The sequence below is a fragment of the Episyrphus balteatus genome, chromosome 1, assembly GCF_945859705.1.
Source record: "Episyrphus balteatus chromosome 1, idEpiBalt1.1, whole genome shotgun sequence".
NCBI lineage: Eukaryota > Metazoa > Arthropoda > Insecta > Diptera > Syrphidae > Episyrphus > Episyrphus balteatus.
The window spans coordinates 176451819-176573265 of NC_079134.1; the positions used below are offsets into that span (position 1 = coordinate 176451819).

General features: G+C 31.5%; 2 protein-coding genes and 1 long non-coding RNA gene across 9 annotated transcripts; 2 read left to right on the forward strand and 1 right to left on the reverse strand.

Annotated features, from left to right (window-relative positions):
- Nucleotides 1-4855: 4855 nt before the first annotated feature.
- LOC129905576 (polycomb protein Su(z)12-like) lies at nucleotides 4856-100669 on the reverse strand. 3 transcript variants are annotated; one of them, XR_008770618.1, is made up of 8 exons: nucleotides 100420-100669; nucleotides 100319-100365; nucleotides 99983-100261; nucleotides 99749-99929; nucleotides 91868-92705; nucleotides 91045-91805; nucleotides 90661-90783; nucleotides 84950-85059 (listed from the first exon to the last, which is right to left on the reverse strand). XR_008770618.1 is itself a non-coding variant. In XM_055981081.1 (7 exons), exons 1-7 carry the CDS (start codon nucleotides 100511-100513, stop codon nucleotides 4940-4942), a joined length of 2211 nt encoding a protein of 736 aa, XP_055837056.1. In that variant the 5' UTR covers nucleotides 100514-100669; the 3' UTR covers nucleotides 4856-4939. The 3 variants fall into 3 exon arrangements, 2 of the variants coding, with proteins under 2 accessions (XP_055837056.1, XP_055837055.1); XM_055981081.1 differs by lacking the exons at nucleotides 84950-85059; nucleotides 90661-90783 and adding an exon at nucleotides 4856-4950; XM_055981080.1 differs by lacking the exon at nucleotides 90661-90783 and having other exon boundaries at nucleotides 84704-85059; nucleotides 100420-100668.
- Nucleotides 41239-82781, forward strand: LOC129905573 (uncharacterized). Of its 5 annotated transcripts, none has more exons than XM_055981075.1 (15): nucleotides 41239-41985; nucleotides 61440-63302; nucleotides 68456-68763; nucleotides 69146-69320; nucleotides 72813-72945; nucleotides 73196-73339; nucleotides 73609-73809; nucleotides 75750-75818; nucleotides 75908-76017; nucleotides 76726-76940; nucleotides 77787-77925; nucleotides 78391-78496; nucleotides 79453-79597; nucleotides 81022-81486; nucleotides 81544-82781. In XM_055981075.1, the coding sequence occupies exons 2-15, from the start codon at nucleotides 61834-61836 to the stop codon at nucleotides 82323-82325; spliced, it is 4461 nt and encodes a 1486-aa protein (XP_055837050.1). In that variant the 5' UTR covers nucleotides 41239-41985; nucleotides 61440-61833; the 3' UTR covers nucleotides 82326-82781. The 5 variants fall into 5 exon arrangements, with proteins under 5 accessions (XP_055837050.1, XP_055837049.1, XP_055837046.1 ...); XM_055981074.1 differs by having other exon boundaries at nucleotides 61440-62731; nucleotides 62789-63302; nucleotides 81022-82781; XM_055981071.1 differs by having other exon boundaries at nucleotides 81022-82781.
- A 355-nt stretch (nucleotides 100670-101024) lies between the features above and the next one.
- LOC129905553 (uncharacterized) lies at nucleotides 101025-101770 on the forward strand. The gene is made up of 4 exons (XR_008770617.1): nucleotides 101025-101154; nucleotides 101204-101253; nucleotides 101323-101420; nucleotides 101492-101770. It is a non-coding gene; the product is annotated as an uncharacterized LOC129905553 (long non-coding RNA).
- Nucleotides 101771-121447: the final 19677 nt, after the last annotated feature.

Here is a 121447-nt window from a genome sequence, read left to right on the forward strand (position 1 = left end):
AGCTAAAGAAAATTTCAAATGGGAAGTGAAAGAGGGCTATTAGTAGTTACGAAAACCACAGGTCTTCCCGTTCGCATCCTGGCACGATTGGCGTGGTAAAGTGCATCGTGCATCTCATAGAGTTAAAAGACAATATTGGTGTCAAATTAAAGGTGCTATTGTCAGCTATCAAAATTCAGAGGTCTTCCGGGCGAAAGTCTGGCAGTTTTGTCATGCAGCCCGTTTTAAGGTTAGAAGCGATAAAAGTAAGTTTTTTCATAAAGTCTTGTTTTTTGGTATTTTGGTGGATGAGTTAAGGAGTTTTTTCACTATAAAATAAAAATAAGAGTTATTAGCACTTAAATATAAAACGATGTTTTGGAAAAAGCTTGATAGTTTATTAACAATGACCCAAAGTATATGCAAAACTACGAACAATTCACGAAAAAGTCTCAAATAATACGCTGCGCCCCTTACAACTTACCGAATTAAAAGGCGACTTTAATTTCAAATTAAAGCTAATAATGTCTTTTTTTGAAAACCAGAGGTCTTCCAAGCCGAAAATTGGAAGTTAGGTCACGCAGCTTGTTTTAAGGTTAGGAGCGTTTTTCACTTAAAACGTTCAAGCAGGCTGGGGGGTGAAATGACAAGATGTGGCTTGGAAGACCTCTGGTTTTCAAAAAAAGACATTATTAGCTTTAATTTGAAATTAAAGTCGCCTTTTAATTCGGTAAGTTGTAAGGGGCGCAGCGTATTATTTGAGACTTTTTCGTGAATTGTTCGTAGTTTTGCATATACTTTGGGTCATTGTTAATAAACTATCAAGCTTTTTCCAAAACATCGTTTTATATTTAAGTGCTAATAACTCTTATTTTTATTTTATAGTGAAAAAACTCCTTAACTCATCCACCAAAATACCAAAAAACAAGACTTTATGAAAAAACTTACTTTTATCGCTTCTAACCTTAAAACGGGCTGCATGACAAAACTGCCAGACTTTCGCCCGGAAGACCTCTGAATTTTGATAGCTGACAATAGCACCTTTAATTTGACACCAATATTGTCTTTTAACTCTATGAGATGCACGATGCACTTTACCACGCCAATCGTGCCAGGATGCGAACGGGAAGACCTGTGGTTTTCGTAACTACTAATAGCCCTCTTTCACTTCCCATTTGAAATTTTCTTTAGCTCGATGAGTTGAGCGTTTCTGCAGTGGCCGCCCGCTCTAAAAGTTATTTTCTAAAATTCACTTGAATTTAATAGATATTTGATCACTTTTTTTATAAATGTTTTGGAGAGATATTGCTAAAAAAATTAGAATATGAGAACTCAGCCGCATAATGAATTTTTGCTTTCCTAATTGGTTATAAATTTTTAATCGATGGGCCAAAAGTCCACAGGAATTTTGTGTGAACTTTTGACCCACTTGGGTGGGTTGTAAGTGCATAATTGATTTATGGAGCTATGACCCACACAAGTGAGCCAATAGTCCATTATGGACTTTTGGCCCGTGGACTTTTGACCCTGCACCGTATATGGTATATAACTTTTGAAGTACTTAAGTTTAGTTTCAAAAAAGAGATCTAGATGGGCACTTTTTTAATTTTTTGTTTGTCATACACTGAAAAAAAAAAAAAAACCGTTATGCACAAAAAAACTGAAATATTAAAAGATATTGACATATTCATCATAAAATGAACTACTCTGGTTAAGAATATAAATTTGATGTATAGGTATGTGTCTTTCTTTTTATTGTGAATGAGTTGGCTGAAGTCTTCCCAGCTCTCAATTTAACCTTATATATGTTAAATTTGTTAGTTTTTAAACTTAAATGTTATTAAAATCTATTTCGAGTGAACGGAACATGAGTCAATTTTGATTATGTAAAATAAGTTTTTTTTCTTAGTGTATTAAGGTAGTTGTAATCCATGAGTGATGTATTCATACCTTTATATATACCTACTTACTAAGCTTAACTCATAAAAATGGCACACCATATGAAAAGAGACATCCATTAGAAATCATCAATGTCAGTAGGGCATTAATTTCGGTTTTCTGGTGACGTGTGTGGCCGCAAAGAAAGTATACAACACGAAAATGTCATAAAGTTGATTTATATATGTCTGTGAAGTCTTCGAATAAAAGTTTCTAAGAGATTTTCTATAGATGTTGGGTATTATGGGGTTAGTTGTAAGTTTTGTCCCCGGGAAGTACTTATGGACTTCTTGTGTCTTTAATTCTTGGCAGCAACTTTTGTGTTCGAAATGTCACGTAGCAATCGAAATCGAAAATGAAATTTAATTAGTTTTATAATAAAATGGTAAGCTATAATCTAACCTGAAGTTATCTTAACATAAATGATTTCAATGCAGAAATACTATAAATCAGTCTTTAATTTTATTATAGCACGTCCTTAGTAAGTCATGCGTTACGTATAAACACCAGTTGAAACTAAAGTCTACGAATGGGTCGAACATAACTGTTAATATATACAAATTTGCTTCAAAAGTTAAAGTATTATTATATCCTTTTATAAAAGTGTGAACTGTGGTTGTAAAGAAATGTAAAAAGTAATAAAATTTAATCTACAAAAGCTTAAGGATATAAATCTTCTATATGCACGCACATTTTTACAAAATAAAAACTCTAAAACATTAAAAAGAAACTCTTAAAAAAGAATTTATCCAAAATGTATTGATTTTTTTTAATTAAACTCTCGCTGACGACAAAAAAAAAAAACGGTTGGTTAATTAAGATTTAAACAAATTAATTATTCACTCTCCATTAATTTTTAAAGTCCTCATTAAAAATTATAAATCTGTTATTTCGGATACAGAATTTAAAATTTCCTCTTTTCAATGGCGATTTTAGATTTAATAGAGTTTAATAAATGGGAGCTTAGTTTGAATAAATATTTTAAAACGAGTACATTTTTGTTTTTGAAATCGTGGAGGAAACGGAATTTGGGAAAAATAAATATTGGTGGGCAGATGACGTTGATTTTGGTTCTAAAATAGTCCACAAATTCTTCCGGAGACTATTGAATTAAATTTACCCATCTGTTAAGGATGTTGCTTGTTATACAGGGAGACTTACAGATTGTCATATGAAGAGAAATATGAAACTCACATTTTTTGTATTATACATAATATGTACAAGTATGTATAATTATTTTGACATATTTTGATTGACAAAAAATAGTAGGTACTGATAAAAACTTAATTTAGCTTAATGCACTTTTAAATAACAATGAGAAATTCGTATTTTGATGGGTATTTTTTTCTTTTTTAATTTATTAACACTGGAATGTTAATATACTGTCAAAAAAAGTATTAAATGCATTTTTATGACCGATCTATGGATAAAAAAGCGAACTTTGCCCCAAGGACCTTATTACTAATCAGAAGAATCTACAAAATCTGTATAGGTATATCAAATAGTTTAAAGGTTGTTGGGACTACCATCGAAAACATGTTGAAATTTTTATAAGGTGTTAATGATACAAAACAAACTGTTTCCATAAAGCCTTTAGTATAAGTACAAATTTATTCCTACTTGGTCAATGGCAATAGGCACGTGATTTGGAATATTTCTTTTAAATTTAGGAAAAAAACCTTCAATTATGTAATAAAATGAGTAGTTAGTAAAATATCAAAAGTCCACTATGTATTTTCATTATTAATATTTTCCCCCACTATGTATTTTCATTATTAATATTTTCCCCCACTATACTGTGCATAAGAGTATCTAATTATGTAAATATACATATATGTAGGTAGTTTAGTTTTTGTTGATGTTGAAGTTTTTATGTAATTTATAAATAATTGTGTTTGAGATTTTTAAATAGTCTTAAAATCATTTATTGTTCTTACTTAACTTTGTGTATGTTTGACTATAAATTATGTCAAATCTGAAAATAAATAATGCAATCTTAAATTAAATACCAAACAAAAGATAAAAGTATTTCAAAAAAATCTGACGGACTACATCCTCGTTTCATTTTGTTTGGTTTAAAAGCTTGATTGTACATCATTAAGGAAATATCAACTTTCAGTTGAGACGCAATTAAAATGGAATTAAATTTGTTTTGCTTGAGGCCTGAGACTATGCCCAGAGTATTTATTTAATCGCACAGGCAAAGGACGTTGCCAACAAAATGATGAGGCCGATACGAAACTGTCGTGGGAATATAACCTACATCTGCTAAACTTAATAGCTTTCTTCGATTTTTTTTTGTTTTGTTTCGGCCTTAGCAAGAATATTGTTGTTGTTTGGTTTTTTGTTTACTTTTATATTCGTGATTTATAGAATTCAGATAAAAGCTTAATCTTTCTATTAAGCTACTTACTCACTGCAGAGGAATTTATTTTTATAAATAGGTACATAGTTGTAAGTTCACCTAAGAAATTGATATAGAAAAATAATTCTAAATAAAAAAACATATTTTTGGGTATGATAAGATAAATACAGATAGCTAGATATAAAAAATGATAGTTAGTATTTGTGTTGTTGTGGATTGGCTGTTTTTGCGACCTTCCAAGAATCAATAAATGAAGCTTGGGTAGAAAGAGAGTATTTATTATTTACAAACGCAATACAACGTTACGGTTTAATTTACTTCGAAATAATTACATAGTTGTTGTTAGTTAATATAATAGAGTTATCCTTATTCTCGTATATTTATTTTAATTACACTGGTCGGCGAAATAAAAAAAAAGGGATGCAAGAACATTGTTATGTGATTTTAATTGATTTAAGTGTGCAGAATTCAAAACTATTATTTGTTTTATGATGTCTAGTTTTTGGGCTATACTTATGCCATCATAAGGTATAAGGACAATAATTTCTAAATATAGATATTAATAGTACTTACCTGGGTCCTATTGCACAAAGAACTTTTTGCTTTGGCAACATTATCATAGAAATTGACAAAAATCTCTTCCACCACCAACTTTGATTAGGGTAAAGCTAAAACAAATAAGGGACGAAAACATTCAATCAGAGCAGGTGAAGCAAAAATTGTTTATATTTAAAGTCAGATATATTAAAGATATATTATTAAAACGGATACCCAGGAACCGTTGACGTGATTTTTTTTTAATTGTATGAACTCACGAGATTTTTGTTTACTTTTGAGGTAAGTTAGATAATCCCAATAACGATATTAATAAAGCGCTAAGCTCCTTAAAATTCATTTCGAGGTTAACCCTTCTTTTCGCTTAATTTATGTGTTACATACAGGAAGTAAAAATGAGAACTGTATGACCAAGAATCATAACAATGTAATGCTTGATGTAACTCGGCTAGATTTTATAATAATTCAAGTTTTATTGAAAATTTGTTTGACATTACTTTACAAGAAAAAAATAAAATCAACCATCAAACTTTTCCTTTTAATTTCGTCGCCTGAGAATTGTTTTGTCGTATACGCCAATTTTGGAATTTTGGGAAATCGCATTTTAAGGTTTGAGCTTCTATAAAAAAAAAACTGGCCGATAGATTTTTTTCAATTTTTAATAGAATATTTTGTGCGATATCTTCTTTATATTTATGTTGTCAAAATTGTCACATCTAGTTTGGCTTTCAAATTATCGGGGTTTTTACCCAAAATCAGTTTGTCGTAAACGCCACCAAAATCAACTTTTTTTCCATCCCATACACGTACGACAAAGTAGGCGCACGTACGACATTCCAATACCAAGACATAAATAAAAAAGTAAATTTTCAATTTTCACAGTTCGTTTTTATTTATTAATTAAACATTTAAAAAATAGTTTCTTATTACATAGTAGTAAAATAAATAGATTAAGAACAAAGAATAAAACAATAAATATGACCATAAACATGGAAAAAAAAATTAAAAAAAAATTTTTTTAACAAAAACTAAAAGCCATTCTATGACTATGAAACATGAAAGAAACAACAAATAAAACAATAAAACCGCGACCTTTTTTCACTTTAAGACAGCGCGCTTGAACGAAGCGCCGCCCGCGACCGACGGTCGACTTGTTGTTCTTTTGTGCTCGATACAAGATCAATAAGTGTAAAGCAATAAAACAATAAAACAGCGACCTTTTTTTCGCGAAGAACAATGGCGCCTTAAAAAAATAATTTTCGACCAGCAGGTGTTTTTGCGAGCGGGTGCAATAACAAAACTCACAGCAACCCTTTTTCGCTTCGTTCACGACAGCGCGCGTGAACAAAGAGGCGCCACGGCGAGGCGCCCATGACTACAGTCGACTTGTTGATCTTGTGTGATCGATACAAGAGCAATAAAATAATAATACAGCGACCTTTTTTTCACTTCACTTCGTTGAAGACAGCGCTCGTGAACGAAGCGACAAGATCAATAAGTGTACAAAAATAAAACAATAAAACCGCAACCTTTTTTCACTTCTTTCAAGACAGCGCGCTTGAACGAAGTGGCGCCCGCGACCGACGGTCGACTTATTGATCTTGTGTTTTTGATAGAAGATCAACAAGTGTACATATTTATGAGCCACACCCACTTCCATATTGTGTCAGATCGGTTCTTGCGACCGAGGATGAGGTCAAGATACTTGCGGCAGGAACAAACGACAAGAACCATTAATTAAACACAACATTTGAGATGTCTCTGAAATGAACTTTTTTCTTCTTTGCACCTCTAGGAATAAAGCAAAACCTCAAGTAGCGCAGAGCTTAATGCAGCCCATAGTTTTTAAAGTCGTTGTCCCTATAGCACATGAAGTCCTTATTTTCAATAAATACTTTTCTAGTAGGTATATTATATCTGTTTATATTCTATTTCGGATATATACCTACTTTTACATACATGTAAGAAAAAACAATTTTAAAATTTCTTTCGAAATTTTCTACCGTATCGGTTTTGTACGACGTACGACAAACCAATACTGAAGAAAAAAAAGCTGAAAAATACATAGAATTTTTGTCGTAAACGCCAAAAGTTGGCGCTTACGACAAACTAACGCTAATCCAATGCGTATTTTGTGGATATACGACAAAATGCACACTAATTATCTCAGTAACGGTAAACGATAGGACAAATCTGATAACAGAAATGAAAAGAGAACGTTCTAAAACCTATTACTACACATCCAGTTTAAAAAAGTCCATTTTGGCGTTTACGACAAAACAACTCTCGGGCGACGATTTGTGCTTAAATTCCTAAAACGAAAAAGAAAGAGCTTGATCAGAACATCATCTTTAATAATGTAAATTGGTTGATTAGCAGTAAGTTCATAATCATTTTTTTTTGTAGAGCCTTAGGGTTGATTAAAATCCACTCACTTTTCCTTCAATTCATCACTTCTAATAAATTGATGTAATTCAATCTTTCTTTTTCACGAACAACAAAATATTTCTTTAAGATTTTCAGAGAGGAATTCAAGGATCAAGGAAACGGGAAACAATCAAAATGTATTTGAAATAAAAATGTTAAACACTGTGCTTTCATTCGTAGGCAATCAACATAAAAGCAATCTTTCATATCATAATGCCCCTTGAGCATTGCACATCATTAAGTGTCAAATAAGAACTAATTAAAAAGCATTGATTGAACTTTTTCTTGTTCTTTTTAAGTGATAAGTTTTTGGTTTGTTCAAGATGTGAGAAAACTTTCGGCAAGTTTCTAATTTTTTTCTTTAAAAATAAAAAAGGACAATAATGAACAAAAACCAGACTGCCCAGACATGCAAAATGCACACTCAGCATAAAGGGAGTTGGAAGTATATAACTAAGTGTAGGCAAGGAGATATTTTTCTTTTAATGTACCTCGACAAAGGAAAACAAAAATTCGCATTGAAAAAAAAACTCCAAATTTACATATTGATCAATCCCGCGATTTTTTGTTACGTTATTAAAATTTTTTAGATTATTTAGTTATGTTCAACTCCGAGTGAAGAAAATGGACCTTAGTCTCTTAATTAATCTAAAAAATTTTAATAACGTAACAAAAAATCGCGGGATTGATCAATAACTTGCAAATTTTTAATATAAAAATTCTCAAGTTTTGTTCAACTCCGAGTGAAGAAAATGGACCTAAATATCGTCGCCGTAAAGCAAAAATTATTCTAAGTCACAAAAAGCTAATTTTACAGGGGACGATTTTTAAGTTTCAAATTGGTTTAAAGCGACAAGTTTCTGCTCGTTTGCCATTCAAGTTATGTTTTTTTATAAAGTTTGTTCTTTTCTCTTGAATTAAATATACAAGTTTACCTCATTAGTAGGTGCATACTATTTTTAAATATTTTTTAAAACTAAAAACCCAAAATTGGACAAAGAACAATTACGTTTTTTCCTGAAATAAAAAGTGGACTTAGAACAAGATATGATGGGACTTAGAACAATCAAGAATACTCGGGCTCATTTTCAAAAGGCTACTTCCCTGTTTTTATTGTTCTATATCCCATTAAATTATATTATCGCGGAATGAAATTTTTTTGACAAAAACGGTTTTAAAATTCGGAAAGAGCACCCTCAAATTAGTAAAACTGCATCATTAACTGATTTTCGGTAAGAAGTGGATTTAGAACAATTTTGCTTTACGCCGACGACATATAAAATAGTTACTCTAATACATATGAGCAAAGTAAAGTGCACGCACTCCCTCATATTTTAATATTTGCTTAAAGTAATAAAGCTTTTCAAAAATTCATTTTTAATTTAGTCGATTATAATGAGACCTATATATGGCCTGAAAGGGCATCAATTGTATGAAATATGATATTTTTGACGTGATAACGTCTTATAAATCGATGAATCATGGCAGCCACCACCAAAAAGTGACGCTTTCTAACGTTACACTCTCGCACTTTCGCAGTGCGGCAAAAATTTCAATTAAAAATTAAAAATAAACTATTAGAGATACAAAAATCTTCTATAGCTTATTTGAAAGATAATAACTTAAAGCTTAATACAAATGAAGGATTTTTAAAAATTCCGTCATTTAATAGGGTAAACAGGGGTAAAACGGAAAGATGAAATTTGGGCTGAAATCTAAACGCAAAGTCGTAGAGAATTGATTTTTTTTCTATAGATAGATGAGATTAATTTAAGAATAACTGCATTTAAGACAAAATTCTAAAAAATTTTGAAACTAAGCTATAACGTTTTGTTTGAACGTTGTACACGTGGTGGGGCTATGACAAAATGATGATTTTGGGTAAAAGAAATTTTTTTTGACAATTCTAAATATGCCAGGTGAAAGATGAGGGAACAAAATAAAGGGTCTGATACTGATTTTTTTCCAAAACTCTGCGTTTCGAAATATGAATTTTTGAAAAACACTTTGTTTTAGGGGTATTTTTGGGTAGCTTTTGATTTTTAGCTTTTTTTTGGAGCGTTCAAAAATTTTTCAGACTAGGAAATGTAGGTTTTGGCCTTATGCATACATGTGCAAAAAATTTGGAAACGTTTAGTGAGTTTTGATTGAATAACGGAAGAAACAAGTTTTTAAAAAAACACGTTTTTTTACCGTTTTTAACCGATTTTCATCGTTTTTTCTTTTTATCTTTTTTTCTTTAATATATACAGGAATAAAGTATATGGAGTAATGATAGACCATGACTACGACTATATGTGTGCGAAGTTGCAGCCACCAGCCAACAGCCACCAGTGTGAGAAGTACCGTAATCTCAGTCTGGAAATTCGACATAGTTGACTTTAAAAAATTCTAACTTCTCTTGTAGGAATCTTTGAAATGAGATTAATACGTCATTTTAAAGGTGAAATAATAAGCTTTTACATGGTAATTTTTTTTATAGATTGTCAAACAAAAAAATTGATTCCATAGCCTGAGAACATAAAAATAAATGTTTTGTTTGCTTTTTTTAATGAAATTTGATCGAGTTCAAAAAAATCTAGCTCTTTTTGTAGATGTCTCATAGACATGATCGATATATATATTTTAAGCTAAGACAATAAGCTTTCAGATAGTATAAAATTTTTAATAGGTTGTTAGGGGAAAAATGGAATTAATTAATTAATAATTAATTATTGAGAAGATAAAAATTCATGTTTTTTTTTGCTTTTTTTGATGAAAATGATTGTTTTCAATAAATTATTTTTATACTTCTTGCGCATTGTATAAATTTAAAAATGGTTTTATTCTTAAGAAGAAATACTTGGCTTTTAAATTGCATAATTTTTTTTTGTAAGTTTTTAAAATAAAAAATTAATATAATGAGAAAATAAAAAATGTATTTTTTTTAGCTTTTTCTTGTAAAATATGATTGTTTGAAAAAAGTAAACGCTTCAATTGACTCATTTTAAACAAAAGCACACAACCTGATTTCTGACGACGTTATCACGTAAAATCATCGTCCGTAAACCGACTTTACAGACAACCTCTTTTTTCTCATAAGACCATTTCCGGAAGTTCCTATGACGATCCTTAACTTCAAATTATAGTGTTTTTTTTTTTTCATTCCAAACTATGTATTTCCAGTCAGATTGTCTTGGTTTTTGTTCCATGAGAAATGCAGCATCAAAAAATACCATAAGATGATGTGCCATAACCTTAGATTCAAGTCATATACAATAGGTTCCATTTTAATCGGTACTGGGTATTTTCTCTACATATATATTTTTTGTGATTTTAAAATAAATATAAATACTATATTATTTCAATATTATTTTCATAAAATTTCTCCTGTAACAAATAATTTTTAGAATTTTGTTTTCTAATCGTTAACATTTTTAGCTCCGTGAAGCGACCCCAAAATTTTTGAACTAAACTTGTCTAATTCATTTCTCCACCGTTTGTCCATGTTTGTCCACCCAAGAATTTTGTTTGTTCACCCTTAAAAAAAATTTTAGAGCACATTCTTTTTTATAGGAAGTCTGAAAAATGAAAAATCGTCTTAAACGATAGACGTATAAAACCAACTGCAATCGTTTGTCCAACTCGAGTTCTTTACTTATATGTACCAAAAATCATCGTTTGCCCAGCCTCCGCTTAGGAGATGTTCCAAAAAGAATTTTTTTATAGCAACTCTCATACAAAATCATTTTTTCTAAAATCGTCAAAAAATATGTTTGTTTTTCAAAAATTCAAACGGCCATCGTTTGTCCACAAACACCACAGTGTACCTACTGAAAATTAAAAAGTCCTTAAAATCCCCAAAAAATACTTTTTTTTATTAAATTCAGACGACAATCGTTTGTTCACCTCGAGAAATGGACACAAACTAAAAATCATTTGCAAACCTTTATTTATTTTATCAAACATCAAATTAATATTTCTTTTATTTTACAGCTCCGAAAAACGTTTTTGGCAAAGTTAAAAAATAAACGCAATTAACATTAATGTAAAACAAAATAATAAAGTTTGTTTTTCAAAAATTCAAACGGCCATCGTTTGTCCACAAACACCACAGTGTACCTACTGAAAATTAAAAAGTCCTTAAAATCCCCAAAAAATACTTTTTTTTATTAAATTCAGACGACAATCGTTTGTTCACCTCGAGAAATGGACACAAACTAAAAATCATTTGCAAATCTTTATTTATTTTTAGACCAGGGTCGATAATTTTTGAAACCAAAAAAAATCATAGTAGAATGAAACCCATTGGAAAAGGAGGTGAATATGATGAAAATTAAGTGAAAAATAAATTACGGGCGAGCCGAGTTCGGGAAGTGGGTGGGTTGAGTTTTTAATGGTAAAAAATGGTATATCTCGATTTCCGGCAAAACTACAAATCCTATAGAAAAAAGTTGTATGGCAAAATTGTAGGTAATAAAAAGATCTACAACTTTTGTATCAACAATTTTTTCACATAACCTCAAAATTTATGTGAAAAATTCAAAAAACCGAGTTTTTGGTTTTTTATTTTTATCTTTTTCAAAAACAAAAATTTTTCTACGAAATTTGGTGAAAACTTACCTTATTATGTCCCAAATACACTGTAATTTATTTGATTTAAAATATTAATTTGTTCACCTTATTTTGACTTAATACCAAAAAAACACCCTAATTTTCAATCGAAAATTCACGTGTCAAAATATCAGCTTTTTTCAAAAAGTCGGTGGGCATTTCGTTCCTTAAAATATCTATTTTCTGATGGTGTAAAAAAAGTTGTACATTAGTATACTATAGAACATGTTCTAGTAAAATTCAAAAAATGAAAAAAGCTTGAATTCGAAAAAAAATTTTTATCATTGTTTACAATTTTGGCCTATTTATTCAAATTTACACTTTAATTACTCAAAAAACGTAAGATTAATCAATGTTACATGAAATCTTACGTTTTTTGAGTAATTAAAGTGTAAATTTGAATAAATAGGCCAAAATTGTAAACAATGATAAAAATTTTTTTTCGAATTCAAGCTTTTTTCATTTTTTGAATTTTACTAGAACATGTTCTATAGTATACTAATGTACAACTTTTTTTACACCATCAGAAAATAGATATTTTAAGGAACGAAATGCCCACCGACTTTTTGAAAAAAGCTGATATTTTGACACGTGAATTTTCGATTGAAAATTAGGGTGTTTTTTTGGTATTAAGTCAAAATAAGGTGAACAAATTAATATTTTAAATCAAATAAATTACAGTGTATTTGGGACATAATAAGGTAAGTTTTCACCAAATTTCGTAGAAAAATTTTTGTTTTTGAAAAAGATAAAAATAAAAAACCAAAAACTCGGTTTTTTGAATTTTTCACATAAATTTTGAGGTTATGTGAAAAAATTGTTGATACAAAATCTGTAGATCTTTTTATTACCTACAACTTTGCCATACAACTTTTTTCTATAGGATTTGTAGTTTTGCCGGAAATCGAGATATACCATTTTTTACCACTAAAAACTCAACCCACCCACTTCCCGAACTCGGCTCGCCCGTAATTTATTTTTCCTTTCATTCTTATCATATTCCCCTCCTTTTCCAATGGGTTTCATCCTACTATGATTTTTTTGTACTTTTTAATGTTTTTGAAGGCATCGGCACTGGTCTATTTATCAAACATCAAATTAATATTTCTTTTATTTTACAGCTCCGAAAAACGTTTTTGGCAAAGTTAAAAAATAAACGCAATTAACATTAATGTAAAACAAAATAATAAAGTTATATTGCGACACGGCCTTAAAAGCCATCGAATCCGAAATGTATTTTTATTCGTATTCAAAAAATTAAACAGTCTTACAAATTCTTGAAACAAGTAAGCATGAATAAAGCACAACTCTAGAAACAGGGCGTGTATGGATTGAAATTGGGGTTGGTATACGGCAATTCTAAATAATTATCGATGGTTAAAGTACGCAATAAAAAGAAATGAAATCTCCCAATTCAATTTGTTAGCTTTCAATTGCCAATAACATTGGACGAATTATATTAACGACTAAATTTCCACAAAACTACTTTAATCAATTCGAAAAATTAGTCTCTTTTCTGAATTTATATTTGTTAACATTTATATTTGCTACAATCACTCAAACTCAAATCCCTTGTTAGTGCAGATCAATTCTGTTCTTTGGAAAATCAACCTTTAGTCAAATGATTTATTTATTACATTCACGCACGAAATTCTTTCGCATATTGTATAATATGTTCCAATTTACCAAACCGTTTCCTCTGCTACAAAGACATCGCCTCTAATATATCTTGCTTTGCATTTGTAGCTTTCAAATGAAAAAGGATGGATTCTATGATGTTGTGGTTAGGTGGTCCACACCTGAAGTTACTTGTACGATGTAGCAAAGCTTATATTTTACATTTATAGATATAACGATAACGATTTTACGTTTCCATTCTGCAGCATAAAAATAATAATATGAATACAAATGTATGTGACAATATTAAAGGACTTTGTATGCCAGAATAATCATAAAAAAATCACATTTGGCCTCGCTCATTTAAATACCTTATCTCTTTTTTTATTTATTTATGCCAAGGTTTCTGTTGGAGGAGAGCTTTGTATATCAAGCAGAATAATTTGTTCAAGTTCAATTCAACTGTGCCCAAGATTGTTTTCACAGAAATATTCGCCAGGATTATTTTTTGGTTGAAGTTTTTTAAATTAATAATATCGACCAAATCATTTTAATGGAAATTCCATTCTTGTCACCTGATTTTTTACTTATATCCTTGTTTCCAACTGGATTGATTAAATTGTTCTTAATTTGGGATTGTTTTTATTTTGAATATTATGTATTATTGTTTTTTTTTTACGAATCTCCACAGTGAATGTGAAAATCAATTAGGTAGTTGTAAATAGCGAAAAAAAATCTCAAATTTTTGCGGATTTTTATTTCAACTGCTTAGTTTTCCGGTACAATCCGCTAGTCTAATGGAATACCCTATTTAAAAACACTTATAAAAATCAAAGGATATGTTTTGATATAAAAATTTCATGTTAAATCTGGGAAAGGAAAGAAGCCAAATAAAAATATAAAAAAATATGAGGAAATTTTTTCTCAACATTTCTAACCGGATGGTGGCTATTCAGCTGCATTTCTCGAATAAGAACCACCCTAATGAACATTATACTCTTAAAAATAAACAAGCAGATAGATATCTTAGAACAGTAAATGGTTAATATTTATTTGACCTTGGCCCTATTGCACCAACCACTTCGCACTCTGCATTTTGCAACTTTGCACTTTAACTTTGCGAATTCTGTTGCACCAAACTCTAATTTGCAAAGGGGAAATTATTTCTTTGAAAAGTAAAACAAAAATTCCTTCTTTGCCAAATTCGTTGCACCAACCACAGATTTGCAAAGCACAAAGTACTTTTCTAAAATTTTTTGCTAAGAATTCTTTGATTTCATTGCACCAAACCAAAAAACTTTGCACTTTCCGTTTCAAATTCTGCAAAGTTTTGCAATAATATGCAAAGACAAAATTTCATTTGCGGATGGCCTTTTCTCGTGTAAAGCTCGGGCATATTAACTAATAATTTAAAATGAATCGCTTTGAACGGCTTTTTGAAGATTAATAGTATAGTAATAGTTACGTAAGTCATCAAGAATAAATTTTGAAATTAGGAATAATTAACTATTAAGAATATTTAACTATGGTAAGTATATGAAAACAAGTTGAAGTGGCATTGTTAGAATTTGTTGTGTTCTTTTTATAAATTATTTAGGAACTATTTGTTGTTAGATAATGTCAAACGACCAATTTTTTTAGAAGAATGTCAATTCCATTATTATAACCGAAAGTCATGTTTTTATTCAAAATAAAGTAAAGTACAATAAAATTTCAAAAGATTTCATTGTTTTAGTAAAAAAAAAGAAGATTTTAACCTTTTTTTTACAACGAAAAGAAGTTGAGACTATTTACTGCTTTACTTTGCAAATTTTCAAAGTACGCAAAGTTCCATTTTTAGTTGGTGCAACGCCCGCACTTATTGCTTTGCAAAAAAAAACTTCAAAAATTGCAAAGTGCAAAGTGGGGAACTTTTAATTTTTGATGAAACGCTTTGCGTTGTTGGTTATTTAACTGAGTGAGACTGAATGCATTTTTAGTGAGTATCACTAACATTTAAAATTAATTTAATTTTTTTTTTTCTATTTTTTTTTACTGATTTATTAATAAAATAAATAAATTGACGAAATTTCAAGTGTAGGTACATGCATCATGCATGTTACTTCAATTTTAAATCCTAAAAATAAAATTTGACGTATTTTCTTTCTTAGCGCGAAATAAATCGATTTAAAAAAAATTAGGGAAGAAATGAGGAGAATCGCTGAGAGGCAAAAAAAGGAAAATTGTTTTTGTGTCTTCAACTTCCCGGAACAATCAAATGGAAAGAAAATCCTGTTTATAATTTTTGCGCTATCATTATTTGACTGTACGATAATTTAAAAAAAGGTATTACATATTGTTATTTTTGGCAGTTCCGTTATTTTTTAATATTTTTTTTCGATTTGAACTCTTTTTACTTGCGATATAGGCACTAGAGGTAATTATGTAATATTCGTAAAGAAAATAGAATTGGAGATAACAATGAGACACGACATTACAATGATTGAGAAAGCAAAAAAAGTTGTTTTCGCAATTCTGTCTGTCTATCTGTTTCTATTTCGAGCTACATCCCAAACCACAAGAGTGATTTGGTTTTGCTTGATTCCCTAGAGAAGAAATATAATATATTTTTAGGATCATTACTTGCCATGTTACCAAAATGGAAAAGTTTGTTTTTCTTACGTGTACTGTGGAAAATAAAGTCCTACACTATGATAGAATCAAAAATATAGAAAACAGATGTAGTACAGGTAAAATAGGCATTTAAAAAAAAAAATTGTTACACTCATGAAATTTGGCAAAAAGTTTGTTTTGGGATAAGAACCAAGTACAGAAAGGTCTATAGAAGTTGAGTGGAAGGGTGTTTTTTCGCGGACAAGAGGGAGGGGGTGAAAGTCAAAAATATACTGAAAAGAATTGTTTGGTGAATATCATCATAAATGACACATTTTTTCAAGGTATTTTTTGATGCTGAATCTAATGACATAAAAAAAATGTCAATACGATTGCTCTAAGAAAAGTTATTGCCGATTAAAAACAAGGGTGCTTGTTTTTTGACATCAACAGGCAAAATATAACCGAAACCAAAAATAAAATGAATCATTGGCTTTTTGGGACCAATTACAGATTTTACTGTCTCTTCGAAAAAACACCTATTTCTCAAAAAAAAAAAATAAAAAACAATCTTTCACTAAAATATTTTTATAGATTGTTTGGGTTCTTAGTTTCTGTTATAAATGAAACATTTTTACCAATTTTAATTGGTGTAACATTTTTTTCCCAGTTTTTGTGGTACTAATTTCGAATTTCATCATTTCTTAAAAAAAAAAACACCCTTTCACTCAAGATAATTTTGTACACTTTATAGATTCTTAATTCTTATACCAACCAAAACTTTTACAACAAGTTTTAAAAATTAATGAAATTTAAGTCAGCTGTTATGATACCTTTCTCACACACAACTTAACCCAACAAAAAAATAGCCTTTCACCTGCTTTATCTGAAACCTTCATCCCGAATTTTATCAGTGTAGCATTTTTTTACATGGATTTTGGTTATACAGGGTGTCCCACAGTCACCGCCCCAAATGAAAACCATGGATTCCTGAGGTCATTTTAAGTCGAAAAACTTAAGAGGTAATTTTCTCGTTCTCGTTACGTTTTCGAGTTACCACGGTTTTTATGATTTTTGTTGTCTTGTCCTTTAACTGGCCTTATCTTTGCCAAACTAAGTTTAATTTGAAAGATTTTTAACAACCAATCAAGAATTTATTACAGTTTAAGTTTGTCTCAAAACTTTTTCCACAATTTTGCATCAAACACAATTTTCTTCGTTTTTTAAGTTGTTTTTTACACTTTTATATCATTTAAGTCAAAAAAACACGTATTAGTATGAGTATGAGTATTAATTTTTTGTCCTTTTTATTAAAAAAGGCTACTGAAAGTAATTAAAAAAAAAATAAACAAACTGAAAATAATTTTTAAAGAAAAAATTAAATTAAATGAATTAAAAACTTTTTCTGAGCTGTTGTGGTTAAGAAAAGAACAAATAGATAAAGCTCAGAAAAAGTTTTTTTTAATTTTGTATTTAAAAATAATTTTTTTTTTTAATTCACTCAGTTTGTTTATTTTTTTTAATTACTTTCAGTAGCCTTTTTTATGAAATAAAACTTATTTTTTTTTATGAAAATAAACTGGACTTTAATAAAAAGGACAAAAAATTAATACTCATTAACGTGTTTTTTTTTTGACTTAAATGATATGAAAGTGTAAAAAACAACTTAAAAAACGAAGAAAATTGTGTTTTATGCAAAATTGTGGAAAAACGGTTGTCCACAGAAAAAAAGTTTTGAGACAAACTTAAACTGTAATAAATTCTTGATTGGTTGTAAAAAAAAACTTTCAAATCAAACTTAGTTTGGCAAAGAAAAGGCCAGTTAAAGGAAAAGACAGCAAAAATCATAAAAACCGTGGTAACTCGAAAACGGGACGAAAACGAGAAAATTACCTCTAAAGTTTTTCGACTTAAAATGACCTCAGGAATCTATGGTTTTGATTTGGGGCGGTGACTGTGGGATACCCTGTATTTTACCTGTTGAAGTCAAAAACAAGCACCCTTGTTTTTAATCTTAGAGCAATCGTATTGACTTTTTATGTCATTAGATTCAGTATCAAAAAATACCTTGAAAACATGTGTCATATGATGATATTCACCAAACAATTCTTTTCAGTATATTTTTGACATTCACCTATTCCCTCTTGTCAGCGGAAAAATACCCTTCTACCCAATTTTTTTTATAGACTTTTTTTTGTACTTGGTTCTTATCCCAAAAGCAAAGTTTTTGCCAAGTTTTATGAGTGTAACAATTTTTTTTTTTATTTCTTGATTTTATGTACCTACCTGTACTAATAGCGTTTATAAAGGTTAAACAAAAAATTTCTAATTTGTATCTTGATCAGTTTAGATTCAGATAGCAGATTTAAGAGAAAAAATTTACTTAACATACATATTTTGTGAAAAATTTATTACAAATTTGTTTCGTAAAATTTTTCTGTAGGTAACTCAAAAACTAGCCGAACTACAATCGAAAGTCGTAAAACGGTTCAAAACTAAATGGCGGCCAAATATGTACCGATTTTGTGGAAAATGGGGGGTTTAGTTTATGTACTATTGTTTTTTCATATTTTGAGTCCGAATTGCAGTTGCGAATTATTTGTTAGCAAAAGTCAAACTTTCCCGGACTAACTTGAAATTTACAATATCTAATAACTTTATCGCATGTATGACGAATGCCGCAAAAAGTGATTGACAGTACCCTAATAGTTGAATCAGCTTGGTTGTAGTCATTGAATTCCGCGTATAATTCCTTTTTTTTTAAAGAAAATTCATATTGCAGTAATGTGTTATATTTTTACCTTCAATAATATAACCCTCCTAAGAAAATAAAATGATATAAGTAAACATAGAGAATGAAAACACAACGGCAGTACTTTATGACACGGTTTATATACGATTAAATCTTAAATATCTATGAAAACAGATATCCTCCTTTATTAGACCCAAATTAAATAGGTTTAATAATATCTATGTACCTATAGGTAATATGCATACATAGGAAAATTTTGTTCTGAAGGATTTCTATGTAAAGTATTTTTTCATAGGACTGTAAACGTGTGTTTGGATTCTTTAAAATGTTTGCTATAAGCCTGCTGTAAATACCGTGAACTAGTATTTGATTGAATTGAAACTTCGGAGGAATGAGAAGAGATTTTATTCTCTGAATAGGTTTGACAGTCGAATCTTTGAATATAGAAAAGAAGCTTATGGAGATATTAACTTTCCAATGTTAGTACATTGTGGTTAACACACCGGTTGTGGAAATAAGTTCAGGTCGTTGAGAGGTATGGGGAGCGATTTACTCGTAAGTACCTAAGTATTACATTTAAATATAAATAATATTAAATTTGGCGAAGAAGGTTAAGAGCGAAATTCATAGTTGTTACTTGAGTTAAGATTTTTCTCGACTCCAGTTAGTTGAGAAATATTTCAAGCAATCACTCAAGGGAATTGAAAATAGGGCTGTCACTTGAGCAAAGAAAAATCTTGTCTTGAGGAAAATTTTTTCTCAAACTTGAAAATTTGACTGATTTGAATTAACTGTCATCAAAAAAACATTTTTTTAATAATTCGCACTCGTTTGTCCAACATACTCGTCGAATTCATCGTCCCACCCGTACAACTCAAATCAAATATTCGCAATTAATTTATTTTATTATAAAATTAGTGCAACTTTTAATTGTTAAATAATGAAAACAAACGCTCGCAATGACACTTGCGTTTTAATGTCAACTGACTGAAAAAAAAAACTTAAGCGTTTCCTCAAGTAAAAAAGCCTCCTCAGACTTCACTTGAAGAAAATTTCGACTCAAGTGTTGACTATGAATAAGGATTCGCTTGAGCGAATGCTTAAGATATTTCTTAACTTGAGTGACAACTATGAATTCCGCCCTAAGTCTTGCATTTATAGCAATCAACTTAAAAATAACGTTAAGTAATTAACTAGAATCATTCCGTAATTCAAGAGTAGGTACAACATAGAACCAATGTATTGAGTAAAAAAATATTCGTAACCTATTTTTATGAACGAGGGTGTATACCTACGTAGCATTCAAAGCGAGCAAAAAAAATTATGTAAGAACACTATGTGGCAGATTTGAAGACATTATAATCTACAAAAATAAATAGGGAACTGATATAAAATACATTTTATTTGTGTTATATGGTTATATTTCGTTAAATAATTTTACTTTAACAAAACGGTTTGAATTGCAAGCTTAATTTGAATGGTTTTTCTTGTTTTCTGTTGAAATGACTGCTCAACGTATAAGACGAAATTGCTTTTTCTGTCGCTTTCTATCTCTATCTCTGAGTTAATTTGACTTTGTTCTTTTGGAAATTGAAAGTTCATCACCATAGAGAATCCTGAATACAAACCGTATTTTACTTATAAATTTATTATTAAAGAAGTTAAATTATTATTAGTACATAAAAGATTTATATATTCTATAGCAACGAACCTTGGATGTACAGATAAGTGGACATGAAATTATTACTCTTTAGAATTAGTTTAAAAAGGCTAAGATCTCGTAACCAAACCCACCCATAAAGATGCAATGAAAACTTTTTCAAGGCGGTGGTATAGCGGGTGAAAGCGTGACTGTTTAGGTTCGTTAAGGTGAAAGGAGGTTTAAAGTATTATTAAATTTGTAATGAAACCAGGGAATTATTTTTTTCTTTTTCCCACTCGCTAAAGCGAGTACCTAAGATATTTTGATAAAGATCCGAAATTTCTGCTGTTAATTCGATTTCTCAACACGTTCTATGGTTCAAATATTTTGAAAGCACTTTAATACTCTAATTTTTAATTTACCTAGTGGTTTTTTTGTCCAACTTTTCCATTCAACCGTCATTCACTTTAAGAGATTTATCTGAATATTTAAGATTTAAGGCACAATCAACAAAGCCACAACAGAAATAGAAAACAACAACTCAATTAATTTTCTCGACATAAATATAACAAAATACAATAATACATTAAAATATAAAATTTACAGAAAAGAAACCACAACTGACACAATAATTCACACCACCCCCATTCACAGAAAAATATTGTCCTTTTAATAGAGCATTTAACAATAAAATGGACAAAAATGATTTTTATAATGAAATCAACATAATCAAATGCATTGCTTATAATAATGGATACAAAACAACAACAATTGACAAACTAATAAATAAAAAGAAAAAGAAAATAAACAACAGCAAAATTGCAAACACAACAACAATACAAAATCCAAAATACACATCAATAACATATACCAACAATAAATTTTACATTGGACAAACGGGTAGAACCTTTGAAGAAAGATTCAAAGAACACAAACCCAAACCAAACACTAGATCTACATATGCATTACATTTAATAGAACACAACCATAACTACACAGACATTGAAACTAACTTACAAACATTACATATATGCTGAGAAGGCAGAATTCTTGACGCGACAGAAAAATTTGAAATTTATAAAGCTTACAGACAAACACAGGACGATATACTAAACGACAAACTTACAATTAAACCAAACGCATTACATGAAACAGCAATAAAATTGAGCATAAAAAATAAAGTAAAAAGAAGACAACATATCATACAAAAGCTCAAAATTAAATAAAATCAACTAAAAGAATAAACAACAACAAAATAACAAAGAATAACAAAACTTTCACCAACAACAACAACAGAAGATCAACAACACTAAACAACAAAAGTATTCGACCTGAAGACGGAGTTGCAACTCCGAAACGCGTCGTCGTTACAAAATTAAAATAAAAAGTTGTAAAATTTAAAATTAAAACTTAAAATAAATAAATAATTAATTAAAAATAATTATGTAATTGTTTATTTTATTTTATTAAGGGCCAATTTTTCAATAGTCAGATAAACCTCAGATAGAGCTCATTCCTAGGAATAAAAGTTTTTTTTATATTGATATTTATTCTTCTGATAGTCTAACTGACGATTGAAAAATCAGGGCTAAAACAAATAAAAAGTTACAAAATTAAGAAAAATACAAATGAGAATGACAAACTAAAATAAAAAAGAATTCATTTAATCTTTGGAATAAACATCGATTCGGTTAACTTGTTGGAAATTTTTTTTAACTAACTGTAGGAAACAATTTATTAAATAGACCATTTTTTTCATTTGTTAATAAAGCTTTAAAACCCCTTTCTCTTGGTGTCCAACTTGATTAAGAGAACATTTTTCTTGCTAAATCAGGTCTTCGGCAGCTTAAAGTACGCCTCTGGCACTTTAACAGATAACAGAAAACCTAAACATTTTCCTGAATATGTTTTCATTCCAAAAGGGAAAGTTTAATTGTGGGAGATTTCGTTTTAATGATATGTAGTAAGCAGCATTGTATTTTTTAAAGTGATTTCTTATTACTTATCGGACAGTGCTTATTGGAATGAGCTAAAGTTCCACTGAGAGTAATGCATGCATTTTTGCTAAGAGAGTTTTACGCCAAAATCTATCAAATGCTTTTATAAATTATCAAGCGCAATAATTTTACTTTCTTCAAAACGATATAAAGATTTGTTAAACTGTTCGGTGAGATATATGTTCGTAGAGGTACCATCAGATCCAGTGGCGGATCTAGGGGGGGGGGTCGTGGGGGTCATGACCCCCCCCAAAACTCCAAGCATACATTCTCAAAAAATAAAATAAAACTAAATTAAATATAAAAAAGATACAAATATGTATTCTTAATAATTTTGCTAATTTTTGTTCAGTTGTAAAGGTTGGTTTCATAAAGTCAATATAAAGCATCTCATTTCTTGAGTATTTTAGAATTACTCCAGTCAAAGCGTCATTTGACCTTGCGCTGAGAGGCACTGTCTGTTTTTATTTCATGGATCGATAGGGGTATATTTAAAAGGCGTAAACCCAATTTCTCACCACCTGATCATTCTTTTTAGCGGAGTTATTCACAAAAATGCATTTTTTGGGATATTTTACTTCTAAGCTAATATCTTTGCTCCAGATTGTCGTAGACCAAAAAATAAACATACATTCTCTTCCTTATAATATTTTCTATCGTTGTATGTAATTTCATTGTATTTGAGTGAGTAAATATAAAATGGCAGCCATTTAAAATCAAATTTTTGTTGTTAAAAAACACATTTTTGTCATTATTTCGAAAAAAGCTTATATCATGATTGACATTTTTCTGGCCTATTTTGTAGCCCTGTTCATGTCCTGCATTTTAAAGAAAAAATGAGCTCTTTATCACCAAAAATGGCCGAGCTATTGATAAATGAACGCATGCAAAACCGGTGCAAAAACACCCAAAAATATTGTTTTTTGGGAATAACTCGACTTCAGAATGTCCTACGGCAAAAAATAAAGGAATGAATTGTTCGTTACAACATTTTCTATCAATTTAGTGCACAATCTTTTTTTTGAAACAAATAAAAAATAAGTAATATTAAATCAAAGTCGTTTTTTTGTTTAGCAAACTCTTGCCTTATTATTTTGCAAACGCTGCAAGTATTGGCTATTAAAATAAAATATTATTGTAGTCCTTTAAATTATCTACAATTAAAAAAAAAAATTAGCTCTCTACGACCCACACGAGCCGAGAAATTAATTTTTTAAAAAAGTTCAAAATGACCAACGAAAAACATAAGACAAATTCTCTTATAACAAGAAAAAATGAAAACAACCCCTCTCACTGAGAACTAGTATTCGAATCATAAACAGGGGAAATTTTTTTGAATTTTCGTACGGATTAATGCTTTCTTAAAATTATAATAACTCGGCTCCCGTGGGTCGTAGAAAATAATAAATTTTTAGTGAACTGGAAAATTTTTAAAAGTAAAAAATGTTTTTATAATTTATTTTAACTTTGACCTCGAACATCTTTAGAATGGTTAGATAAATGAAAAAAGTTACCAAGACCTTTTTTGTGGAGCAATCTGTTTCTTACAAGAATATGTCTTATGCGTTTGATTATATTCATTCAATTTGTTAAAAAATTAAGCACAAAATACGAATTTTTAAAGATTTTCTCGATATTTGGACCTCAAATATATATTAAACGGTTAGATAAACAAAAAATTGTTCAAGGCGCCTTTTTTAGAGCGTTCAATTTCCTTCAAGAATTTGTAAAGAAATTTGCTAAAAAGTCATTAATGATAATGATAAAAATGATTTTTTTTAGTAAAAGCTTGATGTAAAAATGGAAAATTGCGAAGCAGAGGACCTTCCCATTAATATAAAGAGTTCATATTTGGTGTGCATATTCTAGAGGTGTCTAGCAATCGATTTTTTGGAGTATAAAATAAAAAAAAAATAATTTCGATTTATTTGAATGCATATGCATATGCAGATAAAAATCATAACTTTCCTAACATCAATCATATTGTCACTTTTTTGCCTTAGCCACGTAACAAACACATCACATTTGTTTAGTTTATCTCTCTTTAATTTATTTATTTTTTTTTTAAGAAAATTTAAAGCTATGTTATGTCTTCTAATTACCTTTACCTATCATATTTTAAAATAAATATAGAATACCTACATTTTTTTTTAAATACCAAAAAATATCTTTCGAAGCCAAAAGTGAAGGTTTATTCAAATGTAAAAACAATACCAACTCTAGTGACCTTTTAATGGTAAACAATTCCAGCCCAATACACAATCTCAACTAAGTTTTTTGTTTTTTTTTGTTAAGTTTTCATAATTTATATGTACACAAATAATTTATATGTAAATGATTTATATGTAAATGATTTTGTTCAAATCAAAAACATATTTATAAAAATTTGAATTTGGTTGTCTTTTTTTTTCATCTCGGTCAGTGAGATTAAAGAGTGTTATGACCCCCCCCAAACAAAATTTCTGGATCCGCGCCTGATCAGATCACCAGCAACCTTGCTACGAAAGTCGTACTGCCGGTCATAAAGAAGCCTACACCTATATATCTACTGAAAAATATCCCAAGGTCATGTGGCCGTTTACGCCGTTTACTTGTTTTCGGTATAATGTATATGGTTCCTACACAAAGGGTCCACAGCATATTATGTATATGGATGTGATGGTGATGATTATTTGATTTGGAAATATGTATAAGATGTCTTATTCTAAAATAAAGTCCATTAAAAATGAAGAACAGTTAACGCATTCAAACCCCTTACAACACAAAATGGGCTATTTTGTACACATTTAATTTTTTTGTTTTATAGATTGGGTCTCACGCACTACCAATAGGTACTGAAACTAAGTTTTTTTTTTCTTATTAGAGCGCATTAATTACCCAAACTTATTTGCAAATAAATAGGATTTAAACTAAATTATTCAATCATAATTCAATGGCGAATTGTCTTAGTTCATTTGTTCGTCATTGGGGTTGGCGGAAACATACTTTTTTAAACTTGCTCTCATAATTTTTTACTTAAATAAGAAATGTTTGGGTGTATAGCCCACATGTGTAGATAAACAATAACTTTTTTGTGAAGGAGTGGTATTTTTATGCATGACTTTCGATGATTTCTTATCGGATTTTGTCATTTAAGATTTAACGAGCCAATGAACTTACCTATGTTAGGGACAGAAAAATAGATTTTCCAGCATGATAAAGAAAACTTTTTCACATTAAAGGCTATCTATTTTTCTTAATGGTGTTTCATGAAAGTGAATCCAAAGCAAAAATTGATTTTATGTGAAAACATTTTCGTTATCGTTCTACCCTCATAATGCACAAACTTTTGTTCACAGCTATTTTTGGAAAATGTCTTAAAAACAGTCAAGTTAATTCAAGTTGAGCTCATGCTGGTTAATGTCTTGCAAGTTAATACATTAAGGACGAATTGTAATGTGTTCATATTGACTCACAGTAATCTAAACTACAAGTTTGCTTGCACGAAATTATTTTTGATTAAAAAGGTTCTGGCAAAGGTTTGTTTTTAAGGAATTTGCTTGAGTGGTTCTCAGCACATGAAGTATTTTGTTTCATTTTCTTAAATTCAAAGAACATGTAAACTATTTTTACTTGCGATATAGGCACTATATATCAAGTTATGCATTCGTAAAAAAAAAATAGTTGAGATAGCATTTTTCCATGACATTACGATGGTAGAGAATGCCAAAAAAGTGGGTCCCGGAAGTCCGTCTGTCTGTCCGTCCGTCTGTCAGTCTGTCCTAAACGGATGAACCGATTGATGTCAAACTTGGTATGTGGCATTATTTGGCGACTCTACACAGGGGTTTTTGGAATTAATTTTTTTGGACCAAAAAAAACGGTACTTGTCATATACCGATTTTAGTAAAATTGAAATTGCTCAAAAACGGCTAGAACGATTTTGTTTAAAAAATTCAAATGTAAGTTTAAAGACAAGGTCTATCTTCTAATAAATTTATCTCCGAAAGTGCTTATTCGATTTCAACGAAATTTTTTGTAAAGATTTCATTTATATCATTTCCAAAAAAAAAATTTTTGGATTTAAAAAAAAAATTTGAAAATTTTTTTTTGAAAAAATCAAATTTTCGAAAACGGGACATTGAATTTTTTTGAAATTTTGTTTTTAGATGTTGATTAGTGATTTCTACAAAGTGGCGTACCAATTTTATTTTAAAACTTTTTTTCCAAAAAATTATTTATAAAAAACGGTTCTATCGATTTTGAAATTTTTTTTTTCTAAAAATGCATGTTAATATATCAATCAAAACTGTATACTTGTTTTGGAGGGCAATTTGATTTCAGATTTCATTTTATTTAAAAAAAAAACGAATTTTATTTTATTTTTTTTTGTTGTACCCATAGGTATAGTAGGTACCTACATTTTCCAAATTTCTATAAAAAAAGTCCCAGTCGTGCATTTTATTTTTTATGTTTTGTAATTTCAGTTAAATTGTGTTGAAAACAGAAATTAGGAATTTGTTCTGTTTTTTTTTTTTTATTTTGGTTCCATTTTGTACCAAGAATTGGGGGCTCGTTAAAGCAAACTGCGCTTCCCTTACCAAAGTACAATAAAATGCATAGTTCATACCACTTCTTCGCGATTACCCATTTTACCAAAAATTTTAAAGTAAAATTGATTTAAAAACTACAAAAAAAAGATAATTGTATTTTGTATTTTATTTCTGATTATTCAATGTCCAAACGATTTAACCACTTTATTGATTTTTTAAAAGACTGACTATTGGTATTATAAACCTCTTATACGTTATGTGTAACGTACACCTAAGTACTTCAATTTTCTGGATGTAATTCATCTACACATATACATTAGGGTGCGCCTTATATTGGGTAAAAAAATTTTTTGTTAATTTTGACCGTCCCAACCCGCCATTTGGTCTGAAAAAATTATAAAAAATTGAATAATATTTACATTATATCGTCGGCTTAGAGTGTAAACCTGCTAACTCCATTAAAGTAAATTTTACAGGAGAAAGAAAAAACTTCTCAAAATGGTTCTTGTCAATTTAAAAGAAAAATCAAAAATACCATTTTTTGTGTTGAATATAGTCTTCATTTCTATAAGAAAGCAGATTAAAAAAGACAAAAGCAAAAATTATTGGATTTAGCAGGTTTTCCTTAAAAAATAAAAACAATGCTTTTAATTGTTTACGAATAGATTTAATGATTTTCTTGTAAATACAGGGTGATTCAGCAGGAATGTGCCAAGAAAATATTCGTAGTGGAGGGAAAGGAGTATTTCCCCGCCCTATAGACAGGACAGGCAATTTTCTAAAAAATTGATTTGATTTGGAAAATAAATTACTACAAATCAGCGGTTACACCTACTATATTGTGGTGTACCTTTTTGTAAATCCAAAACCTCGTCTATTTCTTATTTAAAGCTCTTTTATGATAAAAAATTACAAAAAAATTAGTGGAAAAATATTAATTCCTTTCAAGTGAAACTTGTAATAGCTTTTATAATTCCGAAAGAACAAACATTTTCCTGGTGGAAAATTGTCAGTGTAAAACTTACAATAGGGCTGATTGACATTAAGAAGAGTATTAAATATCAATATTCAAACGTGTTAGATTGAATATTGATATTTTATATTTTATCAGTGTCGAAAACAGTATGCAACTGGTTACATAATACGGTTCTTATTCAGACGGTCTTATATATTGCATTCGGCTTTTTTCATCATCTCTCTCAGCCTCATGTTAACTTCAGGTGATTTGAAAGTCAAGGTCAGTTGTTCTTACATGTTAAGAGGATAGGTACCTACTCTTATTTTTTATTTATTAATAAGATAACTGTTGATTTAAGAATTTGTGATGGAGTTAGCAGGAATTCTTTGGGAAGAATAGAGTTAGCAGGAATTCTTTGGGAAGAATGGATTTAGCTGTTTTACTCATCACGCAATTTGGCTAACTTATAAGTGAAATTTGTTTATTTCCCTCTATTTAGCCTGGAGGGCACATTTTCTAGGAATTTGTCTTAGATTTGGAAAAAAAATTATTAAAAAAACGACGGTTATATCTACAATAACGTCCTATACCTTTTTGGAAAGCCAATCAATAACTTTTGCTTTTATTATGTTTTTAAATAAAGCTCTTTTAATTTTAATGAATAGTTTTTGAAAATTTTATTTTCAAACTCAAAATTTTGATAAAAAAAATTTCAAACAAAATTTACAAAATAATTTTTCTCAAAATAGTATGTACCTAATTAAGTACTGATTTTATTTTCAAGATTCGATACTTTTATTAATTTTAATTCAAAAAGAGAAAACAGGATGCGAAAATGTTTTGCGTTTAAGAGGAAGTGAAAAAATTAAACAAAACTACTACTACGTGGCTGGGCTTGTTGGTAAAATTAACTTATGAAATATTAAGAAAGAAGAAAATTTTTTTTTCATGAGATGGAACCATTTGACGGGTTGGGAGAATGTAATTTCAAAAGTTATAAAATAAGGCGCACCCTAATATACATACTATGTTAAATTTATATTTTTACTATTTATGTTTTTGAAAATACACAACAAAAAATAATAAGAAAATAGAACTTATACAATTCAGTAGTTTCTAAGTATATGTAATAAGAATAATACAAAATACTTTCTATTCTAGGCAACAAACATTTAGAAACAAAATACAAGCAACATACTTCACAGAACTTATTCGCTTGCTCATTAAGAATGTAATATAAAGTAATAATAACAGTTGTCGATTTGAGATAAATGACAAAAGTTTATTTTCAGAGTAAATAACAGTCGATCAAATAAATAAGAGTAAATTCACTAATTTGTCCCAAAGTTTATAAAATAAAATAATTTGAAAACAGGACCACGAGCAATGTTCTTGACATGCAATCAAAATTAATCTGCCAACTAACGATGCTCATAAATAACAAATAACTTTGTAAAAAATCTCCACCGTCAACAGCTTTTACGTAATTGAATATTAATGAAATCAAATACGGAAATGATTAACTACCAAAGTTGATGACAAAAATATAAAAATTATTATGATTTTCAATTTTGGGTTAGATGGAGAAACTGTTTAACAGTTAATTTAGCAACTGAAGTTTAACACCCAGACTTTGCATGAAAAAAAAATGCTTTTACTTGAAAAAGTGTAAAGTTTGAACTTTTTCCATCCACATTTTGTTGCTATGTGAAGTTGGCACCCCCCAAAATGTTACTTTTTTTCAAACTTCCCTGTTTCGATTCCCCAAGGTTAGCCCAGGATAGCCCATGATATTATTTTGCTAGCCCACCGTTAGTTTAAAAATTATAACGGAATTATTTTTTTCACCTCAAAAATCACAAAATAATAATTTTATTTTATTCAGAGTAAAAATTGTTGGTTTTGATCTGTGGTTCATTTGTCCAACGTAAGACAAGAATAGCCTACTTTTTATTTTTGCTATCCTACGTTTATTTTAAAAATTATAGAAGAATTAGTTTGTATTCACCACAAAAAAAAGTACGCATACACCACAGTGACCTTTTTTATTATTTATAATTAAGAAAAATTGAATCCACTGCATTGGTGTTTGCATTGCGCCTCAAATGTTATTTATTTGACTTCGAATTTTTACTTGATTGAATGTAGTCCATTTAACATTCCTGTTAAGAAGCTAAAGTTGATTTGTTTCACTTCACCATAAAAACCACAGCATACAAATATTTTTTCAAGTGTAAAAATCATTAATTTTTTTGGTTTGCCATATAAGCACCTAGAAAAGCTCCATGCTTAGCAGAATCTTTTCAAAAGTAACAAATATATAATATAAATATATAATGGTGTAAAGTGATTTCTTTTTCAGTACACGAATCGAACTTTTTAAACCTTTCTGAACTAACCTTGGTAATTCCAAAAAATTATATCACTTTTTTTTTGTTAGCCCACCCTTAGTTCAAAAATTATGACCAAAAAAAAAGCTTTTTTCAGATAACCAACCTCTTAAAAATCAAAATTTTTACACTGAAAAAAAATTACAAATTTTGATTTTTAAGAGGTAATTTTGAATTATTTCAAAAAAGTTTTTTGTTAATTTTTGAACTAAGGGTGGGATAACGAAAAAAGTGATTTAGTTCTATGGAGTTAGCATGTTTAATTGAGAAAAAGTGGAAAAGGGACAATTTTTACACTGAAAAAAAAAAACAAGTATCGATTTTTTAAAAACTAGGTAGGTAATGAAAAAAAAAATTTTTTTTGTCATAGTTTTTGAAAAAATATTTGTATGTTGTGGTTTTTAAGGTGAAATGAAACAAATCAACTTAAGCTTCTTAACAACAATGTTATATGGACTACATTCAACCAAGTAAAAATTCGAAGTCAGATAAAGAATAACATCGTCGCGGAGTTTTCGGAGGGAGTTGATCAAGCACATGGCGGAAAGACCTTAAGATATATCTAATGATTATTTACCAATAATTATAAAAATTTTAAAATCAATCAAATATTCAATCTTTCTACTTTGTAAATTTAAATAATAATAAATAATAAAATTTGTAAATATAAATAATATTTTTCGATTCAAAAATATACACCATTTATTTGTAACAGATACAAGTGTAATTTAGATTTTGATACTTATTTATAAGATTTATCTTGAAGTACAATTGTTAATATTTATCTACAGAAATAAATACAAATACAAATACAAACACAAAAAAAAAAAAAAAAAAAAAATACAAATAAATAAAATTTAAGGCGCAATACAGTCACCAGTGGATTTACTTTTTCTTAATAATTATAAATTTAAAAAATGTCACTGTGGTGTATGCGTACTTTTTTGTGTGTGGTGAATAATAAAAAAGGTACATTTTCCGTTTTTATTTTCACGATAAATGAACAAAATTAAAACAAAAAAGAAATAACATATTTGGGATTTTTCGTTTTTGAGCCCTACTCCCGAAGACATTATTGGCACGGGAGTTTTCATTTAGCATAAGGCTGAATGTGAATCAGGTACAGTGGCAAAGGGTTCATATAACTCTATTATTTCCGTCTTATCTTTTGAAATTCTCAAACTCAACAACATAAACTTCTGGCAACATGAATATAATTTCAATCAACACCTGCACACGCTGTCAACATTATTTCAAATACTCTTCTTTCAGTTCTACTCTACACACCTATCTGCTTTTCAACTCACTCCATAGACAAACACAAAACTAGAGCAAAATAAAATGCACGACTGGGTCGCACGAACTTGCTCTTAGAGTTAAAGTTGCTTAAATTTTTAAGACTTTTTATATTGAAATTTGGAAAAAAAAACAAAATTCGTTTTTGAAAAAAAATAAAATAAAATCTGAAATTAAATTGCCCTCCAAAACAAGTATGCAGTTTTGATTGATATATTAACATGCATTTTTAGAAAACAAATTTTCAAAATCGTTAGAGCCGTTTTTTAAAAAACTAATTTTTTATAAATATTTTTTTGGAAAAAAAGTTTTAAAATAAAATTAGTATGCCATTTGGTAGAAATCACTAATCAACATCTAAAAACAAAATTTCAAAAAAGTTCAATGTCCCGTTTTCGAAAATTTGATTTTTCAAAAAAAAATTTTCAAAAATCCAAAAATTATTTTTTTCAAAATTTTATTTTTGGCTTATATTTAAGTTATATGCTTCTTCACAAAAAGTTTCGTTGAAATCGAATAAGTAGTTTCGGAGATAATCGGATTTGAAAAAAACGGTTCTATGGCAGATACCGTTAATAATGATTTTCAAAAAAAATTTTTTCTATTGAAAGATAGACTTTAGCTTAAAACTAACATTTGAATTTTTTGAACAAAATCGTTAAAGCCGTTTTCGAGATATTTCAATTTTACTAAAATCGGTATATGACAAGTACCGTTATTTTTGGTCCAAAAAAATTAATTCCAAAAACCCCTCTGGAGAGTCGCCAAATAACGCTACATACCAAGTTTGACATTAATCGGTCCATCCGTTTAGGCTGTAGCTCCTTATACAGACAGACTGACAGACTGACAGACTGACAAACTGACAGACTGACAGACTGACAGACTGACAGACTGACAGACTGACAGACTGACAGACTGACAGACTGACAGACTGACAGACTGACAGACTGACAGACTGACAGACTGACAGACTGACAGACTGACAGACTGACAGACTGACAGACTGACAGACTGACAGACTGACAGACTGACAGACTGACAGACTGACAGACTGACAGACTGACAGACTGACAGACTGACAGACTGACAGACTGACAGACTGACAGACTGACAGACTGACAGACTGACAGACTGACAGACTGACAGACTGACAGACTGACAGACTGACAGACTGACAGACAGACAGACAGACGGACTTATGGGACCCACTTTTTTGGCATTGTCTACCATCGTAATGTCATGGAAAAATGTTATCTCAACTATTTTTTTTGTACGAATGCATAACTTGATATAGTACCTATATCGCAAGTAAAAAAGGTAACCCGGAAAATATCGTCTTATAAACAATAGAACAATTTTGTTTTCTTTCCTCTTTTTTCATTTACTTAATATAATAATAATAATTTTAATAAAGCGTAACAACTGCCCCAATTGAATTCAGCAAGTCCCAACTTCCAAGCAGAACGCAATGCAAAAAGTGAAAAGTTTTTAGATAGTAACATTTAGTGTTTTGATTAGACTTTAATATCATTGTTCGACAAACAAAAAAGTCGAGAGCAAGAACTTTGTTTTATGATTTTTTTTTAATTTAGTGTTCTAAATTCAGAAGTCACAAATTGTCATTTGCTAATCTCTAAGATTTTGAAATATAAATTTCTATTAACAATAATCTTTGAAAACAAATAATTTTGAAAAGAAATAAATATATTTTATACAATAAAATACGAGTATGACTTTTTGACATTCAAAAATTAGTTTTCTAAAAAAAGAAACGTTGGTAGAATTCCACTTCAAAAGTACCGAAAAATAACGTTTTCTACCAGTTAATATTCAATTTTTTCAAAAACGTGACTTCACTTCGGGAAAATCCTTTAGAAAAGTATGGTTTTGTTCAAGCTCTGTTTTGTAACTTTATAGGTATTATTTTCTCTTAGAGGATTCAAATAATTTTAATCAGTTTAGTTTTATGAAGAAAACAAAATTGTAGTTAAAGGACGCTCTTACTAAAAGTTTTGTATACACCTAGATAACTGTTGCTTCTGTCGGCGTCGAGAGATCTTTTTAGTTCTAAGGCGATTTCATGGATAGAAGATCGACTTTCTGATCTAGCACTTATATCTTTAGGTAGAAAAAACTTCTTCTAAATTCTTATTACTAAAAGTAGACTAGACTTTTAAGAAAAAGTTCTTGCAGAGTTTTATGAAAGAAAAACGTAGAACTTTGCACACTTTTTAATGGAAACTTTATTAAAAAAAAATATAAATTTATGTATCTTATGTTTTTGGCAATTCGTTTAAATTGCTTAATTTCATGGCTTGAAACGCAGAAATGCATTAAAAATTTGGAATTGCATTTCTTGGTGACAAATTTTTCTTCGACTTACCATTTGAAATCATTCACGCCTCGCCACTGACAGGTACGTGGGAGAGTTTTGATTCTATCGACATAGAGATCGAAATAAAGGAAGAAGTAGAGAAGACAATTAATTAGTCTGAGGACCAACAGCAAATTTTGGAAGTGGAGTTATGTTTAACCAATATTAAAGCACGCAGTTTTTTTTATTGAGTTCTACTATTCGCATAGAAAAGATTGAGGTTTCCAGTTTAAGGAAAAATGAAAGAGTATAAGTTCTTATATTTAGAATCTGAAATAGTGCCAATTTAGCAAACTCATGTTAATTGCAAAACTGATGTTCTTCAGCCATGGTTAAAACCATATAAAACTGAGAATTAAAGTTGCCAGAATATTGAATTCGACCGCATATACACTGAGGGAAAAGCCACCATAAAACACGGTAAAATCAATGAAAACCACATTGATTACTATTATTCGGAATGATTTTGCGTTGAAGATGAACATTTTTAAATCAACGAGGCAAAAATGTTAATTTTTGATGATTTCGTATCTTAAAGTCACATAAATCAAAGTAGTTCATCTTTGAAACAAAGACGTTTCAACTTCAATTTATTTTTTCCCTCAGTGTAGCATAGTGTACATATACATACTTCAACTCGCAAAATTTGCTCTGGGCTCTCGGTTTAAATGCCTTATAGATTTTAATCTACCTACTCAAAATCAGGTTTTCAATGACAATATTAACCGACCAACAAATTTCTAAATAAGTTGTAGATGTTCAAACAGTGAGAATCATATTCTTTGAATTTAAAGACAGCACATATGAACCAGGAATACAGGCTGCAGCCGGCTCTTTTAATTTGTTATCTCTTATTCAAATATTCTTTACTTTCCAAACCGCAGGTATGTATCACCATTCAATTATTAAATTTCTTATTGATTATTATTATTTTCAATTAGTATGACGCAATTTTAAATGTTTTTAGTTTAAATTAAGGACCAGGACTAGGACCAATGTTTTTGACATGCAATCAAAGTTTGTCTGTAAATTAACAAAGAAGTTTGTGGGAAGTCCCCAACATCAGCATCTTTTAATTGAATATTTATGTTTGTATAAAACGAAATTCTGAAATGATTTACTACCAAAGTTTGTGATAAAAATTACATATTGAATCATAAATTTAAGGGGTGTTTTAATAAAGCCAACTGATTTTGACTCTTTACTGATTTGATATAAATTTTTATTATAACTGTAAGCCAACTTTTAATTAGAATAAAAATGTTTAATAACAAATTGAATTTAATCAAATATGGTTGTGTGATAATCTTTTCAATTTAATTGGGCATATGTAAGTATAAATAGTTATCAAAAGTTGAGAACAACAAATAAATACGAATTATGGTAAATTTGTTATGGTTAAGAATAATCCATTTAAGATATTTCAACGCTTAACAATAATTTTGTAAATTTATATAATCATTTAAGAAATTATTGAATTCGTAAATAAAAAAGTTTTCAGAAAGTTGAAAGACTTTATATTGAACAAAAGCTACGGGTGGATTATTTGCTTCGGCAGCACTTCTATAGGCTTACTGCTGTTTACTGCTCCTCAAATGATAAAATGTGATATTTGTATATTTTAAATTACATATACATGTAAGAAGTTGATGAAGATAACTGATAAATTACCTTCCCTTAATATTCTATTGATGAACTCACTCTCATATTATATTATATTATTGGAAGAGAAAAATTAATTTATCAATAAGGGGTGCGAATTATAGCTACCTTCAGAAATATTTAACATCAATTTTGAATTTTTTCGAGGTTTTTGTAATTCGGTTAAGTTATATTTAAAAATTTTGATAAACAATTTTTTCTTTTGAATTTTTGCTTTCGAAATTATATTTTTATATTTCTTCACTGAGGGAAAAAATAAATTGAAGTTGAAAAGCTTTGTTTCAAAGATGAACTACTTTGATTTATTTGACTTTAAGATACGAAACCATCAAAAATTAACCTATTTTCCACGTTGATTCTAAAATGTTCATCTTCAACGCAAAATCATTCCGAATAATAGTTAAATCAATATGGTTTTCATTGATTTTACGTTGTTTTATGGTGCCTTTTCCCTCAGTGTTCGCATTCTAATGTAACTCTTCTTCCTAATCCTGAAGATTTCAATCTTAGCGATCATTAATAGAACTCAAGATATACGCTTATTAAAAGTAACCATATCGGCTATACTTTAAAGAGTTTTTAATTCTAACAAAACATACCTACTTAATCAACCTTAACTCCCAAAATTTGCTGTGTGCTCAAAGAACTATAATTCATTTTGTGTTCTGGTGCTGATTCTTCAGTTCAAACTTGTAATTTATAACTTAAGCTTGTTTAAATGTATCCTTATTATCCAGTGTTTTTTTTTTTAGATCAGAAGATGGAAAAATAGTAATGTTCAGTGTACAGTTCGACTTTATAATAGAGTAAATCTATCCAAATGCTTTCTTACAAAACTACGAACAAAACCATTTGAACTGTGCTTCTTCTTTTTGCACAAACATCACAGACAAGGGCCCGTATGCAAACAAAATAGTAAATACTTGTACCAGAGAATTAATAAGTATGTTTATACCAAATTAGGAAAGAAATATTTCATACTTAACAATTGTTTAAGTAACATCATTTACTATTTACTATGCATATCACCCAAGATCTTATCTTTCTCCTTTTGTGTAACTCCTCTACATATTTCGTTAATCTAGTAATGATTTGTATCATTTTTTTCGGCTACACATATATATGTAGGTAGTCGACAAGTATTAGCGAACTTTAATAAATCTCTTTCGAAATTGAATTTATTCAAACGAATAATTTTCCCAAAATTCAATGCCAGACGGCATAATAAAAATTTAGACTTTGTCTAAACTTGCAGCATGTCAAACGCCATTAATTTTGATCGGAATACATAATTATCTTGGCAAGCAAATCTCCGGTTACTGATTCTCGTGAATGGCACATTTCGATGGGAATGTAATTTTATCGATATCAAGAATGCCAAAAATATCTAAACGAATGTTCCTACTCAATTTATAGACGAAATTAATGTGTGCCTTTGAACATTTATAGCAATCAATATCCAATGGTATGTCAAAAATTCGTATGCTTTTCCTTTATTAAGTTGTGTGTTTTTGTCTTATAAAAATCAAACGAAATTGCCATTGTTTTCCGGAAAGCCAGATAAAGCTAAAGTATAAATGTACAATACACTTGATTGGGTAAGAAAAAAACCATTTTTAACTAAATGAAAAAGGAAATAGGTAGAATATACTCTCATTTCTTATGATACAAATTAAATTGTCGGGACATTTAACAAATTTTCAATTTTGTATAATATGTGTAATTTATTTGTTTTCTTCGACTAGAAATTGTAGATAAAGAAATAAGCGGTATTTTAAATATAATTGAAAAGTTCAAGGGACAGAGCTACTCAGATCAATCCACGGGGGTCATTCCGTAATTTTTAAAATGATAATCAAAAACACACAGTTTGAGAATCTTAAAATCTATTTGAAATCATGCACGCTTAAAAATTCTTTCGTAGTTTTTAAGACAACCTTTGGAATTAGGCCTTTTTCAAAACGAAAAATATATATATATTGCGATTTTATTACAGTTTTTTAATAATTTTTTTTATTAATTTCAAATACAAAACATTAAAATGTAATCAAAAGTATTGAAATATAAGAAAATTTTAATTAAAAACTTCTTCCTTTGCCCCTAAATTATAATTTTTTCCGGTACTCTTTTTGTTTTTTCTTTTATTACAAGAAAATTAAATTTTATCAAACTGTATAAAAAACGTTAACGAAAATGGAATATATTTTAAAATACAAAAATATTTTTTTTGTGCCTGGATTTAGGGTTATCGCTACCTGTAAAAGTATATATATATATAAAACTATTTTATGGTTCAGAAAAATTAATTTAATAACCTTTTTTCTGATAAATTTTATTTTATAAATAAAAGTTTTCGTATGCTTAGAAATCGTGTTAGTCTGATTTGCCTCTTATTCGGGTGGCCGAATTTCACCTTCCAAAATTGGATTTTTTTATTTTTTTTTTTTTTGTATACATATAAGTCAATAATCAATAAATAAACGAAAGCTAAATAGGTCTCGTTTTCGGAGAATTAATTCGTTCAAATCATCAATCAGTTTATAAATAACATTAGTTCAAATAATGATTTTCTCTCGAAACGGTTAATTTTCCACAATGTATATATTATTATATTAAATTAATTAATCAATGATATAGTTGTGCAAGCTGCATTAAATTTGTTTTGTTTGTAAAAACTACATTTAACAAATACAAAACATCAGAAATTCAAATCAAAAAAATCTTTTCAAAAGAGTATAAGAATGGATCATAGAAAAATATTCGCTACTTGAGAGATAAATTTAAACCATATTTCAGCCCTATTCTACCATTTTATTTTGTTTAAAAAAGGAACAACGGTTAAAGAAGCGTGAAATTGAGTTTTTCGTGAAGTATAGGTGAACCTTTTATCAGAAAGAAAATATGTACTTATATATATCCCTTAAACAAATATTTCAGGAAGCAATAAAATACCTTGTTTTATTTGGATCTTGAATTAAATTTAAGATTCAGTATGTATGTTGAGTGTATGTAGGTAAGTATAAATATATTTATTTCTTTTGTTATAAGTTTTTATTTTGGGATTTACAAGGATATACTCGTACATATATAGGTATATGATATATTATGCTGCTGTTTTTATTTATATACCTTTTTTTTCGAATAAGTTATTACTAACCTACTTGTTTTATTCCATAATACCAATGTTTGCAAGTTCACATCGGCCAATCATGCGTAAAGGTTTTAATAGGAAATCAATTTTTTTAATATTATATTTTTAAATTTTTAAATAAATTTATTTTATTCTTGTAATCACTACAACAGTTTGGATTTTGAAAAACATTTTACTAAAGTTATTAAAATCGTTCACGTGAAACCTTGAAAATATGAATTTCTTTTTTATACTATCCGTTTTATTTTCTATGTGAAGATAAATAACAATAGAACTCCATAAATTTGTTTATCTAAGTAGAATTTTAAATGGACTTGACCCACTATTTTTCAGCATACACAAAGTATAACTTAAAGTACAAATTAATCGCAACAAAACATTTTCTTTTTTATATTTTTTGAAAATAATGCCAAATGTAATTTATACCACTTTCAAATATAACGACTCATATCTATTTCTAGTTTTGTAACCCCTCATTTATTATCCAATAATTTTTTTAGGATATTGGCTTTTTTTATTTGCGATATCTTATGCAGTTCGCGCACCTCTCTTAACCCTCTGTCGGCACACGGGTGCGAATTTGGCAGGACAAAAATTAAAAGTGGTCACAAAAAAGTTTCTTTATAAGAGTGAAAATACATTTTTTTGAATTGTGAATACAATATTCGAGTTCCTCGGAATATTCTACAACAATTTCATATAAGATTCTCTATGAAATAGTGAGACCGAAAAAAGTTCTAGCGACATGAAAAAGTATAAACCAAATTCGCAAAAAAGAGGTGTGCCTACAGAGGGTTAATAAATATTACGATTGCATTTCATACAGTTGATAGTAAAAAACGATTAGAGAAACTCATTAAATACGGTGAGAAATGCAAATTTTTTGCTCGAACGTATATAGAAGACAAATATACAAGATAATTGCATCCTCCTTTTCAGCCATGTCAATTGTTCAACTTGCATTACTCTTACGCTCAATTAAACATTTTCCCTTATTTCTATGAACTGTGAAAGCTCCATAATATTTTTCACTTGAAAAACTCAAGCAAACTTCCAATTTAACGAATAACTTCGTCAGCATGTCTAGGTTCCTATTCTATGTATATTGTATTCTTTTACTTTCCTTTCTATTGAGAAGTAACTTTTCTTAATTTTCCTCTCATATTTCCAAGTCAATTTAGGACTTCCGTTAACGACTCCTGTTCCTTTCGTTTGATAGTGTATTTCCTGTTAGTGCTCTACAGATGTAAGAGCAGAGGCATATTCTAAAGCCATAATTAAACTAAGTTGAAGAGGTAGGAGGCAGACAAGCAAAACCAACAACGCACAATCTGCTACCATAATAATCTAATGTTTAATGTAGCTGGGTCACATTATTTGCTATTAAGAAGAAAAACGGTAACAAACTAGTATACCTTTGTACGTAAATCTAATGAGTAATGAGCGATGGGGATGCGAGAGAACAACAGCCCCTATTGCCCTATTTTAAAAATGGCTTTTGTTTGTTTTCCTTAAAAATGAATCACTGAAAAAGGAAAGGGTGAAAACGAAACCGGTAGACAATGTGACAATTCAAGTCATTAGGTTAATTAGGTCATTAGAGACTTAATAACAAAACAGAGGAAAAATAATTAAAAAATAAACAAGCACAGGAATTTATGCTTAATCTTTGCATTGCTAGGGTTGGAGGTAATTGGACTGCATTAACTGAGGAAGATTGTTTGTTTAACCTCATTCACATGAGTTTTTCTTGTTTTTCTGTGACGCGCTCTTTGACAAGCACGTGGTTATTTCTTATCACACTACTCTCTTTTTGTATAAAAAAAAACAGCAACAATCGGGACTTAAGTACACGCATGCGCTGGAAAGCAATAATTTTTTTTGCGATGTTTATCAAGCTCTTGGATTTATAAGTTCTTAATCAAAAAAGTATTTCAAAACATGAACTTTGTTATTTATTTTGGCTTACTAAGAATTGAAGTTTGTGATCTTAAAATTGAGAAAAACAATATCTCCGTTGATATGTTGATATGAATTGAAAGTAAGAATCTGCTTTCCTGTAGCAAACGTAGAATATAATATTCGAAATTTTTCATTGTAAAAATAGAAGAAGCTTACTTTCTATGGGATGTACGCAAAATAAAAAAAAAACAATAACAAACCCTTATTCCCTTGGAAAGTATGCAAAACAGCTCGTTAAGGGCCAGTTAAAACTTTGACGTTCCAGCTTTTGAAAATTATTTGTGAATCAAGCATCATCTCATGACAGAAATCAGCAATTCTTTGCTCAGTGCATTTTAATCAACCCTCATTTTCTATGTTTTCCAAAGGGGGGAAAGTTTTACTATGTTTCCCGTCCAAAATCTTGTATATACCCTTCTTACTGGGAGCATTTGGATCCAGTCATAGTAAAACGGAGCAGAAACTCGGTCGTGTTCGTCGAAAGATAAATATTTTTGAAGTGTAGCTTTTTTCAAAAGTGCTTTTTATGTGTACATGTATGTGAGGACCTGTTCACATACCTATACCTATCATTTTTTTTTTTGTTAACTTGAATGATAAATCATTGAAAGTATAGTGCTACCGATGGAGACCGATTGCTATCCAGTCTTTTAAAAGCAGAGCTCAAGTTCAGTCTAACGGTAACCGAAAGCGGATAGTTTAAATAAAGCTTTTTCTATTTTTTTTTTCATCCTTAAATACAAATGTGTGTATATGGTTTTTGCATCAGTGTTAAACGGTTAGCCAGTGTCTTATCTTAAAAAGAAAAAAAGAATAATATAAAATAGAAGTAAAGAATGATGTGATGCTTCATAAAATAAGAAGAGTGAATAATTGTGAAAATAAATTAGGAAAATTAATTGTGCGGTGAATTTCATGCCATTTTGGATAAATGCACAGAAACAAAATATAACACACAATTTCTATGGGATAGTTAAAAGGATTATCGACATGCAAGAAGGCGTTTTCTTGAGATAAATATATTTTATTTAATGATGTGCAAATCCCAGGAAGGAAAATTTCTGATTTTACGCTTCACATCTTATTGGATTAAAAATCAAAGGATTATTTGCACAAAAGGATCTTAAAATAAAGTAAAGGATGAAAGTGTTCTAAGCTTAAAAATTAATGCAAATGCAAATTATTTTTAGCGATTGATAGGTACATATCTACGTATAGTTATAGTTATATATATTTTTCTTTTGCTATTTATTCTATTTCAATTTTCCTCTTAAAATTCAATAGACGTAATGATAGTCTCACAACTTAAAAACACTATTTTAGCTTAGGACGAAATGGTTGTTGAACCCCGAAATTTGTTTTCGTTCGATAAATAATTTCTTCGAAACCCAGATTTTATTATCAAATTTCTTTCAAAGAATGCATAACATACTTACTAACGTATGTCCTCCTTCAAGCAATCAACTATACGATTTCCTTCAAAACTTCAAGAATTAAAAACTTTCAGAATAACAATTCCGAATTTCGCCATACAGGGACAAATGTTTTTTTGATGCAAAACTTTTTGGGTTTATTTATAAGTTTTGCGAAAATAAGTCTTAGGAAAGTTATACAAAACTTAAATAATTCAATCAAACTTTTGAACTTGGTATGACTTTGTACAAATGATTATTATTTTCTTAACGAACGTTTTGAATTGAATTTGTTTTTTTCTTTTTTTTGTGATTTTGAAAGTGAACAATTTTAAATCATTTTTTTTTTCTTTTATATCGAAAAAATATTGTTAAGTGTTGGGCTCAATTATTATTTGTTGTGAATACTCGTCTATATACATTATACATTTGAAAGTTTTCTGGAAATAAAATTATCCGTCGCATATTTAGATTTAAATTTAAAGAGAAATGAATGATCAAAATAGAATACAAAAAAATATGATACAGTTTTTTCGTCATGAACTTTGTTAAATATGGAAATAAATACTAAGAAATTGAGCGCATTGATTTGTTGAAGTACCCCACTTTTTTCTTACTATAGAAAATTACTTAACTTTATACATTTATTTCAATAAATTCGTGCTTCACGCAATCCCAATAAAGGTCAGCACGAAACAAATACTTATACTGCTGGGTTAACTCAAAATGACGTATCTGCATTTAATTAACTTGAGATAATTTTATTATGTTTTTTGATTTTCAAAATGAAACAATACATCATGGTTCTATAAACAATATTTAATACGAGCAACTTTTTGACAAATTGTTTATAAAATATCTCGAAATCTTAAAAGTTGTTGTGATTTTTTTTGTTCAACATAATTAGGTACTAGAATTGTACCTACCTAATATGGCAGTGTTTTTTCATGGCTTGACAAAATGATAGATACGAATTAATCGGTCTTATAGTTTAAGCATAGATTTGTTCGATATTATTTGAACTATGTATAAGAATAAAAAATAGAGTATTAATAGTAAGAGAACGCAAACCAATTTGTTTTCTTGTATCAAAAGCATTTATAATGGTATAGTATGTATAAGAGGTATACATTTGATTAATCGCCCACAGTTAATTTTTTGGGTATGATTGTTTGCCAAGAAAAAAGGTTATGTCTCGAAAGTTGGAATAAAAGTAAAGTAAGAAATGAAAGTTTTGCAGTCTGTTGAGTGATGTAATAGCAAAACTAAAATGATACCGAAATTACGTAGTTTTTTATACTTACATAAGCTTATGGTTTCGGTTTTATTTTTTTTTTTTTTTCAATATTTTTGAAAGTATGTAATTGTTTTTTCTCAAGGGTTTGCAGAATGCATATTTATTTACTCTATTTTAGGGACAACTATTTGTTTCGTGTCAAAAAATTTGAGGTTTTGATAGAAACCAACATCATAGCAGAGTTTATAATTTATTTTATTTTATTTTATTTTATTTTATTTTATTTTATTTTATTTTATTTTATTTTATTTTATTTTATTTTATTTTATTTTATTTTATTTTATTTTATTTTATTTTATATTATTTTATTTAATTTTATTTTATTTTATTTTATTTTATTTTATTTTATTTTATTTTATTTTATTTTATTTTATTTTATTTTATTTTATATTATTTTATTTTATTTTATTTTATTTTATTTTATTTTATTTTATTTTATTTTATTTATTATATCTTTTGTAGCTTTTATCTTGAGATGTATTAATCGCATCGTCCAGATTGTAATCTTCAAGCTTACGGGAAAAAAATTGAGCTTGAGATAACAGATGATAGAGAATGTAAAAAATGTGGGTCTCGCAATTCTGTTTGTTATCTGTCTATCTGTCTGCCTATATCTCGAGCTTCAGCCTAATTCCACTGAACGGAATCACTTTTGAACTAGTTAAGAGTTTTTGGTGATTCCCTAGAGAGGCCAAAATTAACGGTAATTGCCATGTGATCAAAATGGAAAAGGTTGTTTTTATCGATTAAGAAAATTTATATGTAATGTGGCAAACAAGTTCGTTCTTTCGAAATAAAAAAAAATATTTTTTGGACCTTTATCAACGGTACTTGGCATAAAAACGTTTTCTTGATGTTTGACTTTTTCCTAAAGGACACGACCAATTTCAGTGAAAATAAAAACGTTTAAGAAAAATTCAAAAAAAATATCATTTTTAGATTTAAAAAAAAAAAAAAAAAAAAAAATCGAGAAATCCTTTTTTATGCAAGAAATTAAATTGCATACTACATTTAAAAGTCAGAACCATTTAAAAAATGATTTTGCTAGTTTGAATCCAATTTTAATTATATTATTGTTTAAGTTTTTTATTTCTTAAGAAAATTCTTTTATGAATTTTTAAAAAGTTTAAGTATTCCAAGCAACTTTAAACATAAGAGCAAATTCGCGCGACCCATTCATACATTACATATATAAACATGAGAAATGATGTGGATTCAGCCTACTTATATTAATGGGATAAATCGCGTTCTCTATTAGGATGCGTATTTTATATAAAACTGCGTACTCACATTTCTGTTGGACTGTTTACTAAAATCAAATTGATGGTTAGAAAAGAATTAAAGTTGTTCACATTTTAGTTCACGTTATTAGAGAAGTTTTGTAACAAATCGCCATCCCTTTTCTATCTAAAATAATACAATTTACAAAACTTGAAAAATAATAAGTTTTAAGGTCTGCTTTTTACATTGTAAATGCCTATTTAAATTTTAAAACATTCCATTTGAATTGAATTCCCAGATTCCAAAACCTATCCTTACCCTTTAATTGAATAAAACATCTTTAATTCAAATTAAAGGGAAATACCTCCATATTTTCAAACCTTGGCATTTGCAAATCACAAACAACGTGCTTATTAAAAAGATATAACCAAGGGGTTGCGTTTTCAAATTCAAATTTCCCTACGGCAAATATATAAGTTTGCCGAATATTTATAGTAAAGTTTTGCCTTTGCTGACTTCAAAATTTAATTGCTTTAAGTGTTCCTCAAAATAAGGTTAATATTATGAAAAGAACAAATTATAAGGTTGGAGCATCATTTTCGGTTTAAGTTGTGAAAATTTTCATCGTTATTCTTTGGCAAAGTCAAGTAGGTATAGTGTATAGTCTGTATAGTGACAAAAAATCAATGAAACTTGGAAATGTCTTGAGGTATAGGACCTAAATAATTTCTTTTCATATAATGATAATTTCCAATCTGTGTTTTTGAACAAACAAAACAATATTAGTAAACTTGTGTTATGATGCATATGCAAAGTAGCAAACTAAGTAGTAGGTTTTTATGTTTGAAGGATATTTATATAAATTGCACGACTAGGTCGCAGAACTTTCTTTTAGAAACGTTTTTATCTAAAAAAAAATGTAGATCAAAAACATATACAAATACACACATATATAAAAAAAAAACGCTTATTTTATAATTTATTTTTAGCCCTGAAGATGAGGTTTATATTACCTCGAAATACATTGGCAAATTATTAAAAATAAATTGCGTTTTTATTGAACTTCAAGAAAGCAAAAAAAAAATACAATTCGATATTCATATTAATATATAAAAAAGTTATGCAAACGCATGTTTTTTTTTTTTTAACTAAGATACCTATTTTTTAGAACACAATATAAAAAAAAATATTTGTTTTAAATTACTACCTGGCTCGGCCGCGACGTTGTTTTGCATCTATGTAAAAAGACGCAAAATTGTATTAGTTAATTTTAAAATACCATTAGTTATTTAACAGTGTTGACACAGTTTTTTTTTTTGTAAAGTTTTAACGCATCATTTTTAGAAAATCAATTGGGTAAAGATTTGAAATGTATCTAAAAGAACTCTTTTCTTTAAATGGAAAATGGTAAAACTAATTTTTTTGAATGATGTCAAACTTTTCTCATTGGCAATTAACCCCTTGTATCCCCATGTGATATTTCGGTTACAAACCAACAGAGATCCCTCAAAATATGTAAAAACTATATTTTTTTTTTTGAAGATTATAACATGATTTTTAAATATTGTTTTATCGAAATGATAAACCTTCTAATAAATGGCACCAATAGTTTTTAATTGGAAGTTAATGTTGAAAGCTAGGCTTTTTTGAAAATAAGCAAATTTGTGTAAAAACTACGACATTCATTTTCTTTGGATAAACTAACGGGGTTTTATTTTTGTATTTTAGGAAAGTGCCTAAAAATAAATAATAATTCGTTTTTTGTTTGAATTTTTGCATTAAATACAAAAATATATTATACCGAGAGTCTGCAGCAAATTTTGGGAGTGGAGGTATAACCAAAATGTGAGCATGCAGTTTTAAAGCCTTATACGTACTAAAAACGAATTCAAAAGTCTGGCAGCTTTAAATCGCGGCTTTATATGGTTTATGGTTTGGGTGGTTAAAAAACGTGAGTTTTCCAATTGACATAAGTAGGCTAAATTCGCACTATTTTATATTCTTTACACAGGAACTGATGCTCTGTGATATCCTCTAGTTTTGAAGACATCGAAGCGATCAATAGAACTCAAGACATAAACAGTTTGAGTCAGAATTCTTTATAACAACGTATAAGGCTATAAGACTGCATACTCAAATTTTGGTTATACCTCGCACCAAAATTTGGTGTGGGCTCTTAAACAATTTTATTTTAAACTTATTTTTTTACTCCGTAAATTAAGAAATAACTAAGTAAATAATGAAGATATCAAATTAAAAAAAAAATACGTTAACTAAAATAAAAAAGGCAAGTCGTTTTGCATTATAATACTATGTTTCCACCTACGCTAAATCCGAGATTTAGCTAAGTAGATTTAGAATAAATCTCAAGATTTATTTTAAATCTACTTCGCTAAATATCAGATTTGGGTTCAGCTACCCTAAATCTAAAATGTTCACCTACTTTCAATCCGAGATTTAGAATAAAACTCGAGATTTTTGCTAAATCTACTTAGCTAAATCTCGGATTTAGGGTAGGTGGAAACGTAGTATAAATTTTAAAATTAACGATCTTAGGTTAAAAAGGTTTTAAAATTAACTTCCTTCCTACTCTAACCATAGGGTAAAAGCGGGTGATATGGCGCGGCGGGTGAGATGGCGCACTTTAAATAGCTTTTACATTTATTGCTCTAAAAATGTACGAAAAATATTTTTAGCTTTCTTTAAATATTTTAAATCGAAGTAGCCAGTAATCGTTTCCTTATCTGTGATACAAAAAATAAAAAAAAAATTCAAAGCAAATCATGTGATGATTTTTTTCGAATTTTTTTTTCGCCCTTTTTTTTTTGTTCCGATATTTTGTGAGTCGTTGGGATCTTAGATGCCCTTGATACACCAATACATGCAAGAGAGTATAAGTTATGCATTGTGTGTGAAATCTGAGCTCTAGTTCTATCTGCTTTTTATGGGTGCTTACGAATATGCGCAAAAAGGTGAGATGGCGCAGTTTTTTGCGGGTAAAATGGCGCATTCCCTACTAGAATTTTTTAATTGAGTATAGTTTTAGCATGTGCCATATCACCCTCAACATATTTTTTTTAAGTAATTCAGCCAAGTTCAAATTTTATAAAAAAGAGGACTAGTTGCAATCTATTATACAGCATGCATTGGTGCTTGACTCCTTCACATCGTTCAACCATTTGTGCAATGAATTTGGCAATAGAAACCTAAAACAAACTCATGCGCCATCTCACCCACCCTATAGGGGGAGATGGTTTTTTTTTAACTTTTTTTCTATATTAATTTAAAAATATAAATTTAAAATATAAAATTCTTTAAAACAAACAATACGTTGGATATTGAATATAGAACATTTTTGCATTGTTAGAAATATGAAATGTGGTTTACTTTGAAAAATATGACAAAAACATAAAAGGTATGCCATCTCACCCGCTTTTACCCTACCTAAATTTGACTTGACATTGCCTGTATTTGTTTGGACAGGGAGAAATATTGAATTTTGAGATTACAAAATTGTCCAATCGGATGCATTATTTCAAAATTAAGGATACCTCATCTTGAAAGTATTAAAAGGCCGGTTAGAGAATTTGTATCGAGTAAACGAATAAATAAGTAAAGAAAATGAAAATATAGGTATATTTAGTTTTTTGCTCAGAAATTTACCTTACAACCATAAAAAACTGTCTTTAAAAGAAATTAATGAAATCTTTTAGTATGATCTTTTAGAATGATTTAATTTATGAAATTAGTTAGAAAAAAATATTTATTTTTCACAAAATTTTTATTTTAATTTAAAAGAAAAAATGCTGCAATTTTTATTTCATACAAAAAGTATGAAATCTTTTAGTAACCGAGAAATGTTGGGTTCCGAGATGATTTCAGTGACTCAACTTATATATGGGTTATAATCAAATATTATAATTAGGTAACTTACAGTAAATCTTAATTTACATTTTGCGATGGCAAATGATGATTGTCAAGACTTTTTGGTACAAATTTTATTCGATTGGACGTAAAACAATACCTCGAAATTATGTGTTATATATTAATAAAAATGTTTCATTACCTATAATATGATATGCAACTAAGCGAGTGCAACGCAGAAAAACTCTTGTATCTACCCTTCTGGATGGAATAACCCATTAGGTTTACATTAATGTATTCAAAACCTAAAAACTTATTATTTTAGTTTTCATTTTTATTAGGAACTATTATATAAATATATGTATAGGTATGTATAATAATAATGTACATATATAAAGTCATCTGGTTTTGAGTGTGTGATTGGTAAATGATTACTAAATTAAATAATACAACCTGATTAAGCTTCTAGTTTCATAATTTAAAACAAATTAGTGTGTACCTATTTATTTAAGGGTTTTTTTTTTTTAAAGGAGACTATGAAAACTTATACTGCACCATTAAATAAGTATATAATAGATGTGAGACCCACTTTAAATTAGATCTAGTGCTACAGTCGCCTTACAGTCCCTGAAAAGGACTTTTTGGTTACTAAGAAACCATACCTATTGTAAAAATGCTATTTTTATTTCATTAATTTGTATTGGTTTCGTTTTGTGTTAGGTTTGTTTTTATTTATTTTTGTAATATTTAAGCAGAATTTACGAGGCTGAAGAAATATTTTAAAATTTTTGATTCTTATTTAAAAGGATTCTTTTTTCTGTTTATTTAATTACACTGACAACAAGAAGATAAAGATTTCTTTCAGTTATTGTGTGCAAGTATTTATTTAATTTGAGTTAGGGTGTGTAAGCATCTAGGCCAATATTGTAACTCAAATTATTTGTAAGTTTTCTGCATGCACTGTGGCGTATACGTGCTTTTTTTCCAACCGCATATGCAAGTTGGGGAGGAGAAGACGTTTGATCAAGCTAGACAATATAGGTTCATGCATCTATATGACACATTATTTAAAAGTGTTTTATAATGCTGAATGGAACGAGATCCGTAACGCCCTCCTTAAAAAAGTATTTTATGAAAAGATGAATATTTTTTAAGTACGGGTGAGAAGAATTAGAAGTAACAGATAAAAAAAAACAGCGTTCTTTCTAAGAAGGAATTTCTTGGAGTGGTGGTTAAACAATGCCTTTTTTTTATTTTGGAGCTTCTCTTAATAGAGACGAAATACATTTCTGAGTGGGTTGTTATGTCGTGCATTTGTGTTTTGGCTGCAATTGTGTGCTCTTGTGAGAAACGTGAACTATGTTTTTAAGTAAATTTATTTTTTTTAGTGTAAAATTCATGACGGGATAAATTGGAACATTTTCCGGGATAAGTTGTAACAAGTTAAAACTACTTCGTTTAAATGTTTATGTATTTCATTTTAATTTCTATTTTGTTCATTAAATGAAATTCCCAAACAATTTCAAAACAGGCCAAAAATAAGGTTTCAACTTTTTCATCTGGAGAACAACATTATTAAAAGTTGAGATAACATTTTTCCATGACATTACGATGGTGATGGTAGAGAATGCCAAAAAAGTGCGTCCCGGAAGTCCGTCTGTCAGTCTGTCAGTCTGTCAGTCTGTCAGTCTGTCAGTCTGTCAGTCTGTCAGTCTGTCAGTCTGTCAGTCTGTCAGTCTGTCAGTCTGTCAGTCTGTCAGTCTGTCAGTCTGTCAGTCTGTCAGTCTGTCAGTCTGTCAGTCTGTCAGTCTGTCAGTCTGTCAGTCTGTCAGTCTGTCAGTCTGTCAGTCTGTCAGTCTGTCTGTATAAGGAGCTACAGGCTGAACGGATGGACCGATTGACTTAAAACTTGGTATGTAGCATTTTTTTGAGGCTCTCCAGGGGGGTTTTTGAAACTAATTTTTTTGGTCCAAAAATAACGGTACCTGTCATACAAAAATTTCGGAAAAGTTTAATTTCACAAAAACGGCTGTAACGATTTTGTTAAAAAATTTAAATGTTAGTTTTTAAACGAGGTCTATCTTTTGAAGAAAAAAAAATTTTTAAAATCATTATTAACGGTACCTGCCATAGGACCGCTTTTTTCAAATCTGATTTTCTGCAAAACAGCTTATTGTATTTCAACGAATTTTTGTATACAAAAGCATTTATATACTTTAAATATAGGCCAAAAATAAATTTTTGGATTGGATTTGGAAAAAATAATTTTTGGATTTTTAAAAAAATTTTGAAAATTTTTTTTTGAAAAATCAAATTTTCGAAAACGCCTCTAACGATTTTGAAATTTTATTTTCTAAAAATGCACCTTAATATATCAAATAAAACAGCGTACTTGTTTTGTGGGGCGATTTGATTTCAGATATTGTTTTATTGTTTTGAAAAATGAATTTTATTTTTTTTTTATTTGTTTTTTTTTTTTTGTTTTGTTTTTATATACCTACATTTCCCAAGTTTCTATATAAAAAGTCTTAAAAACTTAAGCAACTTGAACTCTAAGAGCAAGTTCGTGCGACCTAGTCGTGCATTTTATTTTTTAATGTTTGATAAAAAAGTAATTCTGTTTATTGGGGTCCGTACAATAATATTTTTCCATAAACTGTGAATCAGACGGAGGATCTTCTTAATGTCTCTAATTACATGAGGGAAAAATACTATTCATTTTAACCAATATAGCTAATTTTTGTACGTTGCTTATTACGCATTCTAAGATCAATTTCTTGAAAAAACAGCTTAAATCTCTATTTAACCTCAAATACCTGGACTTTCCCATAAATGATTTGGAAAATATTTCAAACACATAACTGACTAAGAGCTCACAGTAAATTTTGCGAGTGGTGGTGCAACCAAAATGTATGCACGTACGCAGTTTTATAGTTAATATGTCCTGCTATGAAATTCAAAGATCTGGCAGCTTTATATGATTTTCGGGGGGTTAAAGAATGTTAACTTTCAAACTTATAGGTGCTATTTCATATACATATACTATTCAAAATGATGCTCTGTCATTTTTCCTAACCCCAATCTGGCTCAATCTGGACCATGAGATCAATAGAACTCAAGATATATGTTTTGTAGACTTTTCTGTTAAATATATTGTTTGTAATTCGCGTCTTTGCAATTCTGCATCTAACCTGTTTTGACTTGCGGACATGAGATTTTTCTAGACTTTTGAGACAAGTTAAGAATTTCAAAACAAAGATTAGAACATAAAAACTGGCCTAGCTCAAAGGTTGTATAAGGAGGTTCTTTAGTGATTTGATTTCTTCCCTTTTCAAACAATACAATTCCTTTACAGTTATGAACATGTAGCTACCTATAAGTTTTTTGTAATGAACTTCTTTCATTCCTAATGATAATGAATATTAAAACGTTAAAAATTTGGTTACGGTACCATAACTTTTAAAGGATTTCGGTAGTAATTTTGCTACTTATGTTATTCATTACTTTTTTCAGACACGTCAGATTGCCTTTAGAGTTTTTGGAACCAACATTAAAAAATACCTCGAAGTCATGTATCATATATGCATAATAAAACCGTAGTCTATTTTTCTTAATTTTGAAAATTGGAACTTGCGGACATGAAATTTTTTATAGAATGCTCAAACGAAGATTTTGATTCAAAAAAAATTCTAATAGCATTTATTCCGGGGTTGAACCGACTATAAGCCCAGTCGGTTAAAAATATGACTAAATATTTTTTTTATTTTAAAAATACCCCCTTTCACTCAACACTATATCTACGGTGACCATATTTCTGGGAATCTTATATTAAATTTTATATGAAGTAGATAGCTCATAAAAAGATGAACAAAAACAAAACAAACAAAAAATCTTAGAAGAAAGAAATATAAAAATGCCAAAACAAACAGAAAATCTTAGAAAAAGAAATATAAAAATGCCAACAACGTATGAAACTCGAAACAAAAGAAAACAAAATGCACGACTGGATCGCACGATTAAGGTTTCTTACAATATATAAAAGATTTCAATGTAATAACTCAAACAAATATATTTTTAATTTAATTATATAAGCTTTGTTTTTAAAATGACAAAAACATCTTTTTAAATGATTTTGACATTAAAACAAAGTACCTATGCCATTTAATTTTTTTTTTCAAAGGAGAATGGGCATTTTGGACGTTGAGCGGCCATCAATAAAATTGGTATCAAATGAAAGAATTATAGCCCAGGAAAAACTTTTACTATGGACGTTTCGCTGTATTGCGTTAAGAATGCAAGATAATGCAGTATTAGTATTGTTAATGCATTGTTCAATGTATGAAGGAAAAACTGATTTATATTTTTATATGGAATATAAAATATGATGCTCTGTCATTTTCCCTAAGCATTAAGACATTAATCTTGAAAATCCGACCAATAGAACTCATAATATAAGATTGTTAAGACAACCATTTCAGGTTCGAAAGTTTTCAAACAATTCAAAGTTACAAAAAATTGAACAACAAAACTCTAAAAATAGGCGTGAATTTGTTGTTTTAAAATGCTTATAGTTTGGGTTCTAGTGGTTGGATATTCAAGATAAAGGTTTTCAGACTCAGGGAAAATGACAGAAAATAATATTTTGCACTTAAAATACACAATTGAGTTATAACATTGAGACATATTTAAAGTGTTAAATGCAAAAATGCATTTTATCCGTTATTGAAATACGTCACAGGGATAAAACTTCTGCACAATATATTTAAACCTTAATTACATCAAAAAATAACAAATTCATTCCTGGCCGCGTAACGTCCACCTTTCATACAAACTTGCCCATTCTCCTTTTTTTTTATTTATATTTAAACTATGTATGTACATATATGAATTTAAAATTAAATAGCTCTATGGCAAGTACCATTTAGCAATGACTTTGAATTCCTTTTTTAATGTCTAAAGAGAACATTAGAATTGTTTAACATTTTTTTAAGATTTGAATTTTTTAACAAAAAACAAATTAGACAAACAAAATTAAAAGTTTCTGGGTTCTATAATATTCTTAGCTTAGCATCCAAAACAATTTTTACTTGCGATATATGTATGTATGTATGTAATAAATATCAAGTTATGCATTCGTACGATAGTAGAGAATGCCAAAAAAGTGGGTCCCGGAAGTCCTTCTGTCTGTCAGTCTATCTGTCTGTCTGTATAAAGAGCTACAGCCTAAACGGATAAACCGATTGACTTCAAACTTGGTATGTAGCATGTTTTAGGGACTCTCTAGAGGTATTTTTATAATTTATTTTTTTGGACCAAAAATAACGTAACTTTTCATATACCGATTTTACTAAGGTTAAAATTGCTCAAAAACGGCTCCAACTATTTCGTTTAAAAAATACAAATGTAAGTTTTAAGAAAAGGTCTATCTTTTAATGAAATTTTTATTTTTGAAAATCATTATTAACGGTACCTGCCAAAGAACCGTTTTTTTTTTTTTAAATCCGATTCTTTCCGAAACTGCTTATTTAATTTCAACGAAACTTTTTGTGAAGAAGTATTTATATAACTTTAATATAAACTAAAAATAAAATTTCAAAAAAAATAATTTTTGGATTTTTAAAAAAATATTTTAAAATTTTTTTTTGAAAAATCAAATTTTCGAAAACGTGACATTGAATTTTTTTGAAATTTCGTTTTTAGATGTTGATAAGTGATTTCTACAAAATAGCATACAAATTTTATTTTAAAACTTTTTTTATAAAAAATTTTTTTTATAAAAAATTAGTTTAAAAAAAACGGCTCTAACGATGTTGAAATTTTTTTTTTTTTCTAAAAATGCATCTTGATAGTTTTTTGTATTGATGTTTTAATTGTATTGATGTTTTGTAGGTATTTCTCAAATTCATTTAATATTTTTGATTGAAGAAAAAATTGTTACCTGTGCAAATGGTGTTGAGATTAAAATTAGGTGCTTTAATAAATCCTCGGATTAGCCTACGTTATTTAATCCTTTAATTTGTTTGCCGCTAGGCGCTCAACCTCTCTATGCGTGGCCCATACTATCCCTAACTAGTATACAAGCTTTAATTAAATGTCAATGCTACTTTCTACATAGAACATATTCAATGTATGCATTTAGTAAATACTCACATGTTTTTTTTTACTCTCGAATGATACTGTGTTGAAGAACATTTCAAAATGCTATGAAAACACTGAAAATTTATGGAATATTGTGACTAATTTATGCAATTCAATTCTAAGATCCATTTGATAACGTTGCTCTCTTTGCCTTGGGCAATGAAATAGTCATTGAAAGCTATAGCATTATTAGCACATCATCTTTTATATGAATAATAACCGCGGGCGAATAAGCTCATTACCTTATTTCCACAAAAATGACTTTTGTTTTAAGTAGGATACTTTAACAAACCAAAAAGATTAAAGATAAGATAAACACCTTACTAAAAACCTAATAAGGGATCAAACCCACCATTGATATATGAAATTCCTTATTTTTGGAAGTTGCTAACATCGACATGGGATGGTGTGAAGGCAAAGAAAAATCAACACGTTTTGATATTGTTTCTCAAAATTTGAAAGCAAAATTATAATTTATGATGTCGTCATTTTCAACAACAAGAGGTTTTCATTTAAAATATTATTTTGGATTGGCCTTTTACAAAAAAAAACACCTTTAAATAATTATTTTTTTCGGTTTGCTTAAGGCGAATGAAAATATGTAGACGAGAAAATTGTAGTGAATTGATTTTACGAATGGTCAAGGTGCACACAACAAATTTTCTTGGAAAATGGAAAATTTAAAAATATTAATTTCGCATCGGATTTGGTGTAAATTCTACGAAAATTTGGGTTGCACTTGAGGCAACACCAAAATTTTATTTAAATGCAGTTATAATTTGATTGCATCACATTTTTAATTCAAATAGAAAATTTATTGAAATTAACATTTTTTTTGTATTAAAAACGAAGGACGTTTTCCTGAATTTTCAGCTTATTACAATGATATTTCTTTCTTTTTATAATTTTTCTTATTTTAAGTATGTTCTTGTTTACCTCTTTAAAATGAAACAAAACATTTCTCAAAGTGATTACTCATCATCAGGGCAAGGATTTGTATGCACTTAAAAACCCAAAATATGTGCATAAAATATGCACCTTAGATCTGAAAATATGCGCCTAAAACAATGGAAATATGCACTAAAAACCACATTAAAACCAAAAAAATTAACTGAATTCCGCCAAAAATTTAAACAAAATAACAATATACATATGTAAATAGAAAATAGAAAATCTTCTAGGATAAAACACACAAAACATTAAATTTAAATTACATTTGTGCATGCAAACAAATCATTAGAATACATTTTTTTTGTATACACCATAAAATATTTCCTGAAATTTTAAATAATAAAATTCTGCTTATTTGACATAATTTTTGGGCATGGAAAGGACTGTTCAAATTCAGTTGGTGTCATTGGAGCATTTTTGAACGCAAGTATCTCTACCCGAAAAATTTACCAAAATCTCTTCATCGTCAGGTTTTTGACGAAACGATTTTTCAGCATTGTTTTACATTAAAAAAAAAAAAATTTTTATTTTTTTTTATAGAAACTCCATCAGAGTCATCCAATTAATTCAAAACTTCTTCAAAATTTTCAAAATTATTTGCATAGTAAGCTTTGGGGTTAAGTGCTGCAAAATGCGTTCTTTCATGGATGTTGAAAAAAAAAATTATTGAATCAAATTAAAAATTAAGTGAAACAAAAAAAAAAATCTTCCATTAAAAATAGTGCAAATTAAGATTTTTTGTCAGAAAAAGGTTACCAAATGAATTTTTCGGCACCAAAATAGTTTCATATGGGTACTTTTTAAGGTAGCTATAACCATAAATCCAGACACAAGAAAATTTATTTACTCTGAAAAGTCTCAATGCTCATTCAGTCCAAATGAAATGAGCTTGGTTCTTGTTCTAGATTCGTCTGAAGCGATATCTTTTGAAATTGGTGAATTCTCTTCTGATGACTGTTTCGAATTTAGGTGTGCTAGCGACTTGGATGTTGAGAATGCAGTTCGCTCGATCAAGTCTAACGCAGTGGGACCCGATGACCTGTCACCAAAATTTATCCTTTAATTTGTTTGCCGCTAGGCGCTCAACCTCTCTATGCGTGGCCCATACTATCCCTAACTAGTATACAAGCTTTAATTAAATGTCAATGCTACTTTCTACATAGAACATATTCAATGTATGCATTTAGTAAATACTCACATGTTTTTTTTTACTCTCGAATGATACTGTGTTGAAGAACATTTCAAAATGCTATGAAAACACTGAAAATTTATGGAATATTGTGACTAATTTATGCAATTCAATTCTAAGATCCATTTGATAACGTTGCTCTCTTTGCCTTGGGCAATGAAATAGTCATTGAAAGCTATAGCATTATTAGCACATCATCTTTTATATGAATAATAACCGCGGGCGAATAAGCTCATTACCTTATTTCCACAAAGATGACTTTTGTTTTAAGTAGGATACTTTAACAAACCAAAAAGATTAAAGATAAGATAAACACCTTACTAAAAACCTAATAAGGGATCAAACCCACCATTGATATATGAAATTCCTTATTTTTGGAAGTTGCTAACATCGACATGGGATGGTGTGAAGGCAAAGAAAAATCAACACGTTTTGATATTGTTTCTCAAAATTTGAAAGCAAAATTATAATTTATGATGTCGTCATTTTCAACAACAAGAGGTTTTCATTTAAAATATTATTTTGGATTGGCCTTTTACAAAAAAAAACACCTTTAAATAATTATTTTTTTCGGTTTGCTTAAGGCGAATGAAAATATGTAGACGAGAAAATTGTAGTGAATTGATTTTACGAATGGTCAAGGTGCACACAACAAATTTTCTTGGAAAATGGAAAATTTAAAAATATTAATTTCGCATCGGATTTGGTGTAAATTCTACGAAAATTTGGGTTGCACTTGAGGCAACACCAAAATTTTATTTAAATGCAGTTATAATTTGATTGCATCACATTTTTAATTCAAATAGAAAATTTATTGAAATTAACATTTTTTTTGTATTAAAAACGAAGGACGTTTTCCTGAATTTTCAGCTTATTACAATGATATTTCTTTCTTTTTATAATTTTTCTTATTTTAAGTATGTTCTTGTTTACCTCTTTAAAATGAAACAAAACATTTCTCAAAGTGATTACTCATCATCAGGGCAAGGATTTGTATGCACTTAAAAACCCAAAATATGTGCATAAAATATGCACCTTAGATCTGAAAATATGCGCCTAAAACAATGGAAATATGCACTAAAAACCACATTAAAACCAAAAAAATTAACTGAATTCCGCCAAAAATTTAAACAAAATAACAATATACATATGTAAATAGAAAATAGAAAATCTTCTAGGATAAAACACACAAAACATTAAATTTAAATTACATTTGTGCATGCAAACAAATCATTAGAATACATTTTTTTTGTATACACCATAAAATATTTCCTGAAATTTTAAATAATAAAATTCTGCTTATTTGACATAATTTTTGGGCATGGAAAGGACTGTTCAAATTCAGTTGGTGTCATTGGAGCATTTTTGAACGCAAGTATCTCTACCCGAAAAATTTACCAAAACCTCTTCATCGTCAGGTTTTTGACGAAACGATTTTTCAGCATTGTTTTACATTAAAAAAAAAAAAATTTTTATTTTTTTTTATAGAAACTCCATCAGAGTCATCCAATTAATTCAAAACTTCTTCAAAATTTTCAAAATTATTTGCATAGTAAGCTTTGGGGTTAAGTGCTGCAAAATGCGTTCTTTCATGGATGTTGAAAAAAAAATTATTGAATCAAATTAAAAATTAAGTGAAACAAAAAAAAAAATCTTCCATTAAAAATAGTGCAAATTAAGATTTTTTGTCAGAAAAAGGTTACCAAATGAATTTTTCGGCACCAAAATAGTTTCATATGGGTACTTTTTAAGGTAGCTATAACCATAAATCCAGACACAAGAAAATTTATTTACTCTGAAAAGTCTCAATGCTCATTCAGTCCAAATGAAATGAGCTTGGTTCTTGTTCTAGATTCGTCTGAAGCGATATCTTTTGAAATTGGTGAATTCTCTTCTGATGACTGTTTCGAATTTAGGTGTGCTAGCGACTTGGATGTTGAGAATGCAGTTCGCTCGATCAAGTCTAACGCAGTGGGACCCGATGACCTGTCACCAAAATTTATTAAATTAATCCTTCCACTTCTTCTTGCATATCTGGTACACATTTTTAATTACTATATATACCGTCAATTCCCTGTAAAATCGAAAAATGCTAAAGTTGTTCCAATCCCCAAAAAACCAAAGCCCAAAAGTCCTTCGAAATTCAGGCCGATCAGTCTCTTATCATTCCTGTCGAAGACGTTAGAAAAAATTTTGGCTGAACAAGTACAAGAAAGTTTGAACAGACACAATAGCATTTCAATTTGGCAATCAGGATTTCGGAAAAAACATAGTTGTGAATCAGCTGTGTTAAAAGTATCTTCTGATTTAAGAAGATCAATGGATGGTAATGAAATCAGTTTAATGGTGATGCTATATTTTTCAAAAGCCTTTGATTGCATTGACCACTCAATTCTCTTGGGGAAGCTTAAAAATAACTTTAAATTTTCATGTTCTGCCCTTCAATTAATTTCTAGTTATTTAAAAAATCGATTATTACGGGTCGAAACAGAACTTGGAAAATCTAATCCTTTGCTTGTCAACACAGGTGTCCCGCAAGGATCTGTTTTAGGCCCTCTTCTTTTCTGCATCTTCATAAATGATCTCCCTAATGCTATTATAAACTGTAATGTGCATATTTATGCAGATGATGTTACAATTTATCTATCTAGAAGACCTGGGTTGCTAGAAGACTGCGTTGCCCGAGTAAATGAAGATCTGTTACATATTCAGGGGTGGGCTGAATTTAATTAAATAAGATTGAACCCGTTGAAATCGTTTGGAATGGTGTGTTCAAGAAACGAAATATCAGTTCGCGATGTACCCTCACTTAATTTAAATGGCTTTATCTTACCTTACGTTGAAAAAGTTAAATATATTGGCTTTATGATAAATAGTAAAATGAGTTGTTGTGACGCTACATCAGACTGGATTTATTATTAACTTTATAACAAATGTAAAACTGAAATATATATGCTTTAAATGAAGTTTATCATCCAATTTATTATAGTTGTTTTTTAAACTATTTTTGCTGTACCTATATAAATATTTCAAACAAGTCCTATAGGATTGGAAACGTGAGCAAAGTGCCACATTTTCTTTTAAGCTGATGTATATTCTATACGGAGAAAAAAAACCACCCAAAAATAAGCGGGTGCCACCTTAATTTAAGCGGATTTCTGAATGATTTTTTTGCTAAGATGACTTCCGTCTTAAATTAAGGTGACATATGATTTTAATTTCTTGAATGCGCAAATAAGATGATCTTCCACTTAAATTAGCGGGAGATCATCTAATTTTTATCTGGAAACATTTTAAAATGAAGTGAAGTTCACCTTAAACTTAAGTGGAGTCCACTCATTTTAAGCAGGAATCGTTTTGTTTTAAGTTGGTGGGATTTAAGGTAGGCATCATCTTATTTTAAGGTGCCCTTTTTTCTCCGTCAGCCAAGTTGTTCCCAGATATAAACGGTAACGGAGAAGACGCGTACCTACTCGGCCTCTCCGTTACCGTCTTTGTTTGTGAATAATTAAGCTACGTTAAATTTGTTTTTCGTGAAACTTCAAGGCCAACAAATTTATCATGAGACCTTAAGCCTTACCAAGTTTCAAGAAAACAGATTGCTTCTTCAACGAGATAAACTGAACAAGAAGCGTCAAATAGTCCTCTTAGTTACTTTTGAATGGCCGTTATGTTCTTAAATAACATAATAGCAGTCAATTAAATTTTGACTGTTTACTTGGCAACCTTTCAAATAATCTTAAAAATCGATAGTTAAAAGCAAAAATTGTCAAGTAAACAATTAAATTTAATTGATAAAAATTTAAAACCAAACTTTAAAATTTGGTACACTTCTATGTATATCTCAGTTCTTTTTGTAGCAGCATTTTAACAGAGGAGAACTTGGCTCTTTTTTTTATGTTTTTGTTGTGATTTCACTACCTTTTGCTTTAAAATTTAAGATCTATGTATATTATTTTGTTATTCTAGCGCCTTTCCTTAAAAAATCTCAAACTTTTCATATTTTCTTATTTTTTTAAGGCAGTTGTGTTCGAATGTCTATGATTAGAGAATGTCTATGTTAAAAATGTTTCTTTTGCATAAGATTTTACCTAGCTTTATAAGATTCTATCAGAAGTGCTCTATAATGTTTGAAAATTCAGTGAACTTGGGCGGTTACCACGCCCCTTGGCTATAATTCTCAAATTTAAAATTTTTCTCTTTGTATAAACTACCATTCAAGATTCTACGATAGTTAGAAGTGCTCTATAATATTTGATGATAATTCAGCAAAAATGGGCGGGAGGGCGAAAAATGGCCTGAGTTGTTTTCTGTAAATAAGGGTGTAGTGCCAAAGTTGCTAGAGAACTTGGCTGGGCTCTACCATACCGTGTCTCTTGATAGTTTTCCCTTCCCTTTTTTGACTCATCTCGTTAAAACACTACAAGCCCACTCTTTTAAGGGTCACGAATGGCTTTAATAAACAAATCAATTTAAAATGATACTTCTTATTGAAGTATGCTCTTTATACATTTATATACATACATATTGTAATACCAGTTATATTGCAGATAACTAACACATTCCAACTTTTTCATTGCAGGTATGACGAGTTCTCAACATGTATATGTACGAAATAGTTCGCAAATAATTTCTTTTATTCCAAAAAAGTACGATATTTGCTTAACGACGCTAATTGTTCATCTGTAGCTCCCACCTCACCACCTGTAAACAGTAATTGGACTAAAAACAATGTTACCAACGTATGAGCGAAATAGTATGTGAAAATCGTTTCGAAAGTTCATATCCGATCGAAAGGGTACTCTAATTGTTCGTTTTCGTCATTCGAATGGTCTAGATTTGCTTCGAGGATGAACAATTTTACCTTACTGGGCATGATGTTGTTTTTTAGTCTTATTTTTACTTGAAAAAAAAAGCATTGAACGTTATAACGTAGTTTGTTGATGATTTAACATGAAAAGATTGTTCTTCGCAATATGCTGCACAGCTTTGATGACAATTTCGCGGTTTTGATGGCTGCACTATTTATGTTTATAATGGCTTTAGTTATACAGGAATCCAGGACTACCAATGAGATGCTCTTTATTCGACATGGAAGGTCTCGTGTTCGTCACTCAAATGAAAAAGACCACATTCGGTGGGGATTACAGGCATTTGACAACCTTACATTTGATTATGATGTCTACGACAATGATAGCATATCTTTTGGTAGTGGAAGTGGAAGCAATGTTGGACAACTTTTCGGCAGTGATTTTTGGTTCAATTCCGAAAACAATAGCTCAATAAGCATGTTCAATCAAACAATTCAGAACCCCAAACAGGATACGATTACAGCTGAGGATGCTGAAGTTAATAATATTCAAATATCTTCAACTACCATTACACCAGCTGAGCCAATAGTTTTGAAAAGAAAAAAAATTCACAAAAAGAAAATCATGGAAAACATTCGTAAAAACGTGGACAAAGGCTTGGAGTACCTCAAGACGCATAAGAATTTAGCTCAACCCACTGTAAATATAATCCGCAATTCAGAATTAGGTCTTCAAAACAATGAAAAACATCAACAAGTGTTACCGGAGACGTCTATTGATAGTAATGCTGAAGCGGAAAGAGTAACTGCAAGTTCTGTTGCGGTTTTGAAACCAACAAACAATATATTTTTGTCACATTCAGAGTCCTCACGGTACAATCAACAACAGTCATCTATTGTCGCCCAAAGGGAAACATCATATATAACGACAGAAAAACATCATGTGGCTTTCTACACTCCAGATGGCAAGGACAATGAAAATGGTGATACTCATGACGACAGGGAATCGCCGCCAAGCACTTCATTACGGAAAGCAGAATTTCGTGCCAGTAAAAATAATGAAGGTGATTACGAGTTGAATGATGAAAACGGTGATAACAGTCAAATATACCTTCATACAGGTGAAAGGGAACTCAATCATTCAACAAGTGGTAGCATTGATCAAAAGGACCTTGCTCACGTAGTTGTACAGGAAGCAGATTCGCCAGACGTTAATTTTGAAGAAATGTATATAGATAGAGGGGTAGTGGCTGTGGGAGGTGGTGAAGACGACAATTTAGGAAGCGAAATAGATGCATTTAATTTGGATGAAAATGGTAACAGCTTAAGCCTGGATGATTCTTCTAGAAATATGGATACAAATAAATACTTGGAAGAAGTTGGAGATAGTGCTACTAACGAAGATGAATTGTATGATTGGGATGAGATAAGTCGCAATAACAGAAGAAATTTAATGCGCGGCAGAGATGTTGTGACAAAATTTTTGCAAATTGTTGAAACTCAGCATTCTTTGGGTTCCAATTGTGAAGCAGGAACTTCACTTAATTTAGGTGAAGGAGTTGTAGATCGATATGCACAGGATCGGTTTAGAGTCGAAGCGGAAGTTGCAGTAAATAGAGCAAATATGCTGACGAGGTATGTGCTTTAAATTTTTAATTTTTTTTCAACAAATAACATAGTTTTATGAAAATTTTAAATTATACTTTACAATGACGTGTGAATGAATCTCATGACATCATCATTTAAGTTCAAAAGCTTAACTGATTTGTTTGTTCAACTCAGAGAGTACAAAATAAAAATTCCAGTAAAAATAGATACTTTTTAATAGTTGAAATAGTAGTAATACGGTTTGACATTGACATTTTTCATTGGCAAAGTAAACCGGGAAATAAAATACTTTAAAAACTAAAAACAAAAATATGCGATGAAAGGATGAGTTTTTAATGTGAAAAACAGAGATAAATACAAAAAAAACAACTTTTTATTTTATTAGCCTGCGTATTACCTTGAAAATCGGCACTCACGGACTCCTCATTTTTTGGCATTTTTTAGGAAAGTTAGTAGAATATCAAAACAAAGACATTTACAAAACTCTTAACCTGCTCGTAACTATTTCCAAAAGGAATCCCTATTTGACTGGACAATTTCGAATAATATATTTGTACAGCTTTTAAGTTTCAAATTAAAAGTAAAGGATTTCCTTTACATTTTAGTATTTAATTTGTTTTGTGTGTGTGTTTTTTTTTTTTGAATTAAGGTAAATATTGTTACGACTTACGAGCTTCCTTACTTTTCACAGAAGTTGGTTTTTTTTTGGTTCTAAAGAAACTGGAAACACTACCTAACTTTACATCATCGTCAGTTCAAAAACTTATGCTTGATACATCGGACACTAAGTTATTTTTTTTTTTATTATTTTTTTTTTAATAATGGAAATATGTCTCCGTCTAAGATTACAGTTCTTAGCCAAACGGGAAAGTTTTTCGGCATATCATGTTTAAAAGAATTGTGTAAAGTTTGCCCTTTAATATTTAGCTTCATATATGAAAAAAAAATTTTTGTGCAAAATTAAAAACCTTGCTTTCAGACAAAATGTACTTATTTTTTTTATACGTAAATATGTACATGTATGATGTAGTTATGAAAATGTTTATTATTGTAGTACAAATTGAGCTTAAATAGAAATATGGTTTATATTAAGAATGCATTCATAGTTGCGGATTTACAATACAGAGTATAGTTGTTGGACAAGTATGTAAAATAAAATGCACGTCGGGTTCATACGAATTTGCTCTTTTTTAGTTTAAGGCTATAATATATATCTATTTTTTTTTTCTTGTATTTCATTATAAAGAAAATAAGGAGTTAAATATATTTTGTGTTCGTTTGTACCTAAATCTTTTAAAGTGTCAACATTTCAATCTTACAACATAACAATGGTGCTGCAAGAAATTTATAAAGTTGACAGCATATAGATTTATTGTTGGACACCAATTTTTATGGAGAAAGGTAGTGCACATTAATTAACCACGCTTCCGGTTAGTTAAAAAAAAAAAAAAACAATAAAAAAGGTTCTTAAGAAGTGTAGGTAATTAATAAATACAAAAAATATTTAACATATTTTACAATTTTCTTAATTTGTATTAACTAATAAGATATTTCAATATAAAAAAGTTACACATACGCCACAGTGACCCCCAGCACGCAAACAAAATAGTTAAAACAAATTTATAGCTGACTTAACAATTACACCAGGATGCAAAGATTTCGAAGCCATTAAATACCGCAAGGGAAAATGGGTAGAGAATCTTTTACCCATTAACCCATGCAGAAAAAAAATCATGGCGGAAGTTATTTTCTTACCTGATAGAAGAAAATACTGCGAAAATTATGTTGTACTAAGTTTTTAGGTAGGTACCAAGGGCTACTATATTACTTTTTTGTTAATTTTTCTCTTTCAGCTTTCGTGATAAAACACTTTGAATCTCAACTTAAATGATCAAAATGAAAAAAAGAAAGTTGCTTAATTGCAAAAAAATATGCTTTAAATGAACTTAATGCCTCTATATTTAAAGGCGAATCAAAAAGTCTTAAAAAAAAAATTGTACAGTAAAATAAGGCGCAAAAAGGGGTAAACCTCGGAATGAATGCTAATAGATTTTTTTTGCTCAATATCTTCGTTTCTCCATTCTATTACTTACCTCAAAAGTCTAGAAAAATCTCATGTTTGCAAGTCGCAATTTTCAAAGTCAAACGGAGAAATTTTGATTTTTGAAATAAGCAATAATAGATAATGGATATACACATATGATACATGATTTCAAGGTATTTTTAATGCTGATTCCAAAATCTGACGTCTTTGGAGAAGTAATACCTCTTCTTCATCTGTCAACCCATACTATTATAACAGTTGCAAACTTACTCCCAAAAAACCTTTAAAAGGTATGGTAGATTAACAAAATTTTTTATGAAGGTTTTTATATCCATTATAATTAAGAATCCAAACAATGCAATGAGAAAAACTTATATATCTATGAAAAAATGGTATTTTTTGAGTAAGGGGGAAAGTTAAAAACTATCAAAACGAAGATATTGAGCAAAAACAATTTCTGTTATCATTCATTCTGAGGTTAAACCCTAATTTGACTGGGCTTAAACAATAACACTGGAAATCCACCTTATAAAAAAAACACCCTTAAACAAAATCGCACAAAAAAAGTCGATCCGGCAAGCACTACCTTTTCACTTAGAATAAAAAAAAACCGATCAACATGGGGTGATAAATATGGTTGTCACACGATGCAGTGCCTATTTATTTATGACATAAAGGCTAAACTTTCATGTTAAGCTTCATTTTTTATTTTAGACTTTTGATCAGCTTTTTGTTATAAATACCCCTATGTGCGACTTCCAAAAAGGAGAAGGTTTTTAATTAGTCTGTATTTTTTTTTATGTTTGTTACCTCAGAACTTTCAACTGGATGAACCGATTTTTATGATTCTTTTTATATTTGAAAGCTTGTGCCTTCAGTGTGGTTCCATTTTGGTCAGCCAGGTGAATTAATTAAAGTATATTTAACCTTAAAGTATCAACCAAAATCCTTATTTATAATGTTTCCAAAAAAAAGAAATTAAGTGGGGTTTGAGTTTTATGGAGATGAAGGATCATACACATTTCCTATACCAACTTATTTTGCATATTCTGCTCTCTCTAGTAGAAATGTCAAGCTTGATTTTTATCTCGAGTTCTAAATCTTTATAAGAGAAAGCAACTAACCCAAATAACAGCTCTATAGTCTATAAGTTAAATTCGCTCTTATTCAAGCAGTGACTTGCCAATATGTCTAAGCACTTTATGTTTATATGTAAACAAAAGTTATATGAACCAGTGTAAACTTATACTTTTTTATAATTTTTTTCTTTTAAAGTGAGACAGTTTATTGTTTTGCAGTCATAAGCATAGCAAATGATACTTCACTTGCTCTTAAAGAGTTCTAATTTCTTGTTTTCAATTATATAAGAAACACTCAATTCCCTTCACTTAACATCTCACACATTATGTTATTGTTCCAGTTTACATTCCGAAGCTCATAAAATCTCCATCACACCACACATACAATAGCAAGTGGATTTTGTTTTTTAAACAACAAAAGATGTTCATTCCCTATGACTATACGAGTGTTCATGTTGTTCGTCGTCTTCGTCGCCTTTGTAGTCCGTTCCTTCGTTCGTCAACATGTTTTTCTACTTTTTTTTTTTTTTTAGTACATATGTATGTGTAAGTATGATATTCATATATGCATATGAATTTATTTTCGTGTTCTTTGTCCTTGTCTTTAATTACAAATTAAGTATATTTTCATGAAATTTTCTTATTTTACACTTCTTCCAAGAAAAACATTCTCACATAATGTACCTATTCAAAATATGATGTAATGACTAAAATAGAGATAGTTGTGGGTATTGTGTATGCATGTGTGTAAATATCCTTAAAGTTGCTTGAATAAATTCAGATGCTGACTTCTTCCGGCAATATGATTATATATATAAGACAGATATTAATTATGTTGACAAAGAGATTCAAATTTAACAAAAGCAATAGCAATTGTAGTTAAAACTTCATTTCCGGGAGAGTTTTAGGACTCTGAAATAATAATGTATAGTTTTACCGTTATAATTCTGCCTGTTTTTAGTATTTTTAAGTGAAGAAGATTGATTCATTTGGTAGATATTGCCGTGTTCAAAGGAGAGATCTTGAAAATCCCGTCAAAAAAAAAAAAAAAAAAAAAACAATTAGGTAGGTACAAGCAAATACAAAAACACCAGCATTCAGTTGGACTCAGAAATGGAACAATCGACAAAGCGATCCCGTCTCTTCTTTCTTTTTTTTTTTATATCTACGCACAACGGACAGATCCATATGATCTAAGTATTTACTTTTTTTTTTAATATCATAGAGTAAAAGGATGAAGAAACATGACTATAAAAGAGAAACTTTGCAATTCAACCAGTGAGCACCGTTGGAAATGGTCTAACTCTAAAGCCCAAGCTATAAGAGTAATAAAAAAGGCGGGCATTTTCACGAGAAAATCTTTCCAAAAGAGAACTTTGAAGAACCAAAAAACTAGAAAAGCTTACCGCTAACTTGCATAGCATTGGCAAGGGAACTTCCCGCACTCCAAAAAATTTGAGATACAGCGCCTATGTATCAATATTAAGGCCCCAGAAAATGTGTGAATGAATCAGGACGGTTAATTAAATCGAACTTTGACGTCACAAAAAAAATATTCTCTTCACTCTTTTTTTGTTGACGTTGACACCTTTGGGAAAGATTTTGAAGTCATATTAACATCAAAAAGTCAACGCGTTTAATATAAATTTTCGTTTGAATTGACTTTTTCAGAGTGCGGTTTGGTTATGCTATTGCAAATACGTAACAATAAAAATATCTTGCTAAAAAGAGAAGGTGATAAAAACCAAAACATAAATAATAAATTTTGACTGGATCTAGATATTTAAGAAGGAAACGAAATAATAATTATTATAATAATAACAGATGTCAAAATTAAGTGCATTTAACGGTATAATTTAAGTTATTTTAAAAAACAATATCCCCCAAAAAGCAACTAGCTTGTCATTTCGTTCAAAAACGAAATCATTTATGTTAAATCCATACGTTTACAGAGGAACTGAATATCAATTTTTTAAGAAACATTTTATTTTTTTTTAAGTTGCAGTCTCAGGAACAAAAATCAAATTAATGAATTTCGTTCTTTGTTTTTATTGTAGAATATTCAAGATGACATCGCCTTCAGTGCAGGCATCCGTCAACCTCTTACATGCTTCAGTTTTGTCAATGGTAGAATTCGATGACGATATATTTGCAGCTGGAAACTGTTTCGATTGGAATCAGCATCCATCACAACAAGGATTATTTTGTCCATTTGCTTATAGGCTACCAGCACCAAATCAAGGAGCATTATTTGCAAAGGATTTAGCAACAGAATATCACTATCTTGGGAATACTTCAGAATGGTTTTTTCTGGCAAGAAAAAATGCAAAAAAAGTCATTGCTCGGAACGATCAATACATCAAAGGTAACAAATTCGATTTTGAAACAAAAATGCAATGTCTTATGCAAAAAGATTAAATCAAGCTCTTTACTCACTTTTCAGTGTATTTCATTGAGATCGATCTTAAGAAAATGAAAATGTTCTAAGAAGTGAGTTAAGAGCTTGAACTTGTAAGGTTTGCATATCGATATACCTTCCCACTTCATGCATTCTTACGGAAAGGTATCGATAAGATCAAATATCTAGTATAAAAAATACTCCATTATTGAAAATATATATTGTAGGTAGCTTGGTGGATAGCAAATAGAACATTTTTTTTGCAATTTTGCCTTGTTATTAAAATAACATTTCAATTATTCTTAATTATTAATATTGACAGAAATTAAATTATTTTGTTCTATTTTAGCTTTTCATTTGTATTCTAATAAAACTGATGAAAGAGTTGAAGAAGACACACTGTCCGTGCATTATGAAGATGGGAGATGGTCCAAGCCTTACTATGATTGTGGTGGCGGAAATATTTGGATGTTGACATACACCGTCCCTTTTTTCGGATTTGAAAATGGAACTTATTTCTTCAAGTAAGTAAAATAATGTTTAGGTACTAAAGTTTTTATTTCTAAGAAATTGAAGTTGAAAGTCTTCATTAACTAGTAAATAAAATAAATTAGTTAAACGGGTTTTTAATTTATTCAGGAATGATCGGTGGTGTTTGGGGAAAACATGTTCTAACCTCACAAATGGATTTTTTTAATTCAGGCCCTAAAATGTTTATTAAAACAGTCTAAAAACTTTTTTATTCATACACTTCTTATCATGGTATAGCTTTAATGGATAAAGATAAATTTAATCATACCTATGGAAAAAGTATAATTAAAGTCATTAACGAAATGTTAAGTATAGTCAAATATTCTTAGGCAATGTTTTATATTGTACCTATTTAAAATGTTATAAATTTGATACCATTGTTACAAATTGAACAATTAATTTTCATACTTTTACTTTGGCACCTCACTACTCCAATTATTTGATTTGTATAAAAATTGCATATGAAAAATTTATATTTGTTGGTACATTAGGAGTGTTTTTTTTGGCAAAGCACCAATAGAAAGGAAAACGTACATTTATACACTTCAGGGAGTTCGTCTAAAAAATTTATAAAGAATTGCGAATAATTTTTTTTCATTTTTAGTCAAGATATTGACTAAAAATGCTATTTTTCAATGTTCACCAAGACCTACAATCGCCCTAGTTCCCGAAATACCGACGATATGTATGAAATGAAAATAATATTTTAAAAAAGTTTCGTCTAAATACGCCTATGTAAAGTGAAATTGCTTATAGTTCAGCCCATGGGGAAAATCCGAAAAAGTTTTAACGTCAGCAAAGTTTGAATGCAGTATTGAAGAGCGGTTATTTCTGAGTATGAATCTCAGTTTGCGTACTGTTTGATCTTGTGGGGCGTTCGCCATTTTGAAAAACGCAATAGTCTCAATATCTCGAGAACGAGTGGTTGGACTGAAAATTTGCAAGCACTTTTTAGATTGATATAGGTAATATAATATAATTATCTATCTTTCTTTAGTACATCATTTTTCTCTTAGATATATACTTTCACTTATCAAAAAATGCAATATTTGCGGTAATGTAACTCTGAAAGTATAGCTCCTAGAGAAAAATATTGTACTTGAGAAAGAAAGATAAATTATATTTCCAATCTAAAAAGTCGTTGAAAATTTCTGTTCAACCAGTCGTTCTCGACATATTGAGCATAATGCGTTTTTTAAATGGCGGATGCTCCACAAGACCAAACAATACTCAAACTGAGATTCATACTCAGAAATAACCGCTAAAACTCAAGATAAACCACTCTTCAATACTGCATCCAAACTTTGCTGACGTCACAACTTTTTTCAGATCCCCTGCATTTGACTCCTCATTGACTGAACTTATATGAAAACAATAGCTTTCATTAATTGGTTATCTTATTTTGGAATAAATAAAAAAATAATATAACAAACCACAAACGAATGCAACATAAGCAACTTTTATTTTTATTTTTTGTTAAAAAATTTACATATCGAATAAAAACGCTGCTTTTCAAAGCTCCGAAAGTGAAGAGTAAAATAAACAAGAACCATTTTTGTGTCATATAATCCCTAAATAATTTAAATTTTTAATAAACCTACACACATAAAAAGTGAGATATATTATATACATATGTAGGTATATCAGCACATTGCTATAAACAGAAAATATGAGTATAATACTCGTACATTTGTGCTTAAATTGATTCGTGTATTTAATGTCTGTGTTGTGAATGGTCATATTTAGTGTACGAATTTGAAAACAATCGTTTCTGCAAATTATAGCCCACAGCATATTATCCATTCAAAGAGAATAATATTATGCTTTAGCAAATGGCTGACATATTATGTAAAGTAAAATGATAAGAAAAAAATCGCTACAAGTCTTTAAGGCTCATGGCATTAACAATATATGAACGCTTTATATACCAACTTTGTATAGTCTAAAGAACAGCATTGGTTTATGGTTCGCTTTTGTTTACGTTAGTGTTTTTTTTATATTATTTTTATGCAATCCTAGTTAACAGTGGTCGCAAATTCCATCAATCTAATTCAAATAATTTTTTGTAAGTAGCAATGCAGTCATTTATTGACAACTTTATTGTTTATTTAAGCTTGAAGGCCTGACAGTAATTTTTTGTTTTGTTTTTAATGTTGAAAAAAAAGAAAAGAATGTTTTTCACTCTTTTAAAAAGATAAATAAATGTGTAGTAAAATTATAAAATAATTTAGGTAATCTAGAACATTAATAACTAGGTATCCCGACAAACAATTTTGGTTCTATAAAGCTTTGCAGATGCCATTGTTGCTTCTGTAAAGCATTATAGAAGCAAAATTGTTAGTAGGGATATGACTGTGATACCAAAGGTGTTTTAAATGTATATTGTATTGCATCAATTAGGTACAAGGAGAAATGTATTCCATAAAATTTAATTAATTTCCAACATTTGCTATTATTTAATTCTACGAAAGAAATAAGGATAAATGCCGATAACAGGCCCTGAACAACCAACTTCTTTGGTACAACTGATTAATCGCGATCCATACAAAATCTTTCATTTCATGTTGCTGCAGATTTTGTTACGAATTTGATGGAAATTTTTAATTAACACAGAACAATAAACAAACAAAATATGGAAGTGCAAAAATGTAAGCCAAAATTTATCTTAACAAATATTTGTGTTTATTTAACATTTTTGGAGAACGAAAATAGGGAACAGTTCAGAGAAAATGTAGAAGGTATAAATAAAAAAAATGGGTATTTCAACAATTTAAAATATATATTTCGTTTTTTTGTATTGCTGGATTAAATATTAAGAATTCTTATTTTACCTTTTTGTTTCTTTAAGAAACAGTTAAATTCAAAATTTTAAGATATTTTTGTACTTTAAATACTTCTATAAACTTTGTTTAATGATTATTATAATTTATTAAGAATTCTTATTTTACCTTTTTGTTTCTTTAAGAAACAGTTAAATTCAAAATTTTAAGATATTTTTGTACTTTAAATACTTCTATAAACTTTGTTTAATGTTTTAAAAAAATTTTATATCAAAACAAATGTCTGTTAAAATTTAATTTGTATAATTTTTATAAGAAAAGAGATACGAATTAAATCATTAATTTATTGTTAGTATTTTTGGTAGGTATAACTATAAATTTATTAATGTATTTTAGTATTAAACGCATGTTTTTATTACTAGATCCTGATGATGAGGCAAAAAGGCCCTCGAAATATATCGATACAATAAAAATAAAAATTGCGTTTTTAATGGAATTAAAGAAGCAAAACAAAAAGGTAAAATAAGAATTTAAAATATATTTTATTCGTCGTATTCACTTATTAAAAAAAATCCAAATGCGAATTTACGGACAATCCTGCCAACTTCGCGGGAGTAAAATCCTTCGAATTCACTAATAGGCATGAATTTTTATATTCATCAACTTTTAATAATATATTTCTTGCTTATTTTTTTTAATCAACAGAGGAACATCGGGTATTGATATTGATTTAAGACGTGTAGATATTGATCAATGCCCACAACGTAATACCTTAGGGGTAGTGCAGCCTTTGAACATATTTGCAGGAACGGACAAATGCAAGCAACGCACGACAATGGTAAGTTGTTTTTTAGGAGACAGAAAATCATGCTAAATAAATAAATGTACATATAATTTGGATTGGAGATTTACCACAAATTTCTTAAAGAGTAAACCAATCTCTAATATTGACTAACAAAAATTGTTTTTATATAAATAATAAACACAATTTTTTCCAAAAAGAAATTTTTTCTTATTTTGTAACATATTCATACTTTTAAAAAATATTACATAGGTAATTTTTCTGTTCTATTCTTTTTATATCAAAGTGTGAAGCTTTAAAAGGACTGGGATTCAGGCGTGGTTCCTACAAGTGTATATGCCGAAAGGGATTCTATTTCCCAGACACTATATCGATGCATAAATTTTTCAACGGAAGTATTTTAGAGGAAGAATATGAAAAACTTATGCTGGTACGCACATAGTGCATATTTCAATTTATTTAAAATATTTTCTTCTATGCATATTTGTTCAACAAAAAACATTCAATTAAAACGTATTTAAAAAAAAAAGATATTTTAACTATTTAGTACATTTTTAAAACATGGCAGTACCTACGTTGAAAATTTCAATTTATTATTGTTTATAGTTTGAATTTATTTTACAAACGTAAGACTTGTCTTAAGAAACCTTAAACATTACACGCTAAATCCAAATACAAATAATGATACAATATTTTTAGGGTAAAAATTCAACGTACAACAATATTCAGGAGTACGAATGCTTGCCGTGTGCAGAAGGTTGTGATTCATGCGAAGATAGTTCTCCATGCATAGCCGCTCTTAACTGGCCAATGAGGACAAGTATACTTGTGCTAGCGTGTACTATTATTGGACTGTTACCACCAGCCGCATGGTTTACATTTCGTTATCAACAGGTTAAGGTATGTATTACATCAGTCATCTTACTAGTTTCTCCGCATATAGGGGAGTTGCATCTAAGATGACATAGTCGGTTAAGATGCATTTTCTCAGGAACTATATGCGCTACGATTAATTAGTCTTTTTTGAGCAGCAGAAAGAAGAATTTTACCTTCGAAAAATAATAAATGAACAATTTTTTTGTAAGAACAGTTTTATGTTCTATTTGAGAGTTGAATGGATAGAATCATGTGTGTACTACAAACTTTGTATGTTAATAAAATTCTAGAAAATCACAGTGTTTTTGTCCCAAAATTTTTGCACTTTTATGTCATGTTGGCATAAGTACTATAATAAGCCCTGTTTCATCAAAATCCCAGTTGCCGCTGTAAAAAAATCTTTGGTTAAAAAACAACTCTGCTCAACAAAATTAATAATAACATAGGTACATAGGTATGTCATCTTACCACAATGTATGCCATGTTACACTGCAAGGCGGACTTTATTTAAAATAATTATTTGAAACTTCAATAATATGCTTTGTTTTATCTAAATCACTTATAAATATCTGTATGTTCAGTTTTTAGAAAAGGTATGTCATCTTAGACACAACTCCCAAATAACTTAATTTGGTTTAAATAATTTTTGAAAATTGAATATTAATATAAAAATGTTTACATAGAATCATTATAAAAATAGAAGTGACACCGGGAAACAAATCCACTGAGATGTAGCGCTACAGTCGCTTTGCAGGAATTTGCGAAATTTTCGAAAGCCTTTTGGTTCCCAAGTAACCAAACTATATTATAAATTTTGTTTATTGTTTGGTTTACATTTACTTATTTATTATTTTTTAGTTTTGTTATATTTTTAAAATAAGCAGAATTTACGAGGCTGAAGAAATATTTTTAAATTTTTGATTTCTATTTGAAAGGATTTTGTTTCCTTTTTATTTATTAACACTGGCGACAAGAAGATGAAGATTTTGTTCAATTATTGGGTGTTAATGCTTATTTAATTTTGATTATGGTATGTTAGCATCTAGACCAAAGTTGTTGTTCATATATACGTATACGTATACGTATTTTTTTTAATTTAATGCCGGCGTAAATTTTAACATTTTTTCGAAATTTAAAACTACTTCGTTCATTTCTTTACACTTATACATGCAAACAAGAATTGGGGAGATACGGGTGTTTTTCTTAATTGTGTTTCAATTTTGTTCATTCATTCAAGTTTTTTGGAAAAACTTTAGCTGTATTGGGTCAAATGCCGCTGATTGTGTACTTATTGAGGACTAAGTACGTTTTGAGTGAAATTTACTTTTTGGCAAATGTAAAAATGACATTACCCTATATCAACTTACCCAGCTGCGTTCGCAATCTCTTACCTAACAACTTAATTTCTTAACGTAAACTCTCAAAAAACATACATTTGCTTGGTGCATTTAATTTATTAAAATGCTTTGAACAATTAAGTGTCTGTACTTAATCCCACTTCTGGGGATGTAAAGGACACGAAGTGGAGAGGCGACAAAAATTTTATAAAAAGACAACGTGCTTCCATACTAAACTACTCTAACTAATTATGGTAAAATATAATACAATTAGGTTCGCTTTTGGTCATATACAATCGACAATGCAAGCAACAACTTAATTATGAAGTGAGACTTTTTAAATTACAAATAGTAAAGTATTTTCTTAAAGTTTAGAAATATAGGCTGTTCATATCATAAGGGAATTGATTTAGTTTTATTTCTTACAATTTGTGCGAAGAGGACCAAAAGCACTTTGTATACATTTTCAGGCTTTTAGAGCAGAGGAGCTTGATGGATACCAATTATTTTTATACTTAATGTTAAATTTAATGAAGATTATGAAAGATTTTAATTTATTTGAACCAGCAATCAATACTATCAGGTAAAATAATATATTTACTTAATTTAATAATAATTCAATTGCAGGTTGTTCGAGCTGCAAGTCCTGCTCTATTGAGGGTGATAGCGATGGGTGCGTTTTGTATTTATTGTACGGTAAGTTTATATATTATTTAATTATAAATTCTACAGTCATATGAAAAAAAATTTCTCTATACATGCATTGAAATTTTTATACTTTGCAGACAATCGTTATGTATCCCAATCCATCACTGTATACTTGTACAGCAAGAATATGGCTTCGCGAAATTGGTTTCTCTTTGACTTATGGAGCTTTAATGCTTAAAACATGGCGGTGAGTAGGAATACTTTAATATTTTTTAAATTTTATAATAAACATATGTATGCATTTTTAAATATTCGTATATTAATATTTTATATAAGTCGGTTAAACATCGACTTGAATCTTTCTTTTTACAAGGGTACGATAGTATTTAACTCATGAGCCCACTATCGTTTTGAAGTAATGGTCAGTTTTATAAATTTAATATTTCTCGCCAATTAATTAATTTCAAAGTTGCTTCCAATACAAAGTTTAGGTTTTATTTCCATTCGAATTCTATTTTCTCCCGTTTTCGAATTTTAGCTGCTCCGAATTCGGTATTCGAACACATTTTGTGGCTTCATAAGTATTTCGAAAAACGAATGGATCTACAATAAATAAATTTTTGCCGTTTTCAATCCGGGTAGCAATTCGCAACCGGAAAAAAATATTCTCCAACAAAAAAGTTTTCAATCCGTAAGGATTTGATTTTCGTTTCCGTTTTCAAATTCAAACGAATATTAGAACAGCCGTGTTAGTCTTATTTCGCTCAGTTCTAGTTTCGTAACTTATAAAGTAAAGTAATAACTTTTAAAGAAGGTTATATTTGCTTTGGATTCGTGTGTGCACCTGCACATGCGTTATAATTTAAAAACATATTTTGTGTATACAAGCAAACATGTACATTTTAAAAATATACATTTTGATAAAAAAAGAAACAATTTATTTTATTTTTTATAGAATATCAGTAATCTTCCGTGTTCGATCAGCAAAGGCTGTGAAAATAACTGATGCAGCTCTATTAAGGCGGCTAGGGGTTATCTGTGGGGTAATTGGAATTTGCTTATTAGTGAGAACCCTAGTATCACCACCTATAGTTGTTGTTAAAAGGACGGCAGATGATCTGAAAGCGTTTCTATGTAAAACGGACTGGTGGGATTACACTTTTACATCAAGTACGTAAATTCTTTATACCTACTAAAATATTTTTGGACTACAAACGAATCAGCACATTCAACATTTAGGGCGAAATTCATAGTCGTTACTCAAGTTAAGATTTTTCTCAACTTGAGCATTGACTTGAGAAAATATTTTTCTCAATCAAACTCACAATGAAATTTGACTGATTTGATTAAACTGTCATCTAAAACAAAATATTTTTTTAATTATTTTCTATCATGTTTTTCCTTTAATGTTATATCGTTAAATCGCGTCAAACACAAAATCAAATCGATACCGAATTATTAAAAAAATACATTTTTAGATGGGAGTTTACGTAAATTAGTCAAATTTCTTTGTGAGTTTGATTGAGAAAAATATTTTCTCAAGTCAATGCTCAAGTTGAAAAAAATCTTAACTTGAGTAACGACTATGAATTCCGCTCTTATTGTGCTTTTATTTCTGAAGATTTTTATTTCAAACAGAGATTTTTTAAGTCATTGGTTGATATGCAAAAAGAATGAGCTTAAGCTCTATCTCACTTTTCAATACATTTTCTTGAAATCTATCTAAAAAAAATGAGATAGATCTAAACAAAATCTAGGTACTAAAAAGTGAGATGTTAGCTTAAGCTAATTCTTTCTGCATATGAGCCATTGTCTTGAAAACATTTATATAAAATGACAGTTGAAACAATTGAAAAGAATATCTAAAAAAATGACATATGGGTTGATTTGTTCGCACTCAAGGTACATATATGTAGATTCATGCTTTTTTTAAATTGATATGTCTCCAAGCAAACCTTACCGAACTTTAACTTAAAAACTTCAACTTAAATTCGTTTGTTTTTCTTTAATTTTAAGTGGAAGTCCTATTTCTTGCCTGGGGAGTAAGATTGTGTATTATGGTTAGAAAAGCACCATCAGAGTTCAACGAAAGCCGTTTCATATCTATGGCAATTTATAATGAGTTCTTACTTACATGCTTTTTGAACGTTTCTATGTAAGTAAACAAAATTATTTAAAAATTATGCATAATTATGTAACACATGAAAAAGGAAACTGCCAATTATGTTTTTTTTTCTTTCTAAAAGTTTAAAGTTTTAAGGTTTTTTTTTGTAGGAGTGAATGTGAATGTCACAACAGACTTGTCTTTAAATTGGCCCCCTCTAGTTGGGCTTGCTTAATAATAACTTAATAGTTGGCTTAGTTAATAACACTTTACTAAAGGTTTTGTTCTATTTATGAATCGCATCAACTAAGCAAAAAAATAATTAAAAATACTTTTATTTTAAGTTGAGCGAATCGCATCATTTGTGCGTATAGTGCAGAACATCAAATTTTACATTATTTAAGTTTTTGAAGTTTCTCTAAACTTAAATTAGGTGGTTTCCTTTGAAGATTCATTCATTATTTTGTTGTTGTTTGAAATGAACTATTAAATGATTTATTTTTTTTTTTAATGTAGGTTATTTTTGCAGTCACCAGCGAACCCCGACCTTTTGTATATTATATTCTTTAGTCACACTCAGTTAACTGTGACACTTCTTTTGGGATTAATTTTTGGGAGCAAAGTAAGTAAACAATTCAAAATATTATATTTTGTATTTTTTGATATAAAGATGTACAGAAACAAAAAAGACAGAAGGAATTAAGACTTCTCCGTGTTGGTAGTGTAGCATGAAATGTAACTTTCTTTAAGAAAAGGACATCATTATTCAAGATTAATAAAAAAAAAATAAAATTTTGAAAAAAAATTAGTTCGAAATTTTATTTTTTAATTTTTTTTTTTTAATTTTGATTTTGAGAATTAATTCTTCAAGAACTGTGCCTTAAAGTTAAAAATTTAAATCAAAATACATTGTCTTTGGCTTTACAAAAAGGTATAGCACGTTATTGTAGGTGCAACCACTGATAATAATTTAATAATTTTTTTCCAAATTATGTCATTTTTTTTTTTAAATTGCCTCTCCCGGCTAAACAAGGGGGAATAGACCCCCCTATACCATACGACTTTTTTCTAGTCTCAACCCAATCTACACGCTCTAGATTTTTGGGACATTCATCCTGAATCACCCTGTATAAACTCGATATACATACATTTCTACGGTCGATGTAAAGGGTTTTTTTGTTTTGCTGTGCATAATTTCGCATGTAACTAAGACTATGGCTAAGACTGAGACTGATACCAAGACTGATACTAAGACTAAGACTAAGACTAAGACTAAGACTAAGACTAAGACTAAGACTAAGACTAAGACTAAGACTAAGACCAAGACTAAGACTAAGACTAAGACTAAGACTAAGACTAAGACTAAGACTAAGACTAAGACTAAGACTAAGACTAAGACTAAGACTAAGACTAAGACTAAGACTAAGACTAAGACTAAGACTAAGACTAAGACTAAGCCTAAGACTAAGACTAAGACTAAGAAAGACTTAAATTTTCAAAAATTTTAATTTTGTATTTTTTGTTTCAAAAATATTTTAATACATAATTGGCCAATTAAATAAAAAGGAACAATTTTAGGTCTATATTGTTTTGCGAAGTGGAAAATCTCATCTTGAATCAATTGGAATGGGAGCGAAATCTTCTGGAGCAAAATTCAACTTCCGACCTCAAATACGAACTTTCGGGAATCCAAGTTCAGCAACTACCTCGACAGCACAGTTAGGTAAGCATTTATTTCATCTTTTTTTATAAACAATAATTTAAATATATCTACAATGAATTTTAACAATATTCTCAACAGGACATTATGGTTGTATTGAAAATTTAAGTGAAAAGCTTAAATATACGTAGATGGTTAAAACGCATAGAGAGCACTGTCAACGACATTTTGGATAAGTTTCAACACAATTAAGTCTTTAAATGAACTAAGTTCAAAATAGTTATATGTCGTAGTTCAAACTTCGAACATAAACGGTCTAGCTTGAAATTTTCCGTATTTTAACTCCTTGCCATATCATTAAAGTTAAATAAATTTTTTATAGTTGGGTTAATAGTTTATCCCTTAGCACTAAACAATGATTGCTTTCAGTGATGTTGATTACTGATTATGAGCATGACTTTTTGTGAGTAGATATGGACGATCGCATTGCACTATTTGTGGAAAGTGGTATAGCTAAGAAATAACCTGCAGGAGTGTAAAATTCTTTATTTCTTGTTAATAGTGTTGCAGGCAAAAATTATATTTTCAACTTTTCTTAAGCCTTCGTTTCTAAAGGATTTTTGTGTGCTAAGTCCGAATCCGAAGTTCAAATTTTCCTGGCACGTCACGTTTTCGAAATAGTTGAATATTAACAGGTCAAAAACGCATTTTTTGGGTACATTTGACGTCAAATTACATCACCGTTTAGTTTTTTTTTTTTTTGCAAAACTACTTATGCAATCTCGAAACGGGATATTAAAACGTCCTTAAGGTACTTATTTTTTTCAAAATATTTTTTTTTTTCGAAGATATTGAAAAAAGAAATTTATGATAAATACCTCAAAATCTTGCTTGTTTTTTCCAAAGTAATGAATGGTTTTTTGAACCAAATTCGTCTTCTAATTTGGACTTAAAAAAGCAACATATTACGGAAAATATATATTTTTGGGAGTTTATAGCGAAAATAGTGATGAGTGTAGCTCAAAAACTAGACGTGATAGCATAAATCTGTAAACAGTTTTGAATTCAGCACACTAAAGACAATTAAAATCACCTTACAAAGTTCTTGCTCATCATTAAACCAGTTTTAAATAAACTACAAACATGTGGGCCAATTCGGCTTCAGCGACCCAAAAACTATATGAAAAACCTAGTCGCAACCCCAGGTCAGAACTTTTATTTTTTTTTGTGTGGCTGTGCAATCTTTTACACAAAACCAAGTATTGATTTCTCGTATATGTAGAAGAGAATTTTTAGAAAAAAATGTCGAAAATCGTTAGATCTGTTTTCTTATAAAATAATTTTTATAGTAAGGTATATAAAAATTTTCCAACATTTAAAAAAAAAGTTGGTATGCCATTCAAAAAAAAAAAATATTATTCAACATATAAAAATTTTCAAAAAATTGACTGTTATAATTTATAAACATTTTATTTTTTTTTTTGCAGAAACGAAATTATCTGATCAAGAAGCATTAGAAGAAATTCGACTTCTGAGCTTGCAACTACAACGTATACAGGAAATGGCACCTCCAAAAGGCATCGCCGTTACAACAATTTCGCAATTACTTGAGAGTTTAAAATCATCTTCCAGCAGCCAATTACAATCTTCAACAACGAAATTACAACAACAAAATTCCCATATATCAATATTTTCATTAAACAATGATGCCGATAAAAATCAACAAAATAATAACATTTCATCAATATTACCCGTTACAACGATTACCCAAGGCTCTCAAGCTGTACAATTTGCTGCTAAATCGGTCAATACTTCCATGACTGGTGAAGATTTTGTGCAAAGCTTATTGCAACTCAATACAAACATGAAGTGTAATAGTTGCAAGCAATTAGAGAAAATGAGTTCAGTAACGCTATCGTGCCAACAACTAGGATCTCCTCAACCGGAAGGCAGTATAAGTTTCTCTAATATAAAATTAGATTGTATGTGTTCTCAACCAAGCAATTTAGATAATATATGTGAAAATGTGGAACGCATGGAATTGGAAAAATGTTTATCAGAAACGACACAATCTTCAGGTTCCTGCCATGCAAAGCAGGGATCAAGGACAAAAGTTAAAAAATCTGGTGTTTATAGTTCCTCCACTCTTGGAGCAGCAAAATCTAGTTCATCTGTAAAAATTACGAACGAAAATAAACTGATTGGAGGGAATATTTCAAAAAATATTATTTGTGATAATTACAAAAGAAGTGAACATTTTTTAATATGTGATAGTTGTAGAAATAAATTAAGTAGAAGTTTGAAAAAAATTTCTTCATCGTCTGGTTCCAGCGGAAGGAGATCAGTAAAGCATCGAAGCAACAAAAAATTAGATAAATTCAAATGTGATCCACCATTTGCAATAACCGGCAGTTTAAGCAGTACTTCTAGTACAATAGAAAGCTGCGCTGCATCGCCCTCATGTAGTGTAAACAATTTAGACCAAATTCACAAAAAAATCCATTCAACTGAAGATTTAACATTTTATACTACCGATGATGAGACTGGTGGAAGTGCTAATGGGGATCTTAATAAAATAATATTATTATCTAAAGAAAAATCAAGATCAATAACTTCATCAGCTAGTATTTTGCCCGTTTTCCGTTCAGATAATAATGGAAGCCAAAGCAACCTATCATTTGCTTCCAACGGTGCTAAGCCAAATAGTGATCCTCGAGCTCCACGCCGACCTGATAAGTTAATTCTAGATTTAAATGATCGTTCCAAATACACGAAAGAAGTTTCAGTTTAGAATTATGTAAAACCAAAAATGTAAATTACTATAAAATAAGATAAGATTTTTTAAGACAAGACCACCTAATTGAATCCATTTCTATATGAGAACCAAATATCTTTAGTATTATATAATTATACATAAGAAAAACTTTCTGTTACTAAACTAAGTCATAGACTTTTTGAAGAACCTTATTCAAGCTGAAAACACTCACTCCAACGACCATACAATATAATATCCACTCCGATTGATTTACACCATTAAAAAGTACATACACGAGCCCCGTGTACTGTTTTTTGTTCGTTGGATTGATAGTGTTTTGGCGTAATTATAAATCCCATTAGGCATATCTTTAGATTTATATGTATCTACCTATCTACCTTGAAAAAAAGAAACAAAATAGAAATGTTATTTTTTTGTGTAAGGAAGATGAGTTTCTATATTGTTGAATAAAAGGTTGAATTGTTACCTAAATTGTTTGTTTTGAACTATGTATTTGTATAATCTTTAGTTTTATTGAAATTTAAATAGCCAACTTAAATGGTAAGTTTTATAATTACGTAATTTTTACTTTTGTACATACTCAAAGCATAGTTACGCATATCCGCCATGGAGAAGGTACTTACATCCTTTATCTTTATCTACAAACGATTACTCTGCACCATTACCTTTCAATCACTTGTTCCCGAACTGTAAAAAGCGGACTGACTTCAAAAGATCCAATTTTACACTCTGCCAAGCCTGGATCTTTTTTTTTTAAACCCATACATAAGGCCAAATTCATAGTTGTGGTTTAACTTAAACTGGAGTTTAACCAATGCAATTCAAATGGGATAGACTCGAGTTTTTCTTAAAAGCAGCCTTCTTTGTTACTACGAATCTTCGAAAAAATTCCCCAAAAAGTACACTCAGAGAACAAAATAGTTATTATCGGGATAACTTTTAAAATAGTAAAAAATTGTTATTTTTGACTATTTATTAAGTCAATCGAAGTACACGTATTCTCCAAATTAACTATTAAATGGTCAATTTTAACTATTAAAATATGTAGTTATGTATATGTGACTATTTAAATAGTCAATAATGACGATTTATTAGTCAATAATGACTATTTAAAATAGTTATCCCGGTTTTAACTATTAAAATAGTTATTTTTTCCCTGTGTACGTACCGCTAATAATTTTTTTCAGGGAACTTTTTCTTATTTGAATGGAGACATTTTTTCAAGTAGATAAGTTGTGGGGGAAAAAGTTGTTTGTTTGAATTCAAAGGTAGACATAACAGTTAAATATTTGAAATCGAATGCAAAAATATTAAATACAAAATTTTTTATAATATTGTGAAAAAAAGTTGGTATGCCATTTTATAGAAAATATTATTCAACACATAAAACCGAAGTTTCAATAAAATTCATCAAAACGTTTTCAAAAAATTGAATTTTCAAAAAAACTTTTAATATTTTTAAAAAATCCAAAAATGTGTTTTTTGAAAATTTTGTGAAATTTGTATAATAAAATTTCTTCAAAGTTTTTTTTATACAAATTTTGATTGTACCGTTAACGGTACAAAAAATATTTTTTTTTTATTTCATAAGATGCCTCTTATGTGTGTTACTACACACAAAAATTTGAATAAAAATCGTTAGAGCCGTTTTTAAAAAAGTAACTTTCCTATTTCCGTTGTAATATGACAGGTACTGTTAGTTTTGGTCTTAACAAAAATTTCAATTTCAAATCGAAGTTTGAAGAAAATCGCTCCACTAGTTTAGGCTGTAGCTTGAGGTACATACATATGTACAGATAGACAGCCGGACAGACAGACAGAATTGCAGCACCCACTTTTTTGGGATTCTCCACATCGTAATGTCATGTAAGATTGCTATCTCGATTTCGATTTTTTTTTCGAATCCTAAGCTTGCCCTATAGTACCTATATCGCAAGTAAAAAAACATTTGACGAGAACAGGATTCGAACTTATTTGTGCAGCGCACATTGGATTAGCCAACTCCTTTTTTTCAATTTTAAATTCATTTTTATTTTTCATCATATTAAAACTATCTTAAAGCTAGACAAAAATTCATGAAAACTTATAAATTATTTAAAACTAACTTACTGGCCCTATACGGACACTCTAAGATATACTTAATTTTTCTTAATTCTAATGCCTTTCGGCCTTATAACTATTTTAATACTTATATTTCAATGGTTGTTATTTTTCACCAAGAAATAATTTTAAAAAAAACTTGGAATCATATCATTTTTTTTTTCTTAGCAATCCAACTCCTTAAACACTCAGCTACCACGTCAAGTTTTTGCAGGGTAAAAATAATTATGAAAATAATTATGAATAAATAAATAATTATGAAAAAAAAGAACACAAAACTTTAGATTTCTTTTATTAAGTACTTTTATTTGAATTCAAACTTAAAAATATCAATAAAAAACTGTGTTTAACTGGGAAGTTTTCTTACACTTTTTAATTTTTGTTTAGTAGGTTGATAGTTTTTACCTCCATTTTTTATCGCACGTTCTATACAGCAAATTATTTATCAAAAGGATAACTTTAGACATTCAATGTCTTTCTTTATCAACTTTTGTTAGAGGAACAGATAAACGAGTCCGGAGAGAATGAGTTTGCTGGTGACTCAAAGCTGAAACGGATTGTCGACGAGTAATAATTTGGTGGACTGGCTTTTCCGTTGGTGGCAGTGCAGTTGATTTCTGAGGACTACTTTTTTTAGTCAGCGGTGGATCTAATTTGGGATAGAAATTATAATGTAAGAAATATTTCATAAAAATAAATAGTTCGTTCTAAATGCATGCTTAGAAAACTTGACCAAAGAATAGCTTTTGCTGATTCAAATAAGTTTCCCTGCAAAATGCTGATTATTGCATTTCAACAAAAAATTTCAAATAATTTCAATGAAAATACTCACTTTATATTACATATTTCTTGAAAGCACATTTAGCTTCTATTCATTTTTTTTTTGCGAAAATTCGCATTCTAGGATAATAGATTCAACTGTAAGTTACATTTCATTAAATAATGACAACTGGTCATCTTCTTTACACAATTAAATTTGTTTTAATGATATGTTACATTATCAGGTTTGAGCTCAGAACAATGATCTCCATTTGATTTCCAAAATAATTTGAAGGAACGTGGAGTCTTTCTAACATAGCTTTGTTTTGGGAGTGTTCGGAATGTAAAATTACAACTTGTTTAAAGAAAAACAAAACAAAATGACAACATCACGATGTACAGATAATACTTCAGAGTAATCAGAGACTTTGTTTATATACGATTTTTCAAACGCACAGTAGTCGGGCAAATTTTAAACTGCTTATGCTACGAATAAATAAAGGCTAATTCTATGAAAAAGTGGACATAAAGTGTGAACACAATATGCTAGTTTTAAACGGCAACTCTTTATGGAAAATCCAAGAAAAGATTCTGTACTATGTACCCTTATGTCTTGAAATTTAATTTAGAGGTTAAAATGATCAAACAGGGTTTTTATCACATAAGCTTGGCAACTAGAGAAGAAAACCACATGAAAGTGATGAAAAAACAAGCCCACAGAAATCAAGATACATATACACTGCGCGTCACTTGAATAGAAACAACATTTTTTCTTTAGAAAATAGCGATTAGCGCTTTGGTGACGTAACTTAGTAGATTTTTGGTTTTGCATATTCAAAGAGGAACTTTTAACAAACAATGTTGTAAAAACAAAAAACCCAAAACAGAAACAGTATGGCTACTAGTTGCGTTTTTTCGCATAACTTCACAAAAAACAGTGTTTTTTTTTGCGTCACTTGAATAGAAACAAGCTCTTAAATTAGATAAAAATGATGAAAAATCATGGACAACACTAATTTTAGTAAAGCAGTATTAAACTTTGACATTATTTGCACATTATAACCAATTATGGGCTACGAGCTACCAATAGGCACCACAGAAAATGCATAAATAGCAGCTAACATTGGAAATGCACTTGCACTATGCAAAATCGCGAAAGATATTGGAAAATTTGGCAAATTTGGATTAGAATATTTTTAACATATCGTAAACTAGTGATTAAATAAAAAAAAAATAAGACAGGCGAGACCCAAATCAAGAGCAGAGAAAAAATAATTTAAAAATTAGCTGCAATTTCCTTCACTTTGCCGCTAAAATCGGTCAAAAACGTGGTGTTAGTGCGATGATAATGTGTTGGTTTGTTATACCATGGAAGTTATAAAAGGTGCACAACATTAAAAAAGCCTTAAAAATGCAAAATAACAACATTTTACGTTCTACTAAGATTACAAAAAAGTTAACTATTTTATAGTTGCAATCGAACTGAAAAGAAGTGAGGTAAAGAGTGGATTTCAAAGGAAAACATACCAACTCAGATGGACCACTTTAATATTAGTCCTATTTTATTGGTTTATGAAAGAATAACTTTTATCGCATCGCCACCAAAGGGCACTAAAATGTGTTATAGTAATACGCTTTGTTTTTATGATGTGCAATAGCAAAATTGAAGCTTCACGCTTCGAAAAAAGATGCAAACTTTTACAAAGAAATAATGGTAGAAGCTCTTGAGAAGTTTAGGAACGTGGAAAAACAACCGTATTAGAGATTGCACAAGGATAGTTCCAGAAAAAACAACGCAAAAGAAACAAAACAGATGCATTCCGGACGAAATCGAAAGTTTATTTCACTTATTCAATCCTTAAATTGTAGAAAATATCATTTTCTTAATTTGTAAGAAGTTACCAAACACTTTTATCACTTTCTCCAATTAGGTCCACGATTGTGTACAGTACAAGTGCATTTCCAATGTTTGCTGCTATTTATGCATTTTCTGTGGTGCCTATTGGTAGCTCGTAGCCCATAATTGGTTATAATGTGCAAATAATGTCAAAGTTTAATACTGCTTTACTAAAATTAGTGTTGTCCATGATTTTTCATCATTTTTATCTAATTTAAGAGCTTGTTTCTATTCAAGTGACGCAAAAAAAACACTGTTTTTTGTGAAGTTATGCGAAAAAACGCAACTAGTAGCCATACTGTTTCTGTTTTGGGTTTTTTGTTTTTACAACATTGTTTGTTAAAAGTTCCTCTTTGAATATGCAAAACCAAAAATCTACTAAGTTACCTCACCAAAGCGCTAATTTCTAAAGAAAAAATGTTGTTTCTATTCAAGTGACGCGCAGTGTATATAAGAGTTACGTTTTATTATAGCAATCGCAAAATCCTTTTGTGATTGCTAAAATAAATTAAAATAAGCAAATATCGATACACAATTTTTTATATTTAGTTTTAACTTTAGTGAAACTTACTTTAAAGTAAGTGACAAAACTAATAGATAGACGCATCTATTAGTTTTGTCACTTACTTTAAAGTTTTGTAATTTGTACTTGCGATGAAGGCAAGTTTAGGATTCGTAAAAAATTTAACCCGAGATAACAATCAGACATGACACAAAGATGATGGAGAATGTCATAAAAGTGGGTCAAGCTATTCTGTCTGTCTGTCCGTCTGTATTTACATCTAGCTACAGCCTGAACTAGGAGTTGAAGCGATTTTTGTTTTCAAACTTCGAGGTTAAAAGTTGTAGTTGATTCTCTAGCGGATAAATTAAATTTTTTAGAACAAAAAACAACCAAACAGAAATAGAAAAGTTACTTTTATACAAAAACGACTTTAAAGTTTTTGATTAAAATGTTTGTGTGTAATATTACACATCAGAGCCAACTTTTGAAATAAAAAAATTGTTGTATCGTCATTAACGGTACCTGTCATATAGGGGGTTATCATGAATAAAAATTTCCCTTGAAATGTTTCCCATGTTTTAAATATGGGAGCGAAAATGATCATAAAAAGTCTCCCTCGGAATTTTTTGGTATCGGCAATCAGGGGAACTTAGACATCATTTCATACGATTTTTTGTTCCCTGGAAATAAATGCCGAGGGAGATTCAGGATCGCACAAAAAATTCCGAGGGAAACAAATTCCCCTGGAGATTCACGATAGGCACCATAATGTTTTCTTTATTTATGAATTTCTCGTAAAAGACATAGCCGATTCCAACTAAAATTGTTGTACAGAAACAATAAAGTAAAGGGCCCAACCCATAGAATCCGTTGCGTCCGTTCCGTCGAAGTTTTCAACTGACAGCTCGATAAAATACACACGTTCTTATGGGAAGCGACGGATCGGACGGAGACGGACGGATTCGACGGAAGAAGTAGCCCAACTTTCTACTTTTTCATCTGTCGTATCCTTTGACATTGGTTGCCAACAATAGATCAGTTCGATTTTCTGTTTCTGAGTGCACACCGGGGAATTTCAGAACTAAGAACTGTGTTCTTTTCTTCTCCGATTTTATGAATTGTGAACTTTTGTATATTTGTGAAGAAAATGTAATAGAAGTAACATTTAATGATATATCTAATAAATTATATCAATTAAATACTCAAATTCTGTTGTAGAGTTCAATTTTACTATGCCAAAGTCATACCTACAACTCATAATTTGTTATAAAAATTGTTTTTAATTGAAGAGCAAGTACCTACAGGAAATTTAGTCATGCATTTTATTTTATTAAAAAAAAGAACAACTATAATAGTTAAAAATTTCTTGCATCAGAACTTCCTTAGTGCACACTCAGCGATAAAATATCGAACACACCTTGGAATTTGAAGTGAGCTGTCAAAAAGCAATCCGTCATACGACGTATTCTATGGGTCACCCCTTTCTGTCCTATCCTTCAACTTCAACGGATGGATTGACGGAACGGACGCAACGGATTCTATGGGTTAGGGCCTTAATCGATATAACATTTTTTAAAAATTTCAAAAACAATTTTGTTTTATATTTACAAAATTATTTCATTTTTTTATTTTGTAAAAATCCATACATACATATATAAAAAATAATTATAATAACAGCTCCAACGATTTTCAAATATTTTTTTTTTTCTAAAAATTCTTATTTATACAAGAAATCGAATATCGTAGGTACTTGGTTTTGTAGAAAAAATGATTTAAAATGGTTATTAATTAGGAATAAAAACAAATTTTATTTTTCTTAACATTACTTATGTAATTCCTTAAAACAAAATCACATTATAAATTTTGGTAAACCGTAAAAAGCTTTAAAATTAGAGTTCCTTTTACCATGAGAGCAAGTAAGTGTGACGCAGTCGGGCATTTTAGTTATGCATGGAATCTTCATTAAAAATAAATTAATATTCTAAACTTCACAGAAAAACTATGACCCTGAACTTTGCAGACAATTTAACTGCTGGTCTTTGGTCTTCTGCCACTGCCGTAAAACTCAACCGATTTTCAAAAACTTAAGGGCAATCGCTTCGTCTCAATAAATACTCTATACGCCATTTTTTAGTTTTTTTTTTATTTACCGAAACGATTTTATAAACGAAAATCAGTTAATTTGAGAACTCATCCTTTTCTTTTTCTGAAAGCCGTCACGCTGAGAAAATAAATTCTTTTGTGAACTTGCACTTATCAGTTCATTAAATCTATTAATGTTGTATCAGGGCTCATTACTGAATATGCTCAATTTTTTTTTTTCAAATTTTATTCATGCCAAATGAAAATTTCTTTTATTTAGCGATTTTCTGGATTAAAAAGTAAAAAATAAAAATAGTTTTCGTGACTACGCAACGTGTCACCAACCTTCTTGCAGTAAAAACGGTAAATACAAAAAAAAAAATAAAAAATGGCACATCGAGTATTTATTCAGACGAAGCGATTGCTGTTAAGTTTTTGAAATTCGATTTACGGCAGTGGCAGAAGTCCAAAGACCAGCAGTTAAATTGTCTGCAAAGTTCAGGGTCATGAAAAACTTCAAACTTGAAAACTCTTAAACCATGTGTCCTATTAATATAATCTGAGTCACCAACAGAATTTTAATTTTTTTTTCTTAGCAAATGCTTAAAATCATTCATGGACACTATTTTTCGTATAAATTTATTTTAAAATTGACAAAAACTATCTATTTAGGAAACTTTTCTAAATGTAACTTGAGTTACCATGTGCAATTGCCTAATAGAACTTGCCTCCCGTATTTTAGACAAATATCTGTGGTAAAGTGGTAAAGTGGCAATACACCAGTACTAAGATTAAGCATTAAAAACTTTTTCCGAAGCCAGAACTATTGGGTTATAGGTACATACGTGCGACGGTAGAGCAATAAAAACAAAAAATAATCTTTTACAATAATTTACGTGGCTAAGATTTAAATTGATCGAAAAAAAAAATCATCTTTAATTTAATATCTAAATAATATATGGAGGCATTCAGTAGATTTATTTAAATATTTTTTTAAAGGCACCTACATAGGTATATGACAGGTTACTCGAAAAGCGATGATTTGAGGACAGAAGTATTATATCACGAAACAAGAAAATTATACATTAAAATCAGTTCATATGTATATAATGTATTCAATTAGAAATCGTCTGGAATTGAAAAAAAAAAAGAAGATATTAAATTGTATTTTTATCATACAGAAGTGACAATTCGAATGTGTTTGGGTGAAAATGAACTATTGAATGAACGCGCCAAATGAGTCAATGCTGTAAAAATTTTTATATTTTGAAACAGAAAAAAAAAACCAACACAAAAAAATGAAATGATTATGTGCCTAGTATGACCCAGATGATATGGATCGTAGTTTTTATAAAATTTCTATGGGAGATGAATAAAAGGTTTACACTCACCTTTCACTAATGAAAGTCTTCTCTTCATTAATGGTTTCGGAACTGATAATTCGGTAATGTGCTTTGATGAATTAATATCATTTGGCGATCGTTTTTCCGCCTTACTTGGATTGTTCTTCGCTGTTGTTTGATTTAAGGGTGATTTTAATGCATTGAGTCCTAAACAATTTTTGCTAATAAGTATAGTTTTTGGCTTTGGGGGCTTCATATTTTTCGAAGGTTTGCTGTTTAATAAACTGGTAGAGCAACCATCTATTAAGTTTTGGCTCTCGTTTTGCTTTTGTGGAGATTTAAGTTTTTGTTCAACTTGTTTGTGGATTCCCACATTTAACCAGAATTCCAGCTGGGTTGCCCGAGACTCGGATATTAATTTTTGGCCATCTGGATACTTGCTTAGAATTCCTTGCAGTTTTTGAATAGTCTTATATAAAGTCTCGGGTGAAACTAGCCCATAATCGAATAGTGAACACATATGTAATATAAAATTGCGGTACAGATTTTTTTGAATGATTTCTCGTCCCTTTGCATCTAGAAACATATCACAGGCCAATGAAAGCTGACAGTCGCCAACGTATCCATTTTTCATTACATGCAGGTTCCATAGTTTCATAAGTTCCTTTTCACCTTCATTAACATCCGAAAATTCGTCGATCATTTGAACGGTTTTTTGACGCAACCAAAGAGGATCACTTTCTCCCTCGGAATCGATATCAAGCTCTTTAGGATGAACAGGTAAACACGTTTCCGTGTGGTGGTAGAGCCTTTTAAAGTTTCGTTTAAGTTATTTGAAAGAAGATTCAGAGATCATGTATATTTAACTTACCTGTTATGACCTGCTATATAGGGTCTCTGGTTCGTTAAATCGTCTTCGTCCAAAACAAGAAACTCATCAAGACAAGTTTTTTGACGACGTGGGCGACAAACAAGCAAATTTGTTACACATGTTCGCCTTACTGGCCCACATGTCCTCGCGAAAGAACATCCAGATGGGCCCACTAAGTCATAGGGTGATCCAGCATATGATCCATCATAAGAATCATTGATTGTTACATCTATTCGGGCTCCGTTGCCAGCTGGATGATATGTAAAATTAAATCGTGCATGACACAGCTTTAAATGTTTTAATAAAGCGTACAAACGCAGACAATCTATTCCACACCACGGACAAACCACCTCCTGGGTGTATTCTGTTTGCTGCCGTGTGTTATTGCTATAGATAAAGTTATAAACTATTTGAAGCTTTTCCTCAACTAAAATTTTTGGTTTCAAGGGATTTGGCTGCACGTTTATGGAATTATTGTTGTTGTTAATATTTGTAGATGTGTTATTGCTTTCGATGTTCTGCATGTCGGGAACTACATTCTCACACATATTTTTAGCATCGACAAAGTTTGATATGGATGCATTTGACCAATTTAATCGGAATTTAAGCATAGGACATTGATTGAAGACGTCAAATTTTAAAGTAACTGGGATGTAGCTGTCTGGCAGTGTTTCCCATGTTCTTTTCTTGGGTGAAAAACACTTGAGACTAGTTGAGGAAAATTCCTGGAGGGCAGCTTCATACTCTCCTTCCCCGATACTTCCACAATTCTTTTCAAAAACCACAAGTTCGCATACAAAGTTTGTTGAACATAGTTTTGGTCGCTTTGATGGCATATCTAGAATGTACAATAGACTGATTCAAAGAAAAATTTAACTTTTTTTTGTTCAAAGTTATATCGAAAATATTGTTAAAAATGATAAAAAAAAAATTCTGTAAAAGTAAGAATATCAATATTTCAATTTCCCATATGATTTACCTACATGAGAAAGATTGTGTTTTTGAGTTAAGAATTTTATAACTTTTTAATGGTTCATCAAAAAAGCTAGGCTAAATCCTTTTTTGTATAAAATTGAAAAAGAAGCTTTAACAATTTTGTTCATAAAAATGAATTTAAAATTTAAAAAAAAAATTGGTCAAGGGAATGGGGGTACCCAGTTCAATTCCAGGATGGGACAAAGAATTTTTTTAAAGTTTTTTTTTTTATTTTCTTTTTTTTTTAATTTAAAAATTTAAATGAATCATAAATAAATACATACTTTTAAGATCTAATTTCACATTAGTTTGTTTCCAAAAGCGGTAAATCCAATTTTTAAAAAAGATAAATCCAAAAGCTTGTTTTTTTTTATTTTCAACTATTGGTCCAAAAACTAAATATCTACCAAACGTTATTCTATAGCTGGGGAAAATTCTACAGAATATTTTTTTTATAAATAATTATAATGTTTTGAAAACAAATTAACCTATGCATGAAATTAACAATTATTTTACATTAAAAAAAAAAAAAAAAAAAAAAAAAACATCTCACACTTAATGCAAGTTTATCAAATATTTTTAAACATCTTCCTTTCTCCCATCCTGTTTGCTTGTGAGTAATTTTGGCAGTTAAATCGAGAAATTATCTCGATAATTCTCTTACAGACACAGTTTTATTCAGATTTTTAATTTTTTTCTTCATATTGAAAAGAATCTAAAGATATTCATTGCCATTTTTACTTGCGATATACTCGAAAATATTGTTGGAAATGATAAAAAAAGATTCTGTAAAAGTAAGAATATTAATATTAAGTACTTCTGCATCGCAAATTTCAATTCCCCATATGATTTACATGGGAAAGATTGCGTTTTTGAGTTTAAAATTTTATTAATTTTTAATGGTTCATAAAAAAGCTATACTCCAGTCAAAGCGTCATTTGACCTTGCGCACAGAGGCACTGTCAGTTTTTATTTCATGGATCGATAGGGGTATATTTAAAAGGCTTAAACCCAATTTCTCAACACCTGATCATTCTTTTTAGCGGAGTTATTCACAAAAATGCATTTTTTGGGATATTTTACTTCCAAGCTAATATTTTTGCTGCAGTATGTCTTAGGCAAAAAAATGAACATTCATTCTCTTCCTTATACTATTTTTTATCGTTGTATGTAATTTAATTGTATTAAAGTGAGTTACTACAAAATGGCAGCCAGTTAAAGTCATATTCTAGTTGTTAAAAAACACATTTTCTTTTTTATTTCGAAAAAAGCTTATATTATGGTCAACATTTTTCTAACCTATTTTGTAGTCCTCTTAATTTCCTGCATTTTACAGAAAAAATCAAATCTTTATCACCAAAGATGAACGAGAAATTGATAAATAAACGCACGAAAAACCGGTGCGAAACCACCCAAAAATATCGTTTTTTGGGAATAACTCGGCTTCAGAATGTCCTACGACAAAAAATAAAGCTATTAATTGTTCGTTAAAACCTTTTCTATCGATTTTGTGCACATTATTTTTGTTGAAACAAATACAAAATAAGTCATATTAAGTCAAAGACGTTTTATAAATTTTTTGTCTAGCTTTAAAATAGTTTAAAGATGATGAAAAATAAAAATGAATTTAAAATTAAAAAAAAATCGGTCAATTCCCGGATGGGACAAAGAATTTTTATTTTTTTTTCTTTTTCTTTAAAAATAAAAGAAAAAAAAAAGAAAAATTCTTTGTCCCATCCGGGAATTGAATTGGGTACCCACACCCCTGACCGATTTTTTTTAAATTTTAAATTCATTTTTTTTTTTTTCATCATCTTAAAACTATCTTAAAGCTAGACAAAAAAATTATAAAAAATTTAAATGAAACAAAATAAATACATACATCTATTTAAACATAAGATCTAATTTCACATCCGTTTGTTTTCCAAAGGGATAATTCCATTTTTCAAAAAAGATAAATCCAAAAGCGTTTTTTTTTTATATCAACTATTGGTCCAAAAATTAAATATCTACCAAACGCTACTCTATAGCTGGGGAAAATTCTACAGAATATATTTTTTATTATTATTTATCATGTTTTGAAAACAAATTAGCCTACGCATGAAATTAACAATTATATTTTCATAAAAAAAAAAAAAAAACAAAAAACATCTCAAACTTAATGCAAGTTTATGAAATATTTTTAAACATCTTATTTCTCGCATTCTTTTTGCTTGTGAGTAATTTTGGCAGTTAAATCGAGAAATTATCTCGATAATTCTTTTGCAGACACAGTTTTATTCACATTTTTTTTCTTCATATTTAAAAGAATCTAAAGATATTCATTGCCATTTTTTCTTATTCTTATCATATTTTTGTCTTTTCGGATCTTTTCTGTGCGGATCAAATTCATTTAACAGACCTTAAGTTTTTTATTTTGGTTTCACAGATCCTTTTATATAACTGTCAAACTCCTAAATCCTAATACTATCGTATTAGAATTTTTTAATTCGAATTATTTTTTTTTTCAACTAAAATTTTTTTGTCTCAACTTTCCTTTAGGGATGCACGAATTTTAATACGCTAATACTTTTATTTGAAAAATTATTGACTTAAATAAAAATATTAACTTAATAAAAATTACAATTTTAATGTGAGGAAACGTGTATTTATATTTTTGATTAATTTTTTAAAGTTCATTTTTTCATACAAAATGTATGCAAATGAAGAACACGAAGAACAATTTTTTTTTTAACAGTTCTTTGTACATACCCAAACTTGCCCCCATCCCAAATCCTATAGTGAGCCCAAGCAGGGGGGTTGCATACCCATACCCATCTCACTTTTATACGCCTTGAATTTCATACCTATACCTACCATGATTTTAAAATGTCCCCCTCTGCAAAAAACTGTAAAAATAAAAAAAATTGTTCATCGTGGTCGTCATTTGCATACATGTTGTATGAAAAATTTAAATATTTATTTTTTAATCATACTTAGGGGTGTTTCCTCGCCTTAATATTTTAAAGCTACTCTATTGAAACCCTAAGGGCGATTTTGTTCACTATTGCTCAATTTGAAGCAAACTCTCAAGTTAACAAACTTGAGAGTTGACTCAAACTCGAGAGTTAAAACAAAAGTTGAGAATCTATTTTGTTCACTATTTTTTTCTTAACTCTCGAGTTTAAAAAACAAAAGTTGGCTAACTTTTAGTTTTTAAAATATCCCTGGGATATTTGTGACAATTCAATTCAATTCAATTTAAGTTTATTGAGACTTTCTTTTTTTTAACATTTGATTTATAAAAGTAGAAAAACTTATACTAGGTTTTATTGCTGACTTTGAATTGGTCTAGCTCATACATTCAAATTATTATAAAAAGATTTACATTATCTTTTGAAAAAATAGTAAATAACTTGACTAGTTACATATGTGTTTAAGTGTTGCTCAGGGCACTTTTCAGAATGTACATATTGTGATTGAGTACTTAATTGTGACAACAAACAAAAATATTGACAGTTTATAATCATATTTTGAATGTTTTACGTCATCGGTTAAAATTTTATTAAAGTTTGTGTATTATTTTGCATTGCTAGTGTTCAAAATGACGAATTTTTCAAAAGTCTAAAATCCAAATCAAATTAATTTCAGCATTCGAATTCATGGTTAATTTAAAAAAAAAATATAAAGTGCGTAATAACTGAACTGAAGTAAATGTAATTGGATGGAAGTGAAAACATTTTAGCGTCCGCCTCGTCGACAGTAATCTTAAACAGAAATTTTTATCAAAAAATCATTAAAGAAAACCTGAAAAATTCCTTATTGCAAGATCGATACCACCAGAAAATATTGTATATTTGTATATTTTCGTGAATAGAATGTTTTTATTTAAAGTTTTTTTTATTGAAATACATAGAAAATATATAATGCAATTCTCTCAATTTTTTAAAAATTGTTTTGGTTTTTGTTTTGTTTAAAAAAGAATGTTTATGAATTTGCTCTTAAAATTAGCGGCGCAACATTTTGTATCGATTTATCTTAAAAGAATAGGCCTATTTTTCGAAACTTCGTTACTTTGGAACATTAATTTTGCTTTGACAATAACAGCAAAATTAAATTTTGACAGGAAAATTAAAAAAAAAAAAATAATTTTGAAGCAAAATCTCAAGTTTGGTTGGCAAACTTCTACTTTTTCCGGAAGTTGAGAAAACCGAAAGTTTATCAACTCTCGAGTTTGAAATCGAAAGTTAAAAACGTCAACTTTGCGTGAACAAAACAAAATTCAGAAGTTGAAGGTAAAAATCCCCAAGTTATGTTCAACTTCTAGTGAACAAAATCACCCTAAGCTTACTGTAAAAAAAAATCAAAACTCTAGGTGTGCGCCCTTAATGGAAAGTCGACCCAATTTTTTTTATTAATTTTTCGCGTCGGTTTTGTAAACATTTTATAAGGGCGTCTTCGTAGAGCGTTCAATTTTATACAAGATAATCGTTTTTATCAAAAAATCAAACCGACTTCCATGGCTAAAACAGGGTTTTATGGTTTTTCTAATAGTTCCTATGGCCAGAACTGAACGAAATTGAAATGGGACTACATTGAAGACACCAGCTATCCAATACAAAAACAATTATCAAAACTGGTTCACTCAGTCCAAAGTTATGAGGTAACAAACACACAAAAAAAAAAAAAAACAGACGAATTGAATACCTCCTCCTTTTTGGAAGTCGTTAAAAATGATTTAGCCTAGCTTTTTTGATGAACTATTCGAACGAATATTTAATGTGGGGAGATATACAATAGACTGATTCAAAGAAAAATTTAACTTTTTTTGTTGTATCGAAAATATTGTTGAAAATGATGAAAAAAAAAAAAAAAAATTGTGTAAAAGTAAGAATATTAATATTAAGCATTTGGTCAGTTACTTAAAATGTCCGTATAGGGCCAGTAAGTTAGTTGTAAGTAATTGATAAGTAGGCCAGTTTTTATGAAATTTTGTCTAGCCTTAAGATAGTTTTAAGATGATGCGTGTTTAATTCGTAACTCAGTACTTAGTTAGTACTTAGTTTTACACGGTAAACAACAACAAATGATTGCTAAGGATAAACAAAAGTTTTTTATTTGTTGGTTTACAGAGAAATTTTTTTTATACACTTATACATTTTTGACACTTAAACAATATAGGATTATAAAAAATAAATAAAAGTAATCCGTTTTTGATGTTTATAGCATAAAATGTTTGCTTAGTTAAATACTGAGTACCAATAAAACACGGCTATGATGAAAAATAAAAAATGAATTTAAAATAAAAAAAAAAAAAACAGTCAGGGGGTGGGGGTACCCAGTTCAATTCCCGGATGGGACAAAGATTTTTTTTTGATTTTTTTTCTTTTATTTCCTTTTTTTTATTTTAAAAATTTAAATGAAACAAAAATAAATAAATAAATACATACTTTTAAGACCTAATTTCACATCCGTTTGTTTTCAAAAGAGATAAATCCAATTTTCAAAAAAGATAAATCCAAAAGCGTTTTTTTTTATATAGGTATTTTCAACAAACTATTGGTCCAAAAACTAAATATCTACCAAACGCTATTCTATAGCTGGGGAAAATTCTACAGAATATATTTTTTATAAATAATTAATCATGTTTTGAAAACAAACTAACCTAAAATTAACAATTATTTTACATAAAAAAAAAAACAAAAACATCTCAAACTTAATGCAAGTTTATCAAATTTTTTTTTATATACCTATCTTCTTTTCTCGCATTCCTTTTGCTTGTGAGTAACTTTGGCAGTTAAATCGAGAAATTATCTCGATAATTTTTTTACCGACACAGTTTTACTCACATTTCAATTTTATATAAGAAAATGATTTAGCCTAGCTTTTTTGATGAACTATTAAAAAGTAATAAAATTCTAAACTCAAAAACGCAATCTTTCCCATGTAAATCATATAATGGGAAATTGAAATATGCGATTCGGCTGTACTTAATTAATATTAAGGACTTAAACTTTTACAGATTTTTTTCATAATTTCCATTAATATTTTCGATATAGCTTTTAACAAAACAAAATAGTTTTTTTTTTTTGAATCAGTCTAATATAGGGTAATTCCATGGAATTGTGGACACGAATTTTGAACAAATTATTCAGACTTTTTTACTTTTTCCCAATAGCAAATTACTACATATTTGCAAACGGCAACTCTTTATGCAAGTTGCAAGGATAGATTCTTTGTTATATCGTCGGCGTGCAGCAAAATTGTTCTAAGTCCTTAAGAAATCCTATGTACATACTTAGAACAATTTTGCTTTATGCCGACGATATTTACTTATGGCTGGAAATTAAATAAATAATCTAGTATAAATAATCTAAAGCATAAGCCTGCCAGCTACAGAAGAATTTCACATTAACGTGACGGAAAAACAAGCCCACAGAAAACAAGATGAATCTCCTTCTGATTGCTAAAATAAATATTACTTTACTTTATTTATTACTTTAATGAAAATGCATTTACCTATTCTTTATTTTTGGCACAATAAATCGCAGGTAACAGGAGTTGTCATATTTATGTAACGTGAGTTACCTGAATATTATCAATTTTTTCAAAATAGATTCTAAATTTTACAGAAAAACTTCATACTGTCGGACTCTTAAAACTCGTGTCCGATTTTTGTAACGTGAGTTACAAATAGACTTTAATTTTTCCTAAGCAAATGCTTAAAATAAAGAAAATTGTTTCACTTAATTATGAAGATAATAGTTATGCTTAATTCATGGGCAGTATTTTCGTATCAATTTATTTAATATAATTGGCAAAAAAAATCTATTTATGTATTGGAAATATTTGTGAATGTAGGTAACGTGAGTAAACATGGAATTACCCTAAACAAGTTTAAAAATTCTTTAGATTTATGATACGCACCGTCGTCGTCGTTTCCTAAGGCAGAATTATTGTTGAACATAGGCAGAACTTCGACTCTGAATAACACCTTGTAAATGGTGTGTTGATCGCTCAGCGGACGCAAAGCTTGCATTGGAATGCACACTGCTGGATATTTGTCGACATTCGCTGGCGGATTTATAGTCACACTTGAAATGTGAGTCTGTAAAAAGAAATACATATTCTCATATTCTTACACCCACATTATTCACATACCAAAATCTCCTGAAAATCGGCATTGCTCTCTTTGCGCTTATTTTTTGTTATTTTGAACATTGTCGTGTGAACGTTGACCATGTCTCCGGTTTTCCACTCCTCATTTTCTTCGTTCTTGTCGAAGAGGCCCATAAACACAATATTCAAATAGTTACCCACAGTATCAGTTTTATGTGAAATCGTGTCGAGAAGTGTGTTTACTTTAAAACTCGAACGCTTTTTATTACTCCTTGACATTCGGTCTTTCATATAGGTCAGTGTTCGGTTCAAAAATATTGGCTAGGTTAAAGTAAAAATAAGGTAAATTAAAATAGGCAACTAAAACAACAATCTTACACTTGTGCCATGACGATTCCTCAGAAAACGATAGATTTGAGTGGGCTCTGCAAAGGGAAACACAGGCAATAAATTTATATAAACAAAAAACAAATACTTACTTTCGAATGCTTGTAAAAATAATTCCTGATCGGCCTGTATGCCACTCAATTTGTACATATCCAAGTCTTTTTCCCTCTTTTTTTGAGGTGGCATTTTTTTAATAAAAGAAACAATTGTTTATTAACAACAAGTAATCGTATTGGAGCTGTTAAATAGCAATTTATTTTGTTTTAAAGTAATTAGTGCAGACAGAAGTAGCGGCGCGAAAATTATTTATGTCTGGCTCGTTTGTGAATTGACAGGTTGTGTTTAATTTTCTAAAGGTTGGTACATCTGCTGTCAGCAATGTAGTGTCATTCAATTTGAATTGTTAGTGATGAGAAAAATCGATAAATCGAAAAATCGAAAAATGCACAATTTGTCTTAATGGGTTTTGTGGAAGACTTTAATCATATTATGGTGTAATAATTCTGTAATTGTTTACTTTATTATTAACAAACAAGATGCTAATATGAAACAAAGAAATATGGTTTTGCTTTTCTGAATAGTTTTATTATCTCTCTCATAGGTCTATTTTTCGATATTCAGATATTATCGATAACTTTGAAATTTGCCCATAACTAGTTGTGGCAATGGTAGGTTAGTTTAGTATGTAGAAAAGAAAAAAAAAAGAACGAAATACGTCAAAATCTCAAAATGGATGCAGTTATCTTCTTCTTCTTTTGAGGGGGCAAATGCAAAACAAAATTATGGCTGCCGATAATCTTTGCAATTGAACTGTCACAGAGAAACAGGTAATAATATTAAAAAAAAAACAGATTATAATTTTTAGTCCTTTTACAGGGTGAAATGCGACTGGAACTTGTCTGGACTTGCTTGCCACAGAGAAGCAGGTAATAATGTTAAAACAACAAAAAAAAAAAAAACAACCCAAAGCAAATAATAATTATAATAATTCTTAGTCCATTTACAAGGTGAAATGTGATTGGGACTTGTGTGGACTTGCTTGACGTTGTACCATAGATCTCCTGAGCTGCAGATTGAATTGCTCTTGCCAAAAGTTTGTTGGATGCATTTGTGTCACCTCCACAGTGATTCTCAAAAGCAAATAATAATTACAATAATTTTTAGTTGATTTACCAGGTGAAACGTGATTGGGACTTGTGTGGACTTGCTTGACGTTGTACCATAGATCACAGGTGTGTTTCACTCCTGAGCTGCAGATTGAATTGCTCTTGCCCAAAGTTTGTTGGATGCATTTGTGTCACCTCCACAGTGATTCTGTTGGCCAAGGACAGTAATGATATTCCTTATTCTAGATGGGTAGGATTCCCAGCTGTGGTGTTCTACCGTTCATGTGGTGGAAGCAACATTTTGAAATAAAAATAATTTTAATATTTTTTTTTTTTATTATTTTTGTTATTTTTTTCTTCGTTAAAAAAAAAAAAATTGCACCAGAACCAGGAATTGAACCCCGGACCACTGTCGCCGAATCCAGACATCTAGACGCGCTCGGCCACCGAAGGGTAATTTTTTTGCCGTCAAAAGATACGTTGTTGAACTTTAATATTCATATTTACCAGCCATTTAAAATTTTAAATAATTCTACTAATTGCCACCACTAAAATTAGAAACTGATTAAAATCCGCAACCTTATTCTTAACAATGAGTATGGTGCAGTGGATAAGTTGTTGGTCGGCAACTTCACCATAGCAGGTTCGATTCCTGCAGTGGGCTACGAAATAAAAATAGCTCCAAAGTAAAGTGGCGACTGGTGAGATGAAGGTGTGGTAGTAATACGACAGGTGGGGTCAGTTGTGTGGTAGTCACACGACAGGGGGTGGGGGAGGTAAGGAAGTAGGGTGACAGGGAGTAGTAGGAGAAGAGATAGGGGAGAGTGGGGCGAGGGGGGGTCCGGCGCAGCGGGGCGGAGCGAGAGAAGTGTTGGAAAAATGAAAATATTTTTTGGACGGCATGACGGCCGCGCGCGCGGCCGTCATGCCGTCCAAAAAATATTTTCATTTTTCCAACACTTCTCTTTGGGTATCAAACAAATTTTTTTACCCGTTTTCAAAATCCGGAGATATAGGCGTTGGAAGTTGGGGGTGCGAAAAAGCTTCTGGGAGCTGAACGCTTTGACCTAGAGACATGGGAGTGGTGCCATATGAAAGCTTATATTCTCAGCTACCCGATAGTGGTATAATCGGGTTTTTGGATTTTTTTCAAAATTCCGAGAAAATCCAGTTTGAAAGTTCGGGTAAATTGTTTTTTTTCGAAAAATCCCCGAACCTTTGAACGCTCCTGGAAGCTAAACCGCTTGAGGGAAATTTTTGGCAGTGATGCCAAATGGTAGCTTGTGTCATGGGCTTGCGCATTGCACATTGTCAGATTCTTAAAAAGCTCATCTTCCCTGTTAAACCGCCAAATCATGCCTATTTTTTCAGCATCGGGCTTAACTTTTTTTTTAACCTTTAAATTCTCCCAGTTTGAGAACCCGTAGACCTACAGTGATGGGAGTTGTACCCAAATGTAGGTTAGAGTCCCCGCTACCTTTGGGTATCAAACAAATTTTTTTACCCGTTTTCAAAATCCGGAGATATAGGCGTTGGAAGTTGGGGGTGCGAAAAAGCTTCTGGGAGCTGAACGCTTTGACCTAGAGACATGGGAGTGGTGCCATATGAAAGCTTATATTCTCAGCTACCCGATAGTGGTATAATCGGGTTTTTGGATTTTTTTCAAAATTCCGAGAAAATCCAGTTTGAAAGTTCGGGTAAATTGTTTTTTTTCGAAAAATCCCCGAACCTTTGAACGCTCCTGGAAGCTAAACCGCTTGAGGGAAATTTTTGGCAGTGATGCCAAATGGTAGCTTGTGTCATGGGCTTGCGCATTGCACATTGTCAGATTCTTAAAAAGCTCATCTTCCCTGTTATACCGCCAAATCATGCCTATTTTTTCAGCATCGGGCTTAACTTTTTTTTTAACCTTTAAATTCTCCCAGTTTGAGAACCCGTAGACCTACAGTGATGGGAGTTGTACCCAAATGTAGGTTAGAGTCCCCGCTACCTTTGGGTATCAAACAAATTTTTTTACCCGTTTTCAAAATCCGGAGATATAGGCGTTGGAAGTTGGGGGTGCGAAAAAGCTTCTGGGAGCTGAACGCTTTGACCTAGAGACATGGGAGTGGTGCCATATGAAAGCTTATATTCTCAGCTACCCGATAGTGGTATAATCGGGTTTTTGGATTTTTTTCAAAATTCCGAGAAAATCCAGTTTGAAAGTTCGGGTAAATTGTTTTTTTTCGAAAAATCCCCGAACCTTTGAACGCTCCTGGAAGCTAAACCGCTTGAGGGAAATTTTTGGCAGTGATGCCAAATGGTAGCTTGTGTCATGGGCTTGCGCATTGCACATTGTCAGATTCTTAAAAAGCTCATCTTCCCTGTTATACCGCCAAATCATGCCTATTTTTTCAGCATCGGGCTTAACTTTTTTTTTAACCTTTAAATTCTCCCAGTTTGAGAACCCGTAGACCTACAGTGATGGGAGTTGTACCCAAATGTAGGTTAGAGTCCCCGCTACCTTTGGGTATCAAACAAATTTTTTTACCCGTTTTCAAAATCCGGAGATATAGGCGTTGGAAGTTGGGGGTGCGAAAAAGCTTCTGGGAGCTGAACGCTTTGACCTAGAGACATGGGAGTGGTGCCATATGAAAGCTTATATTCTCAGCTACCCGATAGTGGTATAATCGGGTTTTTGGATTTTTTTCAAAATTCCGAGAAAATCCAGTTTGAAAGTTCGGGTAAATTGTTTTTTTTCGAAAAATCCCCGAACCTTTGAACGCTCCTGGAAGCTAAACCGCTTGAGGGAAATTTTTGGCAGTGATGCCAAATGGTAGCTTGTGTCATGGGCTTGCGCATTGCACATTGTCAGATTCTTAAAAAGCTCATCTTCCCTGTTATACCGCCAAATCATGCCTATTTTTTCAGCATCGGGCTTAACTTTTTTTTTAACCTTTAAATTCTCCCAGTTTGAGAACCCGTAGACCTACAGTGATGGGAGTTGTACCCAAATGTAGGTTAGAGTCCCCGCTACCTTTGGGTATCAAACAAATTTTTTTACCCGTTTTCAAAATCCGGAGATATAGGCGTTGGAAGTTGGGGGTGCGAAAAAGCTTCTGGGAGCTGAACGCTTTGACCTAGAGACATGGGAGTGGTGCCATATGAAAGCTTATATTCTCAGCTACCCGATAGTGGTATAATCGGGTTTTTGGATTTTTTTCAAAATTCCGAGAAAATCCAGTTTGAAAGTTCGGGTAAATTGTTTTTTTTCGAAAAATCCCCGAACCTTTGAACGCTCCTGGAAGCTAAACCGCTTGAGGGAAATTTTTGGCAGTGATGCCAAATGGTAGCTTGTGTCATGGGCTTGCGCATTGCACATTGTCAGATTCTTAAAAAGCTCATCTTCCCTGTTATACCGCCAAATCATGCCTATTTTTTCAGCATCGGGCTTAACTTTTTTTTTAACCTTTAAATTCTCCCAGTTTGAGAACCCGTAGACCTACAGTGATGGGAGTTGTACCCAAATGTAGGTTAGAGTCCCCGCTACCTTTGGGTATCAAACAAATTTTTTTACCCGTTTTCAAAATCCGGAGATATAGGCGTTGGAAGTTGGGGGTGCGAAAAAGCTTCTGGGAGCTGAACGCTTTGACCTAGAGACATGGGAGTGGTGCCATATGAAAGCTTATATTCTCAGCTACCCGATAGTGGTATAATCGGGTTTTTGGATTTTTTTCAAAATTCCGAGAAAATCCAGTTTGAAAGTTCGGGTAAATTGTTTTTTTTCGAAAAATCCCCGAACCTTTGAACGCTCCTGGAAGCTAAACCGCTTGAGGGAAATTTTTGGCAGTGATGCCAAATGGTAGCTTGTGTCATGGGCTTGCGCATTGCACATTGTCAGATTCTTAAAAAGCTCATCTTCCCTGTTATACCGCCAAATCATGCCTATTTTTTCAGCATCGGGCTTAACTTTTTTTTTAACCTTTAAATTCTCCCAGTTTGAGAACCCGTAGACCTACAGTGATGGGAGTTGTACCCAAATGTAGGTTAGAGTCCCCGCTACCTTTGGGTATCAAACAAATTTTTTTACCCGTTTTCAAAATCCGGAGATATAGGCGTTGGAAGTTGGGGGTGCGAAAAAGCTTCTGGGAGCTGAACGCTTTGACCTAGAGACATGGGAGTGGTGCCATATGAAAGCTTATATTCTCAGCTACCCGATAGTGGTATAATCGGGTTTTTGGATTTTTTTCAAAATTCCGAGAAAATCCAGTTTGAAAGTTCGGGTAAATTGTTTTTTTTCGAAAAATCCCCGAACCTTTGAACGCTCCTGGAAGCTAAACCGCTTGAGGGAAATTTTTGGCAGTGATGCCAAATGGTAGCTTGTGTCATGGGCTTGCGCATTGCACATTGTCAGATTCTTAAAAAGCTCATCTTCCCTGTTATACCGCCAAATCATGCCTATTTTTTCAGCATCGGGCTTAACTTTTTTTTTAACCTTTAAATTCTCCCAGTTTGAGAACCCGTAGACCTACAGTGATGGGAGTTGTACCCAAATGTAGGTTAGAGTCCCCGCTACCTTTGGGTATCAAACAAATTTTTTTACCCGTTTTCAAAATCCGGAGATATAGGCGTTGGAAGTTGGGGGTGCGAAAAAGCTTCTGGGAGCTGAACGCTTTGACCTAGAGACATGGGAGTGGTGCCATATGAAAGCTTATATTCTCAGCTACCCGATAGTGGTATAATCGGGTTTTTGGATTTTTTTCAAAATTCCGAGAAAATCCAGTTTGAAAGTTCGGGTAAATTGTTTTTTTTCGAAAAATCCCCGAACCTTTGAACGCTCCTGGAAGCTAAACCGCTTGAGGGAAATTTTTGGCAGTGATGCCAAATGGTAGCTTGTGTCATGGGCTTGCGCATTGCACATTGTCAGATTCTTAAAAAGCTCATCTTCCCTGTTATACCGCCAAATCATGCCTATTTTTTCAGCATCGGGCTTAACTTTTTTTTTAACCTTTAAATTCTCCCAGTTTGAGAACCCGTAGACCTACAGTGATGGGAGTTGTACCCAAATGTAGGTTAGAGTCCCCGCTACCTTTGGGTATCAAACAAATTTTTTTACCCGTTTTCAAAATCCGGAGATATAGGCGTTGGAAGTTGGGGGTGCGAAAAAGCTTCTGGGAGCTGAACGCTTTGACCTAGAGACATGGGAGTGGTGCCATATGAAAGCTTATATTCTCAGCTACCCGATAGTGGTATAATCGGGTTTTTGGATTTTTTTCAAAATTCCGAGAAAATCCAGTTTGAAAGTTCGGGTAAATTGTTTTTTTTCGAAAAATCCCCGAACCTTTGAACGCTCCTGGAAGCTAAACCGCTTGAGGGAAATTTTTGGCAGTGATGCCAAATGGTAGCTTGTGTCATGGGCTTGCGCATTGCACATTGTCAGATTCTTAAAAAGCTCATCTTCCCTGTTATACCGCCAAATCATGCCTATTTTTTCAGCATCGGGCTTAACTTTTTTTTTAACCTTTAAATTCTCCCAGTTTGAGAACCCGTAGACCTACAGTGATGGGAGTTGTACCCAAATGTAGGTTAGAGTCCCCGCTACCTTTGGGTATCAAACAAATTTTTTTACCCGTTTTCAAAATCCGGAGATATAGGCGTTGGAAGTTGGGGGTGCGAAAAAGCTTCTGGGAGCTGAACGCTTTGACCTAGAGACATGGGAGTGGTGCCATATGAAAGCTTATATTCTCAGCTACCCGATAGTGGTATAATCGGGTTTTTGGATTTTTTTCAAAATTCCGAGAAAATCCAGTTTGAAAGTTCGGGTAAATTGTTTTTTTTCGAAAAATCCCCGAACCTTTGAACGCTCCTGGAAGCTAAACCGCTTGAGGGAAATTTTTGGCAGTGATGCCAAATGGTAGCTTGTGTCATGGGCTTGCGCATTGCACATTGTCAGATTCTTAAAAAGCTCATCTTCCCTGTTATACCGCCAAATCATGCCTATTTTTTCAGCATCGGGCTTAACTTTTTTTTTAACCTTTAAATTCTCCCAGTTTGAGAACCCGTAGACCTACAGTGATGGGAGTTGTACCCAAATGTAGGTTAGAGTCCCCGCTACCTTTGGGTATCAAACAAATTTTTTTACCCGTTTTCAAAATCCGGAGATATAGGCGTTGGAAGTTGGGGGTGCGAAAAAGCTTCTGGGAGCTGAACGCTTTGACCTAGAGACATGGGAGTGGTGCCATATGAAAGCTTATATTCTCAGCTACCCGATAGTGGTATAATCGGGTTTTTGGATTTTTTTCAAAATTCCGAGAAAATCCAGTTTGAAAGTTCGGGTAAATTGTTTTTTTTCGAAAAATCCCCGAACCTTTGAACGCTCCTGGAAGCTAAACCGCTTGAGGGAAATTTTTGGCAGTGATGCCAAATGGTAGCTTGTGTCATGGGCTTGCGCATTGCACATTGTCAGATTCTTAAAAAGCTCATCTTCCCTGTTATACCGCCAAATCATGCCTATTTTTTCAGCATCGGGCTTAACTTTTTTTTTAACCTTTAAATTCTCCCAGTTTGAGAACCCGTAGACCTACAGTGATGGGAGTTGTACCCAAATGTAGGTTAGAGTCCCCGCTACCTTTGGGTATCAAACAAATTTTTTTACCCGTTTTCAAAATCCGGAGATATAGGCGTTGGAAGTTGGGGGTGCGAAAAAGCTTCTGGGAGCTGAACGCTTTGACCTAGAGACATGGGAGTGGTGCCATATGAAAGCTTATATTCTCAGCTACCCGATAGTGGTATAATCGGGTTTTTGGATTTTTTTCAAAATTCCGAGAAAATCCAGTTTGAAAGTTCGGGTAAATTGTTTTTTTTCGAAAAATCCCCGAACCTTTGAACGCTCCTGGAAGCTAAACCGCTTGAGGGAAATTTTTGGCAGTGATGCCAAATGGTAGCTTGTGTCATGGGCTTGCGCATTGCACATTGTCAGATTCTTAAAAAGCTCATCTTCCCTGTTATACCGCCAAATCATGCCTATTTTTTCAGCATCGGGCTTAACTTTTTTTTTAACCTTTAAATTCTCCCAGTTTGAGAACCCGTAGACCTACAGTGATGGGAGTTGTACCCAAATGTAGGTTAGAGTCCCCGCTACCTTTGGGTATCAAACAAATTTTTTTACCCGTTTTCAAAATCCGGAGATATAGGCGTTGGAAGTTGGGGGTGCGAAAAAGCTTCTGGGAGCTGAACGCTTTGACCTAGAGACATGGGAGTGGTGCCATATGAAAGCTTATATTCTCAGCTACCCGATAGTGGTATAATCGGGTTTTTGGATTTTTTTCAAAATTCCGAGAAAATCCAGTTTGAAAGTTCGGGTAAATTGTTTTTTTTCGAAAAATCCCCGAACCTTTGAACGCTCCTGGAAGCTAAACCGCTTGAGGGAAATTTTTGGCAGTGATGCCAAATGGTAGCTTGTGTCATGGGCTTGCGCATTGCACATTGTCAGATTCTTAAAAAGCTCATCTTCCCTGTTATACCGCCAAATCATGCCTATTTTTTCAGCATCGGGCTTAACTTTTTTTTTAACCTTTAAATTCTCCCAGTTTGAGAACCCGTAGACCTACAGTGATGGGAGTTGTACCCAAATGTAGGTTAGAGTCCCCGCTACCTTTGGGTATCAAACAAATTTTTTTACCCGTTTTCAAAATCCGGAGATATAGGCGTTGGAAGTTGGGGGTGCGAAAAAGCTTCTGGGAGCTGAACGCTTTGACCTAGAGACATGGGAGTGGTGCCATATGAAAGCTTATATTCTCAGCTACCCGATAGTGGTATAATCGGGTTTTTGGATTTTTTTCAAAATTCCGAGAAAATCCAGTTTGAAAGTTCGGGTAAATTGTTTTTTTTCGAAAAATCCCCGAACCTTTGAACGCTCCTGGAAGCTAAACCGCTTGAGGGAAATTTTTGGCAGTGATGCCAAATGGTAGCTTGTGTCATGGGCTTGCGCATTGCACATTGTCAGATTCTTAAAAAGCTCATCTTCCCTGTTATACCGCCAAATCATGCCTATTTTTTCAGCATCGGGCTTAACTTTTTTTTTAACCTTTAAATTCTCCCAGTTTGAGAACCCGTAGACCTACAGTGATGGGAGTTGTACCCAAATGTAGGTTAGAGTCCCCGCTACCTTTGGGTATCAAACAAATTTTTTTACCCGTTTTCAAAATCCGGAGATATAGGCGTTGGAAGTTGGGGGTGCGAAAAAGCTTCTGGGAGCTGAACGCTTTGACCTAGAGACATGGGAGTGGTGCCATATGAAAGCTTATATTCTCAGCTACCCGATAGTGGTATAATCGGGTTTTTGGATTTTTTTCAAAATTCCGAGAAAATCCAGTTTGAAAGTTCGGGTAAATTGTTTTTTTTCGAAAAATCCCCGAACCTTTGAACGCTCCTGGAAGCTAAACCGCTTGAGGGAAATTTTTGGCAGTGATGCCAAATGGTAGCTTGTGTCATGGGCTTGCGCATTGCACATTGTCAGATTCTTAAAAAGCTCATCTTCCCTGTTATACCGCCAAATCATGCCTATTTTTTCAGCATCGGGCTTAACTTTTTTTTTAACCTTTAAATTCTCCCAGTTTGAGAACCCGTAGACCTACAGTGATGGGAGTTGTACCCAAATGTAGGTTAGAGTCCCCGCTACCTTTGGGTATCAAACAAATTTTTTTACCCGTTTTCAAAATCCGGAGATATAGGCGTTGGAAGTTGGGGGTGCGAAAAAGCTTCTGGGAGCTGAACGCTTTGACCTAGAGACATGGGAGTGGTGCCATATGAAAGCTTATATTCTCAGCTACCCGATAGTGGTATAATCGGGTTTTTGGATTTTTTTCAAAATTCCGAGAAAATCCAGTTTGAAAGTTCGGGTAAATTGTTTTTTTTCGAAAAATCCCCGAACCTTTGAACGCTCCTGGAAGCTAAACCGCTTGAGGGAAATTTTTGGCAGTGATGCCAAATGGTAGCTTGTGTCATGGGCTTGCGCATTGCACATTGTCAGATTCTTAAAAAGCTCATCTTCCCTGTTATACCGCCAAATCATGCCTATTTTTTCAGCATCGGGCTTAACTTTTTTTTTAACCTTTAAATTCTCCCAGTTTGAGAACCCGTAGACCTACAGTGATGGGAGTTGTACCCAAATGTAGGTTAGAGTCCCCGCTACCTTTGGGTATCAAACAAATTTTTTTACCCGTTTTCAAAATCCGGAGATATAGGCGTTGGAAGTTGGGGGTGCGAAAAAGCTTCTGGGAGCTGAACGCTTTGACCTAGAGACATGGGAGTGGTGCCATATGAAAGCTTATATTCTCAGCTACCCGATAGTGGTATAATCGGGTTTTTGGATTTTTTTCAAAATTCCGAGAAAATCCAGTTTGAAAGTTCGGGTAAATTGTTTTTTTTCGAAAAATCCCCGAACCTTTGAACGCTCCTGGAAGCTAAACCGCTTGAGGGAAATTTTTGGCAGTGATGCCAAATGGTAGCTTGTGTCATGGGCTTGCGCATTGCACATTGTCAGATTCTTAAAAAGCTCATCTTCCCTGTTATACCGCCAAATCATGCCTATTTTTTCAGCATCGGGCTTAACTTTTTTTTTAACCTTTAAATTCTCCCAGTTTGAGAACCCGTAGACCTACAGTGATGGGAGTTGTACCCAAATGTAGGTTAGAGTCCCCGCTACCTTTGGGTATCAAACAAATTTTTTTACCCGTTTTCAAAATCCGGAGATATAGGCGTTGGAAGTTGGGGGTGCGAAAAAGCTTCTGGGAGCTGAACGCTTTGACCTAGAGACATGGGAGTGGTGCCATATGAAAGCTTATATTCTCAGCTACCCGATAGTGGTATAATCGGGTTTTTGGATTTTTTTCAAAATTCCGAGAAAATCCAGTTTGAAAGTTCGGGTAAATTGTTTTTTTTCGAAAAATCCCCGAACCTTTGAACGCTCCTGGAAGCTAAACCGCTTGAGGGAAATTTTTGGCAGTGATGCCAAATGGTAGCTTGTGTCATGGGCTTGCGCATTGCACATTGTCAGATTCTTAAAAAGCTCATCTTCCCTGTTATACCGCCAAATCATGCCTATTTTTTCAGCATCGGGCTTAACTTTTTTTTTAACCTTTAAATTCTCCCAGTTTGAGAACCCGTAGACCTACAGTGATGGGAGTTGTACCCAAATGTAGGTTAGAGTCCCCGCTACCTTTGGGTATCAAACAAATTTTTTTACCCGTTTTCAAAATCCGGAGATATAGGCGTTGGAAGTTGGGGGTGCGAAAAAGCTTCTGGGAGCTGAACGCTTTGACCTAGAGACATGGGAGTGGTGCCATATGAAAGCTTATATTCTCAGCTACCCGATAGTGGTATAATCGGGTTTTTGGATTTTTTTCAAAATTCCGAGAAAATCCAGTTTGAAAGTTCGGGTAAATTGTTTTTTTTCGAAAAATCCCCGAACCTTTGAACGCTCCTGGAAGCTAAACCGCTTGAGGGAAATTTTTGGCAGTGATGCCAAATGGTAGCTTGTGTCATGGGCTTGCGCATTGCACATTGTCAGATTCTTAAAAAGCTCATCTTCCCTGTTATACCGCCAAATCATGCCTATTTTTTCAGCATCGGGCTTAACTTTTTTTTTAACCTTTAAATTCTCCCAGTTTGAGAACCCGTAGACCTACAGTGATGGGAGTTGTACCCAAATGTAGGTTAGAGTCCCCGCTACCTTTGGGTATCAAACAAATTTTTTTACCCGTTTTCAAAATCCGGAGATATAGGCGTTGGAAGTTGGGGGTGCGAAAAAGCTTCTGGGAGCTGAACGCTTTGACCTAGAGACATGGGAGTGGTGCCATATGAAAGCTTATATTCTCAGCTACCCGATAGTGGTATAATCGGGTTTTTGGATTTTTTTCAAAATTCCGAGAAAATCCAGTTTGAAAGTTCGGGTAAATTGTTTTTTTTCGAAAAATCCCCGAACCTTTGAACGCTCCTGGAAGCTAAACCGCTTGAGGGAAATTTTTGGCAGTGATGCCAAATGGTAGCTTGTGTCATGGGCTTGCGCATTGCACATTGTCAGATTCTTAAAAAGCTCATCTTCCCTGTTATACCGCCAAATCATGCCTATTTTTTCAGCATCGGGCTTAACTTTTTTTTTAACCTTTAAATTCTCCCAGTTTGAGAACCCGTAGACCTACAGTGATGGGAGTTGTACCCAAATGTAGGTTAGAGTCCCCGCTACCTTTGGGTATCAAACAAATTTTTTTACCCGTTTTCAAAATCCGGAGATATAGGCGTTGGAAGTTGGGGGTGCGAAAAAGCTTCTGGGAGCTGAACGCTTTGACCTAGAGACATGGGAGTGGTGCCATATGAAAGCTTATATTCTCAGCTACCCGATAGTGGTATAATCGGGTTTTTGGATTTTTTTCAAAATTCCGAGAAAATCCAGTTTGAAAGTTCGGGTAAATTGTTTTTTTTCGAAAAATCCCCGAACCTTTGAACGCTCCTGGAAGCTAAACCGCTTGAGGGAAATTTTTGGCAGTGATGCCAAATGGTAGCTTGTGTCATGGGCTTGCGCATTGCACATTGTCAGATTCTTAAAAAGCTCATCTTCCCTGTTATACCGCCAAATCATGCCTATTTTTTCAGCATCGGGCTTAACTTTTTTTTTAACCTTTAAATTCTCCCAGTTTGAGAACCCGTAGACCTACAGTGATGGGAGTTGTACCCAAATGTAGGTTAGAGTCCCCGCTACCTTTGGGTATCAAACAAATTTTTTTACCCGTTTTCAAAATCCGGAGATATAGGCGTTGGAAGTTGGGGGTGCGAAAAAGCTTCTGGGAGCTGAACGCTTTGACCTAGAGACATGGGAGTGGTGCCATATGAAAGCTTATATTCTCAGCTACCCGATAGTGGTATAATCGGGTTTTTGGATTTTTTTCAAAATTCCGAGAAAATCCAGTTTGAAAGTTCGGGTAAATTGTTTTTTTTCGAAAAATCCCCGAACCTTTGAACGCTCCTGGAAGCTAAACCGCTTGAGGGAAATTTTTGGCAGTGATGCCAAATGGTAGCTTGTGTCATGGGCTTGCGCATTGCACATTGTCAGATTCTTAAAAAGCTCATCTTCCCTGTTAAACCGCCAAATCATGCCTATTTTTTCAGCATCGGGCTTAACTTTTTTTTTAACCTTTAAATTCTCCCAGTTTGAGAACCCGTAGACCTACAGTGATGGGAGTTGTACCCAAATGTAGGTTAGAGTCCCCGCTACCTTTGGGTATCAAACAAATTTTTTTACCCGTTTTCAAAATCCGGAGATATAGGCGTTGGAAGTTGGGGGTGCGAAAAAGCTTCTGGGAGCTGAACGCTTTGACCTAGAGACATGGGAGTGGTGCCATATGAAAGCTTATATTCTCAGCTACCCGATAGTGGTATAATCGGGTTTTTGGATTTTTTTCAAAATTCCGAGAAAATCCAGTTTGAAAGTTCGGGTAAATTGTTTTTTTTCGAAAAATCCCCGAACCTTTGAACGCTCCTGGAAGCTAAACCGCTTGAGGGAAATTTTTGGCAGTGATGCCAAATGGTAGCTTGTGTCATGGGCTTGCGCATTGCACATTGTCAGATTCTTAAAAAGCTCATCTTCCCTGTTATACCGCCAAATCATGCCTATTTTTTCAGCATCGGGCTTAACTTTTTTTTTAACCTTTAAATTCTCCCAGTTTGAGAACCCGTAGACCTACAGTGATGGGAGTTGTACCCAAATGTAGGTTAGAGTCCCCGCTACCTTTGGGTATCAAACAAATTTTTTTACCCGTTTTCAAAATCCGGAGATATAGGCGTTGGAAGTTGGGGGTGCGAAAAAGCTTCTGGGAGCTGAACGCTTTGACCTAGAGACATGGGAGTGGTGCCATATGAAAGCTTATATTCTCAGCTACCCGATAGTGGTATAATCGGGTTTTTGGATTTTTTTCAAAATTCCGAGAAAATCCAGTTTGAAAGTTCGGGTAAATTGTTTTTTTTCGAAAAATCCCCGAACCTTTGAACGCTCCTGGAAGCTAAACCGCTTGAGGGAAATTTTTGGCAGTGATGCCAAATGGTAGCTTGTGTCATGGGCTTGCGCATTGCACATTGTCAGATTCTTAAAAAGCTCATCTTCCCTGTTATACCGCCAAATCATGCCTATTTTTTCAGCATCGGGCTTAACTTTTTTTTTAACCTTTAAATTCTCCCAGTTTGAGAACCCGTAGACCTACAGTGATGGGAGTTGTACCCAAATGTAGGTTAGAGTCCCCGCTACCTTTGGGTATCAAACAAATTTTTTTACCCGTTTTCAAAATCCGGAGATATAGGCGTTGGAAGTTGGGGGTGCGAAAAAGCTTCTGGGAGCTGAACGCTTTGACCTAGAGACATGGGAGTGGTGCCATATGAAAGCTTATATTCTCAGCTACCCGATAGTGGTATAATCGGGTTTTTGGATTTTTTTCAAAATTCCGAGAAAATCCAGTTTGAAAGTTCGGGTAAATTGTTTTTTTTCGAAAAATCCCCGAACCTTTGAACGCTCCTGGAAGCTAAACCGCTTGAGGGAAATTTTTGGCAGTGATGCCAAATGGTAGCTTGTGTCATGGGCTTGCGCATTGCACATTGTCAGATTCTTAAAAAGCTCATCTTCCCTGTTATACCGCCAAATCATGCCTATTTTTTCAGCATCGGGCTTAACTTTTTTTTTAACCTTTAAATTCTCCCAGTTTGAGAACCCGTAGACCTACAGTGATGGGAGTTGTACCCAAATGTAGGTTAGAGTCCCCGCTACCTTTGGGTATCAAACAAATTTTTTTACCCGTTTTCAAAATCCGGAGATATAGGCGTTGGAAGTTGGGGGTGCGAAAAAGCTTCTGGGAGCTGAACGCTTTGACCTAGAGACATGGGAGTGGTGCCATATGAAAGCTTATATTCTCAGCTACCCGATAGTGGTATAATCGGGTTTTTGGATTTTTTTCAAAATTCCGAGAAAATCCAGTTTGAAAGTTCGGGTAAATTGTTTTTTTTCGAAAAATCCCCGAACCTTTGAACGCTCCTGGAAGCTAAACCGCTTGAGGGAAATTTTTGGCAGTGATGCCAAATGGTAGCTTGTGTCATGGGCTTGCGCATTGCACATTGTCAGATTCTTAAAAAGCTCATCTTCCCTGTTATACCGCCAAATCATGCCTATTTTTTCAGCATCGGGCTTAACTTTTTTTTTAACCTTTAAATTCTCCCAGTTTGAGAACCCGTAGACCTACAGTGATGGGAGTTGTACCCAAATGTAGGTTAGAGTCCCCGCTACCTTTGGGTATCAAACAAATTTTTTTACCCGTTTTCAAAATCCGGAGATATAGGCGTTGGAAGTTGGGGGTGCGAAAAAGCTTCTGGGAGCTGAACGCTTTGACCTAGAGACATGGGAGTGGTGCCATATGAAAGCTTATATTCTCAGCTACCCGATAGTGGTATAATCGGGTTTTTGGATTTTTTTCAAAATTCCGAGAAAATCCAGTTTGAAAGTTCGGGTAAATTGTTTTTTTTCGAAAAATCCCCGAACCTTTGAACGCTCCTGGAAGCTAAACCGCTTGAGGGAAATTTTTGGCAGTGATGCCAAATGGTAGCTTGTGTCATGGGCTTGCGCATTGCACATTGTCAGATTCTTAAAAAGCTCATCTTCCCTGTTATACCGCCAAATCATGCCTATTTTTTCAGCATCGGGCTTAACTTTTTTTTTAACCTTTAAATTCTCCCAGTTTGAGAACCCGTAGACCTACAGTGATGGGAGTTGTACCCAAATGTAGGTTAGAGTCCCCGCTACCTTTGGGTATCAAACAAATTTTTTTACCCGTTTTCAAAATCCGGAGATATAGGCGTTGGAAGTTGGGGGTGCGAAAAAGCTTCTGGGAGCTGAACGCTTTGACCTAGAGACATGGGAGTGGTGCCATATGAAAGCTTATATTCTCAGCTACCCGATAGTGGTATAATCGGGTTTTTGGATTTTTTTCAAAATTCCGAGAAAATCCAGTTTGAAAGTTCGGGTAAATTGTTTTTTTTCGAAAAATCCCCGAACCTTTGAACGCTCCTGGAAGCTAAACCGCTTGAGGGAAATTTTTGGCAGTGATGCCAAATGGTAGCTTGTGTCATGGGCTTGCGCATTGCACATTGTCAGATTCTTAAAAAGCTCATCTTCCCTGTTATACCGCCAAATCATGCCTATTTTTTCAGCATCGGGCTTAACTTTTTTTTTAACCTTTAAATTCTCCCAGTTTGAGAACCCGTAGACCTACAGTGATGGGAGTTGTACCCAAATGTAGGTTAGAGTCCCCGCTACCTTTGGGTATCAAACAAATTTTTTTACCCGTTTTCAAAATCCGGAGATATAGGCGTTGGAAGTTGGGGGTGCGAAAAAGCTTCTGGGAGCTGAACGCTTTGACCTAGAGACATGGGAGTGGTGCCATATGAAAGCTTATATTCTCAGCTACCCGATAGTGGTATAATCGGGTTTTTGGATTTTTTTCAAAATTCCGAGAAAATCCAGTTTGAAAGTTCGGGTAAATTGTTTTTTTTCGAAAAATCCCCGAACCTTTGAACGCTCCTGGAAGCTAAACCGCTTGAGGGAAATTTTTGGCAGTGATGCCAAATGGTAGCTTGTGTCATGGGCTTGCGCATTGCACATTGTCAGATTCTTAAAAAGCTCATCTTCCCTGTTATACCGCCAAATCATGCCTATTTTTTCAGCATCGGGCTTAACTTTTTTTTTAACCTTTAAATTCTCCCAGTTTGAGAACCCGTAGACCTACAGTGATGGGAGTTGTACCCAAATGTAGGTTAGAGTCCCCGCTACCTTTGGGTATCAAACAAATTTTTTTACCCGTTTTCAAAATCCGGAGATATAGGCGTTGGAAGTTGGGGGTGCGAAAAAGCTTCTGGGAGCTGAACGCTTTGACCTAGAGACATGGGAGTGGTGCCATATGAAAGCTTATATTCTCAGCTACCCGATAGTGGTATAATCGGGTTTTTGGATTTTTTTCAAAATTCCGAGAAAATCCAGTTTGAAAGTTCGGGTAAATTGTTTTTTTTCGAAAAATCCCCGAACCTTTGAACGCTCCTGGAAGCTAAACCGCTTGAGGGAAATTTTTGGCAGTGATGCCAAATGGTAGCTTGTGTCATGGGCTTGCGCATTGCACATTGTCAGATTCTTAAAAAGCTCATCTTCCCTGTTATACCGCCAAATCATGCCTATTTTTTCAGCATCGGGCTTAACTTTTTTTTTAACCTTTAAATTCTCCCAGTTTGAGAACCCGTAGACCTACAGTGATGGGAGTTGTACCCAAATGTAGGTTAGAGTCCCCGCTACCTTTGGGTATCAAACAAATTTTTTTACCCGTTTTCAAAATCCGGAGATATAGGCGTTGGAAGTTGGGGGTGCGAAAAAGCTTCTGGGAGCTGAACGCTTTGACCTAGAGACATGGGAGTGGTGCCATATGAAAGCTTATATTCTCAGCTACCCGATAGTGGTATAATCGGGTTTTTGGATTTTTTTCAAAATTCCGAGAAAATCCAGTTTGAAAGTTCGGGTAAATTGTTTTTTTTCGAAAAATCCCCGAACCTTTGAACGCTCCTGGAAGCTAAACCGCTTGAGGGAAATTTTTGGCAGTGATGCCAAATGGTAGCTTGTGTCATGGGCTTGCGCATTGCACATTGTCAGATTCTTAAAAAGCTCATCTTCCCTGTTATACCGCCAAATCATGCCTATTTTTTCAGCATCGGGCTTAACTTTTTTTTTAACCTTTAAATTCTCCCAGTTTGAGAACCCGTAGACCTACAGTGATGGGAGTTGTACCCAAATGTAGGTTAGAGTCCCCGCTACCTTTGGGTATCAAACAAATTTTTTTACCCGTTTTCAAAATCCGGAGATATAGGCGTTGGAAGTTGGGGGTGCGAAAAAGCTTCTGGGAGCTGAACGCTTTGACCTAGAGACATGGGAGTGGTGCCATATGAAAGCTTATATTCTCAGCTACCCGATAGTGGTATAATCGGGTTTTTGGATTTTTTTCAAAATTCCGAGAAAATCCAGTTTGAAAGTTCGGGTAAATTGTTTTTTTTCGAAAAATCCCCGAACCTTTGAACGCTCCTGGAAGCTAAACCGCTTGAGGGAAATTTTTGGCAGTGATGCCAAATGGTAGCTTGTGTCATGGGCTTGCGCATTGCACATTGTCAGATTCTTAAAAAGCTCATCTTCCCTGTTATACCGCCAAATCATGCCTATTTTTTCAGCATCGGGCTTAACTTTTTTTTTAACCTTTAAATTCTCCCAGTTTGAGAACCCGTAGACCTACAGTGATGGGAGTTGTACCCAAATGTAGGTTAGAGTCCCCGCTACCTTTGGGTATCAAACAAATTTTTTTACCCGTTTTCAAAATCCGGAGATATAGGCGTTGGAAGTTGGGGGTGCGAAAAAGCTTCTGGGAGCTGAACGCTTTGACCTAGAGACATGGGAGTGGTGCCATATGAAAGCTTATATTCTCAGCTACCCGATAGTGGTATAATCGGGTTTTTGGATTTTTTTCAAAATTCCGAGAAAATCCAGTTTGAAAGTTCGGGTAAATTGTTTTTTTTCGAAAAATCCCCGAACCTTTGAACGCTCCTGGAAGCTAAACCGCTTGAGGGAAATTTTTGGCAGTGATGCCAAATGGTAGCTTGTGTCATGGGCTTGCGCATTGCACATTGTCAGATTCTTAAAAAGCTCATCTTCCCTGTTATACCGCCAAATCATGCCTATTTTTTCAGCATCGGGCTTAACTTTTTTTTTAACCTTTAAATTCTCCCAGTTTGAGAACCCGTAGACCTACAGTGATGGGAGTTGTACCCAAATGTAGGTTAGAGTCCCCGCTACCTTTGGGTATCAAACAAATTTTTTTACCCGTTTTCAAAATCCGGAGATATAGGCGTTGGAAGTTGGGGGTGCGAAAAAGCTTCTGGGAGCTGAACGCTTTGACCTAGAGACATGGGAGTGGTGCCATATGAAAGCTTATATTCTCAGCTACCCGATAGTGGTATAATCGGGTTTTTGGATTTTTTTCAAAATTCCGAGAAAATCCAGTTTGAAAGTTCGGGTAAATTGTTTTTTTTCGAAAAATCCCCGAACCTTTGAACGCTCCTGGAAGCTAAACCGCTTGAGGGAAATTTTTGGCAGTGATGCCAAATGGTAGCTTGTGTCATGGGCTTGCGCATTGCACATTGTCAGATTCTTAAAAAGCTCATCTTCCCTGTTATACCGCCAAATCATGCCTATTTTTTCAGCATCGGGCTTAACTTTTTTTTTAACCTTTAAATTCTCCCAGTTTGAGAACCCGTAGACCTACAGTGATGGGAGTTGTACCCAAATGTAGGTTAGAGTCCCCGCTACCTTTGGGTATCAAACAAATTTTTTTACCCGTTTTCAAAATCCGGAGATATAGGCGTTGGAAGTTGGGGGTGCGAAAAAGCTTCTGGGAGCTGAACGCTTTGACCTAGAGACATGGGAGTGGTGCCATATGAAAGCTTATATTCTCAGCTACCCGATAGTGGTATAATCGGGTTTTTGGATTTTTTTCAAAATTCCGAGAAAATCCAGTTTGAAAGTTCGGGTAAATTGTTTTTTTTCGAAAAATCCCCGAACCTTTGAACGCTCCTGGAAGCTAAACCGCTTGAGGGAAATTTTTGGCAGTGATGCCAAATGGTAGCTTGTGTCATGGGCTTGCGCATTGCACATTGTCAGATTCTTAAAAAGCTCATCTTCCCTGTTATACCGCCAAATCATGCCTATTTTTTCAGCATCGGGCTTAACTTTTTTTTTAACCTTTAAATTCTCCCAGTTTGAGAACCCGTAGACCTACAGTGATGGGAGTTGTACCCAAATGTAGGTTAGAGTCCCCGCTACCTTTGGGTATCAAATAAATTTTTTTACCCGTTTTCAAAATCCGGAGATATAGGCGTTGGAAGTTGGGGGTGCGAAAAAGCTTCTGGGAGCTGAACGCTTTGACCTAGAGACATGGGAGTGGTGCCATATGAAAGCTTATATTCTCAGCTACCCGATAGTGGTATAATCGGGTTTTTGGATTTTTTTCAAAATTCCGAGAAAATCCAGTTTGAAAGTTCGGGTAAATTGTTTTTTTTCGAAAAATCCCCGAACCTTTGAACGCTCCTGGAAGCTAAACCGCTTGAGGGAAATTTTTGGCAGTGATGCCAAATGGTAGCTTGTGTCATGGGCTTGCGCATTGCACATTGTCAGATTCTTAAAAAGCTCATCTTCCCTGTTATACCGCCAAATCATGCCTATTTTTTCAGCATCGGGCTTAACTTTTTTTTTAACCTTTAAATTCTCCCAGTTTGAGAACCCGTAGACCTACAGTGATGGGAGTTGTACCCAAATGTAGGTTAGAGTCCCCGCTACCTTTGGGTATCAAACAAATTTTTTTACCCGTTTTCAAAATCCGGAGATATAGGCGTTGGAAGTTGGGGGTGCGAAAAAGCTTCTGGGAGCTGAACGCTTTGACCTAGAGACATGGGAGTGGTGCCATATGAAAGCTTATATTCTCAGCTACCCGATAGTGGTATAATCGGGTTTTTGGATTTTTTTCAAAATTCCGAGAAAATCCAGTTTGAAAGTTCGGGTAAATTGTTTTTTTTCGAAAAATCCCCGAACCTTTGAACGCTCCTGGAAGCTAAACCGCTTGAGGGAAATTTTTGGCAGTGATGCCAAATGGTAGCTTGTGTCATGGGCTTGCGCATTGCACATTGTCAGATTCTTAAAAAGCTCATCTTCCCTGTTATACCGCCAAATCATGCCTATTTTTTCAGCATCGGGCTTAACTTTTTTTTTAACCTTTAAATTCTCCCAGTTTGAGAACCCGTAGACCTACAGTGATGGGAGTTGTACCCAAATGTAGGTTAGAGTCCCCGCTACCTTTGGGTATCAAACAAATTTTTTTACCCGTTTTCAAAATCCGGAGATATAGGCGTTGGAAGTTGGGGG

Bases quoted from the DNA above. Each gene is read 5' to 3' on its own strand.
- LOC129905573 (XM_055981071.1), top strand. From the start codon at position 61,834: ATGCTGCACAGCTTTGATGACAATTTCGCGGTTTTGATGGCTGCACTA. The intron at 73,340-73,608 runs GTACGCACATAG...CAATATTTTTAG, and splicing joins AATATGAAAAACTTATGCTG to GGTAAAAATTCAACGTACAA. The intron at 76,018-76,725 runs GTGAGTAGGAAT...TATTTTTTATAG, and splicing joins TTAATGCTTAAAACATGGCG to AATATCAGTAATCTTCCGTG.
- LOC129905576 (XM_055981080.1), bottom strand. From the start codon at position 100,513: ATGCCACCTCAAAAAAAGAGGGAAAAAGACTTGGATATGTACAAATTG. The intron at 100,366-100,419 runs GTAAGTATTTGT...TTCCCTTTGCAG, and splicing joins ATTTTTACAAGCATTCGAAA to AGCCCACTCAAATCTATCGT. The intron at 100,262-100,318 runs GTAAGATTGTTG...ACTTTAACCTAG, and splicing joins GGAATCGTCATGGCACAAGT to CCAATATTTTTGAACCGAAC.